Consider the following 144,179-nt stretch of genomic DNA (forward strand, 5'->3'; position numbering starts at 1 on the left):
ACTCCTTTGTTTAGGGATTTATGTATCTCAAATCTTCCCACCCTTGCAGTGGCCAGGCCTATTCTGGCCAAGCATCTCTGTTCCCAGGTGTGATTGACAGGTGAGTATCTTTCCTATGGCATACCAGCATTGTGGGGCATGAGTCTATTTTCCCTTTGTCCAGTCCCCTCCCCCCACTGTTTTGCAGGGAATGTACCTATAATGTCCAGCCTTCACTTTGCTCCTTTCCTTCATAATTAGCTAATTACAATGGTATCATTTCCACCTTTGTCTTTCTCTGAGGCACATTTGCAGAATTTCATGTCATTTGTTTCTTACATAGTAAATAGGAAACATTGTCCAGACATTATTTGCTCTAATACAGTGCTTTGCAATCTTTTGTATTTCTTTATACATAGTCTTTCCTTAAGATTATACCAGAAGGTTTAACTCTTGAAGGGGACAAAAGTTTGGCCACCCTGAAACTGCCTTCTGGAATATTGATTTTAAGCTATATATTCGGGGGGAGGTGGGGAGGCTCAGAAAAAAACTTTAACCCTCCCCTGCCTAAGAGATTTAGATGGAAAGGTTTACTCTGGGTAGGTGAGCTTGGGATGTTGCCTTAGGCTAATTTGGATTAAGTATGGTAAATAGGAGGGCTTCAGGCTGGGGCCTGTTAGCTCAATATCCCGAGTCCAGTTGTTTCTGAGTTGTCTAACAGGAATTTGCCCGCCAGATGTGTCCCATCCTTCTTCAACTACCTGCAAATCTCCCATTTTCACTTCTGAAATCTAATATCCCACTCTCACCTCTATCCTTTGTCCAAAATGTCATATATACTTAATGTTGCCTCACTATCTGTGGCCTTTCCATGCATCTGTGAATTCCCTATGTGCATGTATTAAAATTTGATTTTTCTCCTGTTAATTTGTCTCTGTTAATTTATTAGCCCAGCCAGAAGAACTTTGAAGGTGGGAATAAAAGCATTTTTCTTAGCCCCCAAAGTCTGTTAATGTCTACCACAGAGAATAATGCTATATAATAAAAGGATAATATAAAAATTATGATGCTATATAATAAAAGGATAATATACAAATCAACTGAACAGTGGAATGACCAGAACACCTGCGGCCCCTCATCCCAGACAGCCCTACTCCCAATCAGTCCCCAGCCCCAGCCAGTCAGCCCCAATAGCCCCCATTGGGAAGGGCCAGCTGGATCCCATCAGTGCACGAGTTTGTGCTCCAAGCCTCTAGTAACTAATACTTTCGAATGCTACATGTCAAACACTGTGCTAAATGCTTTAAGTTAATTTATTATAATTTATTTAAGAAAAATACTAAGGTGTAGTGATTAAGAGAATAAGCTCTGAATCAAACTATCTTAGTTTAAAACTAGACAGTTATTTGGGGATAATAAATTATTTCATCTCTCTAAACCTGTTTCCCAATCTCTAAAACGAGACTAATAAAAATACCTACTGTCATTGTTGGAGAGGGGAGTAAATAAAACAAAGTATTAAAAATACCTATGATGCCAAAACTGGTTTGGCTCAGTGGATAGAGCGTTGGTCTGCGGACTGAAGGGTCTCAACTTCGGTTCCAGTCAAGGGTATGTACATTGGTTGTGGACACATCCCCAGTAGGGGGTGTACAGGAGATGGCTGGTTGATGTTTCTCTCTCATCAATGTTTCTAACTCTCTATCCCTCTCCCTTCCTCTCTGTAAAAAATCAATTAAATATATTTAAAAAAAAACAAAAAAAAAGACACCTATGAGGCTCTTGATGTTTGCCTATGAATGAATGTATATTCTTCAAATAAAACTTTTAACTGAAATTTAAATAACTTGATTCTAAATTTGTGAACACTGTTTTATCATTTTTTTATACTAAGTGCAGCTGTCTCCTGCAAAGATATACGGTAGGTTTGATATAGTAACCACTTTTTAGCTTGATGCCTCTGAGAAATTGAAAGAGGAAGCTTGCCATCTAGTGGAAAGCTGTTGAATTCCAGAGCTGCTTCTGAGTTCTGGCAAATTCTTGAATTCCAGTAAATTGTTAATTTTATATATTTTGTGAGAAACTTTCTTCATGTAGGTTTTTTTGTACACATTTATGGAGGAAATGTTCTGTGGTAGAGCAAAATAACAATAATAATCTGGCTCAAATTATCTCTGCTCAAACAAAATATGCTCTAAAAGAAAACATATATCACAGTATTTTCAAGTCAGACTTGAAAGAAAATTCCAGAAAATAATTAACAACAGAGAAGATACATATCTGTTTAAGGATAATTTCTTCCACATTGCCCATGTAGAAGGGCTGAGAATATAAGTAGTTTCATGCTCCAGGTTTCTATCTGATCTTTTTTAAAAATATATATATTTTATTGATTTTTTTACAGAGAGGAAGGGAGAAGGATAGAGAGCTAAAAACATACATCAGCCATCTCATGCACACCCCCCACTGGGGGTGCGCCCATAACCAAGGGACATGCCCCCAACCGGAATCAAACCTGGGACTCATGCTCTATCCACTGAGCAAACCGGCCAGGGCTCTATCTGATCTTAGGCCTAGTTTCTCTATAAATAGTCTCCTTTCTTTCTCTCTGCACTTATCTTTTGTCTATGAAAGTCTAATCATGAAGTTCCAACCTGTTTTTGTCTTTCAAAAAATCATTTCCTTTTACCATAAAAACACAACCTAAACAATTTACTTTTCTCTTACTAGATTATCATGTCTAATAAAACTTCTTGGTTTGAGCCGAAACCAGTTTGGCTCAGTGGATAGAGCGTCGGTCTGTGGACTGAAAGGTCCCAGAGTTGATTCCGGTCAAGGGCATGTACCTTAGTTGCGGGCACATCCCCAGTAGTGGGTGTGCAAGAGGCAGCTGATTGATGATTCTCTCTCATCAATGTTTCTTACTCTCTTTCCCTCTCTCTTCCTCTCTGTAAAAAATCAATAAAATACATTAAAAAATAAACTTCTTGGTTTGAATTTAATATTATTTTTAATCACTATAGGGATAAAACCCTGAAGTAGCCAAGTCTTATTAAACTGACTTATATCTCAAGAAGCAAATTATAGTGTTAGGATCATGAGCTGTGGCAATGATCTTGGGTAAAACAGTAACTAATCCACGTGTTGAATAAGGTTCTTTTTCTCTAAAAATGAGGAAACTTGACAAAGTTATGGGTAATCGTTCTTAAAAGAGATAAGTACATGGATTCCATAAAATTATTTTAAAAATTAATGGTTATAAAATATAATGAGGCATGAGGATGGTTAGGATTTAAAAATGCAGCAGTGAGATAGGAATAAATGCATTTGTGCAAAGAATAAGATAGACAGGGCTCCCAGGACCTTGTATTTCAAGGCCTCCTTTGAGGGAGGCCATTTTTTAGTTTCATTTACATACTGAGCTGACCCATCCATAAACCAAGCTTGCAGATTTTTTCTTACCCTTCAGGTAATCATAGAATCCCCCATGGAATCACAGGCATGAACTGAAGGAAGGGCACTGATAGAACTACACTACAGTCATCTGCGATACCTGCTCATGAAGCTTGTTGTGCCATCCAGTCAAGCTTGAACTTGCTCCCAAATGTACCATTTCCATCTTGGAATGTGCTATTGTTGAGCCTGTCTGATCTTTTATGATTTGGGGAATCTAACAGAATCCAGGTCCTTACAGGAATATATAGATAAGATAGTCCCTTGATGCTCCATGGCCAAGCAGGACCAGGAGCACATTTAAAAATATATAATTCTCCACTGAAAATGGTATGGCCTTGCTTTAGAACTCAAGGGGTTAATATTATGATTTCCCCCAGTGGTGTTTGCCACAAATTCCATGCAGCATCCATGGCATTAAAGGTGTTGGTGAGCAAATTTGTACCCTAGAAATAATGTACCCTAGAAAAAGTTCAGTAAGCACACTGAGTGCAATTATTTATCTGAGCTGTGGTAGTCTACAGTTATTCTTCAAAATCCATTGTTGTTCTTTTCAGGGGCCAGGTAAATTAAATAGACTCTAATAGGGGCTACCACTCCAGCAACCAACTAGGAGTTGCCAAACTTTTTTTGTAAAAGGCAAGATTGTAAATATTCTTGTATATGACTTTGTGGGTCACACAGTTTCTGTGGCAACTACTCAACTCTGCCATTATAGTGTCAAAGTAGCCATAAACAATATATAAATAAATGGCTACTTGCTGTGTTCCAATAAAATGTTATTTACAAAGAGTTATCAGGCCAAGAACCTAGTAATGGCCATCCAATCTTGTTATCTGTATATAGGTATATTAGGTCTTTAATCTGTAAATCTCAAATACCTAATATATTTTATCCACTAGTACATTTACCTCTCAGCTCACTAAGTGTGAAAGCTTAACAATGAGCCATCACTTTGCCAGGGGCTGTTTGTCTGCCAGGCAATGAATGATCCAGTTATAAAAAAACATCTTACCCACTGTTTTTCCAGCCTATGCTCAGCACTAACTGCCAGCAACTTGAGTTCTTCAGCAGCAAATGGACCAGAGTTGGAGGTATAAGTTATTGATTAAAGCCGAAACCGGTTTGGCTCAATGGATAGAGCGTTGTCCCAGGTTCAATTCTGGTCAAGGGCATGTAACTTGGTTGTGGGCACATCCCCAGTAGGGGGTGTGCAAGAGGCAGCTGATGGATGATTCTCATCGATGTTTCTAACTCTCTATCCTCTCTCTTCTTCTCTGTAAAAAATCAATAAAATATATTTGAAAAATAAGATGTTGATAAAAGATCAACATCTATGGAAGACAAGAGAAAAAAAAATAGGATTGGGGAGAGGAAGAAATTAAACTAGGACACAGATCTAGCAAAGCTTCCAATTTGGCAAGAAGCCCAGGGGCAAGTATTTCCTTTCAGAATAGCCTGGGTAAACCAAAATGGCCAGGCATTTTTGTGAGAAAATGCTCACCTATCTGAATTCAAACAATGGACTCGAAGACAGAAGTTTGGGGGGAAATGAGACTTTTTATATGTTCTCAAGAGCAGGTGTCCATCCCATTGTACAGGCACACCTGGTGCAGGGAGCACAGGCTATTTATTTAGTCCCTCCTCCGGTTCCTCGTTGGCTGAGCTCCATGGGGTCACCTGTTTCCTCATAGGTCGCCTAGGTCTTGCTGTCTCCCAGTGGGCCTTTTACAATATTGGGCAGAGGCCTTTCTAGCTACCTGCTCCTCCCCTGTCTCACTGAGGCAGATACCTCAGGGCTTTCCACCATGATACTTGCCCTGGTGCGCAGTTCTTTGTTCCTCTTCCCTCCTTACTATTTTCTGTTTGTCCTGGGAAATTCAGTAAATCTCTTCAAAAGCCTTCCATGTTGGAGTTAGATCATAAAGATCCATTTCCTACCTGTTTCATTCAGCCACCAGAGACAAGTGCCCAGAGAGGGTGTGACTTGAGATAAAGTGGTTCCATGCAGCAAAGCCCAACACTGAAAATAGACAAGAATTGTAGATTGAATAATAGCCTTCAAATGTGTCCATGTCCTAATGGAACCTGTGAATGTTAACCAGTATGGTAAAAAAAAAAAAAGACTTTGCATATGTGATTAAGTTAAGAATTGAGAGGAGATAGTATATCTCGGATTGTTGGGAGAAGGAGCAGGAGGCCGGGGGGTTGGTGTAATCACTGTAGTTCTTAGAAGAGGGATGCAGGAGGAGTTAGAGTCAGAGGAGAAAGACATGATAATGAAAGCAAAGATTAACATCGGATGCTTCAAAGATGGAGAAAGTGAGCATAAGCCAGGGATACAGGTGACCACTAAAAGCTAAAAAAGGTAAGAAAAGAGATTTTTCCCCCTGTATCTTGTCTTTAGCCCAGTGAAACTGGTTTTGAATTTCGAATCTCTAGAACTACCAAAAAAAAAAAAAAAAAGAAGAAGAAAAAAAGATAAATTTGTGTAGCGTTAAACAACTAAGTTTGTGGTCATCTGTTGCAGCAGCCATAGGAATCTAATATAGCCAAAAATCTAGTTGGTGCAGATCCCTGTCCATCACACTGTGATAAAATCATGAAGACTCAGTTTCTGGATCTTAGAGGACAAGTGTAAGCTCCACTATAACACCTTCATCTAGAAAACACTTTATAGGAACAAAGAAAAGGAAGCAGAAAGAAAATATGATGCCATGATATTACATACATTCTGTAAATCAGTTTTCCACTGATGAGTCGGGGGCCCTAGTGATCACCCAAAGATAAAAGGCAAGGTTGATCAGGGATAGCAGGAGCAAGACTTAGATGTCAGGAACTCCAAATGAGACCAGCTCAGACACTACTAGATTCTAAAATAGAAATACCAGTTGAAATCCAGAAATATCTCCGAATCATGTGCCTGATGGGAGAATGTGTGCATTGTACATGAAGGATGTCATGTGTTGTGGGGGAGAGTCCAGCACTCTCTGACCTCAGTGAACATCCCCAGGATGGGGTGAAGGGGACCTGGGGGGAGGATTTCCTGACAGGGTTGAAGTTCTCTTTCCTGTAAGAAATTTTCCAATTTCCCTTACTCTGAACCCCAACATCACTGATAACACTAGACTGAGAAATCTTTTCACTTAACAGGCTGCCATATCATTTCAACACATTAAAGATTCACAGTGGGCCCTAACTGGTTTGGCTCAGAGGATAGAGCGTCGGCTTGTGGACTGAAGGGTCCCAGGTTCAATTCTGGTCAAGGGCATGTACATTGGTTGTGGGCACATCCCCAGTAGGGGGTGTGCAGGAAGCAGTGGATCGATGTTTCTCTCTCATTGATGTTTCTAATTCTCTATCCCTTTCCCTTTCTCTCTGTAAAAAATCAATAAAAAATATTTTTTTAAAAGGATTCACAGTGGTACACATGCATAATCACTGTTTTTATTTCTATCATTTTCTCCCTCTTAAAACATGATAATTTCTCTTGTGATTAGTTTGAGATCCCTGCAATGTGCTGTGGGTTTTTGGAATTTAGTTCAGTTTAAAAAATATGAAAGAGGTACAGGAGGTGCCTAGGGAAAGAATTCAGATCAGGGACTGAGCCCTTTCTGTGTCTGATTTCCTCTTAATGGATGGGAGACTGGTTGTTGGTGAGCTGTGGTTGTGCTCCTTCTGCGGACAACTCTGTGACCAGGAACCAGGATGGGTGATGTATGTGAGAAGAGCTGTATGCACACCAGACAGATGTTGAGGTGCTAGCTCTATGGAGACATAGAAGGAAGCATGGTAATGGAAATGGGGGTTCTGCTGCTGAACCAGACAGGGACAGGGCTTGACAATAGGGTAGGAGGTAGGGGGACATGAAAATGGAGCACAGTGTGGTCTGGGAGAAGGGAGGCTGGAGCAGGCAGTGCTCGGCTCTAGAAGGCACCCATGCCCCCCAACAATTCACTGAGAGGGAGTGTTTATGGGATGCTACAGAAATGGCAATACAAGGAAGCCCAAAACATACTCTCTTAAGCTTGTCTCTGTGGTAATGGTACAGAGATCAGCTTTGGATATTTGAGGACCCACCACAGGGTACGTGATAGCTGAGGCTTCTCAGGCTAAAGAACTAAATAGCTCTCAGAGGAAACTGCCACAAGAGTGATGTGGGTTTATATTTTCTTGGTTGTTCACATACCTAAGGGGGAAGACATGGGGAAGACCCCACAGGCACACACACTTCAGCCTCCTACACACATTGTGCACACCCAGATGCCAGTCTCGTTGGGTAAAAATGGCTAGCAGAGGTTGGGCAGGTACCAACTAAAAGATTAGGGGTGAGGGGGAGGCAGGGACAGTCCCTTCTTACATATGAAAAGGCTCTGCACTCACTGACTCCATGTCACCGACTCTTATGCTCACTGACTCTTCACACATCGACAGTTCACATGACTCCATGCCCACTGACTCTGCCCCCCACATCCCACTGTCTCCATGCCCCCTCCTTACAAACAGCTCTATGTCCTGCATTCTAAATGGCTCTGCCAGCAACTCATGCTTTAGAATACACAAAAATTAGGATACTCTCCCTATGAAACTTAAGATATATCAGGGCATAGAAAATATAAAGAAATATAAAGACTATATTAAATATACATATCATTATAAATGGAAATTAACTACTTAATTCTACTTTTACCTATCCACATTTCTAAAAATTATTTTTTTCCCATCAGTGGAATTACAGAAATTTGATCCGTCCCTTTTAGGTAACTCATACATTTTATTTTGTGGAGTCTTACCTAGAGAGCTCAGCTCAGAAATTCTTCTCACCACCGACTGTGAATAGTTCATACATTAAAACACCTGAATCCACCAGTCAACTGCCTAAAAAACAATTTGACAGACTATTCACTAATGTGTAACTTATAATAAAAAAATGAACAAAGTAAAGAAGTATATTTGGACAATATTTTTTTAAAATATATTTTATTGTTTTTGTACAGAGAGGAATGGAGAGAGATAGAGAGCTAGAAACATCGATGAGAGAGAGTCATCGATCAGCTGCCTCTTGCACACCCCCCACTGGGGATATGCCCGCAACCAAGGTACATGCCCTTGACCGGAATCGAACCCGGGTCCCTTCAGTCCCCAAGCCGACGCTCTATCCATTGAGCCAAACCCGTTTCGGCTATTTGGACAATATTTTAAAAAATATATCTTTATTGAGTTCAGAGAGGAAAGGGGAGGGAGTGAGAGATAGAAACCTCAATGATGATGAGAGGGCAGGGCGGGGCGAGGATGGGCTCCTGGCTCCACTGTGGGGCAGGGCGGAGTTATCCTCCATTTTGTAACTGAACCTTAGCCCTCACCCAACCAATCAGGGTTAGCCAAGGCAGTGACATCACCACCGACCAGAGTAAAACCCCTGGACTGGGCGAAATTCGCTCTCTTCCGCCATGCTGCCAGCGTGAGTGGGACAGAGCCCATGCTAGCATGGAAAAGGCTCTTTTGTTTATTGCATCAGACTCGGCTCCCTGGTGGTCCTTGGGGATCATGAAGTCTGGGTGTAACAGATGGGGGCTCGCCCGGGATCCCAGGACCATGAGGGACCCGATCCGGAGAGCCTGACTGGCCGCGGTAGGTGTGTGTTTGTGTGTCCTTGTGTGAATGCTCTGGAGGGACGTAAAACCCCTCGTGGAATTGGTGCCCGAATACGTCTGGTGGACGCGCTATAAGACCACAGGCAGGAGGATTTAGAAGATGTTCTGACCTCCCAGGAGGGCCCCTCAGTCAGGAGAGACGTGGAATCCTCTCCTAGAGGGACCCTCATATGAGGAGAGGGATGGAAGCCTCTCCCAGGTCTGAGTTTGGTATCTGCAGGCAACATGGCGCCCCAGGATGGAGCCAGTGAAGTGTGGCCGGCGTGGTGGTGTGGGTCGGAGGGGGGGCTTCCGCGGGGCTCAGTCTGCACATTGGAGCGCAGCTGGGCAGGGGTGGCCTCGCTCAGGGAGCAGGCCCCTGGGTTAATTTTGCTGGTTACCTGGAGAAGGGCAGGCGGAGCCGGGAAGCCGCTGGGGCGACCCGCGCTTCCTCCTCGGGGGCCGCCCGAGCAGTGCGGCTGGGGCGGCGGCGGTAGCAGCAGCCTCGCTCTGGGGCCTGGGCCAGCGTGGCGGCATCGGTCTGGGAGAAGAGGCCTCAAGGGCGAATTTCTGTGCTCATGTAAAGGGTAAAGGCCAGTTCAAAACGAGTGCGCATAGTTTTGGGCTGTGCTTGAACTCTTTTCTGTGTACAGAATGAGTTTTAAAAATGGTGGAGATTAACTAGGAGATAAATTAAAACTGGTTTCCCAAGTCATTGTAAGCAGCTTTTGAAATTTCCAGCCCTGAGGCAGGAACTAGATGGTAATGCTGGGAGTCTTCAGCTAAAGAATGTGTTCATTTGCATTTGAATGTTACTCCAGTAATCTGCAAGGAGTGGCAGGTGATTCCATGGTGAAGCTGCCAAGATGGCCGTGCTTACAATGTTTAGTCTTCCTTTGTCATTGGTATCAGCTAAGCAGAGCCATGTAGCTACTTATGATTGACCTATGAACAAAATTCATTTTTTCTGACATTGTCTTAAATCTCAGTAAACTGCCTCTGGTGCGGAGAGGTCTAGGGGAGGCTGGAGAGGGCAAAACTATTTGCTCTCCTGCAAAGAGATTATTCAGTGCTTTGTTTATATTTAACTTGCCAGCTTTAAAAGTTCAAAGTATAAATTAAATTAGGAAAAGTTAATTGCAGTAACTAAATGCCTAGAATATGGCAGGCTAAACTGTATTACATGTGCTAAAAATAAGCAGTAATGATCAAAGATCTCAAGGATTGATTTATTCTCATTTGTCAGATGAGAAAGTATGTGATGCTTACACTTAAAAAAATTATTTTAAGTCAGTGATGCAGTATTTTTTGAAGTCAGTTTTTCTGAAGTAATGTTTAATGTAACATATGAAACTTTTACATTTGATCTGTTTTGTTTTACTTTATATGCCATTGTTGTCATTTGTAATCACATTGTAAACTTGAATTTGGGATTGTACCTGCATCTTGTATTTTGTAAACCTTGGGAGTCATTTTTGGTTTCAGTCATGTGTGTCTACTTTATAGATTTAAGTAGACTTCATCACAAAGGTTTATAATTTATTTAGAATTGTGTGAAAACAATTATTTGTATGATTTAACCCCCCGCGATTGCTTGGACAATTTTCACCGATGTTCTGCAGGGGGAGTAGAGGGACTTAGAAATGCAGATAAATCTGTATTGGTAGGGAAAATGTGGCATTTTAAATTTCAAGCGGTTAGAGGCCTGGGAACAGGTACTGGACCTGCTCCCTCCTCCCTTGCCTTTTCTTTAAAATTTGAGGCATGGTTATGTATTTTTGAAAGACATAGAAAGAAAGTTTAGAAGTAAATTTGAAATTGTAAAAGGAATTAGTATGTTTATTGTAGAAAGCAGGGAGCCTCCTTGGACATCGAAGAAGGACTGTGGACCTCGAAAGGAACATGTACTGAAGGAACGCAGCTGCTGAACTGGACAATGGGCCTTTGAGGAGCTAAAGAAGGCTCTCGTCTCAGCACCTGCCCTAGCCTCGCCAGAGGTCGGGAAGCCCTTCCACCTCTACGTGAGTGAGGTAAGCAGTAATGATCAAAGATCTCAAGGATTGATTTATTCTCATTTGCCAAAGGGGTTCTCACTTAGACTCTAGGTCCCTGGAAGAGACCTGTTGCCTATCTGTCTAAGAGACTGGGTCCTGTGGCAGCAGGGTGGCCAGCCTGCTTCCAGGCAGTGGCCACTACAGCATTGCTGGTGAAGGAGACAGATAAGCAGACTCTGGGCCAGGAGCTAACCTGGATGGGCCAAGCTTTTCTCCTGGACCAGCCCTGTGTCCAGATTCATAAGACTGTGGCCATCAACCCTGCCAGCGTGCTTCCAGATGATGATAGAGGAACCCATTCATGACTGCACAGAGGTACAAGGTACTGTTCACAGATGGGAGTAGTTACGTTCAGGATGGGACCTGATATGCCCTTTGATGGAGACACTGTGCCATCCACAGAGAAAAGAGGGTTACCAACTGCAGCTGGAAGGAATCAGCTGAATAGAAGCAAGCCACCGAAGGACCAGATGATTGGTGGACCCTCCATATGCAAGACTGTTGGTCCCAGAGGCTCTAGGTCAGCGTTGCCCGGTGACACCAGGTTACCCACTTAAGTGTCACCAAGACTTCTGAACTTCTGTGAGGCAGAGTTGCTAGAAGTACTGTCTGTGCACAGGTAAATGCTAAGCAAGGTAAGGGGGTCCCCCTGGGAATTCGGGTCTCAGGGAACCTCCCCAGGAGAGCATTCATAGGTGGATTTCAAAGATTAAGCTACCAGCATTAAGGTCTAGTTTTTGTAGACACTTCAGATTAGGTTGAAGTATACCCCACTAAGACAGAAACTGCCTCTATTGTAGTCAAGAGGGTTTAACTAAATGTGTCCTAGAATCAGTGAAAATTGGACCAACCCCCTGTCCTTCGCCCTCTTAAGGGCCAGGTGCACCCCTTACTGAGACAAGTTTCCCCTTTTTTGGAGGGGATCATGTATGGTAACCAAGTCCTTACAGGCTCTGCAGTTTGCTTGTTCCAGATGCACTGCCAGTGCCCACCGCAGATCCTGTAGCCCAGGAACTCAATGTGGGTAAAGAAATTCACTGCCCAAGGACTCAAAGGGACGCTACACTGTTATCCTGAGCACGCCCACTGCTGTTGAACTAGATGGCACCCAGACCTGACTACATGACTCCCAGCTCCTGCATGGCCTGGATCCTGGCAATTAGCAGCCTCACCTGTGAGATCCCCAGCCTGGGCTCCACACAGGCCAGGAGGAGAACTGATGCCTGCAGGAGGAGAACTGGACTTCAGTGAGGACAATACTGATGGGAACTGTGGTACTAAGGGTCTTGGTAACTGTATTTGTTGTTTATGCTGAAAGGAAGTAGGCTGAGTCAATGATTTGACGCAGGCACATTAGACAAGGCGGGGAATGAGAGGGCAGGGCGGGGCGAGGATGGTCTCCTGACTCCACTGTGGGGCAGGGCGGAGTTATCCTCCATTTTGTAACTGAACCCTAGCCCTCACCCAACCAATCATGGTTAATGGAGGCAGTGACATCACCACCGACCGGAGTAAAACCCCAGGGCTTGGCAAAGTTCGTTCTCTTCCGCCATGCTGCTGGCATGAGTGGGACAGAGCCCATGCTAGCATGGAAAGGGCTCTTTTGTTTATTGCATCGGACTCGGCTCCCTGGTGGTCCTTGGGGATAACGAAGTCTGGGCGTAACAATGAGAGAGAATCATCAATCAGCTGCCTCCTGCATGACCCATAATGGGAATCAAAGCCCCCATGTGCCCTGACCAGCATCAAATGGTTATCTCCTGGATCATAGTATGAAGCTCAATCACTAGCTAGACTGGAAAATATTTTAACAAAAAGATTATGTACATAGCTTTCTGTGCAAGGAGTATTAAATTAGCACATGCAAGAAAGACATTTAGAGAACAAATATATAGGTATCTTCAGAACAGAATTTAAATATTTAGGCTGTCAATGAACCACAAGTGTTTTGATTATTTATAAACTAGTAATGGTTTTACTTGGGTTAATTAAAAAACTCATTCTTAATTTAAAGTAAATTTAAATTGTTTTAAATAGATGAAATCTCTGGACTTATGATAGAGGGGGGAAATGTACTGATTAGCATTTATATTAGTTAACCAGCTCCAATAACTGTTATAAAATTACTTAAAGTAAATAGAGGAAGATGTAAACAGATGGAAGAACATACCATGTTCATGGATTGGTAGAATCAACATCATCAAAATGTCCATACTTCCTAAAGCAATCTATAAGTTCAATGCACTCCCCATTAAAATACCAACGGCATATTTCACTGACCTAGAAAGAACTCTCCAAAAGTTCATTTGGAACAATAAAAGACCCCGAATAGCCACAGCAATCCTGAGAAAGAAGAGTAAAGTAGGAGGTATCTCAATACCAGACTTCAAACTGTATTACAAAGCCACTGTTCTCAAAACAGCATGGTACTGGCACAAAAACAGACATATAGATCAATGGAATCGAATCGAGAACCCAGATATCAACCCAAATCACTATGCTCAATTAATATTTGACAAAGGAGGCACTAATATACAATGGAGTCAAGACAGTCTCTTCAATAAATGGTGTTGGGAAAATTGGACAGATACATGCAAAAGAATGAAACTAGATCACCAACTTACACCATACACAAAAATAAACTCAAAATGGATACAGGACTTAAACATCAGACGGGAAACCATAAAAATACTTGAAGCATCCACAGGCAACAAAATCTCAGACGTATGCCAAAAAAACTTCTTCACTGATACTACCCCTAGTGCAATGGAAGCTAAAGAGAAAATAAACAAATGGGACTACATCAAAATAAAAAGCTTTTTTACAGCAAAAGAAACCATCAACAAAACAACAAGAAAGCCCACTGTGTGGGAGAACATATTTGCAAATGTTACCACTGATAAAGGTTTAATCTCCAACATCTACAAACAGCTTATACAACTAAATAAAAGGAAGATGAATGATCCAATTAAAAAATGGGCAATGGACCTAAATAGAACATTTTCAAAAGAAGACAGAAGGAAGGCCAAAAAGCACATGAAAACATGCTCAAAGTCACTAATTATCCGAGAGATGCAAATCAAAACAACAATGCGGTACCATCTCACACCTGTCAGAATGGCCAACATCAACAAATCAACAAACGACAAGTGTTGGCGAGGTTGCGGAGAAAAAGGAACCCTCGTGCACTGCTGGTGGGAATGTAGACTGGTGCAACCACTGTGGAGAACAGTGTGGAGTTTCCTCAAAAAACTGAAAATGGAACTCCCATTTGACCCAGTAATCCCACTTCTAGGAATATATCCCAAGAAACTAGAAACACCAATCAGAAAGGATATATGCACCCCTATGTTCATAGCAGCACAATCTACAATAGCCAGAATTTGGAAACAGCCTAAGTGTCCGTCAGCAGATGACTGGATCCAAAAACTATGGTACATCTACACAATGGAATACTATGCTGCCATAAAAAAGAAGGATTTCTCATCATTTGCAGCATCCTGGATGGAATTGGAGAACATCATGCTGAGTGAAATAAGCCAATCAATGAAAGAGAAACACCACATGACCTCACTCATTTGTGGATAATAAAGAACATTATAAACTGATGAACCATAAGATAGATATAGAGACAGTATATCAACAAGTAGACTATCAAGTTACAGCGGGGACGGGAGGAAGATCTGGGGGATATAATAGATCAACCGAAGGACTTGTATACATGCATATAAGTGCAACCAATGAACACAAAACTCTGGGGAGGGAGGGGATGTGTGGGAGGGAGGGAGGGGGTCAAAAAAATCAATAAAATATATTAAAAAAATAAATAAATGAATAAAAATAAATAAATAAATAAAATAAAATAAAATAAATAAATAAAATTACTTAAAGTGAAACCAGACAATGGATCCAGACTGCTGGTCACCACTTGAGCCAATGAAGCAGAGACAGGGTTGACTCACAGGTGAGCATTTATTCCAATAATGCGGGTGAAATGGGAGAGCAGCAGGTCATTCACAAATGTCAATTTGGTCCCAGAGGCACACCTCCCATAAGCCAGCTGCTTATCTTGGGTAGAAGAACAAAGATTCCATGGGAAAGTAGAAATTACAGGTATGGGAGATTAGGCAAGGTACAGTGGTTAGGGTTACATGCAATGAGGGCTAGGTGCCTCTGGGACCAGATTACAGGTTACAAAATTGTTAATCTAGGCCGTTCTCAGAAAGGATGACCTGCATTCCCATGTTAGCTCCCATGTCCCAAGGCATACAGCTCTCAGCCAGATTATAATGTGCTTTCTCTAATCAGAACTGAACAATCATGGTTAACAGAGCACAACTACTATTTCTTATAATTATAGCTCATCCCCAACATTCTATTCCTGCCCCTAACAAAAGAACAAAAATGAAGAGAAAAAAAAAATCCGACCTAAAGGTGTTATTTTTTCATAACTATCTCAATCAGTTCCTCAGATAGAACCTATCCCATAAATCCAACAGTCTTCATTTGTGGGAAGCATGATGAGATTTAAAATAATGTCAAACAAAATGTTATCTAAACTGGAAATAAAGTTATAGATGACCTGAACTGAGAACAGAGCAAATGACATATTGATATATTGAATCTTGATATATCGAAAATTACTTATTTTATCATTATGCAAATCAAGATTTCAATAACAGTTGAATTTATGAGCTTATGCCAATGAGATATTAACTGGATGCTAAAATTTTAAACACTCTGCTCCCAATTTTCAGGGCCAGCATTTCAGAGAAATGATGCACAATTTATGAACCTAGAATTGTTTTAAAGAAAACATAACAATGACACCGAAACAGAATGAGGCCGACTGAACCCACAAAAGAGTGAGTGCAAGCCTGGCACAGTGGTGAGCAGGTTGCATACATTACATCTCATTTAATCAACTAAAAGTCCTCAAGGTGTTTCATGAACTCACCTTGACTTAGCTGTTTTTTATACAGATATGCAGAAATGCAGAAATCTTAGGATTAATATAAGATTTTCTTTCCTACAAGTTGGTTCCATGACCTGGCTGGTATGGCTCAGTTGGTTGGAGCATTATTTTGTACATGGAAAGGCTGAGGGTTCAATTCCTAGTCATAACATATACCTAGGCTGGGCATTCAGTCCCTAGGAGAGGTGTGTATGAGAAGCAACCAATTTATGTTTTTCTCTCACATTGATGGTTCTTTCTCTCAAATCAATAATCATATCCCAAGATAGGTTTTGAAGAAAAAAATGGGCTCCATTACGTCTTACAAGGTAATTTTCAAATTTTAAGTTATAAATTCTTATCAAATTTCCCAACAGTTTCAAAGAACACCTTGAAGTGCACTAAACCAGCAATATTATTATTTTATTTATACAAGCAGTTTTACCAGCACCTGAGCCTGGCTCAGTGGTTGAGTGTTGGTCTTGGCCTATGAACCAGGGAGTCACAGTTCGATTCCAGGTCATGGCACATGCCCAATTGTGGCCTTAATCTCTGTGGGGTGTGTGTGTGTGTGTGTGTGTGTGTGTGTGTGTGTGTGTGCAGGAGGCAGCCAATCAATGATTCTCATCTCTCTTTCTCTCTCTCTCTCCGTCTCTCCCTTCCTCTATGAAATCAATTAAAATATACATAAAATAAGCATTCTCTTTTAAAAAATAAAAAAGGAAGGATAGAGGAGAAGGCAGTGGGTCTCAGCTGTGGCCCCATATAAAAAAAACCTGAGGACGTTCAACAGACAAGCCCCCTCTCCTCTTGCCTCTGGTCTTGGTGGTGCACTCTTCGAAAGGGATCAGAGTGAGGAGGCTAAAAGGGGCAATTCCAATGTAACCCTCATATTTGGAGGCCAGTGACCTGAATCCAGGCCAGCAAGCTCAGTGTACATTCTTGATAACCTATAATTAAGTCCCTCTCTCCTTCCCAGATACTGGTCTTGCAGAACCTGTTACTGTGAACAGTGCACTGCCCCGGAGGGAGGGCTATTAACACTGGTGCCAGGCCAGACCATCAGATATGGCCTGGAGACCCCCAACACCTGGGGGCCCTCTTGCAAGGCCCGCGAAAAGCATAATCCATGTTTGTGGGACAAATATCACAGGGAGAGGGATATAAGGGAGAGACCCATGTGTGTTCCTTCACTCAGATTTGGAAGGCTGTTCCCTGAGTCCGCTGGCGTATGAAACAGCGTCCCTCCTTTTTCTCAGAAGCATCCTTGGTCTTCTTGGTCTTCTCCAAGAAGGCTTTATGGGCATTCTGCTGCACAGCCGAGTCAGCCCCACTGGCTAAGTGTGGGGGATGCTTAACTCACAAGGACTGCCCTGCACACGGCCACTCACAGGGTCTCACCACAGAAACACAGTGACCATTCGGTCCCTCAGAACTCTTGCTAACCATGCAGGGCACCGGACTCAGCTCTAACTATCTCCCAGACTTCCATGGTGGGTTCCATCCACAGGGAACTCAAAGCAGTTAGGAGTAAAAGTGACTCGCCAAAACTCTTTGCAATTTCCTCAGTTTCTCTATAGTCTCAGGGTCTGTTGTAGTAACATATAGAAATATTTTTAAATGTCTAAAAATATTTAAAAGGTTTTAAAATGTTTAACTTTTCTGAAACCTAAAGCATATTAAGAACACCTACCCTACTGCCCTAAATGTGTGTATCCCATAGATACGAATTTGAACTTCGATTACTGACTTAGAGTGACTTACTATGATAGCCATATGTGTGAGTGACGTACTTTCCCCCAGATATGCACCCACGAGTGCACACCCTGATTGATAACACGTAATTCATGGATAGCCACTTGAACTGCCTCGGGTATGAACAGACTTTAAAAACAGGTCCTTACCCAGTCAACTATCCGACATCCAAAAGGCACATCCTTCTGCCAGTCTGACAGAGGACACCACACTGTGCGGCTCCCCGCTCCGCTCCCAGACAGACGACAGAAGAACAGCTAGTACCTCCCGATGGGGATGCGACTGAGCTCTTGGGTGAGGAACACCAGTCCCCTGCATCCGGACTGGACCAGCCCCACTGCTAGACCCCTCCACCAGGATTCCGTTAAGCCTGTACGCACAGCGTCAGGAACTTTTGTGAGGAATAAAATGCTGCATATGTTCTATGTGGTGTAATTCCTCCAGCAATTAATTGTTTTGTGTATGCTTGAAACTGAAATTAAGGTTTTTGGTCTTTTTAGTCCTAAGCCTGCCCTTGGTCCTGCTTGCGTAGAGCAGTCTCTTCATTAGCAACTACTTAAATGTCCCAACACTGCATGGTTAAGCTTATCTAAGCTTATGCCTTGGATAACACCCCAGACCCTTTTCCAGGATCTACTTGGGAGAGGGTCATAGCCAGGAATCCTCTGCATTTCACTGTTCTTCAGTACCAACATCTTTTCCAATATAAAGCAAATCTTAAAAACATAAACAGAATAAAGAGAAAGCCAAAATTTCAAATTGTCTAAACTGACCTTCAATTTGGGAAGAAGTAAACCAACTCTGCATATGGTCATTACTGCAGATAAACCAGATGGTCCCAGGCAGCCCATCCCACTCCTCCTCTGCAGCCTTTTCACATAAATCTGGCACCGGACCTCCACCAGACCTCCACCGGGGCCTGACCACTACCCACAGGTCTCCAGCTCCCGCTCCGGCTCTCCTCTCCTCCTCCCACTGATCCCCCATCCGGGCTCCTCCCTCCCGGTCCTATGCTCCGAGTCTCCACGACAGTTGCCATTCCTTCCCCACTCCTGGCCTGTTCACTTTTTTAACTTTTAAACTGGAAATAATGTCATATCAAGAGAAAAGTTGTAAGAACAGTACAGACACCTTGCAGATACCCCTTTCTGAAATTAATCTAAATATTCATTTTTTTATTGATATAATTCACAAACCATCAAACTCAGCCTTCAAATTGTACATTGAGTATATTAATGGTTGTGCATTCATCTCCATAATTTTAGAGCATTTTCGTAGCTCACCAAAAATAAGCTTCAAACACAATTTAACAGCCACACCCCAATTATCCACCACCCACCTGCCCTAGACAACCAAGAAGTGCTTCCTGTCTCGGCTGACTTCTGTGGGATTTTAAAATTTATTATTTTTAAAAAATATATATGTTTTTATTGATTTCAGAGAGGAAGGAAGAAAGAGGGAAACATCAATGATGAAAGAGAATCATTTATTGGCTGCCTCCTGCATGCCCCACACTGTGGATGGAGGCCACAACCCGGGCATGTGCCCTGACTGGGAATCCAACCATGACTTGCAGGTTTATAGGTTGATACTCAGTCACTGAGCCATGTAGGCCAGGCTGACGACTATGTTTTTAACTAAACCGCTGGGCATTCAATATGGGGTAAACACTCAGGCCTTGCTCCTGTGATCGTCCTCCCAAATGTCTGAATGTCAGTGCTTCTAACCCTGAGGCCTCCCACCTCAGGGCCTCAGGGCCTCCTCAGAGGGCTCAGACCACACCTCCTCTCGGTGAACATTTTGGGATTTCAGAAATGAGCCCATCTGCCCTTTTGAGCTGTGTGTCCTGCATGTACTGCTGTGCACTGAAGGCCCAAGCTGAGAACATGGGCTGAACCGGCTTTTCCTCCCACCCATACCCCACCTGGTCAGTCCTACCTCCCACATCCACATCCACTGCAACTGAGCTAATCCACCCACTACCAGCTTTGACCCCTGAAGGGGGATCTCCCTGCCTGACTGCCTCCGTCTTCTATGTTGTAGCCAAGGTGACCATTAGTATGAACACTGCCCAGGCCATTTTCCCACTCAGAACCCTTCAGGTGCCTCCAGAATAAAAGCCCAAGTCCTTGCAACTGAAACAGGAATTTTGTGGGGTGAAAAAGAACAGGCTTTAGGAAATTACAGAAATTAAGGGACCATGGAGGAAACACAGGCCTGCAGAGCAGCAGAAGGTATATTTCCATAGAATGAGGGAGCTGGGAACAGCAAAAGGTCTATATTTAGAAAATAAAGGGAAGGAAGCCCTTCCTTCAGAAGGAGAGGAAGAAAGCCCAAAGGGAATAGGGAAACAATAAGGGGTGGGAGAGAACCTCACATGTCGCGCACGTGAGGTTCGATCTTTGAGCCCAGAAGTTACTATAGCAACAGAATAGTGACCAATCAGAGGGGATATCAGGCACCAGAATCCGTAGTCTTTATAAGCCATAGGGAAAGGAACCCAATGGGCCTCTTCCTCCTCCCTACATGGGAGTCAGTACTTGTTCTTCAATAAATCTCCATCTTTGCTATATCATTTTGTCCTTGGATTCATTTTTCGATTCTGGCAGACAAAGAATCCTGGTTCCAGCCCAAAAATTTGGTATAAAAAAAACCTCAGTGGGACCCTTCCCCTGTTTGCATGTGGAAGTCTGTATTTGTTTTTCAAAAAATCTCCATCTTTGCTATACTACCCTCTGTCCATGGATTCATTCTTCAACTCCGGCAAAGAATCTGGGTTCCAGTCCAAAAATTCTGCATCAGAACGGCCTTGGCCCTTCTCCCCTGGGGGCTCCACATGAACATTTTCCTGTTCCTCACATCCCTGGGTTTATTCTTATTTCACAGAATGGAGGTTAGATTTCTTCTGAAGGGTGGTTTGTGTGTTTGTATTTTCAGGGAAGAGTTGGTTTCTGAGAGGGCAGGGCAGGGCAGGGCTAACTCCTGACTCCATTTTGTACTGTGGGGCAGGGCGGAGCTATCCTCCATTTTGTAACTGGACCCTAGCCCTCACCCAACCAATCAGGGTCAGCCAAAGCAGTGACATCACCACCCCTATAAAACCCCTTGATCTGTTGAAGCTCGCACTCTTCCGCCTCGCCAATGTCGGTGTAAGTGGGACAGAGCCCATGCTGGCATGGAACAGGCTTTCTGCTATTGCATCGGACTCAGCTCCCTGGTGGTCCTTGGGGATCACGAAATCTGCGCGTAACAGTTTCCACTGAGCAGTTTACTCTCCACGAGAGTAGGGACAAGGGAACGAGAGAGTGGGCAATGGGTCCTAGCTCTGGCAGTTTCTAGCTGTATCAGGATTTTTGGACAAGAACACACAGTGTTCCCATGGGTACAATGGTTCCTGGGCTCTTGGTCCATCTGAGTTGAAGAATGAATCCATGGACAGAGATGGTATAGCAAAAGGTGCAAAATTTTTTAAGAACAAGTACAGACGCCAATGTGGGAAGGGAAAAAGGTCCCACTGAGTTTCTTTTCCCTTCTGTTTATAAAGGCTGCAGATCTTTGTACTTTGATATCCCCTGATTGGTCACTATTCCCTTAGCCTGGTGACCTTATAAACTCCTGAACTCAAAGGTCACACCTCACATGGGACATAGTTTTTGCTCCCCTCCTTATTGTTTTCCTTTTCTATTTCCTTTGGGATTTTTTCTTCTTCCTCTGAATGAGGAGCTTCCTTCCCTTTATTTTGTAAATATAGAACTTTTGCTGTTCCCAGCTCCCTCATTCTATGGAAATGTACCTGTTGCAGCTTTTTCAGCTTCCCTATTCTATGGAAATATATCTTCTGCTCTGCAGCCCTGTTCTTCTTACATGGTCCTCTTAATTTCTGAAATTCCATAAAATCTGTTTTTTTCACCCCTGTTTAACCATGTTCATGGATTAGTAGAATCAATATCATTAAAATGTCCATACTACCAAAGTCAATCTACAGATTCAATGCAATCCCTATTAAAAAACCAATGCCATATTTCACAGAGCTAAAACAAATACTTCAAAAATTAATATGGAATCAAAGAAGACCCCGAATAGCTGCAGCTATTTTGAGAAATAAAAACAAGTTGGAGGAGAGCCACTACATGGGAGAACATATTTTCCAATGTTATATCTGATAAAGGTTTAATCTCCAAAATTTATAGGGAACTTATGCATCTTAACAAAAGGAAGATAAACAATCCAATCAAAAAATGGGCAAAGGACCTAAATAGACACTTCTCAAAAGTGGACATACAGAAGGCCAAGAAGCATATGAAAAAATGCTCAAAGTCACTGATCATCAGAGAGATGCAAATCAAAACAATGAGGTACCACCTCACTGTCAGAATGGGTATCATCAACAAACCAACAAATGACAATGATGTGCTGAAAAGGGAAGCCTCATAAATTTCTTGTGGGAAAGCAGACTGGTGCAGGCATTATGGAAAACAGTGTGGAGTTTCCTCAAAAAATTAAAAATGGAACTCCCATTTGACCCAGTAATCCTACTTCTAGGAATATATCCTAATAAAAAAGAATATATGTACCCCTGTGTTCGTAGTAGCGCAATTTACAATAGTTTAAGATTAGGAAACAGCCTAAGTACCCATTAGCAGTTTTATCCAGTTTTGCTTAGAAAATCATTAGTCCTGTAAATTCCTGTTGTTTTTCACCCTGAAACATGCTACATAGCTACTTACTTCTCCCATGAGAAGTGGCTAATTAAAAAGAAAATCTCGAGTTCTGAGTGTCTGCCCTTAACATGTCAAGCTTCCTATTTTGGCTTAAATGTGTGAGCCATGGCTCGTTCCATCTGAGGCATAGAAACCTCTCAAACCTCTATTTCAGATGCGTTGGAGTATGAACTCCATGTCTTCAAAGTCCCTTTATTCCATTCCATACATGTCTCATAGCATATAGTTTAACTGTGGCTTTCCCCACAGATTTGGTGCAGATCCATGTCCTAGCATTTCCTCGTGATGCTGCACAGGCAGAAACTTCATTTTATCCCTGTAAATTTGCTTCCCTCCACCCAAGCCCAACTGGTTTCATTTCCTTACTTGCCTTCATTTGCTTATATTTTGGATTCTGTATACTCGGATACAGCTTAGAAAAGAGGAATATGAAAGTCACTTAAAAAAGAAAAATAAAAGCGATTACCACCATTTCAGGCCAGGCTTATTTGGAGAAATGCGATATATGACTCGAGTGCTGTGGAATTTTCATGGAGACATAGATTAACTCTTGTCTCAAATGCGGGGGCTGGGGTGGGGTAAATTCCTGGAGAGAAGACACTCAACGGGAGCTGGGAGGGGGTTAGAGCTGAAAACCCTTGTTACTCTGGCCTCCTCGCCAAGACTGAAGTTAGGTACCGCACGACGCTGCCTTTGGGATTCGAGATAAGGTTAAAAAAAAGTCAGTTTCTGCGGGAACAACTCAAACTACATTGCAAGTATAACTCTGCATTGAGTCTATTCCCTCAAATACAAAACGTTTTTCCTCGGTCTCACAGAGCTGACGGCCTGAGAAAACGAAAAGCGCTGCGCGGAGGGCGGGACGGAGGAGGCCGATAGAAGGGGGCGCGGGGTCATCTGTAATACTTTCAACAATAAAAATAAATGTAAAAAATTCTCTCAGACATGTTCAGCAGGCTTTTTCCTCAAACACGGAAGAAACGGAAAACTACCGGCCACCAGCGAGCGTACCGGCGGGCAGATGGTAGCCTGGAAGGACCAAACTTCAGAATCTTCAGCGGCGCCGCAGCGCGCCGGCGACGTCCGACGTCGATCGGTATGACGTAGTTCCCTGCCGCAGAGCATGATGGGAGGACGGGCGGAGCGCCAGAGGGCGGGCGCCGTGTGAACACCAAACGGATTCCACGACTGCAGAGCGTGGGGGCGCGATCAGTATCCGTGGCAACTTGGGGTTCCCTGCATTTCTTGGAAACAGCGTTGCCCCCGTGGCGAGGGAGTGGCCCCAGTCTCCGTGAGTCCGCGTGAAACGCACGGTGACGCCATTCCTGAGCGCTCCAATGCCGGCCTGGCTGGGGGGCGGGCTCTTCAAATTTGAATTCACCTACTTTTGTGGGTGGTAGGGAACCCGGGCTGCTGACTGGGGCCGACGGGGCCGGAGGCCTGGCTCGGGGGTCCGGGCGCCCATCTACAGGAAGTCCAGCGGGAACTGCGGCCGGCTGGCCCCGACCGGCCCCTCACCCCAGGTACGGCCTGCCTTCCCTTTCCCTTTCCCTTCCCCTGGCGCTGCGAGTCCCAGCCCTAAAGCCAGCGAGGCTCTCGGGCTTTTGCACTTTTCTGGCTTTGGCAGTGATTTCACAACTACTTATTCATTCGGTGGGTGTATTTGTTGCGTGTGTAATGTAGTTATCAAGAAAGTAGGCCACTTTCAGATTCCTTTCGATAATGAGCACTGTAGACCTTTGTTCTAAAATCACTTCTAGGACAAAACCTTTATTTTAGAATGGTTATCAAGTAGGAAGATTGTGTGCAAGATCCACCAGACTATCAGGACAATTGCTCCATCCAGCTTGTTTTCTTCTGATTAAGTAATATATTGACTGCAAGCATTTTCAGACGTTAAAATTATTTTGAAAATGGAAGGCCCCTTTATTCTTTTCAAAGATAAACACTATTTACAGTTTGGTACACTTCCACACTTTTTCCCTGTTCTTGTGCTTGTGTGTGTGTGTGGGGGGGGGGGGGGGGAGACGCAGCAGGTGTTATTACAGATATGCAATTGTATGGTCTGTTTTGCTGCCTTCTTGTGTGTGTGTGTGTGTGTGTGTGTGTGTGTGTTTAAATTTCTTTATTGATTAAGGTAACACATATTTGTCCTCATCCCCCCATTCCCATCCCAAATCCTTCTACTCATGCCCCAACCCTCCTGTTGTCCTTGACCACTGGTTAGGCTCATATGCATGCACACAGTCCTTTGGTTGATCTCTCCCCTTTATCCCTGACCCCCCTATGAGATCCGATAGTCTTATCCATGCCTCCTTGTCTCTGGGTCTATTCTTGTTCATTAGTCTATGTTGTTCTTCATTTCCCCTAGATGAGTGAGATCATGTGCTACTAGAAATACACTTAAAAGAACCGAGAATGAAACAAGCAATAATGGTTATGCTGAAAGGCAAATGAATCAGTTTGTAGTGAGTTTCTGGGCCAACAGTTCTTCTAAGTATCAATTTCAATGTCAGACAGTTCCTTATGTGTATTTGTCAGCAATGATACTTAGTTCTGGATGGTGAACAAATGATGGTAAGACAGGACCCACCCTCTCTGATTTGGTCCTAGGGAATCTATAGTGACAGCTACTGACGGCTAGTATGGCAAGGCAACATCAGCGTCTTCCATCTCTGGACTACTTCTCTTCTGTCTTCATGGCTGGAGTAGTCCTGTTAATTCCTCTCTGTTGAAGGAATCCACATGGTCTCAGAGTTGTTTTCTGAAAATATAAAAACATATTCAAAGGAATATTTTCTATAAATTTGACTTGGGATGCTTTTTCATTTTCTGCCCAAATGATTTTCCTTTGGCTTGTTTTGACACTATGTGTGTTTTTCATGGGTGTCTTGCTATTAGCATTACAATTAACTTTCTAAAGTAAAATTTTTCTAGATGTACTTTACTTATAGGATATTTTTCCTTACATGATATTCTTTTACTATCCCCCCTTTTTTTTACTTAAATGTTAGGAGGCTTTTGAAAATTTTATAATGTAATATTGATAGCTTTTAAATTTTAATTTTTTGCACTCTAATATGACTGCTTTAGGTTCATTACATGTTATGCAATTTTACCATGAGATGAACTACCAATAAAAATTTTAGTTAACACTTTAGGAACAGCTTTTTGTCCAGTACAATTAATTTTTCTAGGATATTCGCTTATTTCAATTAGCCATTTTAAATTAGCTTGAAAATTTGACTACTATCTTACTGTCAAATTTAATACAACAATTTTATTTTACCCTGTAAATATTAGTGGAAAGGATTATTTGCCTTCTTGAGTAGGCCCTGAGCATTCCTGGTGATAGGCTGGATTTAGATATCAAAAACACACTTCTCCACGCCATAGGTACAAGACAACTCACACAAGTCTTGTTGCAGTGAGAGGGCAGCTGCTGTCGGCCAAGTCTCTGTTATCTGGGTCCTGATTTGAGCTGGGTATGGAAAGTGAAGCAGCCATGGGGGCAGGAGACCTCCCTCAGCAGGGGTGAGGGTTCAGGCTCCTGGGGGGGGGTGAGGGTCTGGGCCTGTGCCCCACCTCTGTTGACCCCCAAGTTCTCTCCTGATAGCCCTCTGCAATTGTGTTTGTCCGGGGCCAAGCAGGGTGATGTGAGGTTCAGTTCTGTCTCCTTGGTAGCCTATACACCACTCTCCCCTCCGCGCATAGCACCTGCCTTGGGATTCCCTCACTTGCTGGCAGGGCCCCAGCACTGATCACATATCTTGGGGACCCCGGGTTCCAGGGAGGGCACAGTTTGCCTCATGGGCAAGAGACAGATCCATGGTACCAGTCATCCCAAGGCTTCAGCCTCGACATGATCAGAAAGCTCAGGCAATAGCTGTGGGCAATTGGATTATGAGAAGAGGGACCAATATAGAATGCTCAGGTGCCTTTCCAGGGGACTCTCTACACAATGGAAGGATTAAATGCTTTCATGTCCTTTTTAAATTGCTGTCAGACATTCAAAAAATTAGTTTATAAGTTTGCTTGGGATAATTGTGTATTATGCTGTAGTAATTTTAAAATATCAAGAGACTAGTGACCCAGTGCACATTGGATTCGTGCACATTGAAAGGAATTTAATTAGAAGGTGGCCAGCAGGGCAAGACTGGGCAAGATGGGCCAGACATGCCCTGGAGCCAACCTCCCATGATCCATCCCCAGCTGGCCACACCTGGGACAGCTCTGTGGTTCGAAGGTTGTTTGCAGAGTGAGCGGGGTTCCTCTGGCAGGTGCTGTCCCTTGCCTGGCCTAGGAGGACCAAAACCAGCTCTACAACATCCCCTGAGGGGTCCTGATTGCGAGAGGGCAGTTCTCAGGTGACACCCCCCCAGAATGGGCTCTCTCTTCTCTAGTTCCAGGTGTGTCACCCAAGAACTGCTTCTACCAAGTCATGGCAGCTCAGCAATTCCTGCGTTGAAAATCTGCCCCCTGATGGTCAGTGTGCACAATAGCCGTCAGTTGGACAGACACTTAGCCTTTTATATATATAGATGTGTTAACTTTGTCTCCACCAAAATGATGATTTTTTTATTGATTCCAAGTGTGCGAGGTACTAGGTATTATAGGTAATGGAGGTAACACAAATCTGGGGGAAATTATAATGATATTGTAGAATAATATTACGTAAGGATATTCTTTGCTCTAGCCCATGGTAATTCCATTTCAAACTGGCTGTCAATTTCTTTTTTGCATAGACAAGGTCTTAGTTACATTTTTTGCACCTCTCCCAGGGGCAAGTAGTGATAGTAGTGACACCCTTCCTTTGGTGTCCACACAAGGCAGAAACCTCTTTAATTTTACACACAGAGGGGCAGTGGTTTGATTTTGTGTCATACATAAGGGAAGCTGGGTGGAGACCCCTGTGTAATTATACTTCCTTGTCCCACCCGTGGCCCTCCTGGATGACCAAGGTGTTTGGTATTATTGGTGACTATATTAGACGGAGGATCAGCCCATGTAAGGGGTCTTACCCATGAAGGGTCAGGAGCATAAGTCCAAAATACTTCCCCATTTGCCCCAGGTAATATTACCGTACTACTGATGATTGCTAGCATTGCTAGAAAAACGATATCAGGCATTCTTGGGTTGCTGGTTACCTCACAATTTCTTCCCTGAGGTTTGAAGTTCTAATTGATGTGTCTCTATCTCTGGATCTATTTTTTTCCCCATCAGCTTATGTTGTTCATTATATTCCACAAATGAGTGAGATCATGTGATATTTATCTTTCTCTGCCTGGTTTATTTCACTAAGCATAATAATCTTCATCTCCATCCATGTTGTTGCAAATGGAAAGAGCTCCTTTTTTACTGCAGCATAGTATTCCATTGTGTAGATGTACTACAGTTTTTTAATCCGCTCATCTGCTGATGGGCACTTAGGCTGTTTGCAAATCTTAGCTATGGTGAACTGTGTTGCTATGAACAAAGTGGTGCATATATCCTTACTGATTGATGTTTCTAGTTTCTTAGGATATCTTCCTAGAAGTGGGATCACAGGGTCAAATGAGAGTTCCATTTTGTTTTTGAGGAAACTTCAAACTGTTCTCCACAGTGGCTGCACCCGTCAAAATTCTCACCAGCAGTGTACGAGGGTTCCTTTTTCTCCGCATCCTCGCCAGCACTTGTCATTTGTTGACTTGTTAATAGCCATTCTGACAGGTGTGAGATGGTACCGCATTGTTGTTTTGATTTGCATCTCTGATGATTAGTGACTTTGACCATGCTTTCATACATCTCTTGACCTTCTGTCTTCTTTTAAAAAGTGTCTACTTAGATCAGTTGCCCATTTTTTGATTGGGTGGTTTATCTTCTTTTTGTTAAGCTGCATGCATTCCCTGTAAATGTTGGAGATTAAATCCTTATTGTTGATAATGTTGGCAAATATGTTCTGTCATGCAGTGGGCTTTCTTGTTTTATTGATGGTTTCCTTTGCTGTGTAAAAGCTTTTTATTTTGATGTAGTCCCATTTGTTTATTTTCTCTTTAGTTTCCATTGCCCTTGGAGCAGTATCAGTGAAGAAATTGCTTTGGCATATGTCAGAGATTATTCTGCCTACAGATTCCTGCCCTAAGAGGCCCCTGGGTCTCAATGTCCCAGGATAATCTCTGCAAGCACCTCTGAGAGAAAGTCTCCCTCGAGTTCCGCCCACTTGTAGACAGTCCAGTTTCTCCCCATATTAATCTGGATCACCAGAGACTAGCCCAGAACTGGAGTTCAGAGCAGTCGGGAGCTTGTGTCTCCCTCCCAATTGAAAAAGCCAACTACATACTCAGTTGCAAGCGCGTGCCTCCCTACCTCTGCACTTCCGCAGCTCCTCTGAGTCTCAGTGTGCTTTTCTCTTTCCTTCTAGTTGTAGAGTTTCCACTCAGCCAGCCTTCCTGTGGTTCTGGATGATGTCCGTTTTGTCTGTTAGTTGTAGTTTTGAAGTGTTTGTGTGAGGCAGCAAGTTTGGGTGTTTACCTATGCCTCCATCTTGGTCTAACCATTTCTTATTTGTGACCTCTGTTGGATCAAGTATGCTTGGCTTTTAGGACACACTGTTCCTTCCTTAATTTGAGGAATGCCAGTTATTGAATCCCCATTATCTAAGGTTTCTTTGTTTCATTGGAGTCTGATCAACTTCGTTTTGCTCTTCTTTTGAGTAGGCGAGAACGGAGGTTCAAGTGTTTCCTGATTGCCTCTACCTAGTGGTGTTTTTTATTCTGTATCTGTTCTGCATAGCTTCTATAGTCAGAGAAAATCCTGGATGACTTTCCCCTATTGTCCTTTTCTGTTCCACCAACCACACTAAAGCTGAAACCAGACAACCAACAACCAATTAATCGGTCCTGGCAGCCTGTCATTAATTGAGCCAATACAGCAGAGACAGGATTGAATAATAAATGACCATTTATTCCAATAAAGCCTACAGTATGGAAGAGCAGCAGGTCAGCCACGAAAATCAGCTCTGTACCTTCCCCCTCAATTCTTAGTGCTATTAAGTAGATGTTTTGGTGAATGCCCTTCCCCCACCTGAGGATATGTTTAGAGAGAGAGAGAGAGAGAGAGAGAGAGAGAGAGAGAGAGAGAGAAAGTCCCTGGACCTGAAATTTTTTGGTTTATGGGACAACACTGAGTTGTGAGCTACAAGTTATCCAGTGTTATTATGAACCAATTAAACCTTTTAACTAGAATGTTATTATGGAAAGCAAACAAGTTTTTCTGTACCAAAGCCTGATAAAGTTTGATTTCACATTGAATTATAGGTTCTTCTGGGCTCCTGCTGAAGATCTGTCCTGAAAACTGTGATTAAGTAAAATTTTTGATAGAAGAAATTTGTTGATTCTGTTTATCAAGATGATTACAACACCTTCAAAACATCCAGAAACTCACTTGTCCTCAGAGACATCTTCTCAAAGGAGAAATATGCCCATTCATGCAGTCTTTTTTGACAGCATTCCTTCAGGGACACTTACTCCTGTAAAAGATTTGCTGAAATATCAGAACTCCTTTCTAAAACTGAATGACCAGAAAAAGAATCAACTCTCAGAAATGAAATTTTTTCAAGATAAAAATGTATTTCATTCTACCATGCTAGCAGAGCCTAGCACCTCTAACAGTCTTCTTAATATTGATATCAGTGCTATAAAGCCCAATAAGGATGGATTAAAAAATAAAGCAAACTATGAATCACCAGGAAAAATATATCAAAGAATGAAAGAGAAGTTAATGTGTACTAAACAAGAACAAGCATCACCAAAAAGTGAAAGTAACAAAATTTTTATGCATAATGGAGCTGAGAAAAGAGTATTGCAGCATACCTACCTCTATGAGGAAAAGGAAAACAACAAATCACTTAAATCAGAAAACAGCTTATTAAGAGGTTAGTTATATTATGTGTTGGTTAAAAAGCTATAATGTGTTATTTATTTACACCCTAAACAAAATGGACAAAAATCCCTGCCCTTTTGTAGCTAACTCACACTCAGGTGGTGGGGATTAGATACAGTAGATAATTTTTGTGATACAGTAGAAGTGGAAAGAAATATGTAGCAGAGTAAGGATAATAGGGAGAGTTAGAGTAGGTTGAAATTTTCAGTGGGATAGTCAGGATATGCTTCCAAGAGAATGACATTTCTGCTGAAAAACTGAAGAATGTGATAGATACAGATAGGTATCTTGGAGAATGGGGAAGGATGATCCAGACAGGTAATAGCTGGTACAAATGCCCTGAAATTCTGTTATTTCAGGAGTGTGCCTCACAAGTTCAAGGACTAGCATGAGTTTAATGTATCATGGAATGAAAGTACAGAGCTGGGGAAGTGTGGATAAATAAGAGGGTCAGATCATGTATAATAGAACCTTAATAGGTGAAGGTAAGATTTTTCGGCTTTTATTGTGAGCAAAATAGGGAACCATTGGGAGGTTTTAAGTAGAGGGATGATAAGATCTGACTTTTGTCTTTATTTAAAAAATATATTTTATTGATTTTTTTAAATTTTATTCTTTTTATAGAGAGGAAGGGAGAGAGATAGTTAGAAACATCGATGAGAGAGAAATATCCATCAGCTGCCTCCTGCATACCCCCTACCGGAGTGGAGATATGCCCGCAAGATACATGCCCTTGACCGGAATCAAACCTGGGACCCTTCAGTCCCCAAGCCAACACTATCCATTGAGCCAAACCGGTTTCAGCAGGATCTCATTTTTTTCATGTGAATTTTCATGTCTTTTAAAAATGTGTGTGTACATGTGAAAAAAATTAGTTGTAATTAAAGGGCATAGTCCAGGTGAGAAAAATATATTTGGGAACTACTAGTACCTAAATGGTTTTTAAAACTATGAGATGAGATCATCAAGGATTAAGTGTAGAAAGAAAATATTCAATAATGAGCCCCAAAATTTAGAAGTTAGAATAAATGATAGAAAGCAGTAAAGGCCACTTAGAAGAAAAGGAAGAAGAAAAATTAAGATTGGTACTTTGGCAGCCAAGACAACAAAACTAATGCTGCAAAATCAGTCAGGTAAAATGAAGGCTGAGATTTGACCATTGGGTTTAAGAATGTGGAGGTCATTGGAGACGTTGATTAGAGCAGTTTTGGTGGAATAATGGAAGCCAAAACATGATACAAAAGGGTTTAAGAGAGAGTAGAGACAGAAGTTGATAGTGGTGAATGTAGACAACTCTTTTTGTGAGGAGCTAAGAAATGACATTAAAAGATTTTATTGTTTTTAATGATTGTGAAATAACATTTTTGTATGCTGTTGGAAATAATCCAGTAAGGAAGGAAAGACTTAGATAAGAAGTCTGATACCCTTCAGAGGCTGAGAAAGAATAAAATCTAAAAGTGGAGATTTGGCAGCTCTAGCTGGTTTGGCTCAATGGCTAGAGCACATGTGTCAAACACAAGGCCCGCGGGCCAAATCCAGCCCGCCAGGCCTTGTAATGTGGCCTGCACCGCGCTGTCATCACTGCACTCCGCTGTCAGTTTATGACATTGTCAGTTTATGACTGTTCAGTAAACCATTCGGCCCGCGATTTAGGCTGGATTTTAGATTTTGGCCCCTTCTCTGATTGAGTTCGACACCCCTAGGCTAGAGCATCAGTCTGTGGATTGAAGGGTCCCAGGTTCAGTTCTGGTCAAGGGTGCATTCCTCAGTTGCAGGCTCAATCCCTGGTCCCTGTCAGGATGTGTACTGGAGACAATCAATTGATGTGTCTCTCATGTGCATGTTTCTCTATCTCTCCCCTTCCCTTCCACTCTCTAAAAGACCAATGAAAAAAATATCCTCGGGTGAGGATTAACACACACAATAATAATAATAATAATAATAATAATAATAATAATAGTAATAATAATAATAAATGTGGAGATTTAGGAACATAAACAGATCATCAATCAAACAGGAAGGTAGGCAGTATTGTATTAATTTGAGGAGGTATGGAAATTTGAATAGTGTAAGAGACTGGAAGAGTGAATGGTCTAGGCTTAAATTTAATTTTCTGGGCAACATTAAGAACCTAGCTGAGATATATGGACATGGATTTAAATAAGACCAATCAGTATGATTGTGAGTATTCCTCTTGCCCTATTAGCTGTATAGGTACTGGTGGGGAATAGTCAAGGAGTTGGATTTTAACAGATTATAATTTTGCTAAATAGGATGAAGTGAGAGAAAGACAAAGTAGTTGGGGTATCCCTTTCAGCCAACGATATGGTAGATGCTCATTTAATAGACTTGGAAATGGAACTTACAAAGAGGTTTTATCTATCCTATGTCTACAGATAATAAGTGATGGGCTGAGAATTAAATATAAATATCTGTTTGAAAGCCCACAGTCTTAACTACTACATAGTAGATAATGGGTGCATTTTTGTGTTTCAAAGACAGTGATATATTTTGACACAGAAAGAGTTCTCTATGTGAGTTTAGGCTGGTGGTGGGTGAGTACACAAAATAGTCTGTTTCTCATACAGCCTGAGAAAAGGGAGAAGCAAGTGAAATAAGCACATTAAAGCACATTTTATATGTAATTTGGAATTAGAGGAAGAGAAAGTAACTCACTGCTTTGAGAATCTGATCACTCTTTTCCCAGAAAAGACACATATATACAAACACAAATTTTTTATGTAGTTTCAGAGACCCTCTGCATGGATGTTGGACTCTCAAATGACCCAGGTTATAAACAGCATGTTATATTTGATCACATTATCTGCTTTTCTTTACTACATTGCCCTGCTATTTCTGTAGAACAAGTAAAATAGAAATTTGTCCGTTTATACCATGTCATTATAATAAAATCTATAGCTCACCTGGCGTGGCTCCGTGGTTGAGCATTGACCTATGAACCAGGAGGTCATGATTCAATTCCCGGTCAGGGCACATGCCCAGGTTGCAGGCTCAATCCACAGCGTGGCGTGTACAAGAGGCAGTCAATCAGTGAATCTCTCTCAACATTGATGCTTCTTTTTTATTTTATTTTGTTAGAGGGAAAGACAGAAACATCAATGTGAGAGAAACATCGATTGGTTTCCTCCTGCACATACTCCACCCAGGGCCCTGGCCAGGGAAGAGCCTGCAACCAAACTGGGTGCCCTTGACCAGAATCGAACCCTGGACCCTTTGGTCCACAGGCTGATGTTCTATCCACTGAGCCAAACCAGGTAGGGCTCATTGATCTTTCTATCTCTCTCTCTCCCTCTGCTTTCCTTTCTGAAATAATTTAAAAATTGTAAGAGAAATAAAATCTTCATGTTATGATTCTAAGGCCAAAGTCACACATTTATTTTTTATTTTTTTTAAATATATATTTTATTGATTTTTTACAGAGAGGAAGAGAGAGGGATAGAGAGTTAGAAACATCGGTGAGAGAGAATCATCGATTAGCTGCCTCTTGCACACCCCCCACTGAGGATGTGCCCGCAACCAAGGTGTGTGCCCTTGACCGGAATCGAACCCGGGACCCCTCAGTCCGCAAGCCAACGCTCTATCCATTGAGCCAAACCGGTTTCGGCCAAAGTCGCACATTTAAAGCACATTCACTCCTGATTTTTTTCAAGTATGATATTTGAAATTAAACATAAAATAATTTAGTTAAATGCTAGGAGGTACAGCAGAATAAAATGTTAGCAATACTCAAAGATCTTATCGTTTAAGCCTACCAGATTTGTGCATTTGAAGATTGCTAAAAGAGCTGTCAAAGGGGTATAAATTATTATTGAGCTTGCTATTGAGTCTCAACATTTTGATTTTTAAAACATAAGTTACAACTCGTCAACTATTCTTTCATAATTTAGAAATTTACAGCAGTCAGAAGCAGACTTTTCAAAACTGGATGGTACTTCATATATTATATATAACTGATTTTATTCCAGATTTCTAGGCTTCTAAGTTCAGTAGTATATTTTTGTCTAAAACTGGCAAGATGTAACATGAAATTTTAAAAAATGCTTTCTCAGCCTGCCAGTGTGATTCATTGATTGAGTGTAGACCCATGTGGCCCGGTCAGAGTTATGGGCTCTACCCCGGTAGGTGGAGTGCAGGAGGCAGCCAATCAATGTTTCTCTGTCATCATCTATGTTTCTATCTCCCTTTCTCCCTAAAAATCAACTTAAAAAGCATGTATTTTAAAATATATATATTTTATTGGTTTGTTTGTTTTTTACTGAGAGGAAGGGAGAGGGATAGAGAGTCAGGCGAAACATTGATCAACTGCCTCCTGGACACCTCCCACTGAGGATGTGCCCACAACCAAAGTACATGCCCTTGACTGGAATCGAACCTGGGACCTTTCAGTCTACAGGCTGACACTATAACCACTGAGCCAACCTGTTAGGGCTAAAAAGCATATGTTTTTTTAAGGATTGAAAGGAGGTTTTATGGGCCCAGCACGCTTCCGCTGTGCGACTCTGCTCCCTGAAAGGAGGTTTTAAAAAAATTGTCAGCATAATGTATGTATAGAAAATGGGTTTGAAAAGGCATGAGAAAATAATGAAGGAAGAAACTTATGTAACTAATAATATGTTATAAAAAGTCTATGTGCCTGTATTTGGTCATTATTAAACCTACGTCTTTATTTAAATAGTTTTAAAAGGCATTTTTTCTTCTCAGTGACTAACACATCTCAACTTCTTTCTTCAAAAAAAAATCTCAACCTCAGCCCAAGAAGTTCCTCTAGAACTATCAAATATTTTACTCCCAGTCAAGCCAAAGATTCAATGTCAACAAGTAAAGAAAGCGCCTCTGCACAATTTAACTTACGGTAAAGTGCTATTGGTTTTATTTTTTGGTTTGTTATTTGAGTGCATTGTTAAATGTTCTAGATAATTATTTTCCCAGTGTAGGCAATAAGCTTTAACTGTGGATGAAAGAGCTATACTAATAAAAGCCTATGTGTCCATCATGCCATCACACTGTGATGCCCTCACGCCGTCACACCATAACGATCCATCACCAGGAGGCTTTGTGCACAGTGGGCATGCGTGCATGTGTATAGAGCCACAGAGGTGAGTTTTGGGGTCCTGGCAGCTCCACATAGCAAGGCTGAGGATCCCAGCACTCCACCTCCATGCAATGGAGCCATGGAGGCTAGACCCCTGACATGGGGTCTCCTGGCTCACGCCTATTCTTTGGGGCAATCCATTGAGAAGCCCTAGTTGGATGGGCAGTGCCTACCCCTTTGGGGAGATCGATCATGGGTTTCCGCATTGTGAGCGGGCATAGGTCAGGATGGGGACAGCCTTTCCCACTCCCTGAGTGCATGAATTTCATTCGCCAAGCCTCTGGTTAAATCATAAAAGGCAGAAGTAACCAGAAACACTGGGCTGGAGGGTGGAGTATTCTTAACCTGAAGACGACTTCTTTTTTTTTTTTTCTTTTTTTTTTTTTCTTTTTTTTTTTTAAATCTTTAATCTTTATTGTTCACATTATTATAGTTGTTCTTTTTTACCCCCATAGTTCTCCTCCACCTGGTTTCCCTCCAACCTTCTACCCTTATCCCCCCACTGACCTCATCCATAGGTTTACAGTTTTTTCCCTCCCCTTCACACTCCTTTCCCCCTGAGAATTGTTAGTCCACTCCCTTTCTACATTTTTCTTCTTCTTCTTAAAGAATACCTTTTAGTATTTCATATAATACTGGTTTAGCTTTTTCTTGTCTATGAAGATCTTTATCTGACCTTCAATTCTGAATGATACCTTGGCTGGGTAGAGTAATCTTGGTTGTAGGTTCTTGCTATTCTTCACTTTGAATATTTCTTGCCACTCCTGTCTGGCCTGCATAGTTTCTGTTGAGAAATCAGCGGACAATCATGGGTGCTCCCTTGTAGGTAACTGTTTTCTCTTGCTGCTTTCAATATTCTCTCTTTGTCTTTTGCTCTTGGCATTTTAATTATGATGTGTTTTATTGTGGTCCTCTATGGGTTCCTTTTGTTTGGGATTTTCTGCACTTCCTGGACTTGTAAGTCTATTTCTTTCACCAGGTGGGGGAAGTTTTCTGTCATTATTTCTTCAAATAGATTTTCAATATCTTGGTATCTCTCTTCTTCTGGCATCTACATAATTCTGATGTTGGTATGCTTGAAGTTGTCCCAGAGGCTCCTTACACTATCTTCAGATTTTTGGATTTTTTTTCTTTTTGCTTTTTCAAGTTGGGTGCTTTTTGCTTCTTTGTATTTCAAATCTTTGACTTACTCTTGCGATCCTATCTTCTGCTGTTGGATCTCTGTATATTATTTTTATTTCAGTCAGTGTATGCTTAATTTCTAGTTGGTCCTTTTTCCTATCCTCGAGGGTCTCACTAAATTTATCAGTGGTTTCTAGAAGACTCTTGATTAACCTTATAACCATGGTTTTGAACTCTATATATCCAGTAGTTTGCTTTCCTCCATTACTTTCATTTGTGACCTGTTTCTTTGTCTCTGCATTTTTGCTGCTTCCCTGAGTTGATAGATTAGATTTGTGTGCTAGGTGTGCTATATGGTCCAGTGGTTCAGCCTCCCGTTACCTGAGATGGACACTCTTGGTGCACCCCTTTGTGGGCTGTGTGCATAGTCTTGTAGGTAAGCCTTGATTGTTGTTGGTATCAGTGGGAGGAATTGACCTCCAGGCCAACTGGCTGTGAGGATCAGCTGTGTCTACAATGGGAGAACTTTTGTGCTGGAGAGATCCTTATGGGGCAAGACTTGCTTCAGTGGGCTTTGGTGCTCACTGAGTCTGCCCCCTCAGATCTCCCTTATGGATCTGAGGAGTTGTAATCTGGATGATTCCACTCTGACCCCTGGGTACACTGGCTCTTGGATTTCTAAGGAACTGCTAATTTAGCCTCTGCCTGAGTTCACCCATCAGGAGCTACAGAGACAGAGAGATCTGCAGATTCCTCTTCTTTGTTTGGGGTTTGGAGGTGCCCAGATGAGGCCCAGCTGTGAAGCAATGCAAGCTGCTATAGGGCCTTAGGCCTTCTTTTGGTGGCTCTGGGGCTCTCTGACCAAGTTGCAGTTTGTTAGGTAAGTTTAGATTCCAAAGGGCCAGGCCATTCATATGCAAAGTCTCTGTACACAGCTTAGATGGGGCATGGTCTCAGAATCAACAGTATGGAGCAAACAGCTATGGTTGATCCTCAGCCCTGCGCCTTAAGAGGCTTCTGGGTCTCAGTTTCCCTCTGTAATCTCTGCAAGCACCATTGAGAGGAAGCTGCCCTTAAGTTCCGCCCACTGCCAGACAGTCCAGTTTTTCCCTATATGAGTCTGGGTCCCCAGAGTCTCGCCCAGAACTGGAGTTCAGAGCAGTTGGGAGCTTGTTTTCCTCCCGATTGAAAAAGACAGCCACACACCCAGTTGCCAGCCCTTTCCAAGCACGTGCCTCCCTACCTCTGCACTTAACTTCCGCAGCTCCTCTGAGTCTCAGTGTGCTTTTCTCTTTCCTTCTAGTTGTAGAGTTTCCACTCAGCCAGCCTTCCTGTGTTTCTGGATGATGTCCGTTTTGTCTTTTAGTTGTAGTTTTGAAGTGGTTTTGTGAGGCAGCAAGTTCAGATGTTTACCTGTGCTGCAATCTTGGTTTCTCCTGAAGACATCTTTTTAATATTAAGGTTTAAATTTTCCTGTTTTTCTTTTTATTTCATATGAATCTTCTGAAAATTTCATTTGACTTTTTTTGTTGTTGTTGTTGTTGTTTTGCAGAGCTTCCAATTCTGAACCAAGAACATAAAAATGTTTCAGCTGCAGGAGTCTCCAACAAGGCATTAACTAGAGCTCAGTTGGCAAAACAAATTTTTTCAAAGGAGAATACAGTTTCAACCACTAAGTTCAAAGAGAACACACTTGTTTTAGAAAACATTAACGCTACCTATGAAAAATTCCAAAATACTACTGCTGAAACTCTCAATACTAACTGTGTTTCTCTTAAAAATGACAGTCAATTAATTTCTGATAATGAGGTCAGAATAAAAGGGACTTCACAACAAGAAATTAAGGGAAGAAATGAGAAAACAGTGTCCAGAGAAACTGTTCTTCCAGGTTCTATAAATGACACATGTAAAATTGTGCTTGCAACTCCAGGGTTTAATGTAACAATGCCTCAGGAATCAAAAAGATACACTTCAAAGCTTCTTCCAAGTATATGCCAAACTACTACAAATGGAGTTAAAAATAATAAGGTAGGAAAACTTTTAAGACAGATATGTATTTTTGTTTTTATCCCCATTCTTTAAGAACTTATACTTACGTTCTCTCTTTACTACTATTTTTTTTTAATTGATTTTTTACAGAGAGGAAGAGAGAGGGACAGAGAGTCAGAAACACCGATCAGCTGCCTCCTGCACACCCCCACCGGGGATGTGCCCGCAACCAAGGCATATGCCCCTGACCGGAATCGAACCTGGGACCTTTGAGTCCACAGGCTGACGCTCTATCCACTAAGCCAAACCGGTATTGGCTCTTTACTACTATTTAATGCAGAGGCAGTGGGTTGAAAGCAAGGCCCAGGTGTTAAGTCTTACCGTGCTTGATTATTAGTTGCATAGCCTTCAACAATTTACTTACTCCCTGTGGGGATGAACTCTAATTTTATTCCTGTTTTTACACCCACCCACCCCCGATTCTTGGGGTACTATTAATAACAAGAGAAAGGAATTATGTATAGCACCTAAAGATTTGAGAATTTTTTCTTTTGTAAAGTAACAGGGATCAATAAAAGACTTCAGACATCAAACTATGTTACATTAGGACATTTGCTGGAGAAACTGGAATGGAACAATAAGTTCAAAGAGAAAACTGAAAGGTTAAGTTTATAGTTATTAAAGGTTTGTCCACTAATTTTTAACAGGATGATGGTGGGCATTTTCCAAACAGAAGCCAGGGTCTTTGTGAAGTTTTCAATTTCTACCTAACCTTAAAATATTAAATTCTGCCATTCTCTGCTCAAAATTTTCTAGTAATTTCTTATTTCAAGAGAAAACACTAAACCTTTATGTGATTTACAGAATTGTACATAATTCAATTCCTGGAGATAATCAGCCTCATCATATAGAGCTCAACAAATATTTGCTGAATGAATATTTTGATATTCTATATAAGCAATATAGTTTGGGGTTCTAAAGCCAGAATTTCAATTTTGTAACCTATCTGTGCCACTAACTAGCTAGCTATGTGTGACATGGCAAGTTATTTATATTCCTAAACTAGACCTTACAGAGTTTCTTTATCTATAAAATGAAGTTAATAATATCTCCCAGTGCTAGGAGGATAATCTGAATCAATGCATCTAAAATGCTTGGGACAATATCTAGTGTTAACTTTTATTTTTCCTAGCATCTGACTTATTTGATGTACGTGTTTCAAGTAGTTCCCAATGTGGAATTAGAATTTTATTGCCTCTTCCCCAAATCCTACCTATAATTTTTTAAATGAACATAAATGTGACGTATAGTAACTAACAGCATTGTTCCATTTTTAACATGACTCAACATAAAGTACCACTGGAGAATGTCTTTATGTATAAACTTATAATTTTATATATAAAGTAAATGACTTGTTAAATTAGTCATTGTTATGACCTTGGGCTACATATCTCATCAGAATTAGATCAATGTTAAATTGTTATATAATAGAAACAATTTCCTACCACTGGTGTTCACAGAAATTTTCCTTATGATAGAATTTTACTTGACCTAAAATAAGGAATTCTCTGCTATTCAGATATTTACTTTGAAATAAAATGCTGTTAAATATAGATTCCTACCAATTACTTTTATAGTTTATAAGAAACTGAATGCAACTTCAAATCAACTTTGTAAAGAAAAAAATATGTGCTGTGAGTTTTTAGGAATAAGAGTGATGTGACATATATGTATATGACACAACTAACCCCTTTTGTCCAAGTTATTGGGATTTTGGTGGGACTTAATGTTTTAATGACTATTGTAGGTTTTTAGGTCATTCCTCCTCCCCTCTCCCGCCACCTCTGGAGGGGTTGAGATACTAAATAATAAGAATATTTAAAGTATAATTGGTTCTGGATTGAAAAGAAACTATGCAATAAGATTTCAGCGCAGTGTTTCTCACCATCTTTTCTATTTTGTTTGCTATTTAAAATAGAGTATGATTTTTATATAGATGAGCACTAAGGAATCATTTGGATAACTTATGAGTTTTTCTTTTAATTTAATAGTTAATTGATTTTGTAATGCTTTATACTTCAAATAATGCATAAAATATATACTTTATTTTATATTTAATTAGGTAGTCCAGCTACAGGAATGGATGATTAAAATAATCAACAATAATACTGCTATATGCGTAGAAGGAAAATTGATGTAAGTATAACATTTGAATGTTCATATATATATATTACCATTGATTTCAGAGAGGAAGGGAAAGGGAGAGAGACAGAAAGCATCAATGATAGATAATCATCAATCAGTTGCCTCCTGCACATACCCCACTGGGAATGGAACCCATAGCCCAACTGGGAATTGAACCACAACGGCTTCCTTGTTCATAGATCAATACCCAACCACTGTCATCACAAGATTGCTGCTTGCACAGTGAAGGTGGGGCCCAGCAGCTGCTCCGCACCGTGATGCCTGGGGGTCCTGCGGCTACACGCATTGTGGAGTAAGCCAGTCTCATCATCTCCACTGCCTTGCGCAGAGGAGGTGGTTCGAGGCAGGCAAGGGCAGTTGTGAGCGATCAGGCCTGCAGGGGATGTCAGTTGGGGGTGATCAGGCCGGCAGGGGAGGTCAGTTGTGGGTTATCAGGCTGGCAAGGGAGGTAAGTTGGGGGTGATCAGTCTGGCAGGGGAGCAATTAGGGGTGATCAGGCTGACAGGCAGAAACAGGGGCAGGCCGGCAGGCAAGTGGTTAGGAGCCAGCGATCCCAGATTGTGAGAGGGATCGGGCCTAAACTGGCAGTTAGACATCCCCCAAGGGGTCTCAGATTGGAGAGGGTGCAAGCTGGGTTGAGTGACACCCTCTCCTCCATGCATGAATTTCGTGCAACGGGCCTCTATATAATAAAAGCCTAAGCGACCCTTATGGCAGAATGGCCAGAATGACAGGTTGCGGTGATGTGCATTGACACCAGGGGACAGACGCTCAATGCAGGAGCTGCCCCGTGGTGGTCAGTGCGCTCCCAGAAGCTGAGTTCACGGCTGGCAAGCACAGCGGCGGTGGCGGGAGCCTCTCCTGCTGCCGCAACAGCACTAAGGAGCAGTGAGCAGTCGGGCAGTAAGGAGCGAGGCCTCTGATTCGATTATAATATTGTTAATGTAGCTGGAATGCAAATTTTTACTTTCTATTATAATTTGATATACTTACCTATGTCCATTGTGACTCCTGTGAATATTTTGGCCTTAACTAAGCTATTTTTTTTCTCCTAGGGATGTCACTAATATCTATTGGCACAGTAATGCAATTGTAGAACGGATTGAACACAACAAACTTAAGACATTATCAGGCAACATTTATATATTAAAAGGGATGATAGACCGAATTTCCATGAAAGAAGCAGGTAATGAGTCATTATTAATTGACAAGTCATTTTAATAAGTGAATTAATTAACCATATTTCTAATACTAATATAATTTTTTACTTTTAATTAGGGATTTTAAAATTGAATCAGTCAAAACTAAAAATTAAAAACAGAATTGACCACATTATGTAAAATTATTTGACAGTTTATTTATTCATTGTTTTAATTAAGTTCCTTATTTGGGGAGAATTCCTTTATAAGACTATAAGAATTGCTTTATAAGAACAAAGAGAGGACTCCCTAGGTCTTCTCTTTGTTGAACCTGCCCTGTACAACCCCAGTCTTGGTATAATCTTAATTTTCTGCCTGGGGGTGGGGGGGACATCGATGATGAAAATCATTGATCGGCTGCCTGCTGGGGATTGAGCCCACAACCAGGGCATGTGCCCTTGACTGGAATCAAACCTAGGAACCTTCAGTCCAAAGGCCGATGCTCTATTCCCTGAGCCAAACTGGCTAAGGCTACTTCATATTTTTACAAGCATCTGCTCCCTCCTCTTAGGTGAGGGTAGGGGTAGGGGAAGGAGGGTATGACCTGAGCAATAAAAATAATCAGAAAATAACTTTTTTTCATATGTTCTCATTTGTTTGTACCTAGAGCTGATTTATATGGATGAGTAGTCCGTATTTCTGTCTGTGTCAGCCTCTGCATTTGTATTCCAACTCCCATTTTCCCTTTTATTCAAAGATGTCACTGTAGTAATTTTCCCTTCTCCTGTCAAAAACAATCCCTCTCTTCTTTTTTTGAGAACAGTCCTTTTTACCACACTTCTTTTATCTACTCTCAATTATAGCAAAGCAACTCTGAGATTTTGTTATATCTAATTCCTCTTGAGTGTTCCCCCATTTTTTCCGTGAATTCTCTTTAATTGTACTTTAATCCCTAATTCTTCACTGAAGCAGCTCTTATCAAAGTTTCCAGTGATTCTGACATTGCTAAATCCAGTACAAATTTGACATAGTTAATCTTACCTACCTAACTGCCTTGAAACATTAAAAAAAAAAAAAAAAATTTCTTTATTATTGAAAGTGTTACATATGTCTCCTTTTCCCCCCCCATTAGCCCCCACCATGTGCCCCTGTCCCCCCACCCAGGCCTCCATCCCATTGTCTATGTCCATGGGCCATGTCTACAGTATATGCATATCAGATCTTTGATTGATTATCTCCTCCCCTTCCTCCCCTGCCTTCCTGAGATTCCTCACTCTGTTCCATGCTTCCATGTCTCTGGATTCGCTGTTCATCAGTTTATTTAGATACTTAGATTCCACATATGAGTGGGATCATGTGATACCCTGTTTCCCCGAAAATAAGACAGTATCTTATATTAATTTTTGCTCCCAAAGATGCGCTAGGTCTTATTTTCAGGGGATGTCTTATTTTTCCATGAAGAAGAATACGGTACACATTTATTGTTAAATGAAAATAAAGGACATTTATTACATTTATTACATTTACAACTACGGTAGTACAGTAGTTGTCAACACAAACCAGACAAACTGTGAATCCTACAGTATCAAGAATTTACTCATTTATTCAATGACAATCATGTCATCATCTTCTGGAACATCATCATAACAATCCAATTCCTGAATTTCCTGGTGAATTTCTTGTCACTCCATTTCTTTCAGAATCAGTGGACCAAATCTCTCATGTTTAGCAATAGCTCTGTCTTTAAATGAGTACTTCTTGTCAAGGTAGCCTGCTTGCAGTGCATTTGCAATGCAACTGTCAGTGATTTTCTCCCATGAATTCTTCACCCAAGTCACAACTTCTTGCAGTTCAGGTTTCACAAAGTTTCCACGCTGATTTCAATCCATTCTATTTTCAATGTAGTCATTAATTTCCATGCGCAAATTGTCTTTGAATGGCTTGTTTATTGCAATATCAAGAGTGTGGAGGCCGTCATTCCTGCGGGAATCATTATCTGATCTATTTTTGTGTGTGAAGAAATGTCTTCATGTCTTTAGCGCGGTGAGTGCTGGCTGCATCCCAGACTAGCAGACCTCTTTGGCTCCCTTGCATAACAAGCGGCAGCATTAAATCGACCCACCTCCTTATAATTGCTTGTGTGGCCCAGGCTTTTTCAGTTTCAAGAATAAAAATGCCCAAAACACGTCCAATCTTTTCCTTCTTGCCCTTAGAAATGATTAAAGGTTAGTGCCATCCAGACGAATTGCCAAAATACAGGAAACTCGTGCACTTCCATAAGCAGTGGAGGGAATGGACACTAAGGAGGCACTCCACTGTTCAATTGTTGTTTGAGATGATTGGCCCATAAACACTGCAATTTCATCCATAGCAATCATGTTGGAAAGCTTGTATTTAGAGAAGTCAGCATCATCAATAAAGGACTTGAATGCAAGTGCTCGCTTAATAACTTGAGTATTTTCCAACCTAAACAACATTGTAGATCTTCTTAAAGACAGTTCACTTCGCTGAAGGAAATTATCCAGCCAGTGTTGTGATGCTTTGAAGTCTTCGGGGGCTATGTCAAACTGTGGTGCCATTGCAAGGGCAAATTCTTGAATCTGAGTCCTATTCACAACCAAAGCCTTTGCTCTCCTGTCAACAACCCATTCACAGATCAGGTCTTCCAGCTCGGAAAATAATGGTTACCGACCTGATCCACACTTGCACTTTTTAGCATTTCCCTTGTCCACTTGTTCAATGAGGTTACCATACTCTGCTCGCCATTTTCGGACCAATCGAATACTCAACATCTTCTCTTTGCAGAAAGCAATAAGATTTTGGCCCCAAGAGTCTTCCACGATTCCTTTCTTGTACCCCACGGAGTAGCTTTTTCTTTTTGCGCTCATTTCTAGGGGTAAAAAAAAAAAGGAATTGGGGTATCAAGGTGGGGGGAGGGGGATCACTTAAAAATGACAGGGGGGAATCAGAGGGGGGAATCAAAATGGCACAGGAGAATCAAAAGGGGGATTACCATTTTAGTAACCCCTTTTGATCCTCCTGTGTGATTTTGATTGCCCCCTCTGATCCTTCTGTGTCATTTTAAGTGATCCCCCTCCCCCCACCTCTGTGCCACTGAACACCTTCACCAGACATCCCCCCTACCCCTTTATCAGACATTTACCCCCTGGGGCCTACCTGGGGACTGGATCTGGGCTGGAGCAGGGTCTTCCACTGACTGAGAAGCTTCAGTCATCATGAGGGCGGCCGCGAGCATCAGGTAGTGTCACCAGAGACAGACCAGCAATCACCACCTTGGCTCTAATCCTCCTGTCTTCTACATGCATCTGCGAAAGTCTCCTCCTCTCTCCCACCCTGCACTCACCGCTCACTCCAACTTCCCCTCCGCCTCCACACAGCAGTGAGGACTCTGAGTAAAGTCACTGGTTGCTAGATGCCAATCAGTGCGGCCCTAGCGACCAGTTTACGGAAAATTAATTTTCATTCTGAGACGGAGCCTGGGTGGGGGCTTATATTTCACTCAGAAGGAAACCTGTAAGTAGGTCTTATTTTCGGAGGATGATTTATTTTCGGGGAAACATGGTAGTTGTCTTTCTCTGAGTGATTTATTTCACTTACCGTATTTTCCGGCGTATAAGACGACCCCCTAATTTTACAGTTAAAACATAGGTTTAGGCCTATATTCGCTGTATGAGACTAACCCCCACTTCAAAGAAAAGACTGACTTTGCCGTCAAGATCTGCAGGTAATTTTTGTGCAATTTTGGTCTTTTGCCCCCGATTTTCGGTTGACTTTTTTTTTGTTTCAAAAGTCTTCTTATACGCCGGAAAATAGTATGATACTCTCCTGGTCCCTCCATGCTGTTTCAAAGGATAAGCAATTCTTTTTTACTGTTGCATAGTATTCCATGACATAAATGTACCACAGCTTTTTTTTTTTATCAACTTATCTACTGATCGGCACTTATACTGTTTTCAGATCTTAGCTATTGTAAATTGTGCTGCTATAAACATAGGGTGCATACATTATTTCTGATTGTTATTTCAGGTTTCTTTTAGGACATATTCCTAAAAGTGGGATCACTTGGTCAAATGGCAGTTCCATTTTTATTTTTTTCAGGAAACTCCATATTGTTTTCCATAATGGCTACACCAGTCTGCATTCCCACCAGCAGTGTACTAATGAAGGTTCCCTTTTTTCCACATCCTCTCCAGCACTTGTCATTTGTTGATGAAATACTTCACTTGGCTTCTATTAGGTCTAGTAATAATTAATGTCGTTTTTAAATACTTTTTAAAATCGAATGTATTTAAACAATACAACAAAATTTAATCAACAATATAGTTGCCGTTGTTTTCTACTACTTGTGCCCAACGCTCAGGAAGCATTTTAATCTCTCTGTTGTAAAATTCTTGTGATTTTGATGCAAAAAATTCGGTCAATGCATTTTTGAGGCATTCTTCATTATTAAATTTTTTTCCAAGAAGAAAGTTTTGCAAAGAACGAAACAAATGGTAATCGGAAGGGGCAATATCAGGAGAATATGCAGGTTGAGGGAGAACTTCCCATTCCAACTGGCGCAGTTTTTCAGCAGTGATTCTTGCAGTATGCGGTCGTGCGTTATCTTGGTGAAGAATTACGCCCTTCTGATTAATCAGCGCGGGTTCTTTTTCTCTTAAAGCTTGGGCTAACCTTTCCAATTGGGCACTATACACTGCACTTGTAATGGTTTGGTTAGATGGTAAAAGTTCATAATAAAGAATTCCTTTAAAATTCCACCAAACACACAACATCACTTTTTTCGCATGCAAGTCAGGTTTTGGCGTGGGCTGCGGAGCCTCATTTTTGTCCAACCATTGAGGCCTCCTTTTCAAATTAACATACAGCACCCATTCTTCATCTCCGGTAACAATTTGCTCTAAAAACGGCAAACGGTTTTGATGAGAGAGGAGCGAACTGCAAATTGTGACTCTTTGATTACGGTCGTTGTCGGTCAACTCATGAGGAACCCATTTTCCAAACTTTTGGACTTTGCCAAGTGCACGCAATTGATTGGAAATTGTTTTTTGTGAACAATTTAAAGTTGTCGCAAGCTCTTGTTGGGTAATTTGAGGATTTTGCACCAAAAGAGCTTGAAGAGCTTCTTGATCAAAATTGGACACACGGCCTCGACCACTCTTGTCATCTAACGAAAAATTTCCCTCACGAAATTTCTCAAACCAACGCTGGCATTTTCTGGCGCTAACTGCATCTTGACCAAGAGCACTACAGATGTTTTTTGCAGCCTCACTTGCTTTTCTTCCTAATTGGAACTCGTAAAGCATGCAGTGCCGAATATGCTCTTCATCCGCCATCTTCTTAGCCCTAGTTCTGCAACAAAAACCAAACCAAACACAAACTTTTTCAAGCAAAACTTGTTAATTGCACTTCACACGTTCTGTAGATACCACGTGTTTGAAGGTTATGTCAATACAAATCAACGCCAAGCAAGATTTTAAACGAATGTTAAAAACGACATTAATTATTACTAGACCCATAAAATACCATATTCTGATTTTCATGCTATCTCCCTCCCTGTTCTTTCTTTGTTTCTTTACTTGTTTTTCCTTTTCATTGCCTCTTAATGGATAGACTAGGGCTTTTTCTACATTCAGTACTATGCTGATTTCTTTGAGGCTTTAAATATTAATCTACAATATGTGGTGACAAATGACAAATTTATAATATTCTAGCCACTCAACTCACTTTTCATCTGCCCATTTGACATCTCCATTAGGATGTCTACAAGCATCTCAAACTTAATATAGTCATGTATCAATGACAGGGAATCATTATGAAAAAATATTTTTAGGTTGTTTCGTGATGTGAACATTATACATTGTACTTACACAGACATAAATAGTGTAGCCTATTACAGACCAAGGCTGTATAGCATAGCTTATTGGTCCTAGGCTACAAGTCTATCCAGCACATTACTCTACTGAATACTATAGGCAATTGTAATGTAATGATAAGTATTTGTATATTTATATTTGTAGAAAAGTTACAGTAAAGATATGGTATAAAAGATAAAAAATGGTAACCTGTGGAGGTCATTTACCATGAATAGAGCTTACAGGATGAATTGTTCTAGGTGAGTCAGTGAGTGAGTGTTGAGTGACCGTGAAGCTAGGGCATTACTGTACACTACTATAAACTTTATAAACACTGTAAACTTAGGCTACATTAAATTTATAAGAAAATATTTTTCTTCAATAAATTAGCCATAGCTTACTGTAACTTCAACTCTAAACTTTTTAATTTTTTTAACTTTCAGCTCTTTCAATAACTTAATTTAAAACACAAGCACATTATACAGCTGTTTAAAAATCTTATTTTAGCACAGTATGGAGTTTCCTCAAAAAAACTAAAAATGGAACTCCCATCTGACCCCGTGATTCCAATTGTAGGAATATAATCCCAAGAAACTAGAAACACCAATCAAAAAGGATATATGCATCCATTTGTTCATAGCAGCACAATTCTCCATAGCTAAGACTTGGAAACAGCCTAAGTGCCCATCAGCAGATGAGTAGATTAAAAAAACTGGTACATCTACACAATGGAATACTATGCTGCGGTAACAAAGAAGGAATTCTTACATTTTGCAACAGCATGGATGGAACTGGAGAGCATTATTCTAAGCGAAATAAGCCAGTCAAAGAAAGATAAATACCACCATGATCTCACTAATTTGTGGAATATAATAAACAACATAAACTGATGAACAAAAACAGATCCAGAGACAGAAACATCCATGCGAGAAACATTGATCAGCTGCCCCTTGCACACCTCCCACTGGGGATGTGCCCGAAACCAAGGTACATGCCCTTGACCGGAATCAAACCTGGGACCCCACTGCTGGTGGGAATGCAGACTGGTGCAACCACTGTGGAGAACAGTGTGGAGTTTCCTCAAAACTGAAAATGGAACTCTCATTTGACCCAGTAATCCCACTTCTAGGAATATATCCCAAGAAACTAGAAACACCAATCAGAAAGGATATATGCACCCCTATGTTCATAGCGGCACAATCTACAATAGCCAGAATTTGGAAACAGCCTAGGTGCCCGTCAGCAGATGATTGGATCCAAAAACTATGGTACATCTACCCAATGGAATACTATGCTGCCATAAAAAAGAAGGAATTCTCATCATTTGCAGCAACCTGGATGGAATTGGAGAACATCATGCTGAGTGAAATAAGCTAATCAATGAAAGAGAAACACCACATGACCTCACTCATTTATGGATAATAAAGAACATTATAAACTGATGAACCAAAAGATATAGAGACAGTAAAGCAACAAGCAGACTGTCAAATTACAGTGGAGAGGGGAGGGAGATCTGGGGGTGATAATGGATCAACCGAAGGACTTGTATACATGCATATAAGTACAACCAATGGACATAAAACTCTGAGGAGGGAGGGTGTGGGAGGGAGATAGAGGGAAGGGGGCAAAAAAAAATCAATAAAATATATTTAATAAATAAATAAACAAACAAACAAAAAAACCTGGGACCCTTCAGGGCTGATGCTCTGTCTTCTGAGCCAAACCAATTAGGGTCAATACAAATTTTTCAACTTCATTATGATCTAATGGGGCTGCCTTCATATACGCACGCAGCCCATCATTACCCGAAACCTCCTTATGCAGTGCAGGACTGTATATCTAAAACCTTATCATCTCCCTTAAATCTGCTTAATCTACAGACTTCCCCCTCTTTCCACTCTTTCAATGGCTAGCTAAAATCCTTGGAGACATCCTTAAATTCTAGATTCTTTCCCGCACACATTAATATGTCAGTACGTCCTATTGGCATTATCTTCATAATATATCCAGAACCTAGACTTCCGCTGACCATTGTGGTAACCTCTCTTTTGTTCTGAGTCATTGCAGTAACCTCCTAACTGGTCTCCATGTTTCTCCCATTATACTTCCATAGACTCTTCTCACAATAGCAGCTATTACAATCCTATTAAAGTCAATGCCTGTGGCTCCTCTGATCATAGCATTTGCATAGCTTTCTGTCTCACTCAGGGTAAGAGACTAGGTCTGTAAAATGACCCCAAGGCCTTACAATATCCTTGAAGGTTTTCAATGCTATTTCAGTAAGAATATCTCTATCCTTTTTAAAAAAATCTTTATTGTTGAAAGTATTACAGATATCCTCCTTTGTTTGTTTGTTTTTCATATTGTCCGCCTTCATCACTCTTATTTTCTGTGTCCATGGGCTATTCATATGTTTCCTGGTTAATTCACACCCATTCCCACTTTCCCTCTGAAATTCTGTAGTTTTTTCTGACTATCCTTTTTTAAAGTATATATATATTTCAGAGAGGAAGGGAGAGGGAGAGGGAGACAGAAGCGTCAGTGATGAGAGTCATTGATTGGCTGCCTCCTGCAGGATCCAAAGGAATCAAGCCCGCAACCCAGGCATGTGCCCTGACTGAGAATCAACCGTCACCTCCTGGTTCATAGGCCATGACCTCGTGGTTCATAGTTTGACGCTCAACCTCTGAGCCACACCAACTGGGCTTGACTATCCTTTTTAAAGATGCTGTCTGCATGAACACACTGATATTTCTTTTCCCCCTCAACTGCATAATTTTTCTTCATAGTATCAATGTCCATCTAACAAGATATTTTACTTGTTGGTTTGCCTTCTGTTTCACATTAGAAGGCAGTTCCATGAAAGTATGGATTTGGGTTGTTTTGTTAATTGCTGAATGCTTGTATCTTTAACAGTGCCTGCCTGGCACATAGTAAACAATAAGTGTGTGTGTTTGTGTGTGTGTGTGTGTGTGTGTGTGTGTGTATATATATATATATATATATATATATATATATATATATTTTTTTTTTTTTTTTTTTTTAATGAGTTAATGACATGTCTTCAAAATTCTAGGTTTTTAGATAATTTTGTTTGTTTATTATTACATAGGTTATCCATATTATCTCATAAGGAAGTTTATGTTTGGCTTTCCAGAAAATTGGAAAGAGCACATTGATACTTTTCTAGAACAATTAAGGTAAAGTATTCTTTATATAAAAAACAACTTTATTGAGGCATAATTTTCATTTGAAAAATGCATCCATTTTAGGTGAGCTTTTAAAAATGTATACTTATATAACCAATATGCAGTGGGTTACCTAATTTCTTTTTTATGGAAAATAAAACCTTGGACATTTCAAGGAGTCATCCTTATTCCACATTTATGAATCACATAGCTGTTCATGGTACTTTTTTCTTTCATTCATTCCCTCTGTTGGCACTGGGGAAAAACAGGGAGAATTTGGTTAAATCTTGCCCTTAAGGAACTCAGAGGGGATGGAGTGATGTCAGTTAACTAGTCACAAAACAGGAGTTGACAATTTTTTTCTGTAAAGGGTCAGCTAGTAAGTACTTTTATGGGCATGCTCTATCGCAACTGCTTCAACTCTTTGTAGAGGAAAAGCAACATAGTGTCTTAATGAACATGGCTATGTTTCAGTAAACTTTATATTGTACTGAGTTTTTCGTGGGAAAGGGAGTGGAAGCCATGAAAGCTTAAATTATGTAAGATTAAAGATAATCTTTACTATGTTGAAGAACTTTAGCTAAGAGAATTTTCTCTATTTTTTAGTATAGTGTTATTTTAAAGATTAGGTTAGGGTTTGGGCTGAGTTCAAAATTATTGTTAGAGTTACCTTTATGATTAGATATAAGGTTAGGGCTAAAAGTTAGTTACGTTTAGGATTGGTCTTTGGGTTAGGGTTAGTTTAAAAATTAGGTAGGGCTAAGGTTAGTTCTAAGGTTATGTGTAATATTTGGGATTAGGGTTAGGGTGATGGCTCGGTTTAGGGTTAAGTATTAGAATTATTATAGGCTTATTGTTAGGGTTTGTTTTATAATTAGAGTAAGGTTTATGGGTAGCTTTAGTGTAAGGGTTAGGATTAAGTTTAAAATTAGGAACAATGTTAGGATTAGAGTTATGATTAGGGTTGGTATGTTATAGTTAGGGTTAGTGCTATTAGGGTTGAGGTTAGGTCATAGGAGAGTTTCATTTTTTTGTGGGTTTTAGTTTTTTGTTTTCACTTTTCTGGAAACCAACAATAGAGAGAATATAATGTATGTTTTTAGGGCTTGTGAAAAGAAAAAGAAAAAGGCCAGACAAAAACAGAAAAGTAGAAGATTTGTGCCTGACATAGGAAAATCAATGAAAAATGATGCAGGAGTAAACCAAACAGATGGCCCCCAAAAAACCAGCACCATTTATGATCTTGATTGTAACCATTTGGGTATGTTTGCTCTTTTCTTCTCTATTGGTATGGTAGTATATTCTTACATGAGCCCCGCATTGTTTAATTGTTTACAGTGCATAAACAATTGTGTTCTAATTTGGTCCTAAAATTTTTGAGTTTGCACTACTTGAAGAAAAACTACAAAGCAATTAGCATTCAACTTACTTCATTAAATGTTACCTAATTAATCTGATAAATATATCAATGAAAGATAATGGTTCTTTTAGTTTCCTAGACGCAAGGTATTTAGGCTGCTAACCTAACTCAAACCTATATGTTAAATATGCCTAATTTGTACCTAATTTTATGTTCATTATTAGACAATACCAGTTTGTTTTTATGGAGGTAATGGCATGTTTTTTTGAATGACCACTGCTATAAAGGTAGCTGGCAAAACTGTTCTGTGTCACCTCTTTGCCAAAACTATAATTTACTTCATAGCCTTTTCTAGAAAATATAGATGAATAAAAGTTAATTAGAATCTGTTGTATACATTTATGTTGATTCTACCTTGACCTTGTAACAAAGAGCTTTACAGGATTGCTTCTACCAAAGTCATGACACCCTATAAGTCCCCCACTGCACCCCACTTCCCTATGTTCATAGGCCCGCCTTTATAATTTTGCTGATCCTTTCTAGTACAAAGGAATGGATTAAATATGTGGATGACTGCTTGCTCAGGGCTAGCTAAAAGTCACTCTTCTTGTTTCTTCTCAACCTTTCCTCTTTTTTTGAAAAGTTATCCTATTTGCTTGTAAATTTGAAATGTTGCTCATTGTCATTTGCTAGACCATCTTCAGTATCTGGAATCCTGGGGCTATAGCAACTGCTATATACTTTTTTACTCCTAAATTTAAAATTCCTAAAGGTATAGCTCACTTTTATCATTTATTAATCTTCTTTAGTCTTAGATCTTAAGTGTTTTTCAAAAATGTTTAAATTGTGAATGTTACTGGTAAAGTGTTTGAAGAATCAAATGTAAAATGCTAAAATTTGGTAAACTATTTTACATGCTACCTGTGTCCATAATAAAATAATTCAATAAATATTTTTAAAGCACTTTCCATGAACCTTGATCTTTGTTAGCTGCTAGCAATTTAGAAATGAATAGAATGAGATGATGCCTCCCCTTTGGGAAGCTCAGGTTAGGGGCAAATATTAATGGATTTTTTTAGGTATATCATTTTTCTAGTGTGATTTATTAAATCTTTGTTTTGTGAAAATGTTAAGACATTGTGTGTCCTCATATTACATAAGTTATTTTGAGTGGTGGTGGTTTGCGCTGTCTTTTTTTTTTTTTTTTAATGAGAAAACCACTGAAATAAAACAAAACCATGTCTAACATTAAACAACTAAAGGTATGCAAAGGCGCTAATCAGTGATAATTTAAAATGATGTGATTGTGTGTGTGATTTATTTAAAATGTGGTTTTGCATATTTAGTGCTGTAATCCATATGTCATACTATTGTATTAAAATACTTAATGTCTGTTATACTTAACCAGAATATATTATAGGTGATCTATTATAATAGCCTTCTTCACCATACTGTAATAATCTCAGAGGAAGGACACCATCCATTATGTATCTTCAAATATAGCTTCTAGAATAATAATAAAAATGTTTATAGTTTTACGAATTCTTTTTAATTTACCTAGAATTTTAGCTCAATAATTAAGCCTCTATTGTATACTATATAATTTGGTTTTGCTTAAAATTTTAATTAGCATGGATTTAATTATACATTGGTATACATAAATTAATTGAAACATAAGAATTCAATATACATGAAGAAATATAAGGGAAATAGAGTTAATTCACTTTCTGTTTAGTTAATACAGAGATTGGATGAAAGGGAATTTGTATTTACAAAATGGTTTAATGTTTCTATTTTGCTTTAGATGTGGCAAAGGAGATTCAAAGCATAATAAGGAATAATATGGCTGTCCATTTTTTCTTTCTTTTGTTTTTAAAGAGAATAAAAGTGATTTGAACAAAATATAGCCCTATGCAGAATGATTCTGTCCAACTAAAATTGCTTTATGTCATAATCAAATTTAACAAATATTTGTGACATAGGATTAGACTTTTTCAAAGTGAGTTCTTAATGGGGAATAGCAGCTTAACTTTTTTTATTTTTTTTTAATTTATTTTATTGATTTTTTACAGAGAGGAAGGGAGAGAGATAGAGAGCTAGAAACGTCGATGAGAGAGAAACATCAACCAGCTGCCTCTTGTACACCCCCTACCGGGGATGTGCCCGCAACCAAGGTACATGCCCTTGACCGGAATCGAACCCGGGACCCTTCAGTCCGCAGACCGACGCTCTACCACTGAGCCAAACCGGCTTCGGCAGCAGCTTAACTTTTATATAATCATTTTATCTAAATCTCCATCTTTGTACTCATAGAACTGAAGAAGAGTAAGCACAGTACATTGCCAGGAGCTATAGAATTAAACATTTGCCAGAGTAATCTTCAAAATAAACCACCATTAAGCTTCCCAGATGACCAAATAAAGAATACTGTTCAAAATGGGGAAGAATATGACTTACCTAATCAGGTAAGCTTTTACTGAATACTGTACAGTCGTGATATGATACTACCGAAAAGGTTCGACACCAAATGAGAAATCATGAGTTCTCTTTGTTAAATATTGCTTTTTATTAGTTTAGGGATAGTAGGTAAATGTCTTGATATTTATTTTCCTAGTGTCTCACTGGAAAAGTGCAGGCAAGAATAACAAAGTTTTTAGCTATAGAGTAAGGTTTAAATAGAGGAAAGGAGGGAGGGAGAGAGATTGGGTGGGGGGGGGGGGGCGTGCACACACGTGCGCATGCACATGCACATTTTAAATGATAGTACTAAATTAGTAAAGAAGATGTGAGAATGTGGTTACCCACGTGGTGCTTCCAAAGCTTAAGCTTTGAATACCTCTGCTAATAAGATTTCTATAAGCTACCTAGAAATTTGTGTTCTTGAGTCATACTGTGAAAATGCTTGCAGTCATGTTTATAGGTAGTACTTGTTATAGTAAAAGTTATCTTTTGATTTTGAAGGAATTGATTGGAAAAAGGGAATATAAGAAGTTATCTTCAAAAAAACCCCAAAATTGTGAAAGAATAAATAAAGAGAAAATTAAAAGTCAGAAGCAAGGTAATATATCCTTATTATTGTTTTATTTTGTAACTAGAGGTCCGGTGCACAAATTTGTGCACAGATGGGGTCTGATCGCCCCACTCGAATTGGGGCCCATCGGGCTGGGCTGGCAGGGAGAAGGGACATGGGAGGTTGGCCAGCTGGGCCGCCCTTGGTCAAACTCCCAATCAATGGGACAATTTGCATATTAGCCCTTTATTATATAGGATAAGTAGAAAGTTAATATTTGACATTTCTTAACATATTATAAGTGATTTCAGCCAAAACCGGTTTGGCTCAGTGGATAGAGCATCGGCCTGCGGACTGAACGGTCCTAGGTTCGATTCTGGTCAAGGGCATGTATCTAGGGGTTGTGCAAGAGGCAGCTGATGATGATTCTCTCTCATCGATGTTTCTAACTCTGTATATCTCTCTCTTCCTCTCTGTAAAAAATCAGTAAAATATATATATATATTTTAAAAAGTGATTTCATAAATTTCCAAATCTAAAATGATAGACTGTTTTAATGCTTATTAAATATTAGTTATCTTTTTACAGAAGATGATTTACAAAATGAAATAATTCATTGCTTTAAATATACATTCACTTACAGGTTTGCTTTCTTTAATCAAGGTAGCTTTAAATAATTTTTTAAATCATGAAATATGTTATTAAAATGTTTCTAGTAATGTTTAAAGACAATATTTTTATTAAATTGTTAATAAGCCATAATTTAGTTTTATGTAAGTGTGGATTTTTCAAAATGATTTCATTGAAATTCTGCATACCTGAATATATAGGACCTTTTCTCTATGCATTAGGGAGTTTAAAACTTAATGTTTAATTGAATCTATAAGCTTAATAGCGTGTGTTTTTTTTCTATTTTATTGCTTATAAGTGAAAAATGAAAGTGGAGAACATTTATAAGTGTGTAAAAAAAAATAGACTGAAGAGCAATAATACTACTTACCAAATTTGTATGACATAAAAATATCCAGAATAGCCTGGATCTTTATTCAGGTTATTTAATGAAATCAATAAAAAAAATTTTGCTCAAAATTAGAAAGTTTAAAATTTTTAAATTGCCAATTGAACATTTGAATCACATTTGTAATAAGGAATTAGAAGAAAACACTTAGCTCATAATGTAAAAATATATAATTCCATTGAGAAGTGTTGTGGAAACTTTCTTGATTTTGATTAGTACTATTTCATGAATTATAATTTAGAAGTTTCTTTTCTTTTTGTCATTCATCTTTTAAATGTCACATAATGTGTGTAGGTTGTTGGCAGTGTGACACTGTGATGATTGGTGTTATAATTTACAGTTTATATCTATTTATAATTATAGCTGGATAATTAAAGTTAGAAACTAAATTAGTTTAGCTTCTGGTTTCTTAAGTTTTAGAGTTGAGAATTTCATATAATTTGTTTTCTTTAAGTAGTGACATGGTATAATAAAACTCAATTCTGTTTTGGTTGTTTCCCCATGATGATTCATAGAGTTTTTGGGGATTCAGCAAAAGATTGCCTTGATGGCTACAATTAGGGATGAATGAGAATGAGGCTGTGCAAGTGGAGTTTCATGTTCTTTTAATTCCCTTCTTCAGTAACATACCTTCTATTTCATATGTTACATAACTAGTAAGGTTTTAGCAACCCAACAAATATTTATCTAGCTTCTACTACATATGTGACTGAACTAACTCCAGTAAAATGAAGATAATTCACAAATGAAGACAAAATTACTAGGTATACTTTCAGACTAGTTGAAAGATAAGACAAGTGTAATTATATGCAGGGCACATTGCCAAACATGGCATTATTTTAAAATATTCTGGAAATTTGAAAGAGCTTTCATTCAGTTGAGGAAATCAAGACAAAGTTTGTAGACTAGGTAGGCTGGAGTATAAGATTGAAGCAGGTAGTGATTTGGTTTGTAAATGAGTGAAAGAAATTTTCCAAGTAGAGAAAATTTGAGAAACAGTGCTCTCATATACATAGAATATGGTTCAGACTTGAATGCACGAGTGAACTGTATTAAAGGCCAGATAGAGGAGCTTATTTGCACACTAAATATATCATGAAAAGTCCTGGACAAATTGGTATTAAGAAATAGTATGTTTACAATTGAAAGGACAGTGATCTAATCAGACTGGTGTTTCAGCAAGATTAATATGATAGTGGAGTTTGTGGTGGGAAAAAAATATATTTTATTTGTGAAAACAGTTTTTTAAATTTTGTAGCTAATTTGAGATTTTGATCTTTGGTTTTATCTTATGAAATTAAAGAGCATTCCGAAGAATCGAAGGTATCCATTGATATTATCATCTCAGGGAAATCACCTTTGTTAGACGAAGAAAGAAAATATGTGGCTACTAATCAGAAGGAAGTCAGTGTTGTATTAACACCACTTACATCTAAAAATGTGATAAAGCAAAAATGCATGAAGTATAATGTGTCCCCTGCTGCCATTAAAGCAGTATCAGATTTTCTGGTGCCAGCGCATCAAAAAGAAAGTGAATCAGACTTAAATGAAACTACATGTCCAATTAGTAAGCCCAGAAAGACTTTCAAAGATACATTTGAGTGTGACGTGGATCATACAAGCATAAACAAGGAAGATTGCATTGAACGTGATATACTCACTGTCAACCAGAAAATAAAAATACCTAGTTCTAACAAAAAACAAATGGTCACCTCTGACTTTAAGAACAATACAAAGTTATCAACATCAAAGAAAATTGAAAAAAATCAAATAACAAATCAAGATTTGTCTGCTGACAAGAGTGAAACGGGAAAGAAAATTAGAACAAAAGCTGGGGATATTAAAAAAACCACAGCAAGAAATACCAAGGAAACAGTAGTCCACCAGAGAAAAAGCAGAAGGAACATCACTGGAAAAATCTCAGTGACCTCTGAATCTGAAACTGAAGAAAGTGAAACTGAATTTCATACTCTAAAACAGAAAGCTAGATGTTCTGCTGTAATAAATTGTCAGAAATCTGATATTATTAACAAAAAGGGATCTGATCAGACAAAGAGACATTCCTTAGAATGTTTACCTGGTTTAATTCAGGATGAAGAATGGAATGAGAAGGAATTGGAGAAGCTTCATTGGTAAGTAGTTCAATTTGACTCTGAAATATCTTGAGTAGCACAAAATAGTACAAGAACTCCAGCCCTAGCTGGTTTGGCTCACTGGATAGAGCGTCAGTCTGGGGACTGAAGGGTCCCAGGTTTGATTCCGGTCAAGGGCATGTACCTTGTTGCAGGCACATTCCCAGTAGGGAGTGTGCAGGAGGCAGTTGATGGATGCTTCTCTCTCATTGATGTTTCTAACTCTCTATCCCTCTCCCTTCCTCTCTGTAAAAGATCAATAAAAAATATATATATATTTTTTTAAAATAACTCCAATGAAGGGGTGATTTAATAATTTCTGATCTTTAAAATGGAATGTGTCATCCAAAAGCACATAAAGAAAAATTAGAATTTATACAGAGAAAGAAGGGAAAATATAAATAACTGCCATCTACATGTTTGTTTTAATTGATTTCTGAGAGGAAGGGAGAGTGAGAGAGAAATATCAGTGATGGGAGAGAATCATTGATTGGCTGCCTCCTGCATGCCCCACACTGTGGAACAAGATTGCAACCCAGGCACATGCCCTGACTGGGAATCCAACTGTGACCTCCTGATTCATAGGTTGGCACTCAACATGGAGACCTATTGGCTGGTCTTCCCCGCCCCCCCATTCACAGAAAAGAAAATAGCCCCAGAAATTAGGTGATTTTTCCTAGGTTGCATAATTAATGCTGCTGATAACTGGATTTGGCTACATGGATTTAATAAGCAATATCAGTAACCTAGTAGTATTAGAAGTCAGATCATAGTTGAGCAATGAAGAGTGAATGGTATAATAAAGACGACTTAGAGGGACAGCACAAGAAGTTTGGCAATGGTGGGAATAGAAAATCATAGGTAATAGAGTGTGAAGAGAAGGGAATACGTGTGTTTGGTTGCTTGCTTAATTTGTAATGTGACTCATTGCCAGAGTATGGTGGTTTGCTGATGGAAGTTATCTAATAGAAACAAAGGAAGATGAAAAAGAGAAAGATAACTTAGAAACATGGCATATTCAGTGTTCCACTCCTTTTTGCACCCTCAAACCTTATAACATTTGGAATTTATTTTCAAATCTTTTTTGAAATATTCTTCTGAAGGCATCTCTGAGCCACTGTAGTCTTCCATTTTCAATTGCCTAAATGTTCCCTAACTTCAGACACAGAGGGTAATCTTCATTCTTATTCTCCATAGTTTTTGGGTAGGGTGCTTTCTTGCTTCTCAATGATCTTTTTCTTTCAGAGTTCTAACTTCTTTCTATGCACAGGTACTTCCAAATCTGTATGTTTGGTCCTGAATTCTTATATTTAGATTTGTATTTTCCTTTGCCTACTGAAAATCCCTACATAAGTCTAACCTACTTCTCTAAATATATAAAAAATCAGACTTATTTCCCCTGCCTGTATACTGCCTGACATTCCTATATTTCTGAAAATGTAATTCTTTCAGACAACTAAGTTTAAACTTTTTATTGCTACTGATTTTTAAAAATTTTAATTAGTTCCCAAAGAGCTATAGATCTTTTCATAAGGTCATTTTCCATCTGCACCCTTTTTCTTGAATGTACTCTTCTTCAGATTTTTAATGCCTTTTACCTGAACTATGGAGTAGCCTTATATTTAGACTTCATTCTTTTCATATATGTAATCTGTTTTTATACATCTCCACATTAGTCTTATTGTATAATTGTGGTTCTAACAGCTGAGAAACTTTCATTGCATTCTTACTAATTTTCAAATTATATAGATTCTTCTGCCTTTCGTTGTCAGCATATAATAATAAACTTCAGTTATTATTTCCAGCTGTATTCTCCAATCATTTACATATAATAAAGGTTTCCAACCTTTGCTGTATATATCATCTAAGGAGACTTTTTAATGCTTGATCTGCAGTTCCCAGTGAGGTGGAATAAGCACACTTCACTCTAGCTTCTACTGCACAGTTATAAAAACAAGACAATGTATACAGCAGCTTTTTGTTGATTCAGAAAGGTAATTAGTAACAGGTCAATTGAGGAAGATTAAAATTTAAGTACTACCAAACTGGCTGTGAATTTTTAGTTTTCCCTCTGGTATCATCCAAGCTAAACTCAAGGCTAACTAAACAGGAAATGAGCACTAGAGCATGACAGAGTTAGAGAAGCTATCCAGTTCTGACTTGAGCAGGAAAAGGGATTACTAATGCTCAGACCGTTAGAGGAAATGCTCCAGTTCTCTTTTTCTCCCTTCTCATATCCAGTTCCATGCTGTCCTGCAGGGATGAAAATCAGTGCAGCAAGTGGGGCCCATATACACCTACACTCTGAAAGTGGGGAGCCTTCCTCTCCCTTAAGAGAAGTAGCACTCTCAAGAGGGTGGGCTGTTGTGTTTTTCTCATTCTGTCCTTTGTTGTTTCTGGAGAAAGATGCAGTTCAACTTTGCAGCAAAGCCAGGTAACTAAAGCCTCAATTTCTGCCAGAGAAACAAAAGGAGGAACCCAAAATTACAGAGAGGAAGAAGCTAACTAAAAACCTGATAAAGCTGTTTATGAACTTTGGGGTTCACCCCTGATTAATCAAGAGTGGCTATACTAATACCTGTGAAAGATTTGTAGAAGAAAATTATGAAAGAGAAAAAAGTACTTTTCAAAATGATAAAAGTGTCAGTTCACCAGAAGGCTTAACAAATCCTAATTGTGCATGCACCTAACAACAAACCTCAAAATATATGAATCAAAATCTGTCACAGGAAAGGACAGAACTGAAAAGATAAGCAAATCCACAATTTTAGTGGTAGACTTCAGTGTTCTTTAGAACTAGTATATAGGAAATTATCACAGGTATAAAAGAACTGAATGACCATCAACCAACTATTTAATGGGCATTTATGGAACAATCCATCCAGTAATGCAGGAATGTGTTTATTCCAAAGGTTTCTGTCTAGAGCATTCAAGACAGAACATCATGTTTAAATAAAACAAATCTTAAACTTAAAATAAGTCATTCAAATGGTGTTTTATGACCATAATTGAATTAAATAACAAATCAGTGAAAGACAATAAGAATTTTTCCAAGTGGTTGAAAATTTAACACACTGTAAAAGTCCATAGAACAAAGTAAAGGTTTCAAGGGAACAAGGAAACTGAACAAAAATTAAAATATTCAGAATTTGTAGTGTAAACCCAGAAATTCATAACTTTATGAGGTGGTTTTACTGAGCTAATCTCTTCCTGATTTCTGCATAAATTAATTGTGGCACATTCTTTTTTTTTCTTTTTTTCAGAGAAGAAGGAAGAGGGGGGGAGAGGTAGAAACATCAATAATTAGATAATATCATTGATCAGCTGCCTCCTGCACACCCCACACTGGTGAGCCTGCAACCTGAGCATATGCCCTGATCAGGAATCTAACCATGACCTCCTGGTTCATAGGTTGACGCTGAACCCACTGAGCCATGGCACTGGGCAGTTGTGGCACATTCTTGATAAATGGACTATTAAGTAATAAGTTGGAAGAACTATTGATACTTGTAACAACTTTAATGAATTTCAGAGGCATTATGCTGAATGAAAAGAGCCAGCTCAAATGGCTATATGCTATATGCTTCCATTCACTTCATATGAAATCTTGGAAGAGACAACTAAAAAGAAAATAGATTAGCTGGGCCAGTGTTGCTCAGTGGTTAAGTGTCAACCTATGAACCAGGAGGTAATGTTTTGATTCCCAGTCAGGGCTTGTGCCCAGGTTGTGGGCTTGATCCCCAGTGTAGGAGGCAACCAATCAATGATCCTCTCTAATCATTGATGTTTTTATCTCCCTCTCTTCCTCTTTGAAATCAATAAAATATTTTAAAAGAAATAAAGTAGATCAGGGATTGGCAGTGTTATAGCGGTGGATGACAACAATAGGATAGGTAGCATGGGGATTTTTTTTCAGAGCTCTGACCTGCAGGCATTCCTTTTGAAATTTGCCATATTATAAATATGAATTATTTTTCATTCCTTAACCCTATATCTTGTTTCCTCATCTTCATTTCTTTGCTAGTGTAGTTGCCTTAATTTTACCTTTTTTAAAAATACATATATTTTATTGATTTTTTACAGAGAAGAAGAGAGAGGGATAGAGAGTTAGAAACATAGATGAGTGAGAATCATCCATCAGCTGCCTCTTGCACACCCCCTACTGGGGATGCGCCCGCAACCAACCGTACATGCCCTTGACCAGAATCGAACCCGGGACCTTTCAGTCCTCAGGCCAACGCTCTATCCATTGAGCCAAATCGGTTTCAGCTAATTTTACCTTTTATTTTATTATTTTTTTAATGTATTTTATTGATTTTTTTACAGAGAGGAAGAGAGAGAGATAGAGAGCTAGAAACATTGATGAGAGGAAGAGAAAGGGATAGAGAGCTAGAAACATCAATGAGAGAGAAACATCGACCAGCTGCCTTCTGCACACCCCCTACTGGGGATGTGCCCACAACAAATGTACATGCCCTTGACCAGAATTGAACCTGGGACCTTCTATCCACTGAGCCAAACAGATCTTGGCTTCATCTGTTTTTGTTTTTGTTTTTTAAATAAATTTTTATTGTTCATATTGTTACAAATGTTCCTCCCCCCCCCCCCTTCTCACCCCACCCTCTGCCTTTTCCCCACCCCCCATTGTCCTCATCCATAGGTGCACAGTTTATGTTCAGTCTCTTCCTACATCCCCCTCTCCCCTTTTCCCCAAGAATCATCAGTTCACTCCCCTTCCATACCTCTGATTCTATTATATTCAACAGTTAATATTGTTCCTCAGATTTTTTTTTTAGTTTCCTTGGTTTTTAGATTCACTTGTTGACAGTTACGTATTTGTTGTTCATAATTTTTATCTTTATTTACTTTCTCTTCTGAAAGAACCCCCTTCAGCAATTTATATAATTCTGGTTTGGTGGTGATAAACTCCTTTAGCTTTTTTTTATTAGTGAAGCTCTTTATCTGACCTTTGAATCTGAGTGATAGCTTTGCTGGATAGATTATCTTTGGCTGTAGGTTCTTACTATTCATCACCTTGAATATTTCTTGCTATTCCCGTCTGGCCTGCATGGTTTCTGTTGAGAAATCAGCTGACAATCGTATAGGTGCTCCTTTATAGGTAACTACCTGCTTAGCTCTTGCTGCTTTTAATATTCTCTCTTTGTCTTTTGCTCTTGGAATCTTAATTATGATTTGTCTTGGTGTGGTCCTCTTTGGATTCCTTTTGTTTGGAGTTCTGTGTGCTTCCTGGACTTGTAAGTCCAATTCTTTCACCAGGTGGGGGAAGTTTTCTGTCACTATTTCTTTCAGTATGTTTTCAATATCTTGCTCTCTCTCATCTTCTGGGACCCCCATAATTCTGATGTTGGATCGTTTGAAGTTGTCCCAGAGGTTTCTTACATTATCTTCAACTTTCTGGATTCTCTTGCCTTCTAGCTTCTGCAGAGGAGTGTCTTCTGGCTCATTATGTTCCAAATCTTTGACTTGATTCTTGCGATCTTCTATTCTGTTTTTAGGATTCTGTATAATATTTTTTATTTCAGACAATGTATTCTTTATTTCTTGTTGATCCCTTTTCATATCCTCATAGGTCTCATTTATTTTATCGGCCTTTTCTAGGAAACTCTTGAAAAACCTTATAAGTGTGGTTTTGAATTCTATATCCAGTCGCTTTTTGTCCTCCATTTCTTTCGTTTGTAATCTATTTGGTTTAGGCATTTTCGCAGGCAGCTTTCCTGATGGGGCGGGGTTTCAGGGTGGAGCCTACAGCTTTGGCTTCCGTCAGCCCCGCCCTATGCGACTCCTGAGACTCAGGGTCCTTCAGTACTTGTTGCAAGCGCCTCTGAGAGAAAGGTGCCCTCGATTTTCGCCTGCTGCCAAACTGTCTATGCTCTCCCCCAATGAGCCCGGTATTAGGGTTCAGTTCAGTTGGTAGTGGGATTGGAGGTGGCGTTCAGAGCAGTCTGGAGCCCCTGTCTCCTTCCCACCGGGGCAATCCCGCGGCACAGCTGGCCGGCCCTTCTCTGCGCGCAATGTGCGCGCCTCCGGGACCTCCTTTCGCCGCTCCCCAGGGTTCCGCCTTACAGCCCAGCTCCCTATGGATGAGCCTGGGTCCCCAGGGTCTGGCCTAGAATTGGGGTTCAGAGCAGTTGGAGCTCAGCCCAGTACAGTCGGAGTTTTTCTCTCCTTCCCGCTTGGGAACGCCAGCCAGGCACTCAGCCTCCCTCCTCTCCGGCTCCGTCCTCTCCGCGTACACCGCGTGTCTCCGTACCTTGGGCTTTTACAGCTCCTCTGGCTTCTGGTTTTCTCCTTGCTTATTGTTGTAGAATTTCCAGTCAGTCGATTTTCCTGTAGTTCTGGGTAATGTCCATTTTATATTTTAGTTGTATTTTATTGAAATTGTTGTGTGTGGCTGCGGCTAGTTGCCTACTCGAGCAGCCATCTTGGATTCTCCTTCATCTGTTTTTTATCCATCAGATTTTATAGCATCTCTTCATTGTAACCTTCCCTTGTCATCATCCATTTCTACCACTCACTCAGTAATGATGCCTCTTTCTAAAAAATGCGAAGTATTGCCACTACAGACGTATTAAATTGAAATCTTCAGGGATAGAGTCTATCAATCTGTTTATTATACTTGTCTGCTTATTTGCTTGCTTATTACATTTTTTGCTATAAGCTCAAATATCTTTGTTTTTCTTTGTTTTTCTTTTTTTTTTTTGGTGTGTGTGTGTGTGTGTGTGTGTGAGTGTGTGTGTGTGTGTTTTAGAGAGAGAAATGTTGATCAATCAGCTGCCTCCTGTACCCAGATCAAAACTCCAGCCTGGCATCGAACCCACCAGGTTTTGATGTACAGGATGACACTCCAGTCAATTGAGCCACAATGGCCAGGGCACTCCTCAAGTGATTATTACTTGCAGCCAACTGGTTTGTATGCTACATCATGCTTACAAACTAGTAGGATAGACAGATAGTTAGCAAATGACAACCGTAATCACTGTAAGAAATTTATAAGAACGTGTATCAGAGAAATCTGACTTGGCTCAGGCAGATACCTGAACTAAGCACTAAAGGATAAACAAGAATTATTTAAGCCCAACATTTATGATAAGTACATTTTAAATAGAACAGTGTGTAAAAATAGAAATGAAGAGCATAATGAGAAATACTAAAAAGCCAAAATGACTAGAGTATAAAAAGTGAGGGAAGAATAGTACAGGATGAGACTAGATAGGCAAGGAACAATGGAAGTTATATTAAACTAGTGGCCCCGTGCACACAATTCGTGTGCTTGGGGGGTGGCGTCCCTCTCACAGTCTGGGAGCCCTCCAGGGGTGTCCGACTGATGAGGAGGCGGGAGACACTCCCTGTGGGAGCACACTGGGCCCTGGTAGGGGGGTGAGGGGACTCCTGCTCTTAGTGACTGCCCCCTTGTGGTCAGTGCATGTCATAGGAACTGGTCATTCCTCCCTTCAGTCAATTTGCATATTAGCCTTTTATTATGTAGGATATTTTGGTTATTATGTTAAGAATAATGAAGTGAGTTGTAAGTAGGACTGGAGTGATATGATTAAATTTGCCTTTTAAAATTGTGTGGGAAAGCACATTAGTTTCTTGTTAAATGCATTCAGTGTTTTTTTTATTATGATAAAAGAGCCCTTTTAGGCAACTTCATACTTGAAAACTACCTATGTACACAAATAGGGAAGCTAGAACTTTCTAATCTTTTTTAGTGGTTAATTATGCAAAATAGTAGATAATTCATTAACAGTGTTTAATAACTATAAATATTCTCCTTTTATGCATGGAGTGAAGATTTGAAGAGTCTTCTGTGGTCATTTGGTACCTGTTCACAAGAGCTGATTTCTACAAATCATTTAATAGTCATTTAAAAAATAAAGAAATTTAGCATTCACTGATGTTTCCCAGTGGTTACAATGTTGGCCCACCCATCAAAGCACTCAGGTTCAATGCCCGGTCAAGGGGATGTTATGTGGGTTGTAGGTTGGATCCCCAGCCCCTGTCAGGATGCATACAGGAGGCAACCAATCGATATGTCTCACATCAATATTTCTCTCTCTTGTCTCCCTCACTTCCCTCCATCCCTTCCACTCACTTTAAAAATCATTAGGAAAAATATCTTCCAGCGAGGATTAACAAACACCACAATATTAAAGAAATTTATTAAAAACAGTAATACTTTAAACTCATCACTGCCTAATTATTTCAGTACAGTTTCTTATTATATAGTAGAAGCCCAGTGCATGAAACTTTATGCACTCGGGTGGGGGTGTGTGAGGCGTCTCTCAGTTTGGCTTGCACCCTCTCACAATTCAGGACCTCTTGGATAGGGTCCCTAGGCCTGGCCTGAGATCAGGGCTTTCCTTCCCAGGGCTGCAGGAAGCTGGCCCCACTCCCGTCACAGCCACTGCTTGCCATCTGTGCAGTGCTGCTCCCCCTCCTTTGCCACTGGTGGCCTCCCTCTGCAATCAACAGGCTGGGGTGCAATGGCTTGGCTGGCCTGGGCCTCCTGTTTCTTTGCTGGGGGGTGGGGCCAGCCCTGCCAGGGGTCGTTTGCCTACCTATTCTCCCCTAACCACTTGCCTGCCTGCCTGATCACCCCTAACCACCGGCCTGCATACCTAATCTCCCCTAACCACTTGCCTGCCTACCAATCACCCCTAACTGCTGGTCTACCTACCTGATCACCCCTAACCACTCTGCCTGCTTGCCCCTAATACTTAGTTGGGTACGGGGCCAGCCTGGCGACGGGCCATCTGCCTACCTGATCTCCCCTAACTGCTTGCCTGCCTATCTGATCACCCCTAACCTCTGGTCTGCCTACCTGATCACCCCTAACCTCTCTGCTTGCCTGCCGATTGCCCCTTACCACTTGCTTGGGGGCAGTGCTAGCACTGACTTCCCGTTGGTCAGCCTCCAGTTGTTACTGGTCGTTACAATCCAGGGTTTTTATATTATTAGGATACCCTAAGGTTCTTTACAGCTATTATAACTGTATGGTAGATATTTTATATTAGGGGTGTCGAACTCAATCAGAGAAGGGGCCAAAATCTAAAATCGAGCCTAAATCGCGGGCCGAATGGTTTACTGAACAGTCATAAACTGACAATGTCATAAACTGACAGCGGAGTGCAGTGATGACAGCGCGGTGCGGGCCACATTGCAAGGCCTGGTGGATTTGGCCCGCGGGCCTTGTGTTTGACATATGTGTTTTATATAATGGTGCGATATGGCATATTTCTCATTCAATGACATCGTGTTGATAAGTTGAAATCAGCCACATTGGGGGTATTTACAATATGGACATTTGCAAATGCAAAGATAGAATTTTTTTAGCCCACATAGCTGGTTGCTAAAAATTTATCAGTACAACACTGCATATATAAAACATGTTCAAAGTGAATGGTGGTGTGGTAATATGGATACCTGGTTCTAAATACTAATTTACAAATGAACTATTAGGATGTAACTCATTTGTTAAATCGGAGAACTATCTTATATTGACTTAGTTCTTTTCTATTTCAATTTTCGTTTCCCTTAAGTATTATATCTAAAATATTCTGTTCTTTAAACTAGTACTATAATGAAAGCAAGCCAAGCACAACATATAACCTAGAATGTATATGAACTCAGAGCTCATCTTTCAATATATTTAGCACCAGAAATATTTGAGCAACAATGTAGAAAATATAGTCATGCTAGAGCCCCCCTCCAGCCCTCCCAAATCAAATCACTGATTTGTTGGACTTGGGAAGAAATATCTTGAGATTGGAGATGATTTTCAGATTAAACAAAATAGAATGCATCTGCTAGATGTCAAATTATGTCGTCATATTTTTAAGCAGTAGAGTAAGTTATTGAGTATAGGGTGTACCTTCTTTCCAGATAGTTAAGTAGAATGATTTTAGTAAAATTCCTTTAGCTCAATAAATATGATTTATTTAGTGGTATGCATTCAGGTTTTGTTTTTTGTTTTTAGTTTTTTAATTTATTATTCTTTAACTGGATTTGGTCTTCCATAGTGCTTTTGCATCTCTTCCCAAGCACAAACCTGGTTTCTGGTCAGATGTTGCTATGGCTGTAGGTTCTCGATCTGCTGAAGAATGCCAGAGAAAATACATGGAAGATCCCCATGGAAATGGATTCCAGAAACATGTCACTAAGAAAAAGCCAGTCAATTCCAAAGGTCAAAAAAATGGTAAAGTTTGTAGTAAATAGTTTTTTCCAAGTTTTCTATATCAACTTATAAATCACTCACTAGATGTATTATATAAATATATATATATACACACTAGAGACCCATTGCAGGAAGATTCCTACAAGAACAGGACTTCCAAGGGCTTCCCTCCCACCACCGACAGGCATCCAGGTCCTGGGCCAGCTTAGCCCAGGCTGGTCGCAGCCACAGAAGGCTGTGGGCAGGCAGTCTCTCCCGGGCCGCATGCTCTGGCACCCGGGATCACAGGGCAGGCGGCCTTTTCATCTCCCGATCCGCAGGTGCCACCGCGGGTACCTGGGATCGCGGGGCGGGCAGCTTGTCCCTCTCCCAGGACTTTCTCCCTGGCTGGTCCCCATTCCTCTCTCCCTAGTGTTCTGTCTGAGCCATTTTGGTGTGATGGTGTGACAACCATTTGCATATCAGCTCTTTATTATAGAGGATATTCAAGTGTCTTATAAATTTTGTTTTGTTTTGAATTTTAGAGAGTGGAAGGGAGTGAGGAAGGGGAGAGAGGGAGATAAGCATCAACTGGTTGCCTCTAACATGTGCCCTGACCTGGTTAAGGGATAGAACCTGCAATGGAGATATGTACCCTCTATCAGGAATTGAATCCAAGACCCTTTGGTCCATGGGCCAATGCTCTAACCACTAAGAAAAACCAGCCAGTGCTATAGATGTTTTCTTAAAACTAGAAAGAACTCCAAAGATCATCTGTTTACTTTGGGAATCTTAGTTAATTCCATCAACATTAGCATTAGCAGCCTTGTGATTTGACTTTGTTCTATCAGCAATTGGATCTACAAATTTCAATATTTGGGTTATTGTTCTAAGGGTCTAATTTAATTTCAGGCCATTTAGGTAGGTCCCTGAGGTAGGTTTTCATTATCAGAATGAATTTAGTTTTCATGGCTTCCAGGAGTGCACACTTCTGCCCAAGGTGTATGCTAGAAAAGTCCTATTCTAAACTGGGGGGTGTGTCCAGTATGCCTGCCATAATTAAAAGAGGCTTATATTTTAGCAAAAACAATAAATTAGTTATCAGTAAGAGTAGTATGGGAGATAGTCCTTCTCACACAACTAAGACCTTTTTAACTGAACCCTGCCTGATCTTACATATATTTTCTTCATGAGCATCTCGTGGGCTAAGGATATTGCACATCTTAGTGCAGAAAGGATCCCTTGTTATAGAAAAAAACATATATTAATAGAGGCTGAATTTACTTAATATGAATACACAGTTTAGATTTTGTCAAGTTTGTTAACTTTAGAGCAGTTACTCTAATGATCAAGTTCTTACCAAATGTTTTGCTGATTCTTAAGGCAAGAGAGGTGATTCAGATGAGAAGCAAGCTATTAAGATAACTGCCAAAGTGGGAACTCTTAAGAGGAAGCAGCAGATGAGGGATTTTCTGGATCAGTTGCCAAAAGATGACCATGATGATTTTTTTAGCACAACACCTTTGAAGAAACAAAAAGTGCTGGTAAGAGTCTTGAATGCATGATGATGTTGTTTTTTAATTGTTTCCTTTATATTGATTTTTATCTTATTTTTATATATCGCTAGTGTTCATCCCTAATATTTAGGCGAAGGATTGATAGTCTCCACAGACATGACCCCACTACAGGCCATTCTCATCAGTGTATAGAGTCTACCCTTCAATGAGGTTCCTGGGTAATGTTTGTAGAACCAAATAGAAAACCCAGAAATATGCCAAATGTGTATATTTAAAATTTCATATACAATGAGGCAAACTTTTTTTTGAGAGTGATAAAAGATTATTACTCACTGTACAATAAATTGTCTACATCAAAAATCACATAACTAAAAACTTCAATTAGGATAAAATATTTGCAACAAATAACACAGGCCAATAATATGATATATAGAATTCATTTAAATGTTACTATGTAAGTATACCTTCTAAATTACAGAATCATTTAAAAAATAAGTTAAAATGTCCAGTAACAAAAAGCAGTGGAAATGTTGATACAGTCATGCATCAATGGATGCAGAGTTGAATCATACCTTTTGGAAAGCATTTGGCAACATATGAGAGCCATGAAGATTAATTCTACTCATGGGAGTTTATTCTACAAAACTGTAAAGATGCCAAAAATTTGACAAAGATAATCATTGCAGGTTTATTTTTATTCAGAAAAACACCCTAGGATCAATCCATATATCGACTAAGAATATTCTTCATAAATATAGTGAAATATAGTCCAAACATTAAGTACAAATTTGAAACTTAGGGATACTAAGATTAAAGTAATATGAAGGTAGATAGATCTAGACAGCTAAACTATTAAGTGTAAAAAGTGAGTTTTAGTGACCTAGATGGGAGGGTACTTTTTTCATCTCATTTTAAAAAATGTTTTTATTGATTTTGAGAGAGAGAGAGAGAGAGAGAGAGAGAAACAAACATTAATGATGAAAGAATCATTGATTGGCTGCCTTCTGCACACACCACACGGTATGGAACCCACAATCAACTTGGAATCGAACCGTGACCTAATTTATAGGTTGTCAGTCAACCACTAAGCCACACCTACTAATGAGGCTCATCTACTCATTTTTTAATATTGTTAAATCATCTTCAATCTTTAAAGGCTACACAATGCTTTAATAATTTATTAACATCATTATCTGGGCCCCCTTTTATCTACACAGGTTATAAGGGGAGGTATTTTAAGGGAACCATCTGAGGCTCTTACTGTGTTCTCTGCACAATAATGTGGTCCTTCGGGGTTGTACCCATCATATTATTCCACCATCATTTCAGGTTCTGTATATGTTTTGGCCAAAATGTAATAGTGTCAACAATTTAAAACTAAAGGTAATAAAATAGGAGTAGGAAGTGGTAAAGTAGTTCATTTTTTGTGGCATATATCCACCTTCTTGTGGTTTTAACCCTTTGCACTCCGCTGTCCCCTCTCAGGGGACATCGGAATTCTAGCATATCACTCGGATGTCCCCTCTCAGGGGACATTGCAGTTTATTAGTGATTACGGGGAATTGAGTTATTTCAACGCACTCCGCCGCAAAGTAGCGTCAAGTAGCTGGTAGCCAATGTCGAGAATGGTTCGGAGGGCAAAGGGTTAATATAAAGGTAATTAAAATCTTAAGGATTGAATTATTTATTGGACATATATACACAAAAGGTTTAATACTGCTTGAATTCCTATTCAGTACCAAGCATAATAGTAAATGAATCACAGTTTTGTTCTGTCTACACAGAGGTCAGCAAACTGGTGCGTGGGACAAACATAACATACCACCTTTTTTGGTAGCAAAATTTTATTGGAGCACAGTCAGGAACAGTGTTTACATATTGGCCGTGACTGCCTCAAACTACAAGCAGCTGAATTGTGTAGTTGGGACAGAGAATGTATGGACCACAAAGTCAAAATACTTATCTGACTCTGTACAGAAAATATTTGCTGACCCCTGGTTTATACAAATTGTAGCAACAGGTGTCATTGTCTTCATTTTATACAACCAAGTTTTTTAGAGGACAAGGCTTTCTTTTCTGCCTACCAATATTTTTCATTATCTCAGGAAATTATAAGTCAGAAAAAACAAAGCCCTCCCAAAACGTTTTGTGATGAGTTTTATTATTAGGGTGCCTACTGATAATGAATATTTGTATTCTAGTTGCCAGATTTCCAGGTCAGTCAAGAAGAAGATATTCTGCCAAATATGGACAGAAATCCAACAACTCCATCCTCAGTTATCTTTCCATTGGCAAAAACTCCTCAGTGTCAGCATGTCAGTCCTGGGATGCTAGCCTCTATAAACAGGTAAATACTTATGCATAATATACTGTAATTCTGTTCATCAAATTTAACATTTCATGAATTGAAGAGAATAAATGTCAGTAATGAGAAAAGTCATATTTTTAAAAATCAAGAACAGTTCCTAGAAGTCAAGGATTGAGAGTTTCTGCAAGCAGGTGTGTTATTACATAATGTTGGAACACAGCTCAAACTTTACATCAGGATAAATTCCCACTGGATCAAAGTTTTACATGTGAAAAATTATACCATAAAATATATCTAAAATAACCTTGGAGAATTATTTTATAGTCTTAGATTAGTGAAGGTCTTTTTTACTATGATGGAAGACCCATTAGCCACTAACAAAAAGAATGTAATTCACTATATTAAAAAAAATTTCATTTGGTACCAATCAAACATAAACAGTCAAAGAACTAACAAAAATAACAGTTGTTGGAGAGGATGTAGAGAAAAAGGAACCCTCATAAACTGCTGGTGGGAATGTAAATTAGTACAACCATTATGGGAAACAGGATGGAGGTTCCACCCAGCAATCCCTTTTCATGGTGTCTACCCAGAAAATGAAAATACTTATTTGTAAATACACAGGTATCCCTATATTCATTGTATTATTCACAATGGCCAAGACATGGAAACAACCCAAGTGTCCTTTGATGGATGATTGGATAAAGGAGATGTGTTACATATATACAATAAACTACTCAGTCATAAAAGATGAAATATTGCCATTTGTGCCAACATGAATGGATCGTGTGTGTGTGTGTGTGTGTGTGTTGATTTTAAGAGAGGAAGGAAGAAGAGAAAAACATTGATGTGAGACCAGAACATGTACTAGCTGCCTCCTGTGCACCCTTCCTCCCCTCCCACACACCAGGGATCCAGTCTGCAACCTAGGCATGTGCCCTGACTGGAACCAGTAACCTAATGTTGTATGGGATGACACTTAACAAACTGAGCCACACTGGCTAAGGCTCCATGGATCTGGAGTTTCGTGCTCATTGAAATAAGTTGGATGAAAAAAGCCAAGAGTCATGATTTCACTCATCTGTAGGATGTAAAATGGAAAGCAACAAATGAATGAGCAAAACAAAAGCTCATGCCGAAACCAGCTTGGCTCAGTGGATAGAGCATCAGCCTGCTGACTGGAAGGTCCCAGGTTCGATTCCGGTCAAGGGCATGAACCTTGGTTGCAGGCACATCCCCAGTAGGGGGGTGTGCAAGAGGCAGCTGATCGATGATTCTCTTTCGTTGATGTTTCTAACTCTATCCCTCTCTGTAAAAAATCAATAAAATATATTTTAAAAAAACAAACAAAAACAAAAAACCACAAAAGTCATGAATACAATATGGTAGTTTAGAGTGGGTAGAGGGATCAAATATATGATTGCAGGAGGAGACTAAATTTTGGGTGGTGCCACACACAATGCAATATACTAGATGATGTATTATAATGGCCATTTGAAACCTATATAATCTTATTAATATCATCCCAATAAATTTAATTTTAAAAACATAAATGACAATTTGAGAAAGAAATATGTGGAACTCATAACAGGAAAAAGGCTAATTTCCCTGATACAGCACTCCTACAAATTAAGAAAGTCATTCTCATGAATTATTAGCAAAAAGGTAAATTAGTTCAATCTCTAGGTAGCAGTTTGTCAATATATATCAAAGTTATATGCTTTGCACGTGCTCTCTAACCTAGCAATCCTACTTTTAGAATTGTGAATGTTCAGCTTATTCCTTTTAATCCTGTCTAATAAAAGAATAATATGCAAATTGACTGTCACTTCAACACACAAGATGGTTGCCCCCATGTGAACACAAGATGGCCGGTAAGGGAGGGCAGTTGTGATCAGTCAGGCCTGCAGGAGAGGGCAGTTGGGGAGGACCCACGCCTGCAGGGGAGGACAGTTAGGGGCAACTGAGCCAGCAGGGGAGGGCAGTTGGGACTAGGCCGGCAGCGGAGAGCAGTCAGGGGCAATTAGGTGGGTAGGGGAACAGGTAGACGTTGATCAGGCTGGCAGGCAGTAGTGGTTAGGGGCAATCAGGCAGGCAGGCAAGTGGTTGGGAGCCAGCAGTCCTGGATTGGAGAGGGTGCAGGCTGGGCTGAAGTACTGCCCCCTCCCCCCCACCATGCATGAATTTTGTGCACTAGGCCTCTAGTATTATTTATAATGGCAAAATACTGAAAACAACTCAAATGTCCATAAATAGGAACTAATCAAGTAACTAATGGTACAATACATTATATAGCTATGGAAATTAATGAGAAAGTCCCTTATATACTGCTATGGTAAAATGTCCACAATATAGGTGAAAAAGTTACATACCGTATTTTCCAGCGTATAAGACGACTTTTGAAACGAAAAAAAGTCAACCGAAAATTGGGGGCAAAAGACCAAAATTGCACAAAAATTACCTGCAGATCTTGATGGCAAAGTAAGTCTTTTCTTTGAAGTATAGTCTTATACAGTGAATATAGGCCTAAACCTATGTTTTAACTGTAAAATTAGGGGGTCGTCTTATACGCCGGAAAATGCAGTACATTGAATTATGTATTGCCAGTTTTGTATAGAGGTATGATATACGTGAGTGTGTATATGTGCATACCTGTACATAATCGCTTTAAATATCTGAAAAGATACATAGACTGAAAACACTGATGATCCCTTGGGAGAGAAACTAAGATATCTTGGCAGACTTTGAATTTTGAGCTATATGAATATAGAAACTATCCTATATAATAAAACCCTACTATGCAAATTGACCAAACACCAGAATGACCAGTCACTATGATGTGCACTGACCACCAAGGGGCAGATGCTCAACACAGGAGCTGCCCCCTGGTGGTCAGTACACTCCCACAGGGCTTATGGCTGGTGAACACAGTGGCAGTGATGGGAGCATCTCCTGTCTCCATGACAGCGACTGCTGGCTTAGGCCCACTTAGGGGAGTGATAGGGCACAGGCCAGGCTGAGAGACCTCACCACCCAGTGCACAGATGTTGTGCACCGGGCCTCTAGTTTGAAATATAAATGATACTAAGAAAAATAGGGGTGGCCAACAGTAAAATGTTACACAGAGAAGATGGAAAGTGATAAGGAGATCTAAAAATAGGCTATCCCATACGCTGATCTAATAATATGCAAGAGTGTTTGTGGTACACATCATATCTTAATACAGTCACACATTTACAAATTTCTACCTGTCACACCTTTAAGGCTGCTCCCAAATAGTCACAAAGGAACAGATAATCAATCATATAGGATATCTTGGAGGCCAAGAGAAGGAATTAGAATTGGTGCTCGGTTGGTATTTATTGTATTAAAAAAAAACAAAACAAAAAAAACTAGGAATTGTAGGGGGAAATGAGAACAACCATTCTGTTTAATTTTCATCTATAAATTATGAGTCAGGTTTATTTGCTAGGAAGAAGAGGATTAAGAGAGAAGGTATATCTCAGAGGAGGGAGAGGAGAGACAGGAACAGATTAACCAAAGAATTCATATTCATATATGCGTAACTAATGAATACAGACCATAGTGTGGTAAAGACCTGGGTGGGGCAGGCGCTGGGTGGTGGGGTATGTAGAGGGGGGATGCAGGGACATTTGTAATATTGTCAACAATAAGATAGCATTTAAATAAATAAAAATTATAACAAAACAAAATAAATAGATAATAAAACCCTGGTGTGTCACAGATTCAATTCCCTGGTCAAGGGCATATATGATACCTGGGTTACAGGTTGGATCCCAGTCCGGCTGAGGCAGACAGGAGACAACCAATCATTGTGTGTGTCTCACATTATTTCTCCCTCTCCCTTTCCTCCTCTCATTCTCCCTCTTGAATGGGAAAAATATTTCCCCATGAGAATTAACAAAAAAATAGATAAGGTAAAAAGAAATGGGGGAAAAACTTCATAGATGTACACCGAATTGAAGACTCAACACAGTTGGATGCTATAAATTAAGGGTTTTCATCAACCTTAAAGTTATCAACTTCAAGATTCAGTCTGGATTAGGGAAGGAAGTGGCTAGAAGAAAGCAGCAAAAGGGCCAGGACCGGTTTGGCTCAGTGGATAGAGCATCGCGTCGGTCTGCGGACTGAAAGGTCCCGGGTTCGATTCCGGTCAAGGGCATGTACCTTGGTTGCGGGCGCATCCCCAGTAGGGGGTGTGCAAGAGGCAGCTGATCGATGACTCTCTCTCATCGATGTTTCTAACTCTCTATCCCTCTCTGTGAAAAATCAATAAAATATATTAAAAAAAAAAAAAAGAAAGAAAGAAAAGAAAACAAAAGGTGTAATAAAAGGGAATTCATGAATAAGAAGTCACAGTTGGTTTTGAAAAAGAAGCAACAGCAAAATAGAGACTGGAAAGAGCACAAATTAGACAATGAACAAACAAAACCATAATTTCCTAGAATATTATGTGGTATTTCCATTTTCTTTAAATCTTCTAAACTTTTTGTTTGTCTTCCTAGGTACACCATTGTCTTTAAAAATGTTAGTGAAAACGCACTTTTTAGAAATTGAAACAAATTAAATGTCAATTGTTCAATCTATGGATAAAATTATGGTAATGTTGACTTGCAATTATTTTGTATTCAAACAGGAATGATTGTGATAAATATGTTTTTCATATGCAAAAAAAACATAAAAAGAAAGGTGGTGTTGTCTGGGGCAATATCAAGAAAAAAACAGTAAGTATTTTTATTCTTCACACTAGATTTATTCAACGCATATTTATGGAACAACCATAATACATGGCAAACTGCGGGAGTTATAAGTTATGTAACAGGCCTTCACCTCAAGTTACTTACAGCATGCATTACACAGCTTAATTAATATAAGCAAAGCAAGACTAAGCATGCATTACACAGCCTAATTAATATAAGTAAATGGTAACATGAGGTTGTGAAGTAAGTACCCAAGTGCTGTAAATTACAGGTGGCAGGTGATAGACTAGTATTTGAGGAAAATGAAAATGGTAAAAATGTTCATTCAAAGAGTCAGGCAGGGTGGGAAAACCACAGGTCAGGGAAGGACATTTCAGGCCAGATACAAAAGCTGTTTAGTGATTGGGAAATTGTTCAGACTGAGTTATGATTATTATAAAACAAGAAACTTCATCAAATTCTATGCAGATTCTAAATGTTTTCAGATTCAGCTAGTTTACATATACGTAGATCAATATTTAAAATCAATTATAGAAAAATTTTAACTCAGCCTTGCTTTAATAGTGATAAATATCCCTTTGAATAAAAAAAAAGGGAGAGTCCTTTATCCTCTTGACTTGAAAGTTTTGTTTGATTTTACTTTGGATAACTTATATTTTAGAAAAGCAAATTCACCTCAGATTTCCTCAAACTGAATAGCTAAATCTTAGAGAAATATAGTTTATGGAGGTAGTAGAATGGGAAATGACTGCCTTATCCCCGGAAGGTATATTCCTTTGACCAAGTTATGAACACCTCTTCCTCCTTCACCCATTTTGAAATATTTACATTGTACACAAGCCTAGAGTAAAATTCCTCTCCAAGCTTCTAACTAAAGGTTGGGTTTAATCACATCCAATCTTTGTGGGCTTCACTTGTCCACGGAAATGACACCTCTGGGGAGCGAGGTTGAAAATCAGCCTGGAGATTATATTCTTCAATAGAAACCTCTACTCCATAATTAAAGATGTAGGCAGCCTCCTTCTTGGTGTTTCACAGATTCCCTTTTCCAGTCCCACATTCCTTATGAAAATGAAATTTTGGTTTGTTGTAAAGGACCAGGAATCACCTTAACATAGTGTGAGAAAACGCGTCTTCCAGTGTCGGTTTTGCCAGTAAGAAGTTGGGTTGCCTTGACAAGTGTTTCTCACACTTTAATGTGCATGGCAGTCACCTAGGGATCTTGTTAAATCTGACCTAGTAGATTTGAGATTCTGCATTTCTAGCAACCTCCAGGTGATGCCCCTGCTGCTGATGCATGGACCATACTAAGTAGTAGTAAGACCCTAGTCCACTGCTCTCTGCAAAATGAGAAACAGTTCACACACATATATCCATATGAACTGTTTCATAGTTTAAAAAACTATTAAAAACTTATTTCTCTGTATTTGACATAATTTTAAATACCTTTGTTTTTAATGGACTATAATTTCAGCTGCCAAGTTATATTTGTGATTTAGCCCCATTTTTTCATAGATTAATATTTTCTAGCCAACGTGTGAGGATAGAAAGAGCAAAGGATTTATGTAGTGGTAAAAATTCAAATGTCAAGGTTTGACTCCCGATACCAGCTTTGTGGTGAAGCAAGCTACTTGAGCTTTCTAATTTCATTTTCATCATATTTGGTATGACCTGGGGGTCATAATGATACTGGTTTCTTTCACCAAATGATTTTGAGAGCTAAAAAATGTAATAACGTTTTGTCTCGTTTCACAGGGAAAATAAATTATTTACATCACAATCTATGAACATGAGTTTGTATCTCAAAAGTTTTAAAAATACTTCTTCTCATAGTGGGCATACTGTCATATTTCCTTTTCTATTATGTTTCTTTTCGGTTTTTAAAGATAACCAACTAGGCCAATAGTTTAAAAAGCACTATGTATGCCGAAAGCAGTTTGGCTCAGTGGTAGAGTGTTGGTCTGCGGACTGAAAGGACCCAGGTTCGATTCTGCTCAAGGGCATGTACCTGGGTTGCAGGCACATCCCCAGTAGGGGGTGTGCAAGAGGCAGCTGGTCGGTGCTTCTCTCTCATCGACGTTTCTAGCTCTCTATCTCCCTCCCTTCCTCTCTGTAAAAAAATCAATAAAATATATATTTTTTTTTTTTTAAAAAAAAAGCACTCAAGTAAGCATGCATTATGCAGTTAAAGCTTATAATATATCGGGTCTAGTAATAATTAATGTCGTTTTCAACATTCGTTTAAAATCTTGCTTGGCGTTGACTTGTATTGACATAACCTTCAAACACGTGGTATCTACAGAACGTGTGAAGTGCAATTAACGAGTTTTGCTTGAAAAAGTTTGTGTTTGGTTTGGTTTTTGTTGCAGAACTAGGGCTAAGAAGATGGCGGATGAAGAGCATATTCGGCACTGCATGCTTTACGAGTTCCAATTAGGAAGAAAAGCAAGTGAGGCTGCAAAAAACATCTGTAGTGCTCTTGGTCAAGATGCAGTTAGCGCCAGAAAATGCCAGCGTTGGTTTGAGAAATTTCGCGAGGGAAATTTTTCGTTAGATGACAAGAGTGGTCGAGGCCGTGTGTCCAATTTTGATCAAGAAGCTCTTCAAGTTCTTTTGGTGCAAAATCCTCAAATTACCCAACAAGAGCTTGCGACAACTTTAAATTGTTCACAAAAAACAATTTCCAATCAATTGCGTGCACTTGGCAAAGTCCAAAAGTTTGGAAAATGGGTTCCTCATGAGTTGACTGACAACAACCGTAATCAAAGAGTCACAATTTGCAGTTCGCTCCTCTCTCGTCAAAATCGTTTGCTGTTTTTAGAGCAAATTGTTACCGGAGATGAAGAATGGGTGCTGTATGTTAATTTGAAAAGGCGGCCTCAATGGTTGGACAAATATGAGGCTCCGCAACCCACGCCAAAACCTGACTTGCATGCGAAAAAAGTGATGTGTGTTTGGTGGAATTTTAAAGGAATTCTTCATTATGAACTTTTACCATCTAACCAAACCATTACAAGTGCAGTGTATAGTGCCCAATTGGAAAGGTTAGCCCAAGCTTTAAGAGAAAAAGAACCTGCGCTGATTAATCGGAAGGGCGTAATTCTTCACCAAGATAACGCACGACCGCATACTGCAAGAATCACTGCTGAAAAACTGCGCCAGTTGGAATGGGAAGTTCTCCCTCAACCTGCATATTCTCCTGATATTGCCCCTTCCGATTACCATTTGTTTCGTTCTTTGCAAAACTTTCTTCTTGGAAAAAAATTTAATAATGAAGAATGCCTCAAAAATGCATTGACCGAATTTTTTGCATCAAAATCACAAGAATTTTACAACAGAGGGATTAAAATGCTTCCTGAGCGTTGGGCACAAGTAGTAGAAAACAACAGCAACTATATTGTTGATTAAATTTTGTTGTATTGTTTAAATAAATTCGATTTTAAAAAGTATTAGAAAACGACATTAATTATTACTAGACCTAATAAATTACCATTGTATGAAAGATTTTAAAGAATTTTAAAATGTTGCTAGTATAATGTCATGGCATAAGTACTTACGAAATTTTGACAATTTTCAGAGGCCCATAGACTATTCTTTAATTGCTGTTGCATAAGTTTGTAATGTGGGAAATAACATTGAATAATAAATCATGGTTCTTGCCCCAAATAAATTCATCTTAAAAGAGAATTAGACATTTCATGGATAATTATGACTAGAGGCCTGGTGCATGAAATTCGTGCACTTGGGGGAAGAGGTCACCTCAGTCCGGCCTGTGTCCTCTCAACCGTCCGGAACCCCATGATCTATCTCCCCAAAGAGGTAGGCCCCACCCACCCAGCCAGGGCTCTGTGATGGGTTACTTCCACCAAGGGATCCCCTGCCTACCCATCGCAGCCCACTGGAACCTGGCCTGGGCCTTCCTCTGGGGTGATCGTGGAGCCTCCTGATTGATCACCTCCCTCTGCAGGGTGATCATGGGGTGATAGGCTACACACACACACACACACCAATTGCATTACACTAGCCTTGGCTGACATGGTTGTCCAGACAGTCATTCCACTGTTTGTTAGGTTGATTTGCATATTACAGTTTTATTATTATTATTATAGATTAGATATTATAAGTACTCTGGGGATAAGGCAGGCTTCACAGAAGGAACCATTTTGCTATTAATGTAAACTCTTTTTGTAGGCTGAAAGTGACTTTTCAACTCCATCAAGAAGAAAAACTCCACTTAACAAAGGTAATACACATATCTTTCTTTAGTAGCTGTTTTATTGTAGAGCAGTCTATTAACATGGTACTAAAATTAACTGTTATCAAATGGGCAGACCTACCATTTGATATCTTACAATTATTTTTAATGAAATTACTTTTAGAAATGTATTCATCATTTTTATTAAACTCTTCTTAGGAGAAAGCTCTACTATTGGAAAACTTTTCACTAATGCTATGGAGTCCTTGGATGAAGAAGAGAAAGATTATTATTTTTCAAGTTCTGATTCTGCAGAGTAAAAGTGAGAAAATATTCACAGTATTTTTATCAAGAAGCAGACAGTTATGCATACCTTCATTTGCAACACATATTTTCTTTGTAAGTAGCTTCTTTTGAAACTGTGGGCTCTTTGTCAAAGGTTCTATTTTTTGTATTCAAAGTTAAAGATCCTTCTATAGCATATTCCTCATTGCTCAGCTTACTAAAAATATAAGGGAAATTGTTTTGCTTACTATATAAATAGTCTCTCATGAGCATCTAAGTCTGTTTAAGAAAATCATGATCCAAACTGAATTTTTAAAATCTTTCAAGAAAATGTTGCTACCCTTAAAGGAGGAGGTTGGGGGAATAAAGGATAGATTGTACTGGTAGTTACTGAATTCATCAACACTTGAAGTTAGCTTTTTTCAACACTTGGTATGTAAGCCAAAATTGATATGATGTTTAAATTACTTGTTGTTGGAACTGTTTATGTTTTCTTTTTGTCCAATTGTTTTTCTTAAAACTTATGATTGGCATATTTATGAGACTATGTAAATTTTTATTTATTGCTTTTTCAGTATTTCATTAGGAAGAGTCAGAGAACAGATTTTGTTGCACCCTTAAACTTATTTACATATTCAGGCACAGCACTTGTAAATATTAAAAAGACTGGAATAGACAAACATTCAAGTAATAATGGGTGGTCTACCAGTATAAAGAGTTATTATGTTGTAGTAAACATTGTTTTAAAAAAATACTAGCTTATTCTACCATTATGTTTTAAAATTTGACATAGAATATTTCCCTCTGATTTACAGTACATGCTCACCTACCCTTCTCTCCATAATTGTTCAAATAAAATTAGTTTGCTTTTATAAAATTTGTGTTTTGGGTTTTTTTTTAACCCAGAACTCTTAGTAAAAGATACATTTTCTTGTGTCTTACAAATTTTGTCAATGTCAATCAGCAGTTATATAATATAGGATATATGGAAACACAAGGTTTAAAAAGAACAGTGCAGTTATATCATTCTCCTTTAAACTTCCTTGCTTGTTTCTACCTCAAAGACTTGAGAGATAAATGTAGGATGAAACAAATGAAAGTTATTTCAGAGTGGCTCTAAAAAATAAGTGTTGTAGAATTTAAGTTGCCAATATTTAATATAATGCCATGCTGCTTGATATTAACAGAAGGTGTTTTATGAGTTAGAAGCTCCTTAAATTGCTTAATCTGAAACAAAAAGATAATTTTGAAATATAGACTGACATAAACCAAAGTATAACCCCCCCACCACCACCACCATATTCACTGTGTCCTATCAGAACAACTGTGTCCTTCCCAGTCTATTCTATTGTAGCCCACCTGCCAAATTCCAAGTTAGTCCCATTTCTTCCCATCAGGCCATAAAATAAGCTAGTTGGGTTTAAGGTAACCTCCAAATAAAACTTAAAAGAGGAAAGAAAGACTTTAAGGACTCAAAGAAAACTAATAAGGTAGACAGATAATCAATAGATAGTTAAGTGCTATCAATGAGAGCTATTGCAGCTTAACTCTGAATAGAGCTCTCTATACAGCAAGCATCTATATAATAAATGCCTAATATGCTACGTGTCTGGTCATCTGTTCAACCAATCAAAGTGTAATATGCTAAGGCTGCTCAACCGCTTGCCATGATGTGCACTGACCACCAGGCGCAGACAACACAGGAGCTGCCCCCTAGTGGTCAGTGCTCTCCCACGGGGAACGCTGCTCAGCCAGAAGCTAGGCTCACCGCTGGTGCAGTAGTGGAGGTGGGAGCCTCTTCTGTCTCTGTGGCAGCACTAAGGAGAGGGCCTAAGCCATCAGTCAGACACCCCCCAAGGTCTCCTGGACTGCTAGAGGGTGTAGGCTAGAGGTGAGTGAACCCTCCCCCCGCACAAGTACATGAATTTTGTGCTCTAGTAAATAAAATCTAGTTCTGTCCCTCACACCATGTTAATTTATGAAATATTTTGCCTGCCGGGTGGACATAGAATCTGGGTACATTAGTGTCTGTGTGGGAGGTGCTGCCAGGTGTGGTCAGCCTAGGTCAGTGTTTGGTTGAAGAACTGCACGCTTCCCAAACCACAAGGTGTCCCAGCCACCTGCACTGCTGACACTGCATTAGGAGCAGAAGGGCAAAACAAACTGAAACCAGAAAGAGACCCGCTTTCCTCCTCCTACTTACAAAACTGAATTGTGCTCACTATAGGAAGAAATGCTCAAAAAATCCAATCAAAGATACTGAAGGGTAAATTGAACCCAAGAGATAACAGATTGATAACTGCTATCAGCCAGTAACTTAGAACTTGGCTTTAACAATTATGAACAACAGAAATATGAGATCAGTTGCTTTTAGAAGAACGGAGAACTTACAGTATCCCAAAGGAGCTAAATTCACAATTTTAGTAGGTTTTTAGCAGAAGAGAACTTAGAGTATATAGTTTCTGTGATCTGGTTCTAGATTTCCATAAGTCACTTATTTTTGGGCCTCACTTTTATCATCTGATAAGAAAGCAATTTGAATTAGATAAGCTCTGAAGTTCCTGCCAAGTCTAAGGTAAGAAAAACACTCTTCTATGAGGGACCAAAAACCCAACAATATAACGAGACAAACATAGAATAGAAGGCTGTAAATAGGGGTAAATGTCCACAATCAAAGGCTGATTTAGCCCTAGACTGACTAAACTAGTGGTTCCCAAACTTGTTTTGGCCATGCCCCTCCTAAGCATCTCTAAAATACTGATTCCCGCCACCCCCGCCTTCCCTCTTGACATATAATTATTCAAGAAGTGAACTATTCACATGGAGGAAGCCTAAAAGATCATTAACTTGATCTAAACGAGCTTCCAAAGAGCATGGCATATATGAAAGAGAAAAATAAAAGAATGAAAGGACAGTTGAAGTACTGAGGAAGAAATCACTAAGAAATTGATTTAAAAAAAAAAGTGATATGAAAAAATAAAGTTTTAAAACATAACAGACAACTAAAATGCATAAATATGCCACAATAAGAGGCCCCTCAATGTTAATAACTCATTCTTGGAGGAGAACCAAGATGGCTGCATAGGCAAATGCCGGTACTCGCTGCCTCCCACAACCACATCAAAATTACAACTAAAATAGAGAAAACCACCATCCAGAACCACCAGAAAACTGGCTGTTATTTAACCTACAACTAGAGAAGTAAAGCACACTGAGCCCAGTAGGAGCTGTGGAACGGGCTGGTCCCATACCCATGTGTGCCGGTGTTTAATCGGGAGGGAGATTGCTTCTGCTGAGGCTGCCTGGAGGAACAAGGAGTCCCAGCCCCACACCAGACGCCCCAGCCCAGGGTCCCAGAGCTGGGGAAAGAAGTCCCTATGGGCAGTAAGAACTACAGAGTCAAAACCAGTGCAGATAGGGGCTCAGCGACACACAGGCCGCGGGAGACCCAGCTGCTCCTCTTAAAAGGCCAGCACCACAAAATGAATTTACAAGCTCCTGCCTCCTCTGACCTCCAGCACCAGCGCTGGGGAACACAGACTCCTAAGAGGAAAACTGGACTGTCTAGCATCGGGGCAGGAACTTGGGGGCAGCTTTCTTCCACACAGAGGTCCTCCCAGGGGTCATTATTCCCATGCTGGGACCTCCCCGGTGTAAGCAGATTGATAGCCATTTCTGTTTGCTCCTTCCTGGTGAGTCCCTGAGGCCCCGCCCCACCCAATTTACAACCCCTCCCAAGCTGTGTGAAGTGGCTTTTCCATATAAATGGTCTGTCCTTTCTCAGGCTAAAAACATGTCAAACAAGATGCAGCTGAGTCACAGAACCCCAAACCTAAAAGGCCTAAGACCTGGAACCAGCACCAGCCTGCCTTGCTTCACAGCTGGGCCTCCTCTGGGCACTTCCAAACCTGATACAAAGAAGATGAATCTTCAGATCTCTAGCTTCTGCTGGGTGGCCCCAGGCAGTGTCTGAGTTTGTACCTCCCTGGATACCCAAGAGCCAGTGTACCAACTGTTCAGTGTCAGACCATTACAACTCTTCACAATCATAAGCGATACACTCAAGGGGCAGACTCAATGAGCACCAAAACCCCACTGAAGCAAGTCCTGCACCATAATGGTGTCTCCTACACAGCAGCTCTCCCACTGTAGTCACAGCTGGTCTCCACCTCAGTGTTGGCCTGGAGGTCAATTCCTCCCAGTGACACTCACAGCAATCAAGGCTCAACTACAACAAAACTGCACACAGCTCACAAAGGGGTGCACCAAGAGTGTCCACCTCCGGTGATTGAGGCGGCTTGGGTCCTATAAGACACCTACTACACAAGGCCACTTGATCAATTCAAGGAGACTTAGAAGCTCTACCAGATACATAGAAACAAACACAGGGAAACAGCCAAAATGTGGAGACTAAGAAACATGTCACAAATGAAAGAAATGGGAGAAAGCAAACTACTGGACATAAGAGTTCAAAATCAGTTATAAGGTACTCAAGAATCTTCTAGAAACTTCTAAGGGACTTAGTGAGACTTTCAAGGATCTTAGTGAGAATGCCAAAAAAATGAAAAAGGACCAGTCATAAATTAAGCATACCAGTACGCTGACTGAAATAAAAAATATGAGATATACAGGGATTCAACAGTAGCCTAGAGTATCCATGGAGTCAAATCAATGATTTGAAATATGAGGAAGCAAAAAACACCCAACCAGAAGAAAAAAAAGAAAAAAGAATCCAAATATATGAAGATTGAATAAGGAACCTCTGGGACAACTTCAAGCATACCAACATCCAACTTATGGGGGTGCCAGAAGAAGAGAGAATAAGATACTGAAAACCTATTTGAAGAAATAATGACAGAAAACTTCCCCTACCTGGTTAAAGAAATAGACTTATAAGTCCAGGAAGCAGAGAGAGTCCCAAATAAGAAGAATCCAAAGAGGACCACACCAAGACACATCAAAATTAAAACACCAAGGGCTAAAGACAAAGAGAGAATCTTAAAAGCAAGAGAAAAGCAGATAGTTACCAATAAGGGAGTGCCCATACAACTGTCAGCTGATTTTTCAACAGAAACTGCAGGCCAGACAGGAGTGCCAAGAAATATTCAAAGTGAAGAATAGCAAGAATCTACAACCAAGATTACCCAGCAAAGCTATCATTTAGAATTGAAAAGTCAGATAAAGAGCTTCACTGATAAGAAAAAGCTAAGGGAAGGAGTTCGTCACCACCAAACCAGGATTATATGAAATGTTAAAGGGTATTCTTTAAGAAGAGGAAGAAGAAGAAAAAGGTAAAGATAAAAATTATGAACAAAGTGACAACAAATACATTATCAAGTGAATCTAAAAATCAAAAGAATAAAAAAAATCTAGTTAACAGAATAAACTGAGAAATGGAATAGAATCAGGAGCATGAAAATGGAACAGACTGGTGATTCTCAGAGGAAATGAGCTGTAGAGGGTGCAGAAAGAGATTAGACAAAGATCTTACATGCATGTTTGCATTACATATGGACATAGACAATAGGGTGGCGAGGGCCTGGGGCAGGGTGGGAATCGAGGGAGGGGAGCTATGGAGGGAAAAAAGAGGGACATCTGTAATATCTCTCTTATTAATAAAATTTAAAAAACAAGAATGTTAGAGGGGAAAAAAAACAAAAAACTAATTTTCAAATTGTCCCCCTTAAAAATCAAATTGCCCCCAGTGGGGCATGTGCCCCCACATTGGGGACCACTGGACTAGACAGAAGGGCCTCAGCTGTTGCAGATAAAAATATGGAATCATCTTAAAACATGAATAGCATCATAAAAACAAGAAAGGGTCACAACGAAAGTACATATTCATATGATATTTCAACAACAACCAAACAAGTAGAGTAGGTTAGAGTTTATGCTAATAGGATTTGACTTCTTGATTGGATCACCTTTGGTGAGGTAAACATACTCATTACCCTTTCTAATTTCCTAGTTACTGGGGCACTTAACTCATAATATACCCACATCTGATTCAATATGTATGTAGACTCAGGACATTTAAAATATTCTAGATATTATAGGAAAAATTGTTTATGATCATTAAGTTGGCAGCAGGCAAATACATCAACCTATTATGCTAACAAGTGATGATAGTACAAAAATCTTTGGAAAAATTTCAAAATATATCTTGAACTCTAGCTTTTACTTTCTTAATTGTACCTTCAATAATCTTTTATTATTCAATAAACATAGTTTCATAGTCCAGTTAATCAAATTATTATACATATTTTAAAAAATATATAACATATAAATAAAAATATACACAATATAAAATAATAGATATGGATACGTTCTCTAATTTACATATTTTAAACTGATAATCCCAAACCACAGCAATGATTATTGGAGTGCACTTAGTGTTGTGAGAGTTCTTTGATAACTGCACCTTTGAGCGGTCTGGTCATACGTCACATTTCAATCTACTTTGGTTAAGGCCGGTTGGTATCATTTCCACATCAAATACATAGTGAATATACCGATAGATCTCCTCTGCCTTTTGATGAGTTACTTGTGCATACATGGAGATTTCCTGAGGTGAGCTGAAAAATAAATTAGACCAAGAAAAACATTACATGCTGCTCTGTCTGTGGAGTAGCCCCTCTCTCACTGCTTCACTAATAAACTTTCACTTTAAACTCTAAAAACAAATTACAGTAGAACTTCTAACTTATTGTCTTGCTTAAAGAACACCAAACATAAAAGCCTTTAAGAAAATCATCTCTTCCTAGAAGTGCCAGATTGCAAATCCCATGTAAATGCTCTCTGTCTAGTTTCCTATAGAGCTCTAAACTCTTCAAAATCTGTCCTCACCCCCACCTCCACCCCCCAATAATGGTCTCAGCTTCTACTGAATGAAATACTCTAACAGACTAGCCTATACCTTTTAAAAAAATATATTAAAATTTCCATGAAACGCTTCTAAGAATCATTTAAATGTAACCATTTAAAAATATTAAAACAGACATACCTGTTGGTCATCTTTTTAACCGAAGAAAACTGGTGACACATATTTAATGCAGTGATATAACTTACATTGGGAATACTTAGATAAAATTGAAGTGCTTCACATTTATTACTGTTCACTGTTGGAACCTGAATACCAACATTCTTTCTTTGCTCCACTAAAGACAGTTCCTTTAGCAAATCTGCAGTTTCTTCTTGGCAGGAACTGAAAAGAATTCGAATTCCAGCACCTATCAAGGTAGTCAGCAGGTTGTCATAGCTCTTTGTTCTCTTAAAAATCCTGGATGTGTCTCCTAAATATTTCATGTTTAGAAAAATGCAAACATTAGTAACTTACATTAACTAGAATCAGAATACTATATATTAAAATCCCAAGATCTACACCATTAAAAAAACAACAACAATGCCACATTATTTATGACACTGAAAAACCCTACAGCTAAAGATTTAAAGGTTCTGAGATAAAATATGGAAACCTATTTTTATAAGTTTTGAGTTGGAATCAACATAGAAAGGTGAGTAGGCAGGCAAGAGTTTATATCCGTAGATAATTCATTCCTAAAGCCATGACCACATTACTTGACTCTAATAAAATTTTTCATACTGCTACTAGCACTGATGAACTCAAGAGTTTAACTGATACAAAATTATGTATTTATTCCAAGAGTAACTCAATACTCCACACACCCATTTTAATGTTATCTTGAACTCTTGCCTATTAATTTACTCCCCTAACTTTCTCATTTATTTTCTTTCCACATTTTACCTACTATATTTTCTCTTGGGCATTCTTTATATGCCAAAAAATGGTACTTTTCTATAACTTTTGACATATTACTTTTCAACATACTAAAAAATATGTTGGTGAAGATGAAATCACTGAATTTTATAAATAAAAGGACTCAAGAGATCACCAAACCTAAAGCACTAGATTGTCAAACTAAAAAAGGAAAAAGAAAAAAAAAAGAGATTACTGAAAGATAGTTATTAGTCCCAGATCACATGGTTCACCAGTGAAAGCATGGGAATAAAAAGATACATTGTTCAATTACCAAACCAATCTATAATAATAAAAGTGTAGTATGCTCATTAGACCAGACATCCTTCCGGACGACCTTCCAGATGAAGCCAGGGCCGGAGGGAAGCCCGGGTCCCAGGAGCCAGAGGGAAGCAGGAGCCGGCAGCCGGGGGAGGAAGGCCTGCTCCTGCATGAATTTCATGCATTGAGCCTCTAGTGTTTACATAAACTATATTTTTTCCTTTTAATGTCTGTATAATCTTGAATTCTTACATGATTTCACTTAATCCTCATAACATCACAAGTATATTAACTCCTCAGAGGGAGTGATTTTTCAATGCAACACAGAACTCAGTGCATTTTCTGATTCCATATCCCATGATCCGTTCACTATTCTCAGTGACTCCCATAGTAATTCCCCAAATGAAGCTCCAATCCTGCATTTCCAAATCCATTCTCGGCATCCATTTCTCTGCCTGAGAACTCAATCTTTTCCCTCAAATCTGCTTCTCATGTTTATCATATCAATAAACAGCACTTCTACCTAACTGTCCAATTACCAAGAAATTAGTCAATTTAAGAGTCATCCCACCCACTCTTGTTAATCCTGCTTCCTAAACCTCCTGAATTCTTTCCCCCACCACGGCTTTATTTAAGGCCCTCATTTTTCTGGGGCAACTGAAAAAGACTTGGCTCACTTGCCTTCAATTTATCACCCTTCCATTCATAAGCTGCATTGAAATGCAATGACTACTGAAAAACATTATGTAAATATGAAATAAGTCAGGTATTATAAGAGCTTTCCACATCCTGACAACAGAAGATTGAACTAATTAAGTCAAGTTCCTTAACAGATTTATAAACAAACTTTAAAAAATACAAACCTGTTTTTTCTCTGTCCTTTTCCACAATCACACATATTCTTTCAAACATGCTCTGTAGGTACTGGATCTGGTCAATGAACTTGTTTTTATTAACACTGTTCAGCATCTCAGATTGGTACCTCCTTTCCACCACCATGCGGTTACTCACAATGTAATCACAACCACTAAGAGGACAAACCTCTACTTGAAAGCCATGAACTGCTCGTAGGGAAGAAATTATTTCTGAACCAGAAGTGATTTCACGGCTGTCTACGAGAACGCAAGGTCTCTGGCCTTCCTGTGGAAGTCTAAAAGAGGCATGTGTGCCAGCCAAACACGGTCTTGAATTGGAGCTGTAAGTTATTGAAGTGCTAGAATCTTCCAGAGAACTACCAACCTGAAAATGTAGAAAGCATCGATCACAAACAGTTAAATATATGTTAATACCATAAGCCTGAAGTTCATTTTCTTTTCTTATATACTTTTTTCTTCAACATGACCAAACTAACTATATAGATGAAGAGCCAAGCTGCTACTTCACAGAAACCTGGTAGGATGACTACAATTAAAAAAAAAGGGGGGGGGGGGGAAGGTGTTTTGATGAGAGTGTGAAAAATTGGAACATACATTTTGGTGGGAATATAAAATGGTATAGCCTCCAGAAGTTAAACACAGAATTACCATATGACCCAGTAATTCCACTCCTTGGTGGAAATACGTTCCAAAAGTAGTTAAAACAGATTCATAAACTTGTATATCAATGCTCATCTATTTTGGAAAATTCTCAGCCACTGCCTGTTCAAATATCTCTCTTACCTGTTTGCTCTTAATTCCAATTACCTGTCCGTTAGCCTATTGATACAGTTCCACAGCTTTTCCATACTCCGTTTGTTAGTGCACTCTGTGTTTCAGCCTCGGTAATTTCTATTGTCCTCGCTATAAATTTGTTGGTCATTTTTATGGCTATAGTCTACTCATGGGCCCACTGAAGACAACCTCATCTCTTTTACCATGTTTTTCATTTCTAGCATTTCCACTTCATTGTTCTTTATATTTTTCATTTCTCAGGAGATATTCCCTATCTATTCATGCATTTTTGCTTAACTTTTCCTTTACAGCCTTTAACATATAAATCCTGGCTATTTTAAATTACCTGTCTGATTCTGATAGGTCATACTGGGGGTTCTTAATGTGTTTTTTTCTTCCTCTTGTGTACTTTGTAACTTTTGGTTGAAATCCAAACATCTTGTATAGAACAGCAATAATGGAGCAAATGGTACTTGGGCCTAGAAACAGGTATGGCTTTCTTTTGCTAGGCCGTAATGTGTAAATCTAGTCAAACATTTTGTTGGGTTTGAATTTTCTTATTGCTATGATTACTCTAGGTACAACCAGAGGCTTTAAACTTGGTAGTGCTCCTTTGTAATTAGGATGGGGGTGAGTTGCCAGATAATTTTTCTAAATGTTCTTTCCCCTTTAGGTCTTCTCTGTGAGCCTGAGCCTCAGAAATCTCTTCCCGCTCAGCAGATCGCTGTTTGTTACTTAGAGCTTGCTAGCCTGGTTGGAGGGAGCACTAGGAGCATCTTGTTGGGGCCGGAAGTGGGGCGAGGGGAGCGCGGGGAGTGGCGGGTATCTATATTGTCCTGGTCCAGCCGTCTTGAGCAGGACTTTTATCCCCGTCTCAGAGGCCGTGCCCTGCCTCCTAGGGACTGGAGACCCTAATGTTCTAGGGCAAGATGTTCTCCTGACACTTTCTCAGCAATAGAATTTCGTTGTTCCCTAATGGCTCAAAGCTTAAAGCTTTTTATTCCACAGGGGAGAAGGAACATGAGTTTTGGTGCCTTTTCCCTAGAACTGCTGATCACTTCCTACAGCGGGAAAAAGGTTTTCTCTAATTCTCAGTCTTTCCTGTGGACACCTGGTGAGTCTGAAGAAGAGTGCATGAGTGGTTACAAATTCCCCTTGTCTGCAACTTCCGGGGATTCTAAGCTCTCACGCTAGTTCACTGCCTTTTGCAGTTAAGTTTTAGCTAAATTCTTCTTCGCAGATTGTATAGTGCCCAATGACTCTCCCAAGTCTCATCAAGTCTCTCATTGAAAGCACTTGTCTCTCCTTAGATATCAGACTAATTGGTTGTCCTGCAACCCCAACTCCAATAAAAATAAACCTCTGATATTGTAGATTATCTGGATTTTTTAGTGGTTATTGTTACACAGAAGAGAACAATGCTCTTTCCAGCTTCCTACCTCCTAAGCCAGTGGTCAGCAAACTCACTAGTCAACAGAGCCAAATATCAACAGTATAACGATTGAAATTTCTTTTGAGAGCCGAAAACCGACTTCTGCCCATGGGCCATGAAGTTTCAATCGCACTGTATGTGTGCACCTGCACGTGGTATTTTGTGGAAGAGCCACACTCAAGGGGCCAAAGAGCCGCATATGGCTCGCGAGCCGCAGTTTGCTGACCACTGTCCTAAGCTAAATATGGAAGTCCTAATCACTCAGAAATAATCATTAAAATACATTCAATTTCAAAACACAAAAAAATAAATGTAATGAAGGAAGAAGTGGCCACTAAAAACACAAACAAAAATACTAGAAATATGTACTTATCTTGGAGTAGAAAATGGCTTTCTAAACATGACAATGAAGTCAAAAACTATAAAGAAAATAATGGCAACTGTATAAAAAGTACCTCTTCCTATGGCAAAACTATTGCAAACAAAAGAAAAAGGTAAATGACAGACAAGGAATGCTGTTTGCAATATACATGACAAAGTAAAGGTTAAATTTTAAATATCTAACAGTTTTTGACAGATATTTAGTCTATGTTCTGTCTTCTCAAATTTACCTCAAATTCTTTCCCCTTCTAATTTCAAGTATAAAGAATCATATTTTCTAGAATTGTAGTACTAGATATAGAAGAAAATTATAACCCATTCCTGTTAAAATCTGTGTAACTTTTCCACAGTTCTCACAGTATTACTAGCCTACGTCTGTTTTTCAGTTAGAGCATGCCACAGTAGAAATGTGGATAGTGCTTACAGGGTGGCCCTTGGGATTACTATCTTTACACTATAGCTGAAGAAAATGAGGCTCAGAGAAACTGATCTCCAATCTATTATAAAATGTAATCTAGTTACCTTTAGCCTAATTATACCTTTGAAAAATAACTTGGGGAAATAAAAGTCTGAGAACAATTTAAAACTGGCCAATTTGAGAACCATTGTGTGGTCACTGTAACATATTGGTAAGCAGAACGGACTGAAATACCTGGAATAAAAGAGAAATCAAAGTCTAGGTCTAGGTCTCACTCCGAAATGACAATTAAGGAAATAAATCAACATTTGCAGTTAGGGAATTCCTAGTACTATGACTTTAATCCCTATTTTAGTAAAACTACTTAACTACTAAAAATGGTGTTGGGGATTATTTAAGCAATAGCAACATAAGGGAAGCTGGAAACTGGACTGCTCAGCCATTCTGAAAGGAAGGAAATTAGGTGGTGCCCCTAAACTCTCTCCCCCAGTAAGAGATGAGTAACATACCTGAAACCTTAAGTGGGGGAAAGAAAAGTTATTCAGGGTGGTGGGCCTAGCTCTGAGCATGTAATTTCTATTAATTTTACCTTGCAGAAAGCTCATTTTTCTGCAACCTTGTAATGAAATTAGAGTTTCATTACAGTGTTATTAAGAAAACTATTACCATATTTAAAAAATTATAACCTAAGCACCCATATCTGAATTATCCATAAAATTTAATGTGCTATTTTCTTATTTGAAGAATTTCAACATCAGCTAATTTTTCTTTGACCTAGTTATTTAACACAAAACACACAAGAAAGTAAAATAAAATAAAAACAACTTATGGTAAACATATGCAGACTTTTTTCTCTATTTTGGTCCATACCTTCAACTGAATTGGAAAATTTCTACAGTCCTTCTGTGAATCAACAGCAGTGAATGATGGTGAGAAAGATTCAATTTTATTTCGGCTCTGAGATTTAGAGTCCGAGACATCAGAAGCCATATCTTTTAAATTAAGTAGTGTCTGTTGTCTCTGGTTTGGCATTTGATTAACAGTTGGATTAGAATGGTCCTTGGACTGCAAGGAAGACCCAGAATGCACTAAGTTCAAACAATGGTCCTGTTGTTTGCTCTTTTTAAAAGTGCTTGGGTTAATCACTATATTGGATTCTGTTTTATCATTTACGTTGTTTTCCTCCTCACTTGAATCATCCAGTAAAAAAATTCTGGATAATTTCTTTTTTGAACGTGCACAATTCTGTCCCATCTTCATTTGTTTTAGCTTTACTGAACGTCGGGTTTTATATTTTTTATTCCCATTTGCAAAGCAATCTTCAGTTATTAAATTAAAATCAACAGACACTTCTTCACTTGATTGACTTTTGCAAGATTCCTCTTCATTAACACAAAAACTGTCTTCTAAATAGGTTTCATCTTGCTCAGGAATCTACAATAAAAATACAAATAAGAAATTACATGCCCGAGGGTTTAGCTCAGTAGATAAAGCGTCAGCCTGCCGACTAAAGGGTCCCAGGTTTGATTCGGACCAAGGGCACATGCCCAGGTTGCGGGCTCGATCTCCCCATCCTCAGTAGGAGGTATGCAGGAGGCAGCCAATCAATGATTCTCTCCCATCATTGATGATTCTATCTCTCTCTTTCTCCCTCTCAGAAATCAATGGGGGGAAAAATTACAAATTTCTTTAATAAAATCAGCCTATAGTTAACATATCTTTTAAGTACACTAGATCTATACCAATATTTATTTCACTTTATTAATTCGGTCATTTCGAGATCTTTATCAATATTTATTTCACTTTATTAATTCAGTCATTTGTTCAACTAACATATACTGAGTATAGTCTTTATGGAAGAAAGTGGGGATTTTGAAGATAAAAAAATATAACCCTCTTCCCTCAAGAAATTAACAGTCTAGTACAGGTAGCCAGAAAAAAAAAACAGTAATATATAAGCAATGTGATAAGTGCTATATAACAAACACAATGGACATGAAGAAAAATGAATGACTATATTACCCAGCTGAACATGTCAATTTATAAACAAATAAGACTAATATAAAAATGTTAACCATAAATAAAAAATAATCTATAATTTTTAGAATTAAAATTTTTATGAAAAAAATTTTCAACATATAAGAATTAAAAATTTAGCCCAGCCAGTATGGCTCAGTGGTTGAGCATCAACCCATGAATAAGGAGGTCACAGTTCAATTCCTGGTCAGGGCACAAAGCCCAGGTTTCAGGCTCCATCCCAGGTAGGGGGCATGCAGGAGGCAACCAATTAATGATTCTCTCTCATCATTGATGTTTCTCTCTTTCTCCCTCTCCCTTTCTCTCTGAAATCAATCTATACTAATAAAAGCGTAATACTAATAATAAAAGGGTAATATGCTAATTAGACCAGATCAACTGACCATCTTCCAGATGTCCAACTTCCTTCCAGACAAAACCATGATAGTGGAGACTGAGACAGAGAGGGCAGTTGGGGGTGAGATCAGGCTGGCATGGTAGGGCAGTTGGGGGTTAGATCAGGACGGCAGGGGAAGGCAGTTGGGGGCAAGATCAGTCCAGCAGGGGAGAGCAGTTATGGGCAATCAGATAGGCAGGCAGGCAGGCAGAGGCAGTTAAGGGCGATCAGGCAGGCAGGCAGAGAGGTTAGGGGTGATCAGGCAGGCAGACAAGTGGTCAGGAGCCAGTCATCCTGGACTGTGAGATCCGGGAATCGAGCCTAAAGTGGCAGTCGGACAACCCCGGCGGGGTCCCAGATTGGAGAGAATGCAGGCCGGGCTAAGAAACCTCCCTCCATGCATGAATTTTGTGCACTAGGCCTCTAGTAAAAATATATATATTTTTTAAATTTAACTAGTTGCCCTGGCTGGTGTGGCTCAGTTGGCTGAGCATCCCGCCAAATAAAAAAAAAAAACTGAATTTACCAGTTCAATTCCCAGTGAGGGCACATGCCCAGGGTTCAAGTTCAATTCCCAGTCAGGACACATGAGGGAGGCAACCAAAGGATATGTCTTCCTCTCTTTAAAAAATCAATAAAAACATCTTTTAAAAAAATTTTAACTACTAGATGATGAACTTACTTTAAACATTCTCCTAATTAGAAAATAATTTAATGGCATATGCTAATTAACTAAAATTAAAAAAGAATAATTTGATCAAAATAAAGATTAGAAGGGATTTTGAGAATTCATTTAGCCCACCTTCCTGACTCAGAGCAGAAATTAACACAATTAATTCTGATGATCTAGTTTTAGAAATAAAATGGAGGTTTCATTAATAGGAAAATATTTCAACATCTCCTTCAGGAAATTCTCTACTATATCCCTGGAGTTTATACCTGTGAGAAAATGTTTATGTTGTTATGTTTCTTATGGACCATTTTGTACCGGCTGCTCATCAATGGACTGTGCACAGATTTCATGTAAATAGCTCTCATTTCAGAATCTGTGTAAAGATAATAAGAATTTTAAATAGCAAAATGATTAAATGAAAACTAGAAAAGTACTTAACTTTGACCTATTCCAAATTCATGATTCAAACCTTGTAGAATGATTTTATAAAAACGTTTTCAATCTATAAAAAGATGTCTAAAAACTTATTTAAAATGCAAAGTTAGAGCTTTTGCGTTTGAAATCAGACCATCTAGTTGGGAGATCACGGACAATTTATTTAAGTGCTCCACCTCAGTTATTTCTCTCCTCTGAAAATGAGGATAAGCATGGTTCCTTTTCATTAAAAAATAAGTGTATACAAAGACCTTAGGACTTTATAGAAAGTATTCAGTGAAACAAAAGAAATCCAGGTTAAAAAAACAACAACACAAAACAAAACAGTCAAAACCAATAAAGCCACAGACAATAGTATGTATGTTTTAGTATTTTCAGTCAAGTTAAAACTGAAAAACACACGATTTTCTATTTATGCCTATATGTTTAAGGTTATAATAAAAAAGCAACTTAATTTTTGTTTCCCAATTCTTCTACATTTTAGGGTGATTAATTGACATCAACTATTTTGAGTGGTAACTACTCATTTGAAGTGCTTGCTACAAGATGTATACATTTTTCTTTGAATACTATTTCCCTTATCTTCATTACAAAACTAGCATTAACTGTTAGATATCCTCCTGACTCATGCTGAATCCCTACAAACTTAATGAGACCGCTACTTCCAGTTTACTGATTAGAAGGACTCAAATCAAGGTGCTTTCAGAGATTTGTTTATCCATGATTCACAGATTGTTTTTAGATATAATTTATATACTGTAAAATTCATCCTTTTTAGGGTCCAGTTCTAAGTCTTGACAAATGCATTGTTATGGCAACCATAATCTATTTACTGTCCCTACAGTTTTACTTTTTCCAAAATGTTGTATAAATCAAAGTATATAATATGTAGCCTTTTGAATCTGGCTTTTTTCACTAAGCATAATGTAAGATTCCTATGCTTCTCATTTTATTAAGTTTTAGCAAAGAGTACTTAAGAAATGCAACATAGAAAAAAATGTGAATTTTGAGGTTTAAAAAGAACACTTTGAAATCCTACATAGTTCAAACATACTGTGTCTAACATGAATTTCAGATCTCCCTGCTCTTCAACCTCCTGCCCCACAGGCAGCCTTCCGATGCAGAGGACAGACAGCAAGGGCATCCCTCCTGTGCTCAAGCCCAGACCCCTCTTTTCTCCCTAACCCAGCAGAAAACCTGTCAGCTGTACAGATCCTGAATCCGATTTTGTCACCCTCTCACTGCCAACACCTTGGTAGCAACCACTCTCACTCTTTGATTAGATTCCTGCTACAGCCTCCTAAACGGCCTCCTCTCCCACTTTTGCTCCCCCATAGGCCATTCTCGGCACAGAAGGAAGAGTGATGCTGCTACAAGTCAAATCATGAGCTGGCTGCTCAGCACCTCTCTGATCTCTCTTCCTACCACTCCCCCTCTTCCTCATTCAATTGTAGGAACAATGCCTTCCTTGAACATGCCAAGCACACTCCTGTCTCAGGACCTTTATACTGGTTGTTGTCTATGCATCAACATTCTCCAACCAGATTATCCTGTAAGCCTGCAATAGCCAGTTCTGTTAATATGTATCAAGTATAATACCAAGAAACCTTATTCTGTAAGTCCTATCAGTATCAATGACATAGCACTGAAAACTTTGTCTTTAAGGCCTTTTTACTTTAAAGACAAGAACTGTACTGGCAGGGTAGCTCAGTTGGTTAGAGCACAGTCCCAATTCACCGAGGTTGTGGGTTCAGTCTCTGGTCAGGACACATAAAAGAAACAACCAATGAATGCGCAAGTAAGTGGAACAACAAATCAATGTCTCTCTGTCTCTCTCTCTCTCTCAAATCAATTTAAGCCAGGCCAGTGTTGGTCAGCGGTTGAATGTCAACCCATGAACCAGGAGGTCACAGTTCAATTCTCAGTCAGGGCAACAGCCCAGATAGCAAGCTCAATCCCTAGTAGGGGGCATGTAGGAAGCAGCCGTTCAATGATTCTCTCATCATTGATGTTTTTACCTCTTCCCTCTTCTTCCATCTAAAATCAATAAAAATATATTTAAAATAAATTAATTAATTAAATAAAATCAATTTTAAAAAGTGATTAATAAAATACAGGCATAGACCTTGGGAAAATTTGCTGTCTTAAATTATATCATGAATTGCAAGATCAGAATAAGTGGCAAGATCTGTAGAAGATCAAAACCCTGAGAAGCACAACAGAATCTTTCTCATTTCAGTTATAGCCCATATGAATCTTCTTCTCAACTCTGCCACCCTCCCCCCACCAATCTTCTTTTAATATACTGTGTGTAAGATCTGCTCCAGCACTGTTTACTAAAAGTACATCTCCCCTCCTTGGCCAATTTAACAAAGTGAGCTTTGTGTCTCAGCTGATTTGCACAATCCATATTGCTAACCTCTTCATCTCCTCTGCAGTTTGATGAAGTATCACTTTCTCAATGAAGTCTACCCTCCATACCTTATATAAAATTACAGCTTGTCCAGAATTAATCCTCCAAACCCCTGCAAATCTCAACTTCATTTTTTCATTTCTCTATAAATTTTTCATTGTGTAATATACGAAATAATTTAGATATGTGTACTGTTTGTCTCCTTCCATTCAAACATTAAAAGGCAGAGATTTTTGTCCATTTTTTTCACTGATATAGCTTCCTCAAGAAAATGTTACATAAGAGAAACCAAGATGGCTTAGGTGAACATCTATACTGCAGCCTCACACAACAATTTCAAAACTACAACTAAAAGACAAAGCAGACATCTCCCAGAACCACCGGAAAGCTGGCTGAATGAACATTCTACAACTAGAAGGAAAAAGAAAAGGACACTGAGATGCAAGAGCGGTGGAGGGCAGAGGTGCGGAGACACAGAGCGGTGTGCGTGTGAGAGGAAGGGCCAGGCGGCTGAATATGCAACTGGGTTTCTTGAACGGGAGGGAAACAGGGCCTTCTTACTGCACTGCACTCCAGTTCTGGGTGAAATGAGCACCCACACTCATTCGGGGGGAAACTGGACTATCTGGCAGCGGGCAAAGCTTGAGAGCAGCTTTCTCTCAGAGGTGCGTGAAGCCATTGCCGCAGGACACTGAGAACAGGGACCTCTTAGGGCAGGACTGACGGGAAATCAAGGGGCCTGCTCTGCCCGGAGACCCCGCCTATCCAAACTGAGCACAGAAGCTCTCCCAGTGTAGACACATCTGATCCTCATAGCCAATTGGCCTGGAGGCCAACTCCACCCACTGATACAAACAACAATCAAGGCTTAACTATAACAAGACTGTGCAGCCCACAAAGGGGGGCACCAAGAGTGTCCACCACAGGTAACTGGGGTGGCTGAGCCACTGGGCCCAAAAAATACCTCGCACCAAAGCCACTCCATCAACTCAGGAAGCAGCTAAAATGCAAAGACAAAGAGGCAGATCACAAATGAAAGGAAAGCAGGAAACTGGACATAGAGTTCAAAACCACATTTATAAGGTTACTCAAGAATGTGCTAAAAACATCTGAGGAACTTAGTGAGACCTTTAAAGATCTTAATGAGAATGCAAAAAAAAAAAAAAAAAAAAGGGAAAGGACAGTCAGAAATTAAGCATACACTGTCTGAAATAAAGAATATACAGAAATTCAACAGTAGATCAAAGGACCCCAAGAATCAAAACAAAGATTTGAAACATGAGGAAACAAAAAACACCCAACCAGAAAAACAAAAAGAAAAAAGAATCCAAAAATATGAGGATAGTGTAAGGAGCCTCTGGGACAACCTCAAGCATACCAACATAAGAATTTTGGGGATGCCAGAAGAAGAGAGTGAGCAAAATATTGAAAACCTATTTGAAGAAATAATGACATAAAACTTCCCCTACCTGGTGAAAGAAATAGACTTACAAGTCCAGGAAGAACACAGAACCCCAAACAAAAGGAATGCAAAGAGGACCACACCAAGACACATCATAATTAAAATGCCAAGGGCAAAAGACAAAGAGAGAATCTTGAGAGCAGCAAGAGAAAAAACAGTTACCTACAAGGGAGTACCTATATGACCGTCAGTTGATTTCTCAACAGAAACTATGCAGGCCAGAAGGAAGTGGCAAGAAATATTCAAAGAGATGAACAGCAAGAACCTACAACCAAGATTACTCTACCCAGCAAAGCTATCATTCAGAATTGAAGGTCAGACAAAAAGCTTCACAGACAAGAAAAAATTAAAGGAGTTCATCAATACCAAACCAATATTATATGAAATGCTGAAAAGTTAAGACAAAAAGTCAGCATTTCAGCTTATTGAATGTTTTTCTTTTATATTAATAAGCATAACATTTCCCAACTACCCTTCTTAAATAAAGTATTCTTTAAAAAGGGAAGAAAAAGGTAAAGATAAAAATTATAAACAACAAATACATGTCTATCAACAAGTAAATCTAAAAATTAAGTGAATAAAAAATCTGATGAACAGCATAAACTGGTGAATATAATAGAATCAGAGGCATAGAAAGGGAGTGGACTGACAATTCTTAGGGGAAAGGGGATATGAGGGGTGTGGGAAGAGACTGGATAAAAATCTTACTCCTATGGATGAAGACAGTGGCGGGGGTTCAAGGAATGGGGTGGGGTGGGGAAACAATAAAGATTTATTTAAAAAAAATTTTTTTTAAAAGAATGTTACATAGTACTAGACACAATAGGAACTACATACTTATAAACATTTGACACTGGGTCAGCCAGGTTGCTCTGGAGATAAATAATCAAATTAGGAAAAGCCTATAAATAACCAAATCTAAAATAAAGCAAGTATTATAGAATTTGAATGAAAATGACCAAATATTTCAGTTATACCAAATTTAATTCCCTTTAAAGTCAAAGTTATTTGAAAAGTAACTAAAATATTTAACTACAACCACAGTAAAAGCATTGAAAATTAAAAGAAAAAGAAGCATCATTTACCATTTAAGGCCTGTGAAAGTTGAGTTTCATCATTTAAGAAGTCAAGTAATGAGGAATCTTTTTCATTTTCAGAATCATCATTTTCATCTGATGAAACACATTCTCCATCTTCTTGGGAAAGTTCTGCTTGATCATCTAAAAACCTCCTAGCTACAAGCTAAGACAAATTAGAAAACAAGATGATACTGATGAGAAAATCATTTACTTTTCTTAAATAACTGGAAACACTTCTGGAATACTTTCCAGAAATACTTCTGGAAAATGAATTTCTTCCCAATGCTTTTTAAGACAAAAAATAAAAATAGAAAACTGCAAGATGATTTGATAAAGTAGCATAGCTATTTAAATTTCTTGAGATAATTCTTATAAGTAAAATACGTACAAGTCAGCATTTTAGCTATTGAATGTTTTACATTAATAAGCATAACATTTCCCAACTCCCCTCCGCCGCTCCTGCATCTCCGCGTCCTTTTCTTTTTCCATAACATTTCCTTTTGCCACAAAAGGATTGATCAGGAAAAAAAAGGTGCTAAGAATTATTTTCAAAGGATTTAAATATTGGGTAGAGATAAGAAAAACAATATACGTGATTGTTTAGCACATCATCCCAATATGCCAAGATTGCAGGTTTGACCCCAGTCAGGGCATATATAAGAGTCAACTAAGTCGAAACCGGTTTGGCTCAATGGATAGAGCGTCGGCTTGGGGACTGAAGGGTCCCGGGTTCGATTCTGGTTAAAGGCATGTACCTTGGTTGCGGGCATATCCCCAGTAGGGGGTGTGCAAGAGGCAGCTGATCAATGACTCTTTCTCATCGATGTTTCTAACTCTCTACCTCTCTCCCTTCCTCTCTGTACAAAATCAATAAAATATATATTTAAAAAATTTTTTAAAAAAATAGTCAACTAATGAGTGCATAAATAAGTGGAAAAACAAATCAATGTTTTTCTTCCTCTCTCTCTCAAAGTCAATAAATAAAATAAAATTTTTAAAAAAGCAAGTACTCTAAAACTCAAATGTCTGTCTCAGATTTTCATCAATTTGATTCTTAAAATTTCAATATACTACTTTTTTCATTTAGTCACTCAAAATAACTCAACACTGCAAGATAGTTTCAAAACACAAAAATACTTTTTTAATTGGAATTGAGATTCCAATTCCAATTAAAAAAAGTAAAAGTAGATTAAAAATATTTTTTTACTTTAGGACTTCTCTCTATAGAGGAATTATAGAGCCCAGACTGGCATGGCTAAGTGGTTACAGCATTGGCCTGCGTACCAATGGGTTTCAGGTTCAATTCTGGTGAAGGACACGTACCTGGGTTTTAAGTTTGATGCCAGCCCCAGTTGGGGGTGTGCAAAAGATAACCAATAGAAGTGTCTCTCTAAACACTGATGTTCCTCTCTCCCTCTCACCCTCTCCTTTCCCATTCTCTCTAAAAATCAATGGAAAAATTATCTTCAGACCCGGCCAGCATGGCTCAGTGGTTGAGGATCAACCTATGAACCAGGAGGTCATGATTCAATTCCTGGTCAGGGCACATGCCCAGATGGCAGACTCCATCATTCTCTCTCATCCTTCTCCTTTTCTCTTTGAAAATCAATAAAAATATATTTTAAAAATATATATCCTCAAGTAAGGGTTAAAAAAAAATATATATATATATATATATATATATATATATATATATATATATATATATATGTAAATTACAGAGAGAAGTCTACTTCTATATAAAATCTAATGTTCTTTAAATACATAGCCTACCTAATAAAGGAGTAATATGCAAACTGACCATACTTCTCCTACACCCACCAGCCATGCCCACCAGCCAATCAGAGCGAGTATGCAAATAAACCCAACCAAGATGGCTTCAGCCACAGAGAGCAGGAGGGAAGCTTTGGTTTCACAGGCAATGGAGGAAGCCAAGCTTTCTGCCTGCCCTTGCCGGCCTAGGACTCCACTCAAGGCTACAAAGTTTCAATTACAGAAGGTAAACAAATCCAAACAGAAATGGAGCCAGCCACTGAGCTGGAAAGAGCAGGAGGCTAAGCCTCCACTCCAGGCTACAAAGTTTCAATTGTAGAAGGTAAATAAACCCCAGATACCAGGGTCTCTGTTTGGGTTGCCAAATGGCATGGTTGGCCTGCCAACCACCACAAGCCTCTCAGCCAGGCCGCCCCACTCCCCAAGGGAACCCTCACTCTGATCTGGGACACCCTTCAGGGCAAACCAGCTGGCCCCCACCCATGCACCAGGCCTCTATCCTATCTAATAAAAGAGTAATATGCAGATTGACCATCATTCCAACACACAAGATGGCTGCCCCCATGTGGTCAAAGATCCTGCCCCCATGTGGACACAAGATGGCCAGCGGAGGGGGGGGGGGGAGGTGTCAGTGGGGAGGCACCAGGCCTGCAAGGGAGGGCAGCTGGAGGCGATCAACTCTGCAGGGGATAGCAGTTAGGAGTGATGGCAGTTAGGGGCAAACAGGCTGGCAGGGGAGCAGTTAGACATCAATCAGGCTGGCAGGGGAATGATTAGGGGTGATCAAGCTGGCAGGCAGAAGCAGTTAGGGGCAATCAGGAAGGTAGGCAGGCGAGCAGTTGGGAGCCAGCAGTCCTGGATTGTGAGAGGGGTCACAGATTGGAGAGGGTGCAGGCTGGGCTGAGGGACACTCCCCTACCCCAGTGCACGAATTTCATGCACTGGGCCTCTAGTCCTATGTAATAAAAGGCTAACGTGCACGGCGTTCTGCTGCAGGGTCTCAGAAATGGGCAATTCTTGGCGAACGTCTTTCGTGTGAATGCCGTCCGGCCGCCCGGCGGGCTGTGTGGTGGAGTGAGTCACCCTCTATGGTGCATGTACGGACGGGCCTGCTGCACTTTCTCAGTAATAATACCATAGCTGCCCTGCGATTGGCCGGCCAGGAAGCTTCGTGGTCCTAACGGGAGTACCTGGGCAGGTGGTGGACTTCTATAGGTACCTCAAAAAAAAGAGCCTGAATGTGCTGCATTTGTTTCCTTAGCCTTTGTGTGTATCCTTCTGTTCTGCTCTGTTTAGATTTATGCTTTTCGGACCCCAAGAAACTTTGAGAGAAGCCTGAGAATGACCCTTGTAGGGACACCATGGCTTTTATTTCTTTTTAACTTCACTATTGGGTTCAAAGGTTGCCCACAAGTAGAATCATCTTCTGCCCGCCACACCTGAGAGTGGGTGTTGGCGGGCAGCGGCGTTCGGTCCTTCCCGTTCGCGCTGCGTCCTGGATTGGGCCTCCGTGCCAGGCAGAGGTTGGGTAACTTGTTGCTAAGGTCAGACTTAACCATCGTGGCATCTCACACGTTTTCAACACAGACCTCACATGGTTGCCACTGAGTGAGTAGCATGACCCAGAGGAGCTGCTGGTCCTGGGCAGCGGGGCAGCGGCCTCTCCGGGGAGCCAGGCTCTGCATCTCCGGCCCTGCTCCCCCCTAACCAAGCGGGTGGGGCGTGGTCTGGATGGACAGAAACGAAAAACCGGTGGAGAAAGCTCCAGGCCGAGACGCTGAGCACCGCAGTCGTGTCTAAGCTTAGCTGGGTCCTTTCGAATTTGTTTTACAGCTTCCTAGGTTAAGTAGTTTGCACTATTTTTGCAATAAGTTCATGGAAACCCTAACAGTTATTTGTTTTGTTTCTTGCTGTGTGTATATAAACTAATACTAAAAATTTGGCATAGTGTTTTTTCACCTCCTTACATAACCCTTAACATGCACAGAATGCTGTAAATCCGATAAAATATGTGAATGATATCTTATAAAGTTATTTTGTATGGTGTCAATTCTGTTTTGCTTCATAGTATGTCAGCAAAAAATAAAATAAAATTCCTTGTGTTTAAAAAAAAAAAAAAAAAAAAGGCTAACGTGCAAATAGACCCAACGGCAGAACAACCGGTTGCTATGACATGTGCTGACCATCAGGGGTGTGTGCAGAACATGGAAGGCATTGGCTGCGGCAGGATGGTCTGGAGCAGGGGCACCAGACCAAGGCAGGGCACTGTTCACTGTCATCAGGGAGAGCCTCTGAAAATTCTTTGCTCCTGCACACTCCGGTCCTGCCCGGTGCTTGCACCTGCTGCTGATGCCAGCCCCACTCACACCCAGCGGCAGCATTAGCCCCGCTCACATCCGCAGTCAGTGCCAGAGCCACCTCTCGCCCCTGCTGCCAGCGTCCAGCGCCAGTATGAATCATCGGTGCCATCAGCAGGTGCAAGTGGCGGCTGCTGGCCCTGATTACCCCCGAAGGCTTCTCCACTTACTATTGAGGGGCGATCAGGGCAGCAGCCGCCACTCACAACCACTGACGCGCTGGCCCCGCTGGCACCCCTGCTGGCACCAGCCCCATAGCTGTGCTTCATCAGCAGGGACAAGTGGAGCCAGCGCCGTCAGAACTGAGTGGCGGCAGCAGGAGTGGGGCTGCTGGCACACAGTGGACCGGGGCCAGGGTGGAAGGGGCGGAACTGGGCAGGGGTGCGGAGGAGGGCCGAGACACACCGCTGTGCCTATGGCAGCCTTACGGCCCACAGTTCTTTTCAAGGTGCATGAATTCATGCAGTGGGCCCCTGGGATAGTATAACAAACTAAAAAAAGTTTACCTTCAGATGGCTCTGTCTCTTTCGGACTTTGTTGCTTCTTTTGGAATTCATGTTACAACGCTTGAAGTCCTCTAGTTGTGGTTGTTGGTCAGTAAAATCTTCACTTTCATCACTAGATGACAATTCTAACTATAACAATTCAATAAAATTACTGCATTAGAAAATACAATATAATTAGATTATTATATCTTATTTCCTAATTTCAAGGGATTTTGCTTTTATTTTCTTTTTTAAAGTTGGCCTAACATTTTCTTGATAGAAAAAATAAAATACTGTCAACCTAGAGCCCTGTTACAAACACATAATGCTTAAGAATTGATAAGTACTAAAATACTAAATTAGGCAATACAGTAGGTCCTCGGAAGATCCGTTCCTACGGCGCGACTTAACGCGGTATTTGCCGTAAGTTTTTACCTACATAAGCACCTATATCGCTCACATGGAGCACATACACAGCAGTATGAAGTGAAACAGTAATTTTAAAGAAAGATAACAATTCCTGAACTTTACTTGTGGTAAATAAATAATAAAAAACATAAAACACATATGTACATACATCGAAATGATGAAACTTTTTTTTTAATAAATAAATGGGAAATGGTGACATAATTACAAAATGACATACGTAGAGTCTGACATAACCCAAGGACTGGTTGTATATGTAATATTAGTATAATAATCATTCAATTACATCAAATGTATTTGATGAAAAATTGTTTCCTTTAGAAGTCCTGAAGACTTCACAAAATATCATCTATATATACATAAAAGCCTAAGATATCGTTATGATGGATGATGACTGGAATGACCGGTCGCTATGACATGCAATGGCCACCAGGGGGCAGGCATTCAACGTAGGAGCTTCCCCCAGCCCACAAGCCCTGATCACTGATAGGGCCTTCCAGCCAACCTCCTGGGCCCTCCCCCTGGCTGGCAGGGCCCCCAGCTGGGGTGAGGGACCAGAGATGGGTGGCTGCAGATGTGACCCCTTTCCCAGGGGGGCCAGGGTCCAACTCCCTCCTCAGGACCAGCTGCCAACCTCCCAGGTCTCTCCCCCTCGATGCAAGCCCTGATCGGCCTGCTGCTTGCCACAGTGGCAGTTGGCCCCTCCCCCAGGCTGGCAGGCCCTGAATGCCTGATTGGGGCCTGCTGGCTAACTGCCCAGTTCCTCCCCCTGACCTGCAGGTCCCAATCACCCAATCCGGGGCTGGGACAGGGAACCGGGGATGGGTGGTGGCGGACATGGGTGGCAAGGGAAGGAGGAGGTGGGGAGGCAGGGAACTTGATCAGCCCTGATCCCTGGCCAGGCCTAGGGACCCCACCCGTGCATGAATTTCATGCACCAGGCCTCTAGTTAAATCTGTAAATACACGTATCAAAATCAGACCAAACATACAGGAGTCCTTTCAAACCAAAGAAATACTATAAGAAAACAAACTTTGACTAGGGAGGTTACTCACTGTATCTTTTACGGACTAATATAAAATCAAAAAAGTTATCAATAACATTTTTTAACAGGAATAATTTTAGTTTAAAATGGATTCATTACATTCTCATGTGTTAATTCATTTCTGATAGATCAAAACTTTTTCTTGTTTTATGTAAGTATAAAAGTGACTTTTCTTATTTTATATAAGTATAAAAATTAATGTGAACTGATTGTATTTTTATTAATTTTGCACAAAGTATCATAGATTTCATTAGTGAATTAAAACACACAAGATTTTATAATCTCAAAATTTAGTTACCAACTATAAACTAATAACAAATGAGTATCATTAGCAATAAGACCTGCCTCCTACCTAAACTTCATATTCATAGTCCACCAATGCTTACCAAACAAACATATTCCACAATGAACTCAATTCTTTCTTGTCTTCTCTAGGTTTATTACACATTTACCAAAGAGCACAAGCCAAACACCAGAGTCATACTGGACTCCTTTTCCTCCTGTCAAACCCATTCAGTAAGCAAATAAAAGAATAAGGCCTTGTAAAAATGGATCCAGATTTTTCTCCATTTTCACTTCCTAGCACTCTTTGTAGTACAGCCCAGTTAATAAAGAGATGCTATTTCCAACTGTATGTCATTCTTTAAGCTCTGTTGACAATGCCTTCCCTTCTCCTTTCTCTTGTCTAAGGCCACATATGCTTTAAGATTTAGTAAGGTTTTAACTTCAAGAAGCTTACCAGAATTCCCAAAGTCTAAGACAGTGGTTCTCAACCGTTCCAATGCCACGACTCTTTAATACAGTTCATGTTGTGGTGACCCTCCAACCATAAAATTATTTTCTTTGCTACTTCATAACTGTAATTTTGCTGCTGTTAATGAATGAACCATAATGTAAATATCTGTGTTTTCCGATGGTCTAGGCGAACCACGGCTGTAGAGCCTGTACACGCTATTTTTGTAATATTTTAGACACGTTATTTTGTAATATTTATTTTAACTGAATTACTATGCGTTATCTACACATCATCTGTTTACATACTTTCTTTGGAGGAACCCTGCGTTTTTTTACAGCATGAAGTGGAGAATCGTTTTCACTATATTTCTGATCCTAGATAAATAGATAAAGTAAAAGGTAAAAATAATAAAAAGATATAAGGAGTAAGAAAAAGCCTTTATATGGTCACATTATTGTAATTACTGAATTACTCACCTCTGGAGATTCTAAAACATTTCCTTTTGATTTTTTACTCTTTCTTTGGAAAATCTCATCACCTTCACTTTCATTGCTTGTTAATTGTTCATCTATAAAATTAATTTAAATTAATGAATCTGGTCAATAGATTTAAGTTTATCCAACAACTATCTATTTTATTGATGGGTAAACAAGAATTGTTCTGTCACTCTCAAAAAAGATAGCTTTATGAAGTTTGGAGAAAAAAAAATCAGCATGAGAAGAGAAAAATAAATAAATAAATAAATAAATAAATAAATAAATAAGTACCAGTAAGAAAATTAAAGATGATAACAAAATAGATAGCTTTATGAAGTTTGGGGGGGAGGGAAAAATCAGCATGAGAAGAGAAAAATAAATAAATAAATAAATGAGTACCAGTAAGAAAATTAAAGATAACTCTTTTTTTCTTCCCTAAATTTTTAAAAAATATATATTTTATTGATTTTTTACAGAGAGGAAGGGGGAGAGATACAGAGCTAGAAACGTCGATGAGAGAGAAACATCGACCAGCTGCCTCTTGCACAACCCCTACTGGGGATGTGCCCGCAACCAAGGTACATGCCCCTGACGGGAATCGAACCTGGGACCTTTCAGTCCTCAGACTGACGCTCTACCACTGAGCCAAACGGTTTCGGCTCCCTAAATTTTTTAAAATATATTTTATTGATTTTTTATGGAGAGGAAGGGAGAGGGATAAAGAGTCAGAAACAGCAATGGGAAAGAAACATCGATCAGCTGCATCCAGCACACCTTGAAGGTGTGGATGTGCCCACAACCAAGGTACATGCCTTTTGACCGGAATAGAACCTGGGATCTTGGGATCTTTCAGGCCACAGGCCAACACTCTATCCACTGAGTCAAACTGGTTAGGGCAAGAAATGGTAACTCTTGCTAATAAACATATTTGACTGGGGTTTATTTTTTTAAAATATAACTGAAAAGAGGCCAAAAGAGTATAAAACATAATTCTATTAAGTCGATGGTTTTAAAATTCATCTCTAAAATCTATGATACTCTTCCTGCCTTTTTTATGTTATTCTCTTTCTAGTTCAACAAGATAAAGCAAGAAAATGCAAACTATACAACAATATATATAAAGACCTCTTATGTATGTAGCATATATATACATATTCATATGCTTTGTGCACAAGCATGAAATTAAACATTGAGAAGATATCAGCAAAATGTAACTAAAAAATGAAAAACTGGCTTGGCTCAGTAGATAGAACATCAGCCTGTGGTCTGAAGGGTCCCAGGTTCGATTCTGGTCAAGGACATGTACCTTGGTTGCGGACACATCCCCAGTGGGGAGTGTGCAAGAGGCAATGGATCAATGTTTCTCTCTCATCGATATTTCTATCCCTCTATCCCTCTCCCCTCTTCTCTCTAAAAACCAATAAAAATATTTTTTAAATATTTTTAAAAAGAAAAAAAAACTAACAAATTTACATAGTAAATTTCTCTTCATACTCTATGACAATAAAGCATCTACTCGGACAAATTTGAAATAAATCCTTTTTATAAATGAGCACTCTATAATCCAACTTTTTCTTTTTTCATTATCTTCTAAGGCAGCTAGAATTAAATACAAGACTCATTTATAATAACCAACTAATTCCAGAAGGATTTCCTTTTAACTACAGCATCTATCACTGTATTTTCTTATTTTTCTATACCTGTGCAGAATTAGCTCACAGAAATGCAGATTCCCCAAGAGCTTCTGTGCTCTTATCTCAATCCACCAATTAATATTACTTCTAAACTATTTTGATATATAAACCTTCTTCTTTACACTATCCCCTCAAAATCTTACACTTTCCTTCTTGTACTTTCCCCTCACTATTTTATAACATCTAAATTCTCTCTTTATTACTTTCAACATAACCATATTTCCAAGGAGCCAAAATGAAAATTTACATTTAAAAATCTAATCTAATCCACTTCAAAATTTTAACATTTTCTGTATCTCCAAAACATCCACTATCTTATTATTCTTTAAGTAGTTCTTTACACATTTTACTGTTATCTTTTCAAATGTGTATGTCACACAACTGTTTGTTTTACAGTCAAAGGCTAGGGCCAAATCTTACATTTCTATATTTCACAGTGTAATACCTTTCCAATGGCATACATGCCATAAATGTATACATAGATAACATAATCAGTAAGCATCAACTTTAAAAATATATAATACATTAATTATATAATTCAACACACCATAAACTGAGCAATTACATTTTGAAAAATTACAGAAGTTTATCTAGAATAATTTATTCTAGAAAGACGAAGTCTTACCTCTAGCAGAATGACAGGATTGATGTAAATTGATTTGTTCCCAGTTTTTAATCTTTTCTATAAAAAGTCCTGAATCATCAAAAGTTGAGTTTAATGTTTCTTTGAAACTTTGTGAATTTACCTTATTAGAATCTACTGTCCGAAGCATTTCCTTTCTCTTTTTAGAGTTCAATGGGCTTGATTCAGAAAGAGGTGTACTCATAACTTTTTCCCCTACTGGCAAAGAAAACTGAGAATAATCAGGCAACATAAGCTGTTTATTTTTTGCTACACTCAATGGAAAACATGAGGAAGTTGGACTCTGCTTATCTTCAGTAATGGCTCTTCTGCTACTATCAACATGATTTTTTGTTATTACTGCTTGATTTGAAACATAATTTGCATCACTTTTCTCCTTGATATCTAAACATCTTCTAGGTAGATCATTTAAAGTTTTATTCTTATTTGTATTTGATGCATGTTCTAATATTTCATCATCAGAATCTGGAATACAAAATCCTAAATCAAAGGTAACAGAAAATAAATCCTTAGAGCAGTCAAGAACATATTCATCACTCTTCAGTTTTTCCTCATGTGTACCTGTCAAATCTTCATGAGACTTACTATTAGTATCATAGATAATTTGATCTTGGGGTTCAGAATTATTGTCTAACAAAAGTTCATCAGAAATTAAGAACTGAGAAACCAGTGCCATTTTGTTTATACAAGTTTTGTCTGACACATGTAAAGATTTGCATTCATTATTTGAGTGAGAACAGCTCATATCATTAAATTCTGTATTATCTTCTTCAAATAGTGGTAAACTCTCATCTTGATCTGTGAACAATACTTGAAGCCCATTGTTATCAATACCACAATTGTTTTCTTCAACTAAGTATTGTGGAGGACCTTTGTTTATTTGAGTATGATTGTTGGTTACTAAAGTTTCATTTTCAACATCTTTATTATCATAGTCACAGAAGCTGGGCTCATCAACAATCTTATCATTAGTTGTACTATAAAGGCAACTTTTTTCAGAAGGATGATTAATAAATTTAAGTGAACTCAATTCTAAATTCTGTTGAGAACTGATAGTTGAATGTGATGTCAAACAGGCAGGTGTATTGTTTTGTAAATTCTCTGTGCAGGGTTGGTAAAGCAAATTTTCAAGTGCAGAACCCTTAGTAATTTCATGTTCCAAATTTGAGAGTCCACTGAGAGGTGGAGGAGAATGAGATAAAAATCTCTCTACATTAACTAGTACCTCTTTTGTAAGTGAATAACAATTATAAAATTGGTCATCTGTTCTAGCTATAACAAGCTCTTCCTCAAATGGAAGAAATAAGCGAGATGCAACAGATTTCTCATCACTGAAACTGTTATAACCAGAATCTAAAAAACTTCCAGTAAATGAATTAGTATATTTATTTGTAATCTGACATTCTGTTAATAATCTACATGGCTGATTAACAACATTTTCATTGATAGCACATGTAGCAGGAACTTCCTCTATATCTAATGCCCTTTTATCATTTAGGTCTACCTGAAAAATATTTTCACCAGTAAAGTTGCCATCGGTATCCAAAGAATCCATAACAACATCATTATTTTCTTTTTTAGGCTGATCTTTTTTCAGTTTTTTAGAAGCTTTTCTCTTAAGAGAGACAATTTTAGTAGGTTTAAAAATTTCAGCACATTCTTCATCAGACTCTGTCATTGAGAATAAATTGCCTTCATTTATATTCCTTGTAAATGAATTTTTCTTGTTACTAGTAAAGTTGCCATTGGCAAAAAGATTAGATTTGTTCCTGGGAGCACTAAATGTTGAGCTAACATCTTCCATTTGTAAATAAGGTTTAATTTCCAATTCATAGCTGCATTCTCCCTATAAAGAAAATGAAAAAGTCACAAGAAAACAAAACAAAACAAAAAAACAATTCTGAGGTGAGTTTTACTCTAAGTTAAAATATTTTCCAAACGATATTATTCAAATGATTTTCTTATACCTTAAAAAGTATTCTGATAAATTAAATTAAATTACAAATGGAACAACTGTGAAATTATCATAAATTTCTTTAATCCATTAATATTTTTGTTTCCCCAGTACTTAATATAATAGATGGGGAAGACCCATTATAACTATTTGTAGAAACAACAAATTTAATGAATGCATAAAATAAAGGTTATAAACACTAAGTGTTTACACTCCTAACATTTAATTGAACAATTATTCTAATTTCTTAAAAAATACATACTTAAGAAATTAATATATATAAATATAAAGCACACATCTGTATGCGAAATTACTCTCCTTTTGAAGGTAAACTAAGAACACCTTTTAGAACATTTGAAATGATACTTATATGTGTACTATAGGCTAGAATAGACTGTTTTATTTCCAGTTTTATTTTTTTTATTTATCTTTATTATTGAAAGTATTACAGATGTCACCCTTTTTCTCTCCATTCACCCTCTCCACCCTCCCCAAGCCTTCACCACACTATTGTCTGTGTCCATGGGCTATGCATACAAGTTTTTTGGTTAATCTCTCCCCACGCAACCAACATCTCTGCCTTCCCTCTGAGAATCTTCAGTCAATTCCATGCTTCTATGGTTCTGGATCTATTTTGCTCATCAGTTTATTTTGTTCATTAGATTCCACATATGTGTATTTTTTAAGAAATTTCCCAACCAAGAAGTCTTATAGTGAATTTCTAAGTCATAATTATCTTTACGTTTAAAATGAATCCCTATCACTCCTGGTTCATCCTTCCCTCTTCCCCATGAAGGCTACTTTAATAATGATTACTCTACTACTCAGGGACTTAAGCAATTAACACTCCACTTTTTGAATAAATATAATAAATATTAATGTGAGAATGTTTGTCTCTCTGGTAGTGCATATGCTCTCCACTGACATAATATCTTTTTAAATGTCTTTATTAATTTTAGAGAGAAAGGGAAGAAGGAGAAAGAGAGAGAATCATAGATGCTAGAAATATCAATTAGCTGTCTCCTGCACACCCCCCTACTATGGATTAAGCCCAAAACCTGAGCATATGCCCTGACTGGGAATCCAACCCATGAACCTTTGGTACAGGGCTTGACACTAAACCCACCGAGCCACACTGGCCAGGGCTGACAAAATATTTTATCTAGCTTCATCCCTGATGTAGCCGCAAGGCTAGGAACAGAACATGACATATAGAGGACACTGAATAAATATATGTTAATTTTATGACACAGGTTTTGCTGGTATTCACAACTAATTCCTTTATTTACATATACTATTCATGAATAATAACTAATAATAAAAAGAGCAACTACAAGCTACTGAGTACTTATTATGTGCCACTTACTGTTCTAAATGGTTTATACATATCAAGTCTTTTAATCCTACAACAACCATGTAAAGAAGTCATTAACAATATCCCCATTTTAGAAGATGGCGGCATAGGTAAACACCTAACTGCAGCCTCACACAACAATTTCAATAAAATACAACTAAAATAAAAATGGACATTACCCAGAACTACAGGAAAGTCGACTGACTGGAAATTCTACAACGAGAAGCAAGGAGAAAACCAGAAGGAAGAGCAGAGGAGCTGTAAAAGCCTAAGGTACGGAGACACGTTGCACGCGCGCAGAGAGGACGGAGCCGGAGAAGAGGAGGCTGAGTGCCTGGCTGGTGTTCCCTAGCAGGAAGGAGAAAAAAGCTCCGGACTGTGCTGAACCCCAGTTCTTACAGCACTGAACCCCAGTTCTAGGTCAGAGCCTGGAGACCCAGGTTCATACAGAGGGAGCCTGGGTTGTAAGGCGGAACCTCAGAGGAGCGGCGAAAGGCAGTCCCAGAGGTGCGCAAACTGTGCGCAGAGAATGGACGGTTGACTCTGCCACTGGATTGCCCTAGCAGGAAGGAGATAAAAGCTCCAGACTGCTCTGAACCCCACTTCCAACCCCACTTCCAATTGAACTGAACCCCAGTTCCAGGCTCATTGGCGGAGAGCCTAGGCTGCTTGGTAGCTGGCAAAACTCAAGGGCACCTTTCTCTCAGAGGTGCTTGCATCGAGTACCAAAGGACAATGAGGAACACTGAGACTCAGGAGCCTCATAGGGCAGGGCTGTCAGAAGCCAAGGCTGTAGGTTCCACCCTGAAACTCCGTCATATCCAGGCTGAACACAGAGACTTTTAAGGCTACCAACTCAGGGAAGCTGCGAAAATGCCGAGACAAGGAAACAGATCACAAACAAAAGAAATGGAGGACAAAAAGTTACTGGATATAGAGTTCAAAACCACGCTTATAAGATTTTCAAGAATTTCCTAGAAAAGGCCGATAAAATAAATGAGACCTATGAGGATATGAAAAGAGATCAACTAGAAATAATAAGGGATCAACAAGAAATAAAGAATACATTGTCTGAAATAAAAAATATTATACAGAGTCCTAAAAACAGAAGGGAAGATCACAAGAATCAAGTCAAAGATTTGGAACATAAAGAGCCAGAGGACACTCCTCCGCAGAAGCAAGAAGACAAGAGAATCCAGAAAGTTGAAGATAATGTAAGAAACCTCTGGGACAACTTCAAGCAAACCAACATCAGAATTATGGGGGTCCCAGAAGAAGAGAGAGAGCAAGATACCGAAAACATACTGAAAGAAATAGTGACACTGAGACTCTTTCCCCACCTGGTAAAAAAATTAGACTTACAAGTCTAGGAAGCGCACGGAACCTCAAACAAAAGGAATCCAAAGAGAACCACACCAAGACACATCATAATTAAAATTCCAAGAGCAAAAGACAAAGAGAGAATATTAAAAGCAGCAAGAGAAAAGCAGGTAGTTACCTATAAAGGAGCACCCATATGATTGTCAGCTGATTTCTCAACAGAAATCATGCAGGCCAGACAGGAATGGCAAGAAATATTCAAGGTGATGAATAGCAAAAACCTACAGCCAAAAATAATCTACCCAGCAAAGCTATCACTCAGAATCGAAGGCCAAATAAAGAGCTTCACCAATAAAAAAAAGCTAAAGGAGTTCATCACTGCCAAATCAGAATTATATGAATTGCTGAAAGGGGTTCTTTAGGAAGAGGAAGAAAATAAAGATAAAAATTATGAACAACAAATACGTAACTATCAACAAGTGAATCTAAAAACCAAGGGAATTAAAAAAATCTGATGAACAATATTAACTGGTGAATATAATAGAATCAGAGGTATGGAAGGGGAGTGAACTGAAGATTTTCGGGGAAAAGGGAGGGGGGTGGTGGGAAGAGACTGAACATAAACTGTGCACCTATGGATGAGGACAATGGGGGGTGGGGAAAGGGCAGAGGGTGGAGTGGGAACCTGATGGAGGGGGGGAAAATGAGGAACATTTGTAATAATATGAACAATAAAGATTTATTAAAAAAAAAGACCACAATATCCCCATTTTATAGATGAATCTGAAGCATAAAAAGGCTGTCTTACAAATGCACAATTAGTAAGAGGTAGTGTTTGGATTCTAACCCAGGCATTTTAGATTTCACTCTTGAAAAGGTTCATGATTCCGACCCTCTCAAAGAATAATAATCAAGAACCTTCTCAAGGAATCAACAATTCTCTAAACTACCACCAGGATATAAGAGGTATGCCAAATGATCTATGTCATAGGCAGTATTTCAATCTCATCTAACAAAAATCCTAAATTACAAAGTTTAATAAATCATTACATGTTTTAAGATTTACTCTGGTCAATAGAGGACTATCAAATGCAATAAATTTGACTGGTCAAAGACAAAATGTGGGTGCCATGGATAAAATCCAAAATAATGGGAGGAAAAAAATGGCAGCAGAATAGACAGACAGGTCCAGAGCCTTGTCCCAGAGAAAAAAGAACAGCTGAAGGTCGCACTGGGAGTATTTGTTGGTAAGTTAAGGGACAACGAGACTCCAGGAGAAGGTGGGGGACTGCAAACGAGGTTCCCCTGACCAGGCAGCCCCCACTGCTGCCGGGTCTCCTCACAGAGCTATGGGCTCGGACGCGGAGGCCGCGCCATCTTAAAGGGGAAAGTAGATCTTACTGGAAGCCTGAAAATCTACAACTGAGGCTCCGACCCAACAGCTGCGAGCCCCACAACACCGGTCCCCAATTGGAGCAAACACACGGATTCAGAGGAGCTCTACACTCCACCACGGAAAGGTCAGGTTTCGCCTGGGATAAGGTGAGGTCTCTGGTACTGGAGGGAGAGAGAAATGCATGCACTGCGGGAGCTGGAGGACCAGGGAATTCTGTGCCTAGAAAAATCCGTGGCTGTTGGGACTGGCGTGAACTGTGAATGTGAAAGGGGGTCCTCAGAGATGCTAACAGAAGGGATCTCTAAAAAGCAACCCATTTTGATCTGACACAAAAGGACAGCCTAAGAATTCCAGGAGAGTGCAGGCTGCTTAGACAGAAGGGGCAAAGAAGGACTGTGCAGACTTACATGCAGACCTGCTGTTCGCACAATTGCGTTTTTTCCTCTTCAAATCCTTGCTTCCAATTACTAAACCCAATACATAAGATCACCCAGTTGGGGAAACCCTGGGAGACTTCAGGGGAAAGTTGGTTTTCTGGAAGCTGGGGATCAGAGTGGGGTGTGACAGTGGGGAAGCCCACTCCCACAAACCGGTATTGAATGCCACATGAAAAGCAGGATTAAGCACAGGCTAGAGAGGCCATAAAGACTCGGAGGTCAATCCAAAAACACTGCCACTTGGGGGATGAATCACAAATTGACTCTTGTGTAAACAAAAATAAAGGAATACAAGAAAATAAGACACCCTCTGCTTAAAAATCAGGACTGGCTTAAACACTGAGAAGCAGTGAAATGCAGGGAACGTCATAACTGTCCAGAGCAGGAAATAGGCTTGCCAATAAGAACAATAGAGGAAGCCCTGATCAGTTTGGCTCAGTGGATAGAACGTCGGCCTGCAGATTGAAGGGTCCCAGGTTCAATTCCGGTGAAGGGCATGTAACTTGGTTGCGGGCACATCCCCAATAGGAGGTGTGCAGGAGGCAGCTGATCGATGTTTCTCTCTCATCAATATTGCTAACTCTATATCCCTCTCCCTTCCTCTCTGTAAAAAATCAATAGAATATTAAAAAAAGAACAATAGAGGAAGTGAATGACCTTCACTACTGAACATTTTTTTCCCATTTTTCTCATCTTTTACTTAAGAAACTATTTTTTTCTTTTTTCCTCACTTGATTTTAACTTTGTAATTATTACACTTTTATTTTCAACCAGTATTATTACTACTACTATTTTACCGGTTTTTTTTTTTTTAAAAGTGTCATTTTATTTTCTCTTTATTTTACTTTGGGATTAGTGTTCTACATTCTATTTTTATCTTTCCTTTTGCATAATTTTACTCTATTTAAACTCTACCTTTATGCCATCACTCTCTTCCTAACTTTTCCTCTTTTGATGTCATGTTTTTCTTACCCTTTTCCTGCATTAGATTTTCCCTATTCTTTCTGTTTACCCCGTTAAAATTTCACCCTACTTCTGTATCTAATTTCCAAACCCCTGCTCCAAGTCCATACACATCTCTCTCTTCTCTGTCTTAACTATGCAAAAAAAATTGTTTTTCTCTCTGTCCTTTTGTTGTTGTTTGCTTGAATGTTGATTATATCGATATTTGATGCTTTTTTGTGAGATTGATTTACTTATTCTTTTTGTTGTTTTTTTTTGTTTGCTTTGTTTTTGCTTTTTGCTTCTGTTTTTCCCCCCGCCTTGCTTGATATTAGTTGTTGTTTGTAGTTTGTATTAATCTCCAGGTACTTGTTACTGGCATTTACTGGGATTAGAGGCTGTTCTATTGGAGCTTTCTTCCCATATATAGGTTGTTCCCTTTTTCTTTCTTAGTTTCTTCCTTTTCTCTTACTTTTTTTTCCTTTTCCCAATTACATTTGGCATTCCTTTTTTCTTTTTCTTTTTCCTCTTCTACTTCCTCTCTTATCCCCTAATTTGCCTTTCTCTAATGGTCACCTTTATTGCGCGTTATCAATAGCGCGAATTCATTTCTGTTCAGTGCCTTGTGTTTTGTACATGGTTGTGTTTATTTTGTGCCTTTAAATCAACGCAGGAGAGAGAAAACTACATAACAAGATATTCAATGAAGAGAGACCACGGGGAGACAAAGAAACAGCTTGCATATGAAAGAAAAGCAGGCATCACCAGAAAAGAAAGTAAATGAAATAGAGGCTAACAACATGTCAGAGAAAGAATTCAGAGAAATGGTCATAAGGTGGCTGAAAAGAATGAGAGACAAATTTGACAATATGATTAAGAACCAAGAGGAAATGAAGAAGAACCAAGAAGAAATTAAAAATGACATTGCTGCTGTAAAGAACTCAATAGAAAGCATCAAGAGTAGACTAGGAGAAGCAGAGGACCGTATCAGTGAGCTAAAAGACAAGGTGGGGAAAAATACCCAATTAGAGCACCTTCTAGAGGAAAAAAAATTAAAAAGCAGGAGGAGAGCCTAAGAGAACTGTGGGACAACATGAAACAAAACAGCATCCGCATAACTGGGGTTCCAGAAGGAGAGGAAACTGAGCAAGGACTAGAAAACCTGTTTGAAGAAATAATGACAGAAAACTTCCCTGATATAGGTTAGAAAAAAACACAAATCCAAGAAGTTCTCAGAGTCCCAAGCAAAATGAACCCCGAAAGACTGACACCAAGGCACATTATAATTAAATTGGCAAAAACCAACAACAAAGTAAGGATCTTAAAAGCAGCCAGAGAGAGAGACAGAAAGTTACATACAAAGGAACCCCCGTCAGACTAACAACTGATTTCTCAACAGAGACTCATCAAGCCAGAAGGGAATAAAATGAATCATACAAAGACATGCAAAGGAAGGGTCTGAATCCAAGAATACTATACCCAGCAAGGCTATCAATCAAAATTGAAGGTGAAATCAGGAGCTTCAATCTTCAATCACAGACAAAAAAAGGACTAAGGGAATTTATCACTACTAAACCAGCAATGCAAGAAATGTTAAAGGGTCCACTGTAAAAAAAAGAATATAGGAAGTGAAGAAGGAACACAGAAGTAAAGAAAAAAATGGCAACAAACAAGTACCTATCAATAACTTTAAATGTAAATGGATTAAATGCCCCAATCAAAAGACACAGGGTAACGGATTGGATAAGAAAACAAGACCCATATATGTGCTGTCTACAAGAATCCCACCTCAGAAAAAAAAGACGCACACCGACTGAGGATGAAGGGATGGAAAAAGGTTTTCCAGGCGAATGGAAATGAAGGAAAAGCTGGGGTAGCAATACTGATATCTGACAAATTAGATCTCAAAGTGAAGGAAATAAAAAGAGATAAGGAAGTACACTTCATAATACTAAAGGGAGCAATCCATCAAGAAGAAATAAATTGAGGATGTGCACTGCTGGTAGAAATGCAGCCTGGTGCAGCCACTGTGAAGAACAGTATGGAGTTTCCTCAAAAAACTAAAAATGGAACTTCCATTTGACCTAGGAATCCCACTCCTAGGAATAAATTCTAAGAAACTAGAAACACCAATCAGAAAGGATAGATGCACCCCTATGTTCATAGCAGCACAATCTACAATAGCCAGAATTTGGAAACAGCCTAGGAGGCTGTCAGCAGATGAATGGATCAGAAAACCATGGTACATCTATACAATGGAATACTATACTTCCATAAAAAGAAGGAATTCTTACCATTTGCAGCAATCTGGATGGAACTGGAGAACATTATGCTAAGTGAAATAAGCCAGTCAATGAAAGAAAAATACCACCATGATCTCACTCATTTGTGGGTAATAAAGAACATTATAAACTGATGAACAAAAAGATAGATACAGAGTCAGTAAAGCATCAAATAAACTGTCTAATTACAGTGGGAAGGCTAGGGAGAGGTGGTGGAGATAAAAGATCAACTGAAGGACTTATATGCATGCATATAAGCATAACCAATAGAGATAAAACACGGGGGGGGGGGGGGGTGAGGGCATGTATGGGTTGGCAGTGGAGGGGGGGGAGGGGGAAGAGACATATCAATGGTAAGATAGGTACACATATAATACCTCAATTTAAAAAAATGGGGGAAAAATCCAAAATGATGGACTCCCAGGCTTGTATTTAGGTTTTTCAGACTTTTTGTTTCTCAATGGGAAAATTCCTATGAAGAAATACAGGGTTTATAAAATTTTACTTCTACTGCCAATGTAACTGCTCTAATTTTCATTGACTTTTAAAATCACACTTGAGACAACATAGTTTAATAAAGTTGAACGAGATCCAAAAGCAAGAAACTAGATCCCCTTTCCCAACCCAGGGTCATATAAACTACTGGAGGCCCGATGCACGAAAATTCCTGCATGGGCCTGGCAGCCGTGACTTTGTCCTAAAGGACATGCGGTCTAATTAGCATATTATGCTTTTATTATTATAGATATTACATGCTGCTTGTTTCTTGGTTCTTCCATACAAAGGATAGCTCCCTCTTCCTGACAAGAAATTTCAACTAATTTTAATTAAGTTGAAATTAATATATTACAATATTGATTAAAGTTAATTTACTTGAGAAGAATAGCTCTACAGATTACATTTAATTGAAAACAGCAACAGCTGCCCTTGCCAGTTTGGCTCAGAGGATAAAGTGTCGGCCTGCAAACAGAATGGCCCAGAGTTTGATTCTGGTCAAGGGCACTTGCCTGGGTTTCAGGCTCAGTCCCCAGTAGAGGGTGTGCAGGAGGAAGCCAACCAATAATTCTCTCTCATCATTGATATTTCAGTCTCTCCCTTTCCTTCCTCTCTGAAATCAATAAAGATATTTAAAAAAAAAGATGATTAAATTTTATTATGTCTTAAAACATTATTACAATAATGGCAAAAAAATCAAAGTGATGCAAATGGGAAGTTTAGGATTAATTTCCTTATATGTGCATACCTTGGATAAGATGTGGCCATCCACATGCCAATTCTAAATGACCATTACAAGTAACAATGTTAAAAGCCTAAAGCAAAGAATGGTTGAAAGGATCTTGTTCCTATTAAAATCTTCTGTGCTAGCATATGTTATTGATGGGGTGGAGGTGAGGAGGAATGGTGAGGCACTAGTAATGCTCACAGATATTATTAATCATGCCTGCTCTGTCTTGATCAAAGAAAGTGGACCCTGACCGGAGTGCTGTGTTTGGAAACTTACCCCCACTCTGGGAGTGTATCCCAAGAATGCTGTCCATTTTCCGATTCCAAAGATGGGATAAGCTGTTTGCCCTGGTTAAAAGATTAACTACCTTGTCATTGGACTTCAAGATTCTGGAGGTGGGGACAATGACTACATACTCTGTAGCCCTCATCCTGCTACACCCTCCCCACTGCACGTAGCTTTTCTTCCTATCCCTATAAAATGAGCCAACTGGCGGGAGATGTTAGAGCAGTTTTTTAAGGTGGCATACCTGCTACTCTCTGCAACTGACAATTAGAATAAATAAATGCTCATAAAAGATTCAACCTTGTATCTGCTTACTGGCATAGTGGAGACAGGCAGTAATGGAACCTTTGTGCCCAGTATCATTACTGGACTAAAGGGGTTCGTTTGCCTGTGAACACCAAAGCCCAATAAACACTAACAGGGATTTGCAGCGAAGACATAAGGGTTTATTTTTAGGAAGGAGCCCCATCCTGAGTTAGGTGAGCTCCGCAATGTTTCCAGGCAATGGGTTATATAGGGGAAACATCATTAATCATGATGATGACGGGAACTAGCCATGGTCTCTAGGGTAGGAGTCACTGATCACTGTACCTAGTCCTGAAGTCAGCCATGGAGTCACTTCATCTGGTTTTGCTGCTTTTCGGGGCCTGTAGCAGAAATACAACTGAGGCCTAGATATTATCTCTATTTTGACTAAAATTCTGTCTCTGTGTTAATCAGTCCCAAGGCTTTATTTCTAAGAGTATTTGATGCTGAGTCCTGAGGCCTCAATAATTAAGGGAGTAGACATGCAAGGAGGAAAGAGGCAGGTGAGTCAGCGTGCTGGGTGTGGCTAGTTTGAATTAAAAGTCAAAAAAAGGGAGAACATTTCATATTAAAGGACTGAAGTTTCTGTAGATGATGCAGAGAAATGGACTGTCCAGGTCAAGATGAATATGTGAATGGCTGGGGAATGCTGCAGAGCTTTTTAAAAAATGGTGGCAAGTGTGCTTCAAATACAAATGATCTGAACAAAGAAAAATATTTATAAAACATAGAAGCATGGAACAGACCATCAAACCTCAGAGAGAAGGAAGGGGAGGGTGGGGGGCAAGAGATCAACCTAAGAACTTGTATGTATATATGCAAACCCATGGACACAGACTATAGGATGGTAAAGACCTGGGTGGAGGTAGGCTAGAAGAGGTCAATGGGGGGAAAGGGAACATATGTAATATTTTCAACAACAAAGATTTTTTTAAAGTTTACTCTGGTCTATCAATATTTACAGATATTCCTCTAATTAATTCTACTTCTGTGGAAGAAAACTGCTTCCTTATTGAGATCACAAGTAACTATATAGAAAAACAAAATATTCCAATTATCATTTATAATAAATACTAATTTCTTATTTTTTAAATTGATTTGAGAGAGGGAGAGAGAAAGGAAGAGCAAGAGCGAAAGAGAGGGAAGAAGGGGGAATGGGCAAGAGAAAGATATAGAGATAGAGACACATCAATTGTTTTGCCTCCTGAGCAGGGTCCAAACCCGCAACCTGGGCATATGCCCTAACCAGGAATCGAGCTACTGACCGTCCAGTGCATGGGATGATGCTCAACCAACTGAGCCACAATGGCCAAGGCAATACTTGTTTCTTATAATAATGACTTCAAATTAAGGAGAATAAAGATTAAATATTCTAGTTTCACATCATACCAGCAAGAGAAAACTACAATAAAAACCGACCTCGCCAGACGGCGTGGCTCAGTGGCTGCGCATCAATATCTGAACCAGGAAGTCAGGGTTCGATTTCTGGTCAGGGCACAGGCCCAGGTGGACCCCCCAGTAGGCAGCCAATCAATGATTCTCTATTGTCATTGATGTTTCTCTCTTTCTCTCTCTCTCCCTTCCTTTCTGAAATCAATATATTTTTTTTTAATTTATGAAAAAACCTACCTCTTCATGTCTCATTCCTTCTATCATTTGCATAATGCTTATAAAATGATGGCATCGATCTGAGTGGTCAACTTGATATGTAGGAAAAGGATGATCTTGCCATAGCCTCCATTCAGATAGAGAGAGTTGACGAATTCCAATGGTTGGTTCTTGAGTCTTGATTCATTTTTAAAATAGTAAAAGTGATAAAAAAATAAATAAATAAATAAATAAAATAAAATAAACACTTAGATTTGACAAGCTGATTTTTAAAATAAATTTAATGCATAAATAGTATAAACTCATGTTGATATTTTCAACTAAAATCTCAGAAAAAAATTTGATAAAGTGCAAAGCTGACCTTTAAATACATTTTTAAAATAAATATTACATGAGTTACTAGTGGACCATATTCCTGTTTATGTAGATCCCATGTTGAGTAATATTTAAGAAAAATGTGTGGTTTCAAAACTACTATTTATATCCAATAATCTAATAACAAGGCATTCATAATCTCTCAGTGATACTAATCCTAATTCTTCGTGCCTGCTACCAATCCTCACTTTTCCAGTTAGTGAATAAAAAATACAAATCCTGGTGCTCACTTCGGCAGCACATATACTGAAACGGGAACAATACAGAGGAGATTAGCATGGCCCCTGCGCAAGGATGACATGCAAATTCATGAAGCATTCCCTATTTTTAAACAATAAAGAATTTTTTTTTTAAATTCCTGAATAGCCATATTTTTCAAGCACTATATATCTTCTAAAAGGAATCTTTCCTGAGGTGGTTGTTCCAGCTTTTGGGGTACATAAGAAATCTGTGAGAAATTCCCTTGGCTTTCATTAAGTTTACTAAAAATTTGTTCTTAAAACAAAATATATCATAACATCAAAATAAAAGTTTTACTATAATTTCAAATCTGAAAATAAAAACCATTTTGTACACAGATGCTCATGATAGTATAATTTTATGTTTATTGAAAAAAATTCTAGCCCTGGCTGGGTAGATCAGTTGATTAAAGCATCTTTCCAATACCCCAATGTTGTGGGTTTGATCCCCAGTCAGGGCAGGGCACATACAAGAATCAACCAATAAATACATAAATAAGTGGAACGAGTTGATGTTTCTCTCTCTCTCCTCTCTCTCTCTCTCTCTCTCTCTCTCTCTCTCTCTCTCTCTCTCTCTCTCTCTCATACATTTAAAAAAAGAATTCTAAAATACAACAGGAAAACAGTCAAAATATGGTATACTGCAGAGTAACATAATCATGTAAACTTTGCCTATACAGAAATGTTCATGGCATAAAGTAATAAAGAAAAGGCAGAACAGCCCAGCCAGTGTAGCTCAATGTTGAGTGTCAGGAGGTCACAGTTTAATTCCTGGTCGGGGTACACGCCTGGGTTACGGGCTCAGTGCCCAGTGCTCAGTGCAAGAGGCAGCCAATCGACGATTCTCTCTTATCATTGATGTTTCTCTCCCTCCATCTCCCTTCCTCTCTGAAGTCAATAAAAATATTTTTTAAAAGAAAAGGCAGAACTTATGTAAATATATTATGGTCATATATATACACAATAAAGAATATAAGAAAATTCAAGTTTTATAAACTCAGACTTTAATAACTATTTATATTCTTAAATTTTTATGATTCTGATCATGAACATTCTCCTTACTCCCAAAGCTACTGCATAATCACTATAAAAGACATTGGAAAACATGTTTCACTTACTGATCCATTATCCTCATTTTGAAAAGACAGAAACTGAACTTGAGGCAATGTTATTTCCTTAATTTCATCACTGTCTCTTAATCTATAAAGTCTGTCCCATAATTTAAATTCTTCTTCTGATAAGAACCAATCCTTCTTTGAATTACTTTGTCTTGATCCTATAAAATTGAAAAGAGGTTTAAAAAATCTGCCAAACACAAAATACTGTATACAAAACTCTCTGTCTACTCGTTTCTGCTAAAAACACTGACTACTCATTAAAAATAATATTCTTCCTATAACCACACTAGTTATCACTTCATACTTCTACGTATCTCCTACACTTCTTTCACTTCTTTGAAAGAATTATTTCATCCTTCTGTCTAGGGGTCCAGGAGCTAACCTTTGCTAATGACTTAATTAACCGAACAGAGCTAGATAGCTAGACTCATACCTGTCTTCTTTTGAAACTTGCTCCATTTTGTTGTATAAGACCTGGCACGAAACGGTCGGATAATATACAAATAGAAACCAGTATCATGATTCCACCATAATGTTATTAGAAAGGTTATCTGAAGCTTGTGGGGGGGGGGGGGGGGAGACCCCAAAACAATAAAGGGTTTTTAGATGGCCTTACATTGGGATTGTGGGACAAAGTAAAAGGGTGGTAGAAAAGATCTACTGCTTTAAGAAAATAACGTAATAATATTCTTAAAAAAAAAAAAACACAACAGAATAAATTAACCCTTTTTGATTTCCATAATCTCTATATAGGAAAATTAATTGCGATGCTGGAAAGGATAAACAGTATAAAGCAGAAATTCTGGCCAAATACAGAGGAGGGAAGAAAAAAATTAGAAAGACTACAGAATTAGGAAATAGAAAACTTCTGTCTTAACTACTCCCAAATAGTATAATAAGCTTTTATAAAATATAAGTGATTTGACATAAGTGCACTTGATCTTAGCCAAAAGGCCGAGAAGCGATTCAGGTCCCTTTTAGATCTAACAATATGAACCTCTAGACTTTTGAAATAGGAAGGTATTCAACTTTCCTAGTCACTTTAAGTAAATTCCTCTAAGACCACATGAATTATATTCTAATATGTAGGACAATACATTTATACATACAATCTTGGCAAGATGAATCACTAACACTCGAAAACTCAGGGAAAATGGGGAAAAAGTACAGAAAAATGAACATAAGCTAATATCTCAATTTTTAAAAAATGACAGGTATTAGAATTTTACTAATATATAGATGACTAGAAGCCTGGATTCATGCACTGATGGGGTCCCTCGGCCTGGCCCTTATCCTCTCGCAATCCAGGACCCAGGGTATCAGACTGCTGTTTTTGGCCTGATACCCACTGCACTGACTGCTGCCGCAGCTCAGTAGCTGCCATGGAGGCAGGAGAGGCTTGTGCATCAGCAGCTGCGCTCGCCAGCTGTGAGCCCAGTACTTGGTGCCTGTCAGTCATTATGTGGTGCTCCCACTGTAGGAGGGCACCACCAGAGGGCAGCTCCTGTGTTGAGTGCCTGCTCCCTGGTGGTCAGTGTGCATCATAGCGACCGGTCGACCAGTCATTTGGTTGTTTAGGCTTATATTAATAATCTAACCATTAAGCTGTACATCCAAAACCAATGCATAATGAGAAAAAATTTTAAATAAATAAACAACACTAAAAAAAAAAAGTTGATTAGAATGTCATCCCAATATGTCAAGGTTGTAGATTTGATCCCTGGTCAGGGCACATACAAGAATCAACCAGTAAATACACAAATAAGTGGAAAAACAATCTATGTTTCTCTCTCTTACTCTCTCTAATCAATAAAATTTAAAAATATTAGGAAAAAAATGTTACTAACAAAATTTGCCATCCATTCCAATTAGCATTTTAGAAACAATTTTAAATATATATATAAATAAATTAACATTTATAAAAATACAAGAATAAGTTATGCCAACCTAATCAAGTTTGATGCTATTATTAGTTTAATAAGTTCAAGAGAATTCAAAATACATACCATCTTTTCATTTCAATAAAAATCTAGCAGTCTTGTAAAATGAAAAATATATTCCTGATAAGTGGATTTGTATTAGGTTTAATAGCCATATCCAAAAAACATTAAGGGAAAAAACATTAAAAAATTTAATGAATCCAAAGCAGATGACTAGGAAAAAAAAGGTCCTTTTTTTGTACCTTTGAACAAGGTACAAAGACAGATTTTTCAACATAAGGAACTTTCTTCTATTTAGGCTGTTCAACAATGGAATGAACCCTCATTAAAAAAAAAAAAATAACAAAAATTAAAAATACAGTTCTAGCCGGTTTGGTTCAGTTGGTAGAGCATTCAATCAAGGACTGATCAAGGGCACATAACTTGGTTGCAGGCTTCATCCCTGGCCCTGTTCCGGGTGTGTGGTAAGTGCATGAGGCAGCCAATCAACATGTCTCTCACATTGATGTTTCTCTCCCGCCCCACCACCTCACTTCCTCTCTCTCTAAAAAATAAATAAATAAATAAATAGGGAAAAATATCCTCGGGTGAGGATTAAAATACAATTTCCTTTAACACAGATATTCAAGTTGAGGCCGAATATTCCTTTAACAAGAAGTTGGAGAAAGCATTCCTACTTTAGCAGGTAATTGGAACAAATGATCCCCAAAGTTCCTTCCAAATTTTAAAATTATATAATCTTATGATTCCTTAAAAGCCTCTTTAAAGATTAAAATTCAAAAGAAAACCTTTTTAGCTTCTCATTTTGTCATAGTGCTAATATTTCAAGGTATTATCTTGATGTCACAAAAATCTCTGCAGTTTTTAGGCTAGCAACACTTTTATTACTAACTAAGCTCCCTGAGACCAGCCACAGCATGTTTCTCACTGATTCAGTATCACCAATAACTTGGTCTAACTTCACAATTTTAAAAAGAAAAAAAATACTTTCTCCTTTACAGAAGGGAAAAATGACTCTCTCCATTTTTTAGAGCAATTCCAGAGACACCTAAATGTTTGTAAATCATTTATTCAACCCGTTGGGGTATATGTGAATCTTTGTAAAGGCTAAGCAAGCCTCTAGCCAGCTTTTCAACCAGAAATGTTTACTTTTTCTTTTTAAAAATATTTCTATTGATTTTTTTTTTTTCCCCGAGAGAGAAAGGAAATAAGGAGACAAACAGATCAGCTGCCTCCTGCTCAATGGAGCAACTGGAAACTTTGCAGTGCTGGGATGATGCCCAACCAACTGAACCTCAGGGACCAAGGCCAAAAATGTTATACTTAGGGGTCTAGGAGCTATCTCTTTGAAATGTAAATATCAATGTCTCCCAGTTAGCATGGGAGTTTAGCTTAGGCACCTTTCTCTAAGTTGTCACCATCTGCTTGTCATAGAGAAAAGTTTTATTATTTCTTTGTATAAAGCCAAAAAGGAACACAAATGGCTACCTCTATTACCAGATGAATTTGGGATGAAGTATGAAAGAATGTATAGCAAATAGTGCTCTCCTCTTTTTTAAAGATATGTTTTTGGGAGAGGAAGGAAGAGGGATAAAGATAGAAACATGTGCATGCCCCCTATTGGGGATTGAGCCCACAACTGGGGCATGTGCCCTAACAGAATCAATCTGGTGACTTTTTGGTTCATGGGTCCATGTTCAACCACTGAGCCAGACTGGCCAGGCAATGCCCTCCTCTTATATGAGGACATGTTACTGTCTTGAGAAAATGAACGTAAAGGATTTTAAGTGTCTCAGGGAATGAACAGGGTAGAATTTCTTTCTGTCTTTTATTAATCTTGGTATTTGGCCTCCAATGCATATCATAACTGGTTTAATGCTTATTCAAAATAAAACTGGTTTTTTCCTTTCTACATTCTGTAAAAAAGATTATCTGGGTTGGTAGGATATTTTTAATTTTCCCAGAACTGAGTTTCAATCACTCTGTATTGCCAATGCTTCTTTCCCTTGACCACACATCCTTTCTAGAGAACACCCTTAACATCCTAGAATGTATGTTGAATTTCTCAAATAAAAATATATGAATATATAATCTGCTAACTGAAAACTATGTATGTTTAAAATGCAAAATTTTTTATTTACCATTCCTATAGGAAACAACGGATGACTTTCGCTGCAAGTTCCGAGAAGGCTTCTCTGGTTCATAGACATCATGTGTGATGAACATTTTATGTAATTCTGGATTTATTCCATCAGGAACCATTCGTGGACTTGCTTGATAAAAATGAAGGACCTGCCTGTTACCTGAAATAGCTTTATAAATACTTTTTTTGTTGGATTGACTTTGATTATAAGTCTGAAAAAAAAACAAAACGAAAAAAAAACACATGTCAAATTACATGATTTCTTTTTTTTTTTTTTTAATATATTTTATTGATTTTTTACAGAGAGGAAGGGAGAGGGATAGAGAGCTAGAAACATCAATGAGAGAGAAACATCCGGGGATGTGCCCGCAACCAAGGTACATGCCCTTGACCGGAATCGAACTCAGGACCCTTGAGTCCACAGGCCGACGCTCTATCCACTGAGCCAAACCGGTTTCGGCAAATTACATGATTTCTACAATAACTAGCCATTAGAAGAAATTACTATATTAGTTTGGGTTTATTCTAAGCAGCAAAACTCTGATCTACTTAAATACTTAGAGAATAGAATATCTGTTGTCTTGAATTTGAAACCTGTTCAATTAAATATTGATGAAAATCATATCAAACTATTATAAATTTAATCTTTAACTATATTTCACAAAGGAAATTTATATTTTATTTAATATCTTGCTGTTTCTGAATAAGGCTCATATCCTATATAATAAAGAGGATACACAAATTGACCATCACTCCAACACACAAGATGACCACCCCCATGTGGACACAAGATGGCTATCACAAGATGGCCTACAGGGGAGGGCAGTTGTGGGCAATCAGGCCAGCAAGGGAGGGCAGTTGGGAGGGACCAGGCCTGCAAGGGAGGGCAGTTGAGGGAGACCAGGCCTGCAGGGGAGGGCAGTTGAGGATAATTAAGCTAGGAGGGGAGCAGTTAGGTGTCGATTAAACTGGCAGGAGAGCGTTTATAGGGTTATCAGGCAGAAGCAGTTAGAAGCAGGCAGGCAGGCAGGCAGGTGAGTAGTTGGGAGTCAGCAGTCCTGGACTATGAGAGGGATGTCCCAGATTGGAGAGGGTGCAGGCTGGGTTGTGGGACATACACCCCACCCCCATGCACGAATTTTGTGCATTGGGGCTCTAGTATATATATAAGTGTAAATTGTTTTTTTTTTTAATTTATTTATTTTTAATTTATTTTTTTTATCCTTACCGATTTTTTAAACCTCTTTTTTATATTTTCCCCCCATTTATTTCCAAAGAAAGTGGAAGGGAAGGAGGAGAGGGGAAGAGGGAAAAAGAGAAACATTGAGATTAATTAGTTAATTCTATTAATTAATTCTACTAATTAATTAGTTCTATTAATTAGAAATAAAGAACAGTCAGAATGTAATACAAAGAGGGGGAGAAATTGACCAATTACGTACAGGTTGTTTGGACTTTGAATCTTAACAGATTGTTATGTGTATTTAAGCTGTATTTCTCAAATTTCATTTACAAATCATGTTTCCAAAAGTCTACTTACACGTTCTTCTCGTCCTTCAGCAAGGATAACAACAATCCTGCCTTGACGTTTACGGCCAGTCCTCCCCATTCGTTGTATAAGACGAATTGGGCTCTTCTGGGCATCAAAACATACTATCAGATCAACTTCTCCTATATCCAAACCTTCTTCACCAACACAAGTAGAAACCAATGTATTATAACCACCACTACGAAACTGTTTCACTACCTAAAATAAAAAATGATTTAAAAATAATTAGATTCGAGAGAAACCAAGATGGAGGCCTAGGTAAGCACCTAAGCTGCCACCTTGCACAACAATTTCAAAATAACAACTAAAAGACAGAACGGACATCATCCAAAACCACAGGAAAGCTGGCTGAGTGGAAAAATCTACAACTAGAAAGGAGAGAGACTCAAGGATCAGGGGAGCTGCAAAGTGTTGAGGTAGGGAGACATGTGCACAGAGAGAAAAGGCGGCTGGGTTACTGGCTGGTGGAAGGGGAAAGGAAGCCCCTGACCACACTGAACCCCAGTTCCAACTGCACTGAACCCCAACTCCAGCCGAAACCCAATGAACCCAGGCTCATATGGGTGGATTGTAGAGAAAAGCTCACAGAGACTCAGAGACTGGGAGACTCAGGGGAGCCAGAAGCCACAGTGGGCAGGGTCTAGAGGTGCCTGTATGCGAGTGAGTGAGTGAGCACAGAGAAGTCTGACTGTGGAGGTTGACACGGTCTCTCAATAGCGGAAGGAGTCAAAAGCTCCTGACTACACTGAATCCCAGTTACAACTGCACTGGGATTAAAAATATTATACAGAGACCCAACCCAATTGCTGGAGAGCCCTTAGGGAACCCACACTCTTGCAGGGGGAATCTGGACTGTCAAGCGGAAACTTAGGGGAGCTGCAAAAGGCAGAGGTATGACGCATGCACACAAGGCCAGGACTGACTGGAAGCCAAGACTGTAGGCTCAGCCCTGAGACTTCGCCTCATCCAAGCTGAGCACAGAAGCTTTTGCAATTTTGCAAGTCTGATCCTATAAGACTATCTCCAATACAGAAGGTATCCTGCCTTAGACACAGCTGATACTCACAGCCAACTGGCCTGGAGGTCAATTCCTCCCAGTGATACCAACAACAATCAAGACTTAACTACAACAAGGTTGTACACACAGTCCACAAAGGGGAGCACCAAGAGTGTCTACCTCAGGTAACTGGGGAGGCTGACCCACAGATCCATATAAGACACCAAACACACAAAGTCACCCTACCAACTCAGGGAAGCAGCGAAAATGGGGAGACAAAAAAACAGATCTCAAATGAAAGAAATGGAGAACAAAAGACTAGATATAGAGTTCAATACCACTGTTATAAGGTTTTTCAAGAATTTCCTAGAAAAGGCCGATAAATTTAACAAGACCCTTGAGGATATGAAAAAGAAATTAATCCAACTAGAAATTAAACATACACTGACTGAAATAAAAATATTATACAGAGACCCAACAGCAGACTAGAGGAATGCAAGAATCAAGTCAAAGATTTGGAATACAAAGAGGCAAAGAACACTTCTCTGGAGAAGCAAGAAGAGAAGAGAATCCAGAAAGTTAAAGATAGTGTAAGAAACCTCTGGGACGACGTCAAGCATATCAACATCAAAATTATGGGGGTGCCAGAAAAAGAGAGAAAAATACTGAAAACTATTTGAAGAGATAGTGACAGAAAACTTCCCCCACCTGGTAAAATAAATAGACTTACTAGTACAGAAAGCACACAGAATCCAAACAAAAGGAATCCAAAGAGTACCATACCAAGACACATCATAATTAAAATACCAAAGGCAAAAGACAAAGATAGAATATTAAAAGCAGCAAGAAAAAAACAGTTAGTTACCTATAACCCATACAATTGTCAGTTGATTTCTCAACAGAAACTATGCAGGCCAGACAGGAATGACAAAAAATATTCAAAGTGATGAATAGCGAGAACCTACAACCAAGATTACTCTACACAGCAAAGTTATCATTCAGAATTGAAGGGCAGATAAAGAGCTTCACAGATAAGAAAAAGCTAAAGGAGTTCATCACCACCAAACCAGTATTATATGAAATAACTTAAAGGTATTCTTTAAGAAGAGGAAGAAGAAAAAAAAACATAAAAATTATGATCAACAAATACATATATATCAAGTGAAATTAAAAATCAAGTGAACTAAAAATCTGAGGAACAGAATAAACTGGTGAATATAATAGAATCAGGGGCAAAGAAAGGGAGTGGACTGATAATTATCAGGGGGAAAGGGGTGTGGGGGGTGCAGGAAGAGACTGGAATAAAATCGTACACCTATAAATGAGGAAAATGGGGGGGGGGGAGGAGGTAAGGGAAGAGGGTGGGGTGAGAACAGGGTGGAAGGGAGCTATGGGGGGGGAAAGGAGAAACAATTGTAATAATCTGAGCAATAAAGATTTATTAAGTTAAAATAAATAAATAAATAAATAAAAATAATTAGATGCAAACATAAGAGAAATGTAGGTCAAAATAAACTGTTTCACTAGGACTTATTCTGGTTCCCTAAGGAATTGCTTTTATCCTACATAATAAAAGGCTAATATGCAAATCGACCAAATGGTGGAACAACCAGTCACTATGATGCACACTGACCACCGGGGGCAGACACTCAATGCAGGAGCTGCCGCCTGGTGGTCAGTGCACTCCCATGGGGGGGTGGGGAGAAGAGGGGGCACCACTCAGCCAGAAGCTGGGCTTATGGCTGGCAAGTGCAGCAGCAATGGCAGGAGCCTCTCCCACCTCCGCAGCAGATAGGCATCCCCGGAGGGGTCCCAGACTGAGAGGGCACAGGCCGGGCTAAGGGACTCCTCAGCCCCCGCAATACATGGAAGTCGTGCACTGGGCCTCTAGTTCATAATAATGAAGTATCCACAGAGTACTTCAGTCTTTGAATTTCTTCTCTATCTCCATTCAATCATCCAGTCTAATTTATATGATGATGATTCCCAACTCTTGAGCCCATGAAACAAGATGTATATATTTAATTGTTTATTCAACATCAAGTAGTTGATGTTTTAAACACTGCTTCTCAATAGTCCATGAACTGTATATTACTGGTTCCAGTTCACAAACCGTTTATTACTGGCTAACAAGAAGTACAAAGATTAAAAGTAAGGGTTTACAAGTTCAACAGTTAGAATTTAATTTTACTTTTAAAGTAATTCATATTTATTGTTAAAAAAAAAAGTATTTGTGATTTAGTGGGTTTTTTTTTTTCTTTTAAATGTATTTTTATTGATTTTATAGAGGAAGGGAGAGGGAGAGAGATAGAAGCATCAATGATAAGAGAGAATCATTGATCAGCTGCCTTCTGCACACCCCCTACTGGGGATTGAGTCCACAACCTGGGCATGTGCCCTTGACTGGAATCCAACCTGGAAATCTCCAGTTCGCAGGCTGACACTCTATCCACGGAGCCAAACCAGCTAGAGCTATCTGTGACATATTGAGAGGAAATCAACTGATCCTCCATCAGTTTTGATAGTCTGAAAACCACTAATTTCATAGTCATGCCAAAGTTAACTTGTCAAAAACCAAGCTCCTGATATTCTCTCCAAAACATGCTTGTCCTGCAGTTTTACCTATTTTAGTTGCTCAGGCCATAAACCTTGGAATCAGCCTTCACAACTCCTTTATCCCACATCTCACTCTAATTTATCAACTAAATCCAGTCAGCATGACCTTCAAAATATATCCAGAATCCAAACATTTCTCAAAACCTTTCCTGCTACCACCCTTGTACAAGCCACCATCATCTTTAGATTCAATTATTGAAATGTCTTACAATCTGTCTTCCTGTTTCTACCCCAAGACTGCAGACCTGTGATTATTTTAGAACACAAATCAGGTCATGACCATTCTCTGCTCCAATGCCTCCAAGGGCTTCTTCCCATCTCACTGAGTAAAACCCAATGTCATTAAGATGAGAATATCTCGCCAAAACCAGTTTAGTTCAGTGGATAGAGCGTCGGTCTGCGGACTGAAAGGTCCCAGGTTCGATTCCGGTCAAGGGCATATACATTGGTTGCAGGCACATCCCCAGTAGGGGGTATGCAGGAGGCAGCTGATGGGTGTTTCTCTCTCATCGATGTTTCTAACTCTCTATCCCTCTCCCTTCCTCTCTGTAAAAAATCAATAAAATATATTATTAAAAAAAAAAATGGGAATATCCTAGAAGGCCGTAAACAATAACTGTCCCTCCACTTCCTTTCTGACTTCATTGCTTATTTCTAAATCAATGAATAATTTAATTACAACTATTTACATTAAAGCATATTTCAGAACAAAAGTGCTATTATGAAAATAATTATGTGTAGGAGTAATAAAAAAGTTACTCTGACATACACAAAAATACTATTGACATAGTGAATAAAGGACAAAGTCAATAAAATCAATAAGGTTTTTTATGGTACCTGACAAACTCAAGAAATAATGACACTAAGTAATAATAAAATTGGCCAGAGACCAGGTTGGATACTATGGGTATTGATTTCAAAAGGCTGATTCCCTAAGTAAAAATCCATTTTATTTTTCATTTACATATAAATGTTAAGATTAGTAATAATCACCCACTAGATATCTGAACCCTTTAAAGTACTTATAATCAGACGAGATAGGGGGAGGTGTTATATTCGCACTCAGGAAAAATTAGAGTCCCACTAGATCCAGACAGCTTACACAGACTCTTCTGAGTACAGTGATGACTCTACATTAAAGACTTAATTGTCAGTCAGATGACCTATAGCTAATCTATAAAAACCAGTGGACATTTTATAAAAGTCAATAGTCCAAATTTCTCCCAAAAACACATATCACAGTACTTAGAAAACTTATGATTTCTTACTTAGAGCATATGGTAAGATTTTTAAATAAAAGAAATAAAGAGATAACTGTTTAGAATAAATAACTAAAATGACTTAAAATAAATGAAACATTAATTGAAGACTCTACAGTACAATTTTATTGAATGTTTACAACTCTATGAACTATATTTACATATAAAGAAAACTTAGGCACAGGAAATAAGAAAACGTAAGTGGAGCCAGGATTCCAACCCAGGTAGTATGATCCCCCAGCTTTTCTGCTGAACTATTACACTTTACATTACTTAACAAAAAAAAAGTTTCAAAACAACACTTTTTTTTGCCTTTAAAAATATTTACTACATTATCTTTATAAGAAGTAGATACCCCATAAGTTAAAACAAAAAAGCATGTATGTGTAAAGCTAATAAATTTTATTTTTATTTTCATCATCTCCAAAAATAATTACCTCCAGTTGCTCTTTTTGGGTAAAACCCTTCATGCTTTTCCCTGAGGCATGGCCAACAAAAGTCATTGCTCTAATAACTGGCTGATGCCGTAAAAGCATTTCTGCAATTTCTTGAACACTATCTCGAAATGAAGAGAAGATCATAACTCGCGTCTTGTCACATTTCTTTTCAGATGTGTTTTGAGCTAAACAACAAAAAAGTATTAATTACAACTTTTTAAAAAGCATATAGATAAGAACTAGTTCAAAAGACAAGCCTGAAAGTATATATTAGTGAATGATAATTCTTTGGGGGGGAAAAGATATCTTAAACCTTTGTTGGTTTTCCTACCTTTCCTAATAATTTTAATAACCTTAGCTCCTAATCTTTTGTTAGCTGACATAAAATGTAATCCTAAACAAATCAAATAAAAATGACCTGAATCACTTTTGACCAGTCCTTCATTTCATGGATGATACCTATTATTCCCCTTTACCTTCGACATCAGAAATACAGGAGTATCAAGTTCCCCACTGATTTTGTAAATCTTTCCTTTCCTTTCTTTCACTAAGGCAATGTCCTAAACCAGGCCATGGCATTCTGTCCCCAATTCTATGGTACTTTCAAATTTTCTAGTAACTGCAGAATTTTTCCTTATAGTTAATAGTCATAAAGCTCCTCCAATGTCTCTGTGCTTAGGTCTCTATCCTATCTAATAAAAGAGTAATATGCAGATTGCCATCATTCCAACATACAAAATGGCTGTCCCCATGTGGTCACAAGATCCTGCCCCCATGTGGACAAAAGATGGCCAGCAGGGGAGGGCAATTGGGAGGGACCAGACCTGCAAGGCAGGACAGTTGTGGGCGATCAGGCCAGCAGGGGAGGGAAGTTAAGGGTGACCACACCAGCAGGGGAGGACAGTTAAGGGTGACCAGGCTGGTAGAGGAGGGAAGTTGGAGATAACTGGGCCTGCAGGGAAGAGCAGTTAGAGGTGACCAGGCCTGCAGGGGACGGCAGTTATGGGCAAACAGGATGGTAGGGGAGCAGTTAGGCATCAATCAGGCTTGCAGGGAGTGGTCAGGGGGTGATCAGACTGGCAGGCAGAAGTGGTTAGGGGCAATTAGGCAGGCAGGCAGGTGAGCAGTTGGGAGCCAGCAGTCCTGGATTGTGAGAGGGATTGGGCCTAAACAGGCAGTCAGACATCCCTCAAGGTGTCCCAGATTGGAGAGGAAGTGGGATGGACTGAGGGACACCCCCTTCCCTGTGCACGAATTTCGTGCACTGGGCCTCTAGCAAAATATAACACTCACTTTAAAAAAGATGGTTATAGGCTCCAATTTCAAAATATGTCTAGAATCTATGACCATTTTTAAGCCCCTCCACCTCTATTACCTTGGTACAAGCAACCATCATCTGCTATCATCTTAGACTATTGCAAAAGCCTCCTAACTGGTCAATGTCTATTTTCCATAAAACTACCAGAATCTTTTAAAAATGTAAGTGAGGTCATGTCATTCTGCTGCTCTAAATGCCTCTGTAATGGTTTCACAAAGTACACACATTCATAGAATAGAGTCTGAAATCTTGACTTGGCATACAAGTCTGCGCCTAGCTACTTTTCCAACCTCCTCCTAATACCACTTGTACCTTCATTTCAATACTCCAGCCAAACTGGTTTGTTTATTGATCCTTAATTATACCACACACCTTACTGCCGCAAGGTCTTTGAATCTGCTACTCTCTGCCTGGCATAATCCTCTGAGAAATCCACAGCGCTTGCTCCCTCACTTCCATCAGGTAACAGCTCAAACATCACCCTACAGAAGGGCTTTCCCTAACACTCTATATAAAACAGCCTCCTTCATGACTCTATCTCCTTACCTAGTTCACTTTTCCTTACCATCATATTATATATTGTTTTAGTATTTCACTTATACTGCCCCAGACTCAGTGTTATTTTTTCACATACCTTATTATTCTTAACATTCTCACCTATTGTCCCAAAATTTCAGAGCTTTTTTATATTCATTATCTAGGGAAATTAGAAGACCATAAGAAATGTTAACACAAACTAATGAGTCAGGTTATTAAATATGACATACCATTCCATGACTTGAAATGTTCAACTACAATTTCTTCTAATTTCTTTAATTTTGGATGACTATAGAAAAACTCTTTTTCTCCTGCAAAATGTAAAAAAATATATATCAAAATAATATTTCTGTATTTCTCCATTTCAATTACATCAATGTATTTTAATTATCCTTTTCAAAATGGATTTGTTAAAACTTTAAAGACTCAGTAGCATCTGGATAGCACACAATTCTTACTGTAAAATAAACTGAATTTTTATGAATATTTCATTCTGAGAGAGAATCTAAAACAGGAATCAGCAACAATGTAGAAGGGAAAAAATATTTAGTTTAGCTATAAATCAGTTTTTGGTAGTTCTAAGAATTTTTTCACTACAAGTAACAACTATTAACTTTATATATATTGCTTGTATATTTATCCCGAGTTATTCCTTTTTTTTGTATTTTGTCTACTCATGACTTGAAATGTTCAACTACAATTTCTTCTAATTTCTTTATTTTTGTATTTTTTTCTACTCATCCAACTTCTATCATTTGGTAGGTCTACTGCTACCAAAATAAAACTATAGGTATGTGGATCAATGAAGCAAAATTTCAAAATTAACCTTGATGAAGAGGAAACAATATACAATTTTAAAAGAAAAACCAGACCTTTTACGACAGTAGAAATGCCACTTGCTGAAGTATTACGTGAATGTGCAAACATGCATTCTAGATGGTTATAGAGTTTCAGGAAGTCCTCATTTCGGTTAAGTTCATTTTTTACCCGAGTCATTCCTTCAGAAATTAAGAAAAGGTTTTCCCAGTAAGTAAACTTAATAGCAAAATTAATCACTTTATGTATTTAAAAAATTAACTTTAAGCAATGAAAGCAAGTTTTTCAAATTTAAAAATGAAAACCAGCCGAAGCCGGTTTGGCTCAGTGGTAGAGCGTCGGTCTGTGGACTGAAAGGTCCCAGGTTCGATTCCGGTCAAGGGCATGTACCTTGGTTGCGGGCACATCCCTGGTAGGGGGTGTGCAAGAGGCAGCTGGTCGATGTTTCTCTCTCATCGACGTTTCTAGATCTCTATCTCTCTCCCTTCCTCTCTGTAAAAAATCAATAAAATATATTAAAAAAAAAAAAATGAAAACCAGAAACTTTTTTTCAGTTCCACATTCACATATGTATTAATGAATGGCTTGTTTCTTTCCAGTAATTTAGCAAAATCAAAGAAGAATAAAACCATTTGTTATAAAAACATTTCATTGTTTTTTAAAGTTATTTTTAAGTAAACCAAAATGTTCAACTTCAGCCAAAATTATACATGTATTTCTTTAATTTACCTTTAGTTCCATCCATAATTCCACAAAGGAAGAAATATAGAGATCTCATTCCCATTTGCTGCAATAATTCATAACCATGATATAAACTAATACAAAGAGCAAACTCTCCTTCGATTATACCTTGTTGTATTCCCTAGAAAAAAAAGCATATATCAAATTTAACCAGAGAAAATAAATGAAGATACATGTTCTACATAGAACTTAATGGTTCTACTAAATGTCATAGAATAGTGCTATGGAAAGATGCCACTGTATTTTCCATGTAACATGTCCCTTCACACTTTTTTCTTTAATTCAAAAGGAAACTTAAATTTCAAAAAGAATAGGTATGGGGAAACCATTTATCATATAGTGCTTTTTCTTTATTGGTAAACTAGAGGCCCAGTGCACAAAATTCATGCATTGGGGTCTGGGGGTCCCCTCAGGCCAGCCTGCACACTCTGCTGTCCGGAACTACTTGAGGGATGTCCACCTGCAGGCTTAGGCCCAATATCCCTGGGGATTGGGCCTAAACTCAGCAGGTGGACCTCCTTATCACCTATCTACAGCAGAAGAGGGAAAGGCTCCTGTCACCGCCACTACACTCGCCAGCCATCAGCCCAGCTTCTGGCTGAGTAGTGCTCCCCCTGTGGGGACACCTCCTGCATTGAGCGTCTGGCCCCTGGTGGTCAGTGCACATCATAGCAACCAGTCATTCTGCCTTTTAGTCGAGTTTTATTATATAGGATTATTAGCAGTATACAGTATAGTTTCATTTGTCTTTCAAAACTAATAAGTATCTACTATGTGTCAAGCATTGAACTAAACATTTGGGATACAATAGAAAGTAAGTCAGATATAGGTCTATCCTCACAAATTTTATAGCATCAGAATAAATAATCAGACTATTTAACACCAAGTATACATGCCAAATAACATCTGAAACTGTGGAGACACTCTTATAATATAAGCATATTACTTGTACAAATTCATTTGATCTTGACACCTAGGAATAAGGTACTACTGTTTTGCCCATTTTACAGATGAAGAGCCTCATATACATGGTAAGTAATAGAGCCAGCATTTTAATCCAGGGAATTTGGTGCAGTGTTCTTGTGCTTATATCTACTGCTCTCAAGGAAAGGGAAGTACACATTCCATATGTGAGCACATAGCAGCAAGTCTATCTATGTAATAAGATCATTTTAAAAAAGACAATTGAGAATATATTTAATCATTCTCCATTATTAGCTTATATTTTTAGTAGCATTTAACATCAGTGATAAATCATTTAAAATGTTTCCAGGATAGTGATAAATGCCCTAAAATGGCAGCCTCACCCTGGCTGGTAGCTCAGTTGGTTAGAACATCATCCCACTATGCCAAGGTTGCGGGTTCAATTCCTGGTCAGGGCACATGCAAGAATCAAGCAATGAATGCATAAATAAATGGAACTGCAAAACCATGTTTCTCTCTCGTGTGCGCGCGCTCTCTCTCTCTCTCTCTCTCTCTCTCTCTCTAAAATAAACAAAAAAATTTTAAATGACAGCCTAATTGCCTGAAAGGATAAAATCACTTCTCTGTACAACATAAATTGTCCTCAGTAAGATCAGATTCAACAGTTTTAGATTTACTACTTAAAACTTCAATGAATCTTTATCTCCTAGTAGAAATTTCAAAATATTTTATTAATGTTGATTATACTGCAATTTCACATAAAGGGGTCCCTTCATGGTTCCCAGACATTGTAAAATCAATATTTCTAGAGTAGCATTTAAAGCTTCTCCCATGTGATCACATCTAGATTAACTATCATCTCTGACTTCCTCAGCCAAATTGGCTTGTTCACAGTCTCCATACCTTCATTGATTCACTTTTGATCTTTTGCACAAGAGTTCCTTCTCAATTCCAAGAATGGCTTGGTGCCTTTTTGTACTTGTGAGCATCTCCTGACTTTGGATCTAGTTGGATGGATATTTTCCTACCTGCCTTTTTCTATGAAGATTAGAAATAAAAAGCTTACTGTGATGTTTCTTCCAACCTCCATATCAAGAGTTAAGATAAAATGCTATGGGTCTAAAAGTTAGTTAGGATCTACCCTCTAGCATGGCCCTTTGACTTTGCAAAACAGAAATGAACTAAAAGACCAATGCTTAATTAAAAGTTTTAAGACAAATTTACCTTTCTTTTAATGTATTTTTATTGATTTCAAAGAGGAAGAGAAAGAGAGATAAAAACATCAATGATGAGAGAGAATCATTGATTGGCTGCTTCCTGAATCCTCCTCTTCTCCCCATCGCCGGGGATCAAGTCCACAACTCAGGCATGTGCCAGGACCGGGAATCAAACCATGACCTCCTGATTCATGGGTCAATGCTCAACCACTGAGCTACACTGGCTGGGCTAAGATACATTTGTCATAAATGAAATCATTAAATCATATTCTTGTTAATTTTTTTTAATAAACTATATAAATCATATCTGAATTTTTATGAGCTAGTATTATATATATATATATAAAAACATTATTTCCATTTCATTATGACTCTGAATCAAAGCTTAATCTTTTATCAAAATTTATTTTAAACTACCTACCATAATATTTGCAGGTGGGTTTTTCCTAAATTGATCTCTTGCCAGAATGATCTGGTATTTTGTTAGATTGGGGATATCCCTTCTCATTAAAAGATTCCTCTGAATCAAAGAACTGGCAAATGCTTCCAAAATCTGCAAATTACAAAAAAATTTAGTTAAGTTTCTTTAAAAGTCCTTTTTCCAATATAATCATTTTACCACATACTGAAATAATAATATTAAACTATATATTAAAATCTGTCCTAAATGTTCAAATATAAAAAGATAATGACAAAATTTTAAAGTACATTTGCTTACAATATGTAAAAATTATAACATATAACCACATATAAAATAATTTAGATAATATCCATATGGGAGTCAGCACAACCTTTTATTAGATCCAACTGTAACTGAAGTTCACATGTGTTTATGTTTACTTTTTAACTTTCTTCCCTTTCTCAGTCTAAGTACAATGAAAAGATGACCTTGATTTCTATTGTATTTTCAGTGACTAGAACAAGATCTGGCACATAGGAAAAAATTTGTAGACTAGTGACTAAATCAAAATACTTTTAGTACATTTAATTTCATT

The 144,179-nt window shown here is 39.0% G+C and overlaps 2 protein-coding genes across 5 annotated transcripts in view; one reads left to right on the forward strand and one right to left on the reverse strand.

Moving 5' to 3' along the window:
* Window positions 1-23,494: 23,494 nt before the first annotated feature.
* Window positions 23,495-84,843, forward strand: MIS18BP1 (MIS18 binding protein 1). Of its 4 annotated transcripts, none has more exons than XM_084884966.1 (17): window positions 23,495-23,645; window positions 29,845-30,461; window positions 35,241-35,342; window positions 38,257-38,732; window positions 40,816-40,889; window positions 41,954-42,084; window positions 51,023-51,110; window positions 52,202-52,359; window positions 54,772-54,923; window positions 55,420-55,516; window positions 57,790-58,618; window positions 68,662-68,837; window positions 70,179-70,339; window positions 72,514-72,659; window positions 77,278-77,365; window positions 81,533-81,584; window positions 81,756-84,843. In XM_084884966.1, the coding sequence occupies exons 2-17, from the start codon at window positions 29,936-29,938 to the stop codon at window positions 81,854-81,856; spliced, it is 3,357 nt and encodes a 1,118-aa protein (XP_084741092.1). In that variant the 5' UTR covers window positions 23,495-23,645; window positions 29,845-29,935; the 3' UTR covers window positions 81,857-84,843. The 4 variants fall into 4 exon arrangements, with proteins under 4 accessions (XP_084741092.1, XP_084741090.1, XP_084741093.1 ...); XM_084884964.1 differs by lacking the exon at window positions 23,495-23,645 and adding an exon at window positions 23,668-24,072; XM_084884965.1 differs by lacking the exon at window positions 23,495-23,645 and adding an exon at window positions 26,955-27,034.
* A 2,827-nt stretch (window positions 84,844-87,670) lies between these two features.
* Window positions 87,671-144,179, reverse strand: part of FANCM (FA complementation group M) — an 82,983-nt gene continuing 26,474 nt past the window's right edge. The window contains exons 5-23 of the mRNA XM_084884864.1: window positions 143,606-143,737; window positions 141,032-141,164; window positions 140,359-140,484; window positions 139,717-139,797; window positions 137,632-137,816; window positions 132,314-132,520; window positions 130,772-130,985; window positions 126,691-126,848; window positions 124,980-125,135; window positions 111,832-113,695; window positions 109,513-109,604; window positions 109,342-109,410; window positions 106,851-106,979; window positions 102,221-102,377; window positions 97,092-97,198; window positions 94,610-95,173; window positions 90,723-91,098; window positions 88,825-89,113; window positions 87,671-88,396 (exon numbers count right to left, since the gene is read on the reverse strand). Of these exons, the coding sequence (XP_084740990.1) occupies window positions 88,258-88,396; window positions 88,825-89,113; window positions 90,723-91,098; window positions 94,610-95,173; window positions 97,092-97,198; window positions 102,221-102,377; window positions 106,851-106,979; window positions 109,342-109,410; window positions 109,513-109,604; window positions 111,832-113,695; window positions 124,980-125,135; window positions 126,691-126,848; window positions 130,772-130,985; window positions 132,314-132,520; window positions 137,632-137,816; window positions 139,717-139,797; window positions 140,359-140,484; window positions 141,032-141,164; window positions 143,606-143,737 (5,178 nt within the window). The 3' untranslated portion in view covers window positions 87,671-88,257. The remainder of the gene's footprint in view (window positions 88,397-88,824; window positions 89,114-90,722; window positions 91,099-94,609; window positions 95,174-97,091; window positions 97,199-102,220; window positions 102,378-106,850; window positions 106,980-109,341; window positions 109,411-109,512; window positions 109,605-111,831; window positions 113,696-124,979; window positions 125,136-126,690; window positions 126,849-130,771; window positions 130,986-132,313; window positions 132,521-137,631; window positions 137,817-139,716; window positions 139,798-140,358; window positions 140,485-141,031; window positions 141,165-143,605; window positions 143,738-144,179) is intronic.

This window comes from Pipistrellus hanaki, assembly GCF_964339955.1.
Source record: "Pipistrellus hanaki genome assembly, chromosome: 1".
Lineage (NCBI taxonomy): Eukaryota > Metazoa > Chordata > Mammalia > Chiroptera > Vespertilionidae > Pipistrellus > Pipistrellus hanaki.

Excerpts from the sequence above, each read along its gene's own strand:
- MIS18BP1 (XM_084884966.1), top strand. The coding sequence starts at position 29,936 with ATGATTACAACACCTTCAAAACATCCAGAAACTCACTTGTCCTCAGAG. Across the intron at positions 42,085-51,022 it reads AATTTCCATGAAAGAAGCAG|GTTATCCATATTATCTCATA; the intron begins GTAATGAGTCAT and ends ATTATTACATAG. Across the intron at positions 52,360-54,771 it reads TCTTGATTGTAACCATTTGG|AACTGAAGAAGAGTAAGCAC; the intron begins GTATGTTTGCTC and ends TTGTACTCATAG.